This window comes from Chiloscyllium plagiosum, chromosome 8, assembly GCF_004010195.1.
Source record: "Chiloscyllium plagiosum isolate BGI_BamShark_2017 chromosome 8, ASM401019v2, whole genome shotgun sequence".
Taxonomy (NCBI): domain Eukaryota; kingdom Metazoa; phylum Chordata; class Chondrichthyes; order Orectolobiformes; family Hemiscylliidae; genus Chiloscyllium; species Chiloscyllium plagiosum.
This window is the reverse complement of record NC_057717.1, coordinates 101,986,754-102,130,932: the sequence shown is the minus strand read 5'-3', so window position 1 is coordinate 102,130,932 and position 144,179 is coordinate 101,986,754. Positions and strand designations below refer to the sequence as shown.

The following is a 144,179-nucleotide window of genomic DNA, read 5'->3' as shown; positions in this document are numbered from 1 at the left end:
AGCCAAACAGATTTAGATTTGTTATTACACATGATAATATACATCACCACAAAATCAACCAGGGTGCCTGTTCTTGTAGGTTTCATTTCATTGTCCACAGTAAGCAAACGGTAATTAACTAGAGAAAAAGGGAATAACAATTAATTTACATCGTATGTTTTCACAATGAACTGAAATGCAGGTTTTCTTCGTTAATAACAGTGTTGTGAAAGAATAAATATTATGATGATTTGTTCCGTCCATATACAGGCATCCCACTGGCCTCCCTGTCAGTGTCCCCATTTTTGGAGGATTTTTATTTGTGTGACTGTAACTCCTGAACGTTCACATTACTGAAGACCTGCCCTGTTTCTCATCTTGTCCTCACAGACTCACTGGAACCTTTCCCAAAGGGTATAAACGCCTCTGCTGCACTAACACGGTGGGACAGTGGTTAGCATTGCTGCCTCGCAGATCCAGGACCTGGCTTCAATATCATTCTCAGCTGTTGTGTTTGCTCATTCTCACTGTACCTGCATTGGGTGTCCTCCGGTTTCCACTCACACTCCACAGATGTGCAGGTTAGGGTAGAGAGTGGCTGTGCCAAATTTCCCCACAACATCCAGGGATTGGTGGTTAGCCATGGGAATGGGGTCGGGGATGGGTTTGGTTGGGGTATTTGTCAGAGAACCTACAGAATTCGATGAGCTGAACGATGTGCTTCCACATTCCACACGACTGGATAAGGAATGGATGCGTCTGGGAGCCCGGGACCAGGCAGCCACCTCCTAATGTGGGGCTTGAAGCGGGGAGAGACTACGGGGTGGGGTGAGGATATGAGAGAGCGGCAGTCACTCAGTCTCCATGGAGATGTGACAAGCGCAGAGACACTGCAATGTGTCCACAGGGAATAACGTCCAGCCTATTGGAAATGCAACAAATTCTCCCATCTGTACTGATGAGGATCAGTAGAAGTCTCCTCCCCACGTTACTGGGGGTGCTTGACCCAGTACCTTCCAGATAAAGGATAATGCTTATTCCTTGAAATTTTGGACAAATGGAGGATGTACTGAGGCTGGGTGATGGGAGTCCCTGAGAGCTGCAGCATTGTGTTGAGTTAAGAACGTCCTGTGTTCAGACAGAGCAGTAACCTCTGCATCCTGCAGTGCAGCAGCAATGCAGGCGAGACTCATGGGGAACCTCCTTCAATAGACCTGATTGTGGGGTGGGGGGTGGGGGGAGGGAGTTAGAGTGAGTGAGGGAGGACGCTGCAACCAATAGTGTCAGTGGCAGAGCATGATCCTCCGTGGGAGGTAAATGCAGTAACAGGGATAGAGTCATAGAGAGGTACAGCACGGAACAGACCCTTCGGTCAAACTCGTCCATGCCGACCAGATATCCCAACCTAATCTCATCCCATTTGGCAGCATTTAGCCCATATCCCTCTAAACCCTTCCTATTCATAAAACCATCCAGATGCCTTTTAAATGCTGCCATTGTACCAGCCGCCACCATTTCCTCTGGCAGCTCATTCCATACACGCACCACCCTCTGTGTGAAAAAGTTGCCTCTTAGCTCAATTTTATATCTTTCCCCTCTCACCCCAAACTTGTGCCCTCTAGTTCTAGATGGCAGAGTGCAGAAGATCACAAATCCTCTCCCTTCATTGCTGTTCCCAGGCCACGGATACCAGACTGATCTGAGTGGCACCTTCAGACCAGGTTGACTGGGTCTGGTGCCGTGGTCTCCTCTGGCCATCCCGAGGAAATAGGCTGGTGCTCCTGTGCACAGCCCCACTCACCAGGACCTCCACCTTACGCTGTTCTGTCTCCAAGTCACTGTCAGTAAACCGGATGCCACAAAAAGGAAGGGCAGTTTGCAGCTGGCACCAAGTAACCTGGCACAATGCTGGCCTTTAAATGTGGTGCTGCCAGCGGGTGGGATTGCTAGAAGGTTCTGACAGTGACAAGTACTTCCAGTGTAACACTGCGTGAGCGCCTCATGGTGGAGGCCCAATGCTTACATCATGAAGATCACGTGCTAGAGCTCATTGAGAGCAACCCTCCACAACATTGACACTCTGCCGACCTCTGGGTAAATTCAGTGCCCAGTCTAACTCAAATAACCTAATGGAAAGAAACACAACACTGCTGTAAAAGAGATCACTGTTCTGAAGTTGGCCTGCCTTATGCTGATGAGATAATGATGAGGATTTGGCTGTATGTTTGGAGGAGGAAGAGGTCATTTAGGCTCTCCAGCCTGTTTCAATGTTGAAGGGGATCACAGCTGACCTGTGACCTAACTCCTTATACCTGCCTTAACCCATAATACAGACAATTGTTGATGTGCCATCACTGAACATGTTAAAGTAGATTTTTTTTATCTTGAGGTGAACCAATGGATGTGGGGCAGGTTAGACAGTAGGAGGTAAGGCACAATATCAGCTACGATTGTTGGAATAATGTAATGAGCTTGAGAAGCAATGTGACCTACTCCTGACCTTACCTCTTATATTTTAGTGTTTATTAGCATTCGGTGAACAAAACTCTACCAATCTCAGTTTTAAATTTAACAAATTATTCAACATCAGTTGCTATTTGAGAAAGTAAATTCCAAATTTCTGCAACTGTTTCTGTAAAGAGGTGTCTAAATATTTGTCTTCAGTGGTTTTAATGCAGACATTTTTATCCCTGAAATGGCAAGAGTTCTATCCTCCATTTCCAACATCCCTCAACTTGCTGTCACCTCCTTACCCCATTTCTCACACCCACTCATTCATACTTCATTCATGCATTTGAGAGATGTCAAGACGTAATTACCAGTGTGAGTTGGTGTGTAGATTGGTTTATCAGTCTGGATAAATATGTGTCCTAATTGATATGAAATAAGGATGACTCGCTCCAAGTGAAATACTGATGATTGTGCTTCCAACAGCACATACTGGGGCAAGACAGATTCTTGTCTAATTTTTTCCCTAGGTATCTAGAAAGGAAACATAGAGAGAAATAATAATTGAATAAAATGTAGTTATTTCACAATAAATGTGCAGGGGGTGGTTTTGTGCATGTGGTATATGTTGTGTGCCTGTGTGTGTATGTTTAGTGTGTGTTACGTGTATATGCGTATGGTGTGTGTTGTATGTTTGTGTGTTTTTTGTGCATGTGTTGAGTGTGTTTGATGTGTCTTGTGTGTCTTTTTTTGTGTGCGTATCATGTGTGTGGTGTTTAGTATATCTGTTTCTGTGTGTGCATGTGTATCTGTGTGAGTGCATTTGTGTCTATGTGTGTGTGCATGTGTGTATGTATGTGTGTCTGTGTGTGTATGCGTGTCTGTGTGTGTGTGTATGCGTGTCTATGTGTGTGTGGGTGTGTGTGTCTATGTGTATGTGTGTGTGTGTGCGCGCACCAAAGTTTCATTGCTTACATCCAGAAATGGGCACAGAGAAATTCAGGACGGAAAAGGAAGGGTCTCCAGGTGAGGATGAGAGAAGGTAGAAATTCGAAACAGAAATCACTGAAGATTTCCAATTCATGAGAGCGCAGGAGGCAACATTGAAAGTCACCAACGTACCACAGAAGAGCTGGAGGACACGGCCTGACTAGCACTAGAATAATGGCATTTCACATCTCCCACAAAAAGATGGGCATGACTGGGACCTACGTGAGTATCCATAGCAACAACTTTCATTTGGAGCAGGTGAGCCATGTTGAAGGATAAGTTGGGGAAGATATTGTAGGAAGTTAGGGAAGAAATTACAAGGCCCCTATCAGAAATATATGTATATATAACCACGGGGGTGAAGTGCCAGGGGACTGGAAGGTGGCTAATGTTGTGTCTTTATTCAGGAAAGGGTCATAAAGAAGGCATTTAGCACGCTTGCCTTCATTGCTCAGACTATTGAGTGTAGGAGTTGGGATGTCATGGTGAGGTTGTACAGGATGTTGGTGAGGCCTCTTCTGGAGTACTGTGTGCAGTTCTGGTGGGCCTGCTATAGGAAGGATATTATTAAATTGGAGAGGGCTCAGAAAAAGATTTACCAGGATGCTACAGGACTGGAGGGCTTGAGTTATAAGAAGAGATGATAAGGCTCGAACTTATTTTACTGGAGTGGAGGAGGTTGACAGGGCATCTTTATGGAGGTTTATAAAATCACGAGGTTCCAAGATAAGTTGAAAAATAAGGGTCTTTTCTTGAGTGTGTGGAAGTTCAAAACTAGAGGATATATTTTTAACGTGAGAGGAGAAGGTTTTAAAAAGGACATCAGAGGCAACTTTTTTACACAGAGAGTAGTTCATGCCAGAGGAAATTTTATAGCTAGAACCTTCACAAGACATTTGGACAGGATACGAATAGAAACATTTGGAAGGATATGGGCCAAATGCAGGCAAGTGGGACTAGTTCAGTTTGGGAACACTGTGAGCGTGGACTATTTGGAGTGAAGGAGGAGAGAGTGAGGACTGCAGATGCTGGAGATCAGAGCTGAAAAATGTGTTGCTGGAAAAGCGCAGCATCCAAGGAGCAGGAGAAGAAGGGCTTCCTGAAGAAGGGCTTATGCCCGAAACGTCGATTCTCCTGCTCCTCGTATTTGGAGTGAAGGGTCTGTTTCTGTGGTGCATGACTCTAAAACACTAAGATGCTCAGAGTGAGAACAAGTTCAAACAGGTGAAAGGAGATGGATTGGGTGTCCATTCGAGGAAGAAGCAGCAAGTTCTGACACTACCTTATTGGAAGATGGAGGTGGAGAGAAATTGAAAGTCTATTGTTCAAAGGAGGGGCAGAAATCTGGGAACTGGGGGCATTGGAAGAGTCACTGACTTAGGGAAAGTGATATTGTCTAAGAGGAGAACAATGATTGATTCAAGATGTGAAGAAGTAATTTCGATGGAGTTGGAGCAGGCTGGAACAAAGCAGACAGTCTTGGCTATGGATTTTAGGAAGGAGGTAGAATGGGTTAATCTGAACTGAAGGACGATGAGAATGAAGGCTGTGGAGGGGAGATCCCCAGAGGAGATCATTATGTTGACCCAGACCTGTGTTTATTAAGGTATTCTAAATAAAGACTGTTACCTTGTGAAACTACAAGATAACTGAACAAAATGATTTAAACATTTCCATTCTGAAGAAGGATCACTGAACCCAAAATATCAATACAGCTTTCTCTCCATGGATATTGCCTGACCTGCAGAGTTTTTACAGCAATTTACAGGTTTGCTTTGAAGTTTTAATGCTTTCAGTTGACCTACCTGAACTGGTACTGAAATCAGGTAATTATTAGTTGATGATAATCGGCTTTCAGTTCTAAAAATTATGTAACTTTTAGTGAAAAATGATAAACGAATTTCAACATTTAAGTCTTGGCTGCTGTGGTAGCCTTCCACAACTACATTTTCTTCATTTCCGACTCGCAGAAGATTTGGGGCAGTCAGTACGAATCTGTCAGAATAAATAAAGAAATTACCATTTCCTCAACTGCAGTTATATTGAGCAAAACCCAAAACTAATTGGTCCTCTGACCATTACAGAGCAGAAATCGCCTTTACCTCCATTGATTGAAGTAAATCAATTCGCAATGAATGGACCAGAAACAGGAATTGCTGGAGAACCTCAGCAGGTCTGGCAGCATCCGTGGAGAGAGAAACAGAGTTAACCTTTCCAATCTGGGATAGCTCTTTCTCAGAGTTCCTTCCTCTGCAGAAGTCAGGCCAGACTCCAAACATTAACTTGGTTTCTCTCTCTACATGCTGTCAGACCTGCTGAGTTTCTCTAGCAATTTCTGTGTTTGTTTCAGATTTCCAACGTACACAGCACGTTGTTTTATTTCAGTGTAAAAATGGAACATTGTTATGAACTGTAACAGCAATCTGGATGATTTATTCAATGTTTTGCACCATCACTTCTAAGCTCCAATAACAGGATCCTCTCCCTCTCAGCTGAAAGGCTTCACTCTTGAAGCTCCCAAAGCTAATCAGGTGTTTGGGATCTGCAGAGGGTAAGAGTCCAAGCCCACTGTGATTCAGTACATGGCTGACTATATCTCAACATCATTCACCGGACTGTTTTCCAAACCCTTCACACCCTAACTCAACCCAATGTCTGTGGAAAAAGTGAGGACTGCAGATGCTGGAGATCAGAGTCAAAAGTGTGGTGCCAGAAAATCACAGCCGGTCAGGCAGCATCCGAGGAGCAAGAGAATTGACATTTTGGCACAAGCTCTTCATCCAGAATGTCTGAAGTTCCAGTTGCCCACATTTGGTCCATATCCCTCTCAACATTCCTGATGAAGAGCTTATGCTCGAAGCGTCGACTGGTTTTGAAAAGTTGAACAGGATCCAATTCAGACTCAGAACCAGGAACAATCCTGATCAGTCCAGGATGAGCAGGTGGTGTCCTCTTCTGAGTTCAGGACAAAGAACCTGCTCATTATTTCACTGCTTTCCTTTCACACCAATTTGGAATGTCAGGATTTGTATCCACAGCAACGATGTCTCAGTGACTCATGAATGCAGCCTATCATTCAATCACGGCTGGGACCTGGAGTCACAGAGTAATACAGCATGGAAACAGGCCCTTCGACCCAAACTGGTCCATGCTGACCACGATGCCCATCCAGCTAGTTCCAATTGTCCGCATTTGGTTCATACCCCTCTAAAACCTTCCCATCCATGTACCTATCCATTAAATGTTGCTATTGTACCTACCTCAACCACTTTCTTTGGCAGCCCCTTCCAAATATGCACCACTCTCTGCGTGAAGAAGTCACCTCTCAGGTCCTTCTTAAATCTTTCCCCTCTCACCTTAAACCTAGTTTTCATTTCCCCAACCCTGGAAAAAAGACCATCTGCATTCAACCTATCAATGCTCCTTATGATTTTTCACGCCTCAGTCAGGTCACCTCTCATTCTCTGACATGCCAAGGAATAACGTCCTATCCTGGCCAACCTCTCCCCATAACCCAGGCCTAATGGTCCTGCCAACGCCCTCACAAATCCTCTTTGCATTCCTTCCAGTTTACCTATGTCTTTCCTATAACAGGGTGACCAAAACTGGAAAGAATACTCCAAGTGCGGCCTTACAAATGACTTATACAACTGTAACATCCCAACATCCCAACTCCTACACTCAATCTCTAGCGAAATAGATTGAGGTTCATATATTGCAAACAATTGGACCCAGCAGGGCCCTCGCTCCCAAGATGCAGCCCACCCAGCATTAGTTGACTGCAAAATCTCAGAGAGACTGCTACCAGAAACACACAAGAGGCAGTCAGACAATTATTAGGAGATAAAAAAATACCCTTCAAGTTCCGAATATTGGCTTGCTTGCGGACTTCCACAAAAAAAAGGCAAGCAGAGTTCTGAATGGAAAAATAACCTGGAGTTGTCACCACAGTTTCCCAGCATTTGCTATTACCCTCTCCAGCAGGAAAGCCCAGGTGGGCTAAACCTGTATCCTCTGTAAGATCTGGGGGCACTTGACTGGGTGGATGTGGAAGGAGTGTTTCCTCGTGTAGAGGCATCTGGAACTATGGGTCGCAGTTTAACAATAAGGGGGCACCCATTTAAAACAGAGGTGAGGAAATAGTTTTATTTTCTCTCAGAAGGTTGTGAGCTTTTGGAATTCCCTGCCTCAAAAGGCAGTGGATGCAGCATCTTTAACGTTTTGCTTTGGCAGGTAGATTCTTATTGAGCAAGGGGATGGAATATTGTCGGGGAAATGTGGGAATACCGAGTTGAGGTTAAAATCAGATCAGCCACCAACTTATTGAATGTCTGAGCAGGTTGGAGGGGCCGAATGGCCTACTCTTATTGCTTTGTTCATACGATCCCAGGAAGCCTCGGTAACTGGGCCGTACTGAAGTAATTTCTTCCAAAAAGACCCCTCCCACGCTGCCGCTCTGTGCACACTTAACAAGTAGGGCAGGTAGGATAACACTAATCCCTGAAAGAGTATGTAAGGAAGGAGGCCGATCTCTCCTGGATGCAGTGAAGCAGTAATTTTCTATCTTTTGTTACAATCCCTCTTGGTTCCAGACAGAATGGTGGAGGACAGTTCAAGGCACAGTGTCAATGTAAAGCAATGAATGACTCCAAAACTGCGCCCATAACTCGTAATATTTCTAAACTGCGATGGAGACAGGCCTTAAATCTGATCTGAAATTGGAAAGTGGCTATTCAAGTTTTTCCATTGAAGTTGAGGCATAATCATGGCACTTAATGTTTTGCTACAGCTGTGACACAAATTGCTTAGCCTTTCTGGGAACAGATTGTACCTGCAGAAGTGATCACAGATATCTACTTTTCCTTGGATGTTGTTGGTAACTTCCCTAAATTGATGCACCTTCCCTGTAGCAATGCAGAAAATATCCGTCAGCGGGAAGGTGAGCCTGTGTTGTGCATAATGTCAGAATTCTGAGGGAATAGTTATTGAATGACCAAGTTCAGAGAGAAACTGTATGGACTACCGAACATAGGAGTATAAGAAATAATCCTACAGGCTCCTCAAGCATGCTCTATCATGCAATAGGATTGATTGGACGCATACACTTTCCTGTGATTTCCCTGTAACCGGGATCTTTTTTCAGCCTGAAATATGCACAAGAACTCTGCATACCCCCACAGCTCTCTGTAACAAGGAGTTCCAATGATCCACTCCTCTGAGGGGCTGGTACTGTGACCAGCTCACTGAAAGGGTGATCAAATCAGTACTGCAAATGAAGGTATCTTGAGAAACAGTAGGATCCTTTAAACTGATCAAAAAAGGTAATTATGATATAAAGGACATTTAAGAGATGACAAAATATCCCAACGCCTCCCCTTCTCACTCAAACCCCAGCCAGCAAACATCTCATTTACAGGATCACATCAGGAAGCTGTCCGATGTGCAACATTTTCTAATATGGTTGGTTATTTATGAAACAGAAAGAATCCATAATACTTACAGTGGGCTACAGTGGAACAGTGCAGGAAGAAAGGCCAACAGGGCAAGTAACAAAGAGGTTCTCCTCATGTCTGCAGGCCACCTCACTAGCATAAACCTCTCCAAATCATCTGGTTAGGTTGTATGGAAAAACTCACAAAGATCAATGAATATTTAAGTTGGTAAATTGTGCTCATGTTTGCCCTGCGAAAAAAAAAAGGTCAAATATTTACTTGTTTACTTTCAGGTTAATTTAAACCTAATGCTAACTGAAAATCCGGGAATCAGATATTTCCTAACTTTGTAGCTTCAGAAATTAAAGTTTATATCATAAATTGGATTCCGGACAAAACAACGGATAAAATGCCCCTTGGAAATGTGTGTAATTAAAACTAATGCAGAGGACACTTAAACAGTCATGTTATTTATTGTAAAGCCATATGTTTTTTGAAATCAGAAATGACTTTATTTATTGCTGATTAAGTTTAAAAAGGATTTAAACTGTAGTTTCCAAGAGGCATACATTGGGATGGTCCCTTCAGAAATGCGTAAATCTAAGATATTATAAAATGTAAGAGAATGTTGGGGCAGGAAAGAAATAAAGGTGATTGATAAGGTATGTGGCTATCTACTGTTAAGTTGACAGTGTTTTTAAGTTAATAAAAAGTGTGTCACACTCCAAACAAACAGATATTACCATCAGGTTTCGCTTGTGGCTATATTGCGATGTTAAGAAATGATTGATGGCATGAAAAAAGGACTTGCTGCATTTGGAAAAAGATTATCAACATTACAAAGTGTTCCACATTAAAAGCAAAACAGTGAAGGATAGAAATTAAGCCAACCTTTGAACACATTTAAATAGGTTTGTGTACAGAAATATTTGTTGCAAGCATACAGATCATGACCAAATGAGTGAAATTTCAAATAGAAGCAAACTACAAGAGATGAAGGAGATTTGAAATAAAAACAAAGAAGCAGAGAAACTCATTAAGTCTCCAAAGAAGAGTCATGGGATGTGAAATGTTAACTCCGTTTCTCTCTCAACCGATGCTGCCAAGTTTCTCCAGCAATTTTGGCTTCTGAGAACTGAAATTTCACTTTCTCCCTCTTTGCAGCACGTTTCACAGCTCCCCAATCACCTGAAAGCACTTTGCAGCTAAGAAAGGATTTTTGAAATGTAGTCACTGTTGTAGGAAAGGGGCCTGCTCGCTTCCACAAAACAAAGACCCAGAAATCTTAATGTGCTGACGAACGGACAATTTGGTTTACTTCAGAGATTAACATTGGTCACAACATCAGGAATAACTCCCCCACAGGTACATAGCTCTTTGAAATTTGGTCACAGGTAAACAGGGTGGTTAAAAACGCATTGAGAATACTTGCCTTCATTGCTCAGACTATTGAGTATAGGAGTTGAGACGTCATGTTGAATTGTACAGAACGTTTTTGAAGCCACTTTTGGAGTTCTGTGTACAATTCTGGTAGGAAGGATAAATTAAATTGGTTCAGAAAAGATTTACTAGGAAATTGCCACCGGGCATGGATATTTTAAGTTATAAGGATAGGCTGGGACTTTTTTCACTGGAGCGAAGGAAGTTGAGTTGTAACCTTACTGAGCTTTATAAAATCATGAGGGGCATAGATAAGATGGATAGAAAAGGTTTTTTCCCATCTAGAATGGAGGAGTTTATAACTAGCGGGCGTATTTTTAAGGTGAAAGGAGAAAGATTTAAAAGGGACCTGAGAGACAACTTTTTCACACAGAGAGTGGTTCGTATGTGGAATGAGCTGCCAGAGGAACTGGCAGATGCAGGTACAACGCTTAAAAGACATTTGGATTGGTATATGGATAGGAAAGGTTTAGAGGGATATGGGCCAAACGCAGGCAAGTGGAACGAGTTTAGTTTGGGAAACGTGTTCAGCATGGACCTGTTTCATGCTGCATGGCTCTATGACTCTATGACTGGGCGGCACGGTGGCACAGTGGTTAGCACTGCTGCCTCACAGTGCCAGAGACCCTGGTTCAATTCCCGCCTCAGGCGACTGACTGTGTCGAGTTTGCACATTCTCCCCGTGTCTGCGTGGGTTTCCTCCGGGTGCTCCGGTTTCCTCCCACAGTCCAAAAATGTGCAGGTTAGGTGAATTGGCCACGTTAAATTGCCCGTAGTGTTAGGGGTAGGGGAATGGGTCTGGGTGGGTTGCGCTTCGGCGGGTCGGTGTGGACTCGAAGGGCCTGTTTCCACACTGTAAGTAATCTAATCTAATATAATTCATAAGAAGGTCGGTTAACCCATCATAACCAGGCTGACCGTCCAAAGGAGTAATTTGCATTTGGGCCAGGAATACTCTATCCGAAAAGCTCAAAAATAATTGGTTTTTCAGTTTTTTGGTTTCTGCATCCACTGTGGTTCATTCAGGCCCTTCAGAAATGCACTGTGCTTATCCTGAATGGGTGTGCAAGTTAAACAAAGCTGTAAACTTTACCCTGACTGGTGAAACAAATTGCATCAAAAAATGTCCAACAGGGCATGTTTAACTGGTACTAAACTGGATAACATGACCTTGCAAGCTATGATCTGGCACTTTCAAACTAAACATTGAGGGATACTCCCCTTCAATGTTATGATCACCAGCTTCAGACACAATTTTTGCAAAGAACTAAAGGCTAATAGGACACCAATTAAAAGACTAAAATGGTCCATTGATTTCTCGTGCACTCTGAGAGGCTGCATTTTCCACTGAGACTGCTACTGCTGTAAGTGTCTCTCATCTCTAGCTTGTTCTTAACTCCAAGTAAGGCTTTCTTACTCTCAGTAATCCTGAAAACACTTTATTTCATTGAGTTCTGCTGCATCAAGATGGAGGTTTGTTGCCTGTTCGGTTGGTTTGATATACAGAGTGATGCCAATTGCAAGAGTTCAATTCCAACACAGGCTGAGGTTACCACGATAGACTGTCCTTCTTAACCTCTTCCGTCGTCTGGAGCATGGGAACCCCCAAGCGTTACAACACGACAGTGAACCCCTCTGTTAATTAAACACCCAGAAAAACTCACCTCACCGCGTAATATGTTAAAGTATGAGTGACAGAGAACTCCCAAATTCCACTTTCTAAAGAAAATACCATCAATTTATTCTTTAACTCTAAAAGTGAACATTAAACAACAACTATTCACAACTCTAAGCCCCTTTTTTTCTTAACTGCTTATTACCTGCCTCCAACGCAACTGGATTTGATTCCTCACTCTGCAGGGCAAGTAACTAACACTCCCATTCCTCCCTTTCCCTGTCTCAATTATAATAAGGCTTCAACATATTCACATGACATATCTGATACAAGTTTATCCTATCTGGCATCTCTACCAGATTTAACTTTCTCTCAGTTTGATAGGTTTTGAAGGGATCTCCTATCACTGATAACAATACGTCAACCCCACGGGAAAACGTCCGAATTTCAGAATTTTTATCTGCCACCTTCATTCTATGCTGTGCCCTCTTCAGGTGCTGCTTAGCTAACTCACCACCCGATTTAATTTCTCCCTCATCTCCGATGCATAATCCACGAGTGAGCTCTCTGACTTCGGTCCTGTCAATTTGTCTTTACTTAATTTCAAAGGTCCTGTCACTTCATGTCCGAATATTAACTCAAAGGGAGTAAACTGAATAGATTCATTTGTGGTATTTCTAATACCAAACAATACGAATGGGATAACTTTATCTCAGTCATTCGGGTAATCCTGAAAGTACACTTTTAACATGGTCTTCAAGGTCTGATGCCACCTTTCCAAAGCTCCCTGGGATTCAGGATAGTACACACTTGATTTAAAATGCTGCATACCTAAGCTATCCATAACCTCCTTAAAGAGCCCAGCAGTAAAATTAGACCCTTGGTCCGACTGAATCTCTCTGGGTAGCCCAGACGCATGAAGAAAGCTCCTAACTCCTCTACTACCCTTTTTGCCTTAATATCCCGTCATGGAATTGCCTCCAGAAATCTGGTGTACACATCCATTATGGTTAGCAAGTACTGGTTCTCACTTTTAGTTTTAAGCAGGGAACGTACACAATCAACTTTAACCCATGTGAAAGGTTCTTCGAATGCGGGAATTGGCAACAAAGGGGCTGGTTTTATTACTACCTGTGGCTTTACCTACCACTTGTGTGTGGTGTATGATGTGTGGCAAAAGCTAACCACATCCTCGTGTAGTCCAGGCCAACAGAAATGCTTAACCTGAGTTTTCCTTACCGCCTAGGTGACCTCCTACAGGTAGTTCATGTGCTACCGGTAACACCTCCTGTCTGTACACTACCAGCAACACAATATGATGCACTTCGGTCCATTTCTCCTTTGCACTAACTTGCTGTGGTCTCCATTTTTGTCTTAAGATTCTATCTTTAAGATAATAAACCTCAGGAATACATTCTGATTTCTTTGCTGTGTATGCATCAATACATATTATCTTTTGTTGTCTCGTCTTTCTGTTGTAAGTCCATTAGCATTTCAGGACTAAATACTTCTGTCTGACCCTCTGTATGTTCAGGTTTTCCTGCACCATTACATCAAAAATGGGATCCGCTAACTGAACCTCAACTCCTTCGTCTTTCTGTTTAGTTTTTGCATCTTACTGTGACTTATGGGATCTTCTTACTACACAGTCTGGAAAAATTTCAAGGTATTTTTCTTTTCACTCCTCAGTTCCCTGGTCTTCCTTGGGCTTCTCCACACCAAGTGGTGTCTCTCCCACCTTGGATCCTGCTAAACTATTCCCAAGAACAAACTGAATTCCTGGAACTGACATTCTGTCAATCACTCCCACTGTTACTTCCCCAGTCTTGAGTTGGCACTCCAACCTGACCTTACATAGGGGAACGCTATATTTCTGTCTGTATATGTCACAAATTACCACTCTCTTGGGTAACAGGTCAGAAAGAGTGCTAATATGGTCATCTCTTACTATTAGAAACTGATTAGATCCTGTATCTCTCAAATTTTATAACATCTTTCCTCTGTTCATTCTGAGTAAACTTTATCAACAGAGGCAAAGTCTTTATAGAGATCAGACACTATCTCAATACCCAGCCTCTGCCTAGTCTGTGCACTTTCCTGAAAGCCCTCAACTCTTCTTGGGGTTTCCTTTACGGCTTTCACTAATGCCACTGGCTTAGCCTCTTTTACCATACCTTTACCCACAATGCCTTTCTTTAACGACCAGCGCTGTGATTTTAAGTGTCTCACTTTACCAGAGTGGAAACACCTGAGGCCTTTCATCCCTTTTTCACCCACTCAGTTTTCTTTTTTAACCTGTGGTAAACAGTATGCTCTACTCTTTGTTTTGTAGAGTAGGATCTCCCATTCTCCCAATTTCTATCCCTCACGGGATGAGTTCTTGCCAGAAGCTAAATTTTGCTTTATGCACCAATGTGTATTCATCTGCCATCTCGGCCACTCTTCTCACTTCCTGAACTTTCTGTTCATCTGCATGAACTCTTACCATCTCCAGAAGTGAGTTTTTAAACTCTCCAACAGAATAACCTCTCCCCGAGACTCATAGATCAAATCTATTTTTAAGGCCCGCACCCATCTATCAAAATTACTATGTTTAATTCTTTTAAACTCAACATTTGTCTGATCTGGTTCTTTCTTTATGTTTCTGAATCACTGTCTATACACTGCTGGTACAATTCATAAGCACTCAAAATAGCCTTTTTGACAGTGGCATAATCTCTTGATCCCACATCTGACAGCGCTGCAAATACCTCACTAGCTTTGCCTACCAGCTTTGTCTGAATTAGCATAACTACAAGTTCTCTGGCCATTCCATCTGTCTGGCTAATTTTTCAAATGAAATAAAGAAGGCTTCATCATCTTGCTCATCAAACTATGGCAGAGTTTTGACATATTTGTATATATACCACTACTTTCTCTCTTTATTTCCATCCTGTTAACTTGACCTTCTTGACTAATTTGCAACTTCGGAAGTTCAAATTCTCTCTCTCTTTCTCTTTCTTCTCTCTCTCTTTGCTCAGCTAAGAACCTTCTCTCTCTTTCTTTTTCCTCTATCCCTCTTTCTCTCCCTCTCTCTCTTTCATCTCTCATGGCTCTTCTTTCCCTTACTTTATCTTCTAGCTCAATTTGCCTCAGTTGTAATTCAAGTTTTTCTAACTCTACTCCACCTGAGTGCTTCTCTGATACACCTAAGCGCTTGACCAACTCCATTACAATTTCAGCTTTCCTTTAGTCACTGGTTAAAACCAATTCTAATCTATTTGCTAATTCTAAAAGTATGTCCTTTTACTGTCTTGGCAAAGTTTGGAATCATCTTCAAACCCCAGAACCTCTTTAGCATCTTAAAAGCCATTTCTCTCACTTCTAATGTGACCAAGCACAAGTAACTGAAAATAAACAAATTGTCTCACCTACATTTTATTTAAAGATCTAGGACATTAATCAACAAGAGTTTAAATCTGCTGGGATCTTTCATACCCCAAATCTGTTCAAACCTGTCCAAATCACGGACCTGAGCCCCCAAACTGTTACGACACAATAGTGAACCCTTCTGCTAACTAAACCAAGCACCCAGAGAAGCTCAGCTCACCTCATAATCTGTTAAAATATGAATGACAGAGAACTCCTAAATTCCACTATTTGAAGAAAACAATATTAATTTATTCTTTAATTCAAAAAGTGAACATTAAACAACAACTATTCACAACTCTAAGCCTTTCTCTTAACTGCTTATTACCTGCCTCGAACTCTATAACAATATATTGTTCCAATAAAAAACTTATTAAAATTGCATCAAATTAATTTCAAAAATGCACAGTGGCTGTCGTCTTAAGTGTCTTTCTTCTTCCAGCTGAAGTTTTCCATGGGTCATCTTCTTTCTTTTTACTGTGAAGTTGTTTCATATGAAAAGGTACCTTTCATTGAGAGTTTCGAATAGCGGTTGCTGTCTGACTTTCAAAATGCCTGCCTTTTTTATACCCCCAACATCGGATCGTCTTATTGGTTCGATGTTGGCAAAACAATAAATTCAAAGTTAATTGTATTTTAGTATCCTGGGGCATACTTTAAACTAATTGGTTAAATTTGAATTATTGTCAAAACAGCAACCAACTCAGGTATCTATTTCACGGCCAAATGTTACATATTTTCAATTTTCCAGTATACGCTGGAACTGCTAGTTAGTCATATGACAGGTGCTTGTAAGCTGTCAGTGCAAAACAGCATTCACTCTCTCTTAAAGTACATACCTTCAACTTCATAACACCCCGAAGAAAAAAATGAACCATCAATAATGAAAAGATGTCTTTTTTCTTCTTAATCCCATTACATTGAAATACATAGATCATTAATCTAAATTTGTGTTAATTTCTGCACACACACACATATAATCTTATTTCTATATTATCCTTTAAATCAGTGATAATGCATCTGCTATCACATATTTATGACCCACAGCATGTATAATTGGTAAATTAAAAGTCTGTAACATAAGGCTCCAATGGAATAGTCTCATATTCTTGTCTTTAAAGCATTCTAAGGATGTAAGAGGATTGTGGTCTATGTATGCAACCTGTCTCTGACACATTGTTCGTCATATAAACATTTAAACATCGTAAGGCCAGTACAAAACTCAATAATTCTTTCTTGATGGTAGAGTATTTTCTTTGTTGGGTGTTGAGCTTCTTTGAAACGTAGTCAATTGGTTGTTCAAGTTCATCATCATTTTCCTATAACAGTACAACTGCAACTCATAGGTTTAGTATCCTGGGGCATAATATTTACCGATTGGTTAAATTTGAATTGTTGTTAAAACAGCAACCAACTCAGGTATCTATATCATAGCCAAATGTTACATATTTTCAATTTTCCAGTACACTCTGGGACTGTTAGTTAGTGATATGACAGGTGCTGGAAAACTCTCAATGCAAAACAGCATTCACTCTCTGTTAAAGGTACAGTACATGTTTTCAACTTCATAACCACCCGAACCAGTTCTCTCTCTCTGAGGGGAGAGCTGCCCTAAAGTCTGCCAGCACTGTAGTGACTTCATCTTTACATCATACGCCCCATGACCAAAGACATGGAGAGAAGGGGAAAGTGAATGGCATTCACGGCAAGTGTTTCCTCCTCAAAATTATCCATCAAAAAAACGAATGTCCCTACTGCCTATACCACCTTTAAAAACTTCAACAACAATCTTATGGTACATTAGGCACAAACACCCAGTGCCCATGGCATTGAGTTAGAATGGCTGACACTCTTTCACACAAATAAGCACATTCTCTCACCCTAGTCACTGCATAACCAAGAGCCAGTCCACTTTACCTGGTCCTTGGTTGAATCCCATCTAAGCCACTGCACTCTGTCACTCTGCCATTCATCAAAACTTGATTGATGTCTGTCGGGATTCAAGGTGCCAAATGGAGTGTTTTGTTCTTGAAAACAAAAATAAAAAGGCTTGGGATATTCTGACGACTGTCATTCTGGTGCTTGGGCCTGTGAAAATGAGTGTGGCTAATCATTGGTCTTTGTCTCAAGTGTCTTACCAATACAGCACTCTCATGAAGCAGTATATCAAGCGTTCTCCTGGATACATAGCAGAAAGATGAGCAGGGTTTAGACTGGACCAGGGCTCCATGTACTGCACTGGACCCACAAGAAGAGATTTTTCAGTCACAGGAAAGTTGGGGAACTCCTTTCCTTTCCAAGACTACCCAGTAAGTGAAAATTCCAAACAAACAATCTCCAAAGCAGAAACTTCAAGCTGACAGTCACAAACCACGCAGGAGGTCTACAGCAGGCAACACCATAAGACATGAAGCTTTCAAGAAATGCCTTGAGGAAAAAGAAAAGGTTTTACTGCCATTTCATTGATTAGGAGATGGGTAATCTGTACCCCAACCTGAATTAGTTTAGGGTCAGCTGGTTTACAGTGTCCTCCGCCTCCTCTAACCAAAACAGAAGACCGTGTGTGGAGGCTTGGTGAGGTAAGGCTTTTTTGTTTGTTTTTTCATTTACTCAATCTCTCTTGGTAATTTAGAGCAGAGGGCATGGAGGCTAGGGTAGTTGCATACTCCTCTTGCAAGATGTGGGAGGTAAGGGTCACCACTGGTGTCATAGAATCCCTACAGTGTGGAAACAGCCTTTAAGCCCAGCAAGTCCACACTGACCCTACAAAGAGTAACCCACCCAGAACCATTTCCCCTATCCTACATTTCTCCTGACTAATGCACCTAACCTACACATCCCTGAACACGATCCACCCTAACCTGCACATCTTTGGACTGTGGGAGGAAACCGGAGCACCTGAAGGAAACCCATGCAGACATGGGGAGAATGTGGAAACTCCACACAGGCAGTCACCCGAGGATGGAATCGACCCTGGGTTCCTGGAACTGTGGGGCAGCAATGCTAACCACTGAGCCACTGTGTCACCGGTGTGTCTGCTGATTTCGCCTGCGAGAAGTGCACCCAACTCCAGCTCCTCGCAGACCGCTTTAGTGAACTAGAGCTAGAGCTGGATGAACTTCAGATCATTTGGGAGGCTGAGGGGGTGATAGAGAGGAATTATAAGGAGGCCATCACCACCTAAGTTACAAGATAAAGATAGCTGGGTGACTGTCAGGAGAGGGAAAGGGAATAGACATCCCCTGTGGCTGTCCCCCTCAACATAAGTATACCACTTTGGAGACTGTTGTGGGAGAAACGACCTACCAGGGGAAAGCTGCAGTGGCCAGGTTTCTGGCACTGAGCCTGGCTCTGTGGCTCAGAAGGGAAATAGGAGAGTGATAGTGATGGGAGATTCAATAGGGAGAGGAACAGACAGGAGATTCAGTGGTCGCAAGCGAGATTCCTGGTTGGTGTGTTGCCTCCCTGTGTCATGGTCAGGGTTGTCTTAGATCAAGTCTACAGGATTTTATAGGGGGTTGGAGAGCAGCTAGAAGTTGTGGTACACATCGGTACCAATGACATAGCTAGGATAAGAGAGGAGGATCTGAAAAGAGAATATAGGGAGTTAGGTTGGAAGCTAGAAAGCAGGGCAAGTAGAATAGTAACCTCAGGATTGCTACCGGTTAGTGAGGTTAGGAACAGAGAGCAAACACAACTGAACACGTGACTGCAGGGCTGGTGTAGGAGGGGGGGCTTCAGATATGTGGATCATTGGGATACCTTCTGGGGAATGTGGGACCTGTATAAGGAGGTCTGGTTGTACCTAAACTGGAGGGGCACCAATATCCTGAGTGGAAGGTTTGCTCGAGCTCTTCGGGAATGTTTAAATTAGTTTGGCAAGGGGGTGGGAATTAGAGCTACGGATCAGAGGATGGGGTAGCTGGTCAACATCCCAATACAGCATGCAGAGAGTCTGTGAGGAGGCACTTAACAGGGCAAAGGTGCAGTCAGTGTGATGGGTTGAAGTATGTCTATTTTAATGCAAGATGTATTAGGAATAAGAGTGACAAACACAGAGCATGGATCAGTACTTGGAACTATGATGTTGTGGTTAATACAGACAGTTGGATGTCACAAGGGCAGGAATGGTTATTTGATATTCCAGGGTTTAGATGTTTCAAAACGAATACAGGGTAAGGTAAAAGAGGTGGGGGAGTGGCATTGCTAATCAGCGATAGTATCACAGCTGCAGAAAGGGAGGTCGTCGAGGAGGGTTTGTCTACAGAGTCAGTCTGGGTGGATGTCAGAAACAGGATAAGAGCAGTCACTTTATTGGGAGTTTTATTGGAACAGTTTTTGTCAAGTGCATCCAGGAAAGGTTCCTGATGCAATATGTAGATAGGCCGACTAGAGGGGAGGCCATATTGGATTTGGTGCTTAGCAATGAACCATATCAGGTGTCAGATCTCTCCGTGGGAAAGCATTTCAGTGATAGTGATCACGTCTCCATGACCTTTACTATACTCATGGAGAGGAGTAGGAGCAGATGGTATGGGAAAGTATTTAATTAGGGGAGGGGGAATTCCAATGCTATTAGGTAGGAACTGGGGCGCCTAGATTTGGAACAGGTGTTCTCAGGTAAATGCACGACAGAAATATGGAGGTTGTTTAGGGAGCACTTCCTGATAGTGCAGGATAGGTTTATCCCACTGAAGGAAGGAAGGGATGGTAGGGTGAAGGAACCTTGGGTGGCAGGGATGTGGAACATTTAGTCAAGAGGAAGAAGGAAGCTTACTTAAGGTTGAGGAGGCAAGGATCAGACAGAGCTCTAAAAGGTTACAAGGTAGCCAGGAAAGAACTAAAGAAGGGACTTAGGAGAGCTGGTGGGGGGGGCGCACGAAAAAGCTTTAGCGGGTAGGATTAAGGAAAATCCCAAGGCATTCTACACTTATGTGAGGAACAAGAGGATGGCCAGAGTGAGGGTAGGGCCAATTAGGAATAGTGGAGGGAACTTGTGCCTGGAGTCAAAGGAAGTAGGGGAGGTCCTTAATGAATACTTTGCTTCTGTATTCACTAGTGAGAGGGACCTTGTTGTTTCTGAAGACAGCGTGAAACAGACTTATATGCTCAAACAGGTTGATGTTAAGAAGGGGGATATGCTGAAAATTTTGAAAAACATAAGGATAAATAAATCTTCTGGGATATTCCCAAGGTTACTACAGGAAGCGAGGGAAAAGATTGCTGTGCCTTTGGTGATGATCTTTACGTCCTAACTGTCCAGAGTCGAGAGTGTGGTGCTGGAAAAGCACAGCAGGTCAGGCAGCATCCGAGGAGCAGAAGAGTCAATGTTTCAGGCAAAACCCCTTTATTAGGGGTTTCTCCTGCTCCTCGGATGCTGCCTGACGTGCTGTGCTTTTCTAGCACCACACTCTCGACTCTGATGTCCAGCATCTGCAGCCCTCACTTTCTCCTCACTTGCCACTAGAGTAATACCAGATGATTGGAGGGTGGTGAATGGTATTCCCTTGTTCAAGAAAGGGAATAGGGATAACCCTGGGAATTACAGACCAGTCAGTCTTATGGCAGTGGTGGGCAAATATTGGAGAGGATTCTGAGAGACAGGATTTATGGTAATTTGGAAAAGCATAGTTTGATTAGAGGCAGTCTGCATGGCTTTGTGAGGGGCAAGTCATGCCTCACAAACCTTATTGAATTCTTTGAGGATGTGACAAAACACGTTGATGAAGGTAGAGCAATGGATGTAGTGTACATAGATTTTAGCAAAGCGTTTGATAAGGTTCCCCATGGTAGGCTCATTCAGAAAGTAAGGAAGCATGGGATGCAAGGAAACCTGTCTGTCTGGATGCTGAATTGGCTGGCCCACAGAAGACAGAGGGTGGTCGTAGGTGGAAAGTATTCAGCCTGGAGCTCAGTGACCAGTGGTGTTCCTCAGGGATCAGTTGTAGGACACAAAGGTGCACGTCATCTGCAGAAATTTACTAAAGATCTTAAACATTCCAAGCCCATGACCACTTCAGAATACTGTGTCCAGTTCTGGTTGCCCTGATATAGGAAGGAATATTATGAAGTTGGAGAGCGTTTAGAAGAGATTTATCAGGATGGTGCTGGGGATGGAAGGTTGGAGTTATAACAAAAGGCTAGATAGGCTGGGACTTCTTTCATTGTAGTGTAAGAGGTTGAGAGGCGTCCTTATTGAAGTTCAAGACACTCATCATCCTGACTTGGAAATATATTGTTATTCCTTCAGTGACCCTGGGTCAAAATTCTCCCTGAGAATTGAGCATATAGGTCTACATGCAACACATGGACTGCAGCAGTTCAAGAAGGCAGCTCACCACCATCCTTAAATATACACAAGGATACTGCCCCCACAGCTCTGAGGCAAGGAGTTCTAAAGACTCAGCCCTCAAAAAAAGTCAAAAACCACACGTCACCAGGTTATAGTCCAACAGGTTTATTTGAAAACACTAGCAACTGAAGGAGGAGTGAGGCTGTGAAAGTTTATGTTTTCAAATAAACCTGTTGGACTATAACCTGGTGTAGTGCGATTTTGACTCTATCCAAACCAATCCCACATCAACACCTCAAAGAATGAAATTCCTCCTCAACATAGTCTTATCCTGAGGTTTATGCCCACTGGTCCTAGGCAGTCCCATGAGGGGAAGCATCCCTATCAGCATTTAATCTGTCAAACTCCTTAAGAATTCTACATGCTTCAACTAGATCACCTCTCATTATTCCAGAAAGTACTCCAGAAAGTAGAGTCCCAACCTGTTCAGCTTTTGGTCATAAGACAAGTCTTGCAGATCAGAAATCATCCTAATGAACTTACTCTGAACTGTCCCCGGTGAAATAATCTATCACCTGAAATAAGGGGACCAGAACTGCTCACAAGATGTGGTCTCACTAGAACTTTGTACATCTACAATAACATTTGTCCAGTCTTAATCTCCAACCCCTGGAAATAAGGGCCAATCATGAATGATCGTGATCCTCAAAAACTGAACCATTTATTTCCCTCGCCCCATAGATTTGAGGAGGAGTGAAAGTAGAACAGCAAAAGGAAGGAAAGTAGGTAGGATAACAAAGAGATAGCTGAAAATGTAGTGTAGGAGGTTGAGAGGTGACCTTATGGAAGTTTGTAAAGTAATGGGAGGTTTAGACAGAGTTAATGGCAGTTATCTTTTCCCCAAGGTTGGGAATTGCAAGACTAGGGAGGACATTTTTAAGATGAGAGGAGCGAGATTTTAAAAGGTCTTAAAAGGCAATTTTTTTTAACACAGAGGGTGGTTCCTGTGTGGAATGAATACGTGCATGAACAGGAAAGGTTTGGAGGGACATGGGCCAGGAGCAGGCAGGTGTCACTAATTTAGTTTGGGCTTATGATCGGCATGGACTGGGTGGACCAAAGGGTTTGTTTTGTGTTTGACTTCTTTGTCAAACTGGAAAGTAAGGGGCCAAGGGTGGAGGCGAAAACCAAAAGCCAAGGTGTTTCCATTTTCCATTTTCCAAAAGTAGGACCCTTTTGTTCATGATGGTGGCAGTTGCAAGGGAAGCCACGCTCCTTATTGGAGTTTGCAAATCTGAAAAAGGAACCCAGAAGGATCAAGTTGCAGTGAACCCATGTTGTGAATAAGGTAGTTGAGACATATGAAAGATTTTTGTCAAAGGAAAGATAACTCCTTTCTTTTTAGGAATTGCTAAGCCCACAACGATATTCAGGGACAAGTCTGAGGACAAGTCTTTGCTCAGAGGTCCTGGCACAGTATATGGAAGGGTAGCTTCCATTACTAGGCCCCGGCCTGCTCAGGGCAGTAAGAGTCAGTACAGTTTACAGATAAAAGTTAAAGAGTGATGTCGGGCAGGCCATTGCATTGACTTTTTCTGCCCTACAGTGAACTGCTTTCCCTCTGGAATGAGAGGGAGCCAGGTACTACAGGAGATGAAATTGGGTGGCACAGCTGTTACTTCTGGTGCACGTTCAGCGGTATTCCAGGCAAGTCAGTAGGCAGCACAGAGAGCATGGTCTGGACGGAAGGTCTTATGGGGAAAGGCTGAGAGACTTGAACCTGTTCTCATTGGCAAGAAGAAGGTTAAGAGGGGATTTGATAGAGACATACAAGATGATCAGAGGATTAGATAGGGTGGACAGTGAAAGTCTTCTTCCTAGGATGATGATGTCAGCGTGTACAAGGGGGCATAACTACAAATTGAAGGGTGATAGATTTAAGACAGATGTCAGCGGCAGGTTCTTTACTCAGAAAGTGGTAAGGGCGTGGAATACCCTGCCTGCCAATGTAGTCAACTCAGCCACATTAGGGAGATTTAAACAATCCTTAGATAAGCACATGGATGATTTTGGGATAGTGTAGGGGGACGAGCTGAGAATAGTTCACAGGTCGGCGCAACATCGAGGGCCAAAGGGCCTGTTCTGTACTGTATTGTTCTATGTTCTATGAGTATGTGAAAAAGCGGTGGCACATACACTGGTGAAGTGGAGAACATTGACCTATACTCTGGGAATTCTCCCAGATGTTCAGACTCTGTTAAACTGGGTGGCAACCCCAGATCAGAGTAGGCAAGGCCTCTTCTGCCAGTCCTGGGAGAAAAGGACATATTGCCTCCAGAATTCACATAGAGGGGCATTGATTTCCCCTCTCATATCCGGGGCAAATCTCAGGAACTGTGCAGGGCAGCTCTGTATAGAAAGGGCTTGCCTGGATGCACAATGCACTTTCCAAGATGGAGCAGGTAGAAGGGATGCCAGTGAATTTGGGGATGCTGGCGAGTTGCAAGTTTCTGCTGCAAGACTGAGCTGGAATCAGACTTGAAGGACAATAGAGGGATGTGACAGATGATTAAAGTGACATGATTCCAGTAAGTTAGGGTGAGAGAATTTGTTAGGCTTCGTAGAGAGTACCAAGAAACTCCACTAACCCCGATATTAGCCATACAAATCACGGGATTCAACCCTTTGTGTTTTGTTGACCACAAACATGTCAGAAAAATATCATTCAATCTGAATGACAACTGACTATACTACAAATTTCATACAAGTAATTAAATAGTTTTCAATACTTTTTATTGTTGGTAATCTCACCATGATATTAACATAAAGCCAACATAAAGTAAATAACCACACATATTGGTCAATAAACACATTTCTAAGAACTGTTGTTGAAATTCAACTTTTATGTCTTTCGCTCATCCAATGTCACACGCAGGACCTTACCCCGTAACACTTTATACATGTAAGACAAATCAGTTTCCACGTTATTTGATACAAAACCATTATTTATTTTGGATTATTAGATGCAAATAATACTGATTATTTATGAAACAAAAATACTAAGTGGGGCAGCCATTAATCATTAAGATTTCAGAAAACTCTGCCAGGCTCTGACAGAGGCTCCGATATCGATTATTTTGGCACTGCTCTTCTGTTGGCCACATTTCCAACCAGGTTGTGTCTCCAATCAGATAGCTGATCCTGAAACCAAAAAGGTACTGATTATGAGGAAGAAACAAGTTGCACATTGATAATGAACACTTCTGAAATGAACAATACCTTGCCATAACTGGTGGCTACTATGACTTTAAGAGGTGTATTTTGTCGTGGACTTTTTTTTAAAGAAGAAAGGGGTACAGAGGTGCAAAGCAGTCTGGTCCAAAGCCAACAGAGTAAACAGCTTGTGAGGCCTTGGGATGTTTCCTTGGGAAGCAGCCTGAATGGGTGGGGTCAAGTTCCCACAGAACCAGTTTTTGTTTAGTTTTAGCTTTCAGTTGCTGGGATCTTGAAGTTGTATGTGGAAGTTTTTATTCCTCTCTCTCTGTTCCAGTTGAAAGCTGGAGTTTTTTTTCCAATTGCTAGAATTGTGTGTGAGACAATCTATTTTATTGAATTTAGCTTTGCCAAAAGTGTGCTTACGGGATGTTACGATATTCAAACAGTTAACTAGTAGTAATTAATATACATACTATTTTGTTAAGTATTGAAATAGAGTTACAGTTAAGTCAATTCTTTTCTTTTATTATATTGTCTGTACTTTAATTATAATGTGTGAATGAAGTGTGATTTTTACCTTTAAAATAAGAAAAGATTCTGTCTAGACTATCTTCTTAATATATTCTGAGGGGGTTTACACTATTCACATTATTTACTTGCAATGGTGACCTCAGAGTTGACCTGTATAAACTGCTGAGGTGGATCAGTTTGGAAAACTTGATAAGCATAAAAACAAATGAGATTCTCCATTCCAAACAAACCAAATCTAATTTTGCACTTTAGGTTTTAGCAAATAGAAGAGAAAATTTCGACGAGAATCTCACTCCTGAGTGGTGAGGGGAATAATTGCAGACACTCACACCTCTTTGCTATCTGACCTCACCTCATCTCTGCGTAGGTCACCGTTTTTCTGGGTACAAAAGAGAAAGTAGATAGCTCGACTTCCCAACTTGAAAGTCAGTGGTAAAGCTAACAGTGCTTCTCTGGGCCCTCCACTTAGCCAGTATTCCCAAAAGGCTTATTTACAGTGACTGCCTGCACCCCTCCACTCATGAAATTTGGCATTAACAAAACACCAGCCTCACCACATTGGGGCTACACAGTGGCTCAGTGGTTAGCACTGCTGCATCACAGCACCAGGGCCCCAGGTTCGATTCCAGCCTCAGGCGACTGTCTGTGTGGAGTTTGCACATTCTCCCTGTGTCTGTGTGGGTTTCCTCCGGGTGCTCCGGTTTCCTCCCACAGTCCAAAGATGTGCAGGTCAGCTGAATTGGCCATGCCAAATTACCTGTAGCGTTAGGTACATTAATCAGAGGGAAATGGGTCTGGGAGGGTTACTCTTCGGACGGTCGGTGTGGACTTGTTGGTCCGAAGGGCCTGTTCCCACACTGTAGGGAATCTAATCTAATCTAATCATCATGGCAGCATATCCCAGAGTAAAGCATAATAGAGTTCAGCACTTTAGTACTGTCCTTGCAAGCTCAGAGAAGAGTGTGGTCGGGAATGTTCTACCCTGAAGTTCAGATTGTCGATTCTTCTTTGTGTCAAGAATTTGAAAGGCGGTTTTGTGACAGTACAATGTCAGAATACTTTTAAACAGAGCTTATTCATTTTTCAATCAACCTGTACAGAGATGTTATGACGCACCTCTGAAACAAGTGGAACTTGATACACAGACCTCCTGGCTCAAAGCTACGGACACTATATTGTACCACAATAGCCCCAGCAGGGCCGCAGAATCATCAGGAGGGGAAGAAGCCATTCGGCCAATGCACCGACCCTCAGAACAGCATCCTATCAAGACCCAGCCGCTACCCCCTTCCAACACCCACACTATCCCTGTGACACCACATTTCCCGTGGTTATTCCACCTAGACTACACACCCCTGGACACTGTCGGCTATTTAGCATGGCCAATCCACCTAACCTGCACATCCTTGGACTGTGGGAGATAACCACAGCACCCATAGGAAACCCATGCACACTCAGGGAGACATGCAAACTGTACACAGACGGTTACCTGGACTTGAACCTGAGTCCCTGACACTGTGAGGCAGCAGTGTTAATCACTGAGCCACCATGCCACCCATGAAAAGAGAATTGATCAGACACTTGGCTAGGATCAGGCAACGATGAGGAAAAGAATCCTCAGGGCCTGAACCAGTAGAATTGAACCCATCACCTTTACAACTTGGCTACAACACTAGCCTACTGCACCCAGTATTCCCAGACAGACTCTCACCCAAGTCTCGTCAAGGCCTGAGTCTGATTAACATCCCTGATTGGATGATATTGGGTGTTTTCAGATGATTATGGATGTAGGCATGATTGCTGCTGTGACACATTATTTCATATAGACTATCAATTAAATGCTAAATGTGGGAGCATATAGCAAATTATACAAAAGAGCAAATTTGCTTCAGAATTTGCAATTTACCTTTTACCATCACTCCACAAGTCTGATCCCTGCCCCATCAGTAGGTAATCATTTTCCAGGTCCACGTTAAATGTTTCTTCACAGCTGGCATGAGTGATGAGTTCTCTGACTTGTCCTTCAATTACATCATCGCTTCCTAAATACAGAATGCATGATCCAGATGGAAGATTATTCTGACCACAGTTCAACATTTCCCAACACATTAGCTGTTAGCTACAGGTGGCTAGTGCCATGTGTGATTATTAAGTGTCAATTAAACTACCATTTCAAGGTTAAGTCAACACAATCCCACCCCACCATAAGAGGGAGCTGACTGGTGGTGTAACCTCAGAGTCACTACACCTCAGGTGAGGTTGAGAAGGTGTGAACTCTTGGTATGGAAATTGAAGTTGCAGTGTCATTGTCACTCTATTATAAAGTAGCCACCCAGCCAACTGAGATAACAAATCCTTTACTAAATGACACACTCGGCATTTGCAATTGAGGACATGTACCATCACAGACTGCTTACAGTGTAGAAGGAGGCCATTCAGTCTGTCATATCTGTGTCAGCCCTTTGCCGAGAATAGAATCACAGAATTATGGACAGTGAAGAAGGAGACCATTCAGCCCATTGTGTTTTCACCAGCTCTCTAAACATTTTGACATTGCGTCAACCTCCTGCTATTTCTCCTTAACCCTGCGTTTTATTTCAATTTAAATAATCACCTAATGCACGCTTGACCTTGGCTCCATCACCCTTCCAGGCACTTTTGGACCCTAGTTGCTCTTTGTGTGGAAAAATATTTTCTCACCTCCCATTTGCAAAACACTTTAAACTGGTGTGCTGTAGTTTTTAATCCTCTTCGGAGTGCAAACAGTTTCTCACAATCTCTGTTGTCCAGGCCTCTCATAATTTTGGAAACACCTATTAGTTGTCCTCTTAGCCTTCATCTCTCAAGGAAAACAGTCCCAAAATTACCAGTCTATCCTTAGAACTGCAGTTTCTCATCCCTGCAACTGTTCTAAACCACTCCTACACTCGCACTAATTAATTCATATCCTTCTTAAAGTGCAGTGCTCAGAACTATCTGATATAATCACATTGCAACCTCCCTGCCCTTTACTCTGTGCCTCTATTAATAACGTCTGGAATACAGTACGTTTTATTAATTGCACTCTTGTTCTGTCCTGTGGCTAGTAATCACTGTTAAACATATCTGCCCAGGTTTCTCTGCTCCTGCTCCTTGAGAATAGATCCCTTTCTTTTGTTCTATCTGTCTGCTTTGTACTAATGTATTATCAAATTCTTCTCCACATTGAACTTCATTTGCCACCTATGCACCTACTCCAGCAACTTGTCAATGTCCTTTCAAAGTTCTATACAGAGTCCCAGTTTGCAACTCTTCCAAGATAGCTTTGTGTCCCCTGCACAACAAAACCTAGATTATATATATTTATAAAAGATAACGCTTCCAATACTGACTCCTGGGGATCTCTGCTACAAATCTCTCTCCTGCTCAAAAATGACCCATTAAAAGCCTCACTGTGTTTCCTATCCCTCAGCTAATTTTGATGCCCATGTTCTCTCCTTTTTATCCATGAACTGACATTGTGGGTATTCCTACAGCACAATACTGCAGTGGTTCAGGAAGGCAACTCTCCACCACCTCCTCAAGGCTAATTAGAGATGGACAATAAATGCTGACCCAGCCAGTGACACTCATATCCCTCGACTACTTGTTTCAAACCTAATAGCATTAAAACCTCCAGGAAAGCAGTGTAAGGATTTCCTGTCTTCTTAAAGAGTGTGTTTATACTACCACTGACTTAATGCAGATCAAGGACAGCTGGATTCATCAAGGGCAGCTAGTTTTAAAGTTGTTAACGTTTTGCCTATAAATGTAGAACAACCTCGGTTATCCAAACATCAATTATCCGAATTTCGGACTATCCGAACAAGATCTCAAGGTCCTGGAGAAACACTATCCATTACCCAAACAATCAGTTATCCGAACAAAATACTCCCCCCCTCGCCCGTCTCTTTTGGATAATCGAGGTTATTCTGTACTGTGCCTTATACCTACCTATCATACCATGCCTGAGGAAGGATCAGACCTCTGAAAGCTTGCAACTTCAAATAAATGTGCTGGATTATAACCTGATGTTGTTTGATTTTTGACCTTATCCACCTCAGTCCAACTCTGGCATCTCCACTTCATTGTATGGTACAGTATTGTTGATAATACATTCCCTGCGTTATTACAACCACATACCCATGTGGAAAAGGATGGATTGGTAATTCCTTTGGATAGTGTACAATTTCCAGTGTTATGTGTAGTCAAATCTATATTTATGACTTTTCTTATTTAATATTCAAAACAAAAAGCTATAGCCTTTCTCACAAGTCTACTGGGATACTGTTTTGAGGTGTCTTTTTGAAGTCCATGTAGACCAACTCAACATCACTACCCTCATCAATTGCAACCTCTTCATAAAACTACAGCAGGACAGTTAGACATGATCTTCCTTTGATAAATCCCCATTGGCTCTTAGAAATTTAAACAAATTTTTACATCCCACTATTAATACGATCCAAATAATGGTTTCTAGAAGTTACCCTGTGACCAACATTAAACTGACCTGTCTGTATTTGATCTGGTTATCTTTACAATCTTTTTCAGACAAGGCTGTAAAGTTTGCAAATTCTAATGGCCTCTGGCCGCATCCCAGAGCCACAGGGAAGTCACTGCCAACGTCTCTTGCAGTTCCCATTCTCACTTCTTTCAATATCCTCGGATGCATCTCATCCGGTCCCAATGCCCGATCAACTTTGATTATTGACAACTTATCCAAAACTCCGCCTTCACCGATCTTAAATCCTTCTAGTGATTGAGTTGTCTCCTTGGTCATGGCCCAGGCTGCATCTGCCTCTATTTAATAATTCTGTCATGCCCGTTACCTCTTTGCATAAATCTCCTGCTTTGCCACTAATCAGCCGTACTTTTTTTTTTACCATTTACATACCAATAGAAGGCCTTGGAATTTTCCTGGAAGTCAGTGGCTCGCCTTTTTTTAATCTAATTCCTCTTTGCTTCTCCTATTTGCTTCCCCACCTCACTTCTGACCCTGCCAATAGTTAACTTCATTCCCAATTTTATTTCCTACAACACAGTTTTCTCCTTTTAACCGAATTTTTAGCTTCTCCATCACCAACAGAGCTCTGAATTTGTTTGCCCTTCCTTTCTCTTTTGAGAGAATATCCATGTAATGGATCTTATGCATCTCCTCTTAGAAGGAAACCCACTACTCAGCCACAGTTTGTCCTGCCAACCTTTCTTCCTATTTATCCAACTTGGTTCCATTCTTGCGCCATTGAAGTCCTCTCTCTGTCAGTCAATTACTCTGAGCCTGGATTGCTCATTAGCATCTTCCACCATGGTCCTCAAACTTATAAAGCGATGCATACTGTGCCCTAAGTCATGGACAATTACTTTACTTGGCCCACCTCATTTCCAAGATTCCGGTCTGGCAGCGTCTCCTTTCTTTCTGGATTTACAAATACTGCCGTAGGAAATTCTCCCGAGCACAATCTCAGAATCAAGAGCTTAGCGCTGGAAAAGCACAGTAGGGCAGGCAGCATCCGAGGAGCAGGAAAATCGGCATTCCCGATGAAGGGCTGTTGCCCGAAACGTCGACTCTCCTGCTCCTCGGATGCTGCCTAACCTGCTGTGCTTTTCCAGCACCATGCTCTCGACTCTGATCTCCAGTCCTCACTTTTAGATAGATAGATCACTTACAGTGTGGAACCGGCCCTTCGGCCCAACAGGTCCACACCGACCCTCCGAAGAGCAAACCACCCAGACCCATTCCCCTACATTTACCCCTTCACCTGACACTACAGGCAATTTAGTGTGGCCAATTCACCTGACCTGCACATCTTTGGACTGTGTGAGGAAACCGGAGCACCCAGAGAAAACCCCCGCAGACACGGGGAGAACGTGCAAACTCTACACAGTTGCCTGAGGCGGGAATTGAACCCAGGTCTCTGGCGCTGTGAGGCAGCAGTGCTAACCACTGAGCCACCGTTGCCACACTCTAGGAATGCCTCCCCTCCACTGTTCTTGACACTACCATTATTCCACCGGTAATTAATAAGAGCTGCTCCATTTCTCACAACTATCAGTAAGTTCCTTGAAGATTTGTGTCTCGACTTCGTTCCCACCAGTGAGTGGTCTACAGATTATACCAGACAATATAATTGCATCACCTTGGTTCATTAGCCAATTTGGTTCCAAAGAAACAAAGAAACTTTACAGCCCAGGAACAGGCTCTTCAGCCCTCCAAGCCTGAGCCAATCCAAATGTACTGTCTAAACTTGCTGGTTGCTGAACCCTGTGGGACAAGTTTTTCCAGAGCTGTCATCACGTCCTAAACCAAAAACGCGATTTCCTCTCCATTCTCATGAACATGAAAATAACTCACCTTGTTTTATGACAGACTTAACTTCCATTTCATAATAGATGTAATTGTCTCTCTTTTCCTTCTTTTTAAATGCTATTTTGTATACTAAAAGGGATGAAACAGATTTAAAAAGAAAGATGTTAAAGGTTGCTTTTTTTATCATAGCCAAGCTGAGACATCAGAAATAACTGGAGAGCATGCTATTGATGGCTAGAATCATAGAATCCCTACAGTGGAGAAAGAGGCTTTTCAGCCCATTGAGTCAGCACTGACCCTCTGAAGATATCCCACCCAGACCCAGACACCTACCTTATTGCCACAGCTATGGGTTTGCCAAGGCTAATCCACCTTTCCAAACAGCCCTGGATGCAATGGACAATTTAGCATGGCTAATCCATCTTGGACAATGGGAGGAAACCCACGTTGACACTGGGAAAACACACAAACTTCACACAGACAGTCACCCAAGGCGAGAATTGAACCCAGCTTCCTGGTGCTGTGATGCAGTAGTGCCATCCACTGAGGCAACATGCCTCTTTAGTTTAGAAATGTCCAAACAGTGGGGATGACCCCACTGTTGGGAGTTACGGAACAAGAGTTTTGGGGTCATGAGCATGCAGCTTCAACTGCCCAGCTGGTAGCTAGACATCTTCAAAGCTTGTATTTGTGTTGGTGGACATATGACCTCATCAATTGTTCCCCAATCTCTGACTCCGATAGCAAAAAAAACACCTGTAAAGAGGTAGGTTTGGTTGAAGGTGCCCTACTTAACAACTCAAGGCTCCCATTCCCCGCCTCCTCCGACCCATCAACACTTTAGCAGCCTATTTCACATAAGTCTGAAACATTAAAATGTGGTCACAACAGAAGAGTGTTAGAGAAGCACTGGCTGACCTATTACAGGTATTCCCCCGCTATCCGAAAATAGAGTGTTCCTATGAAACCTTTTGTAAGGCAATGGCACAAAGCAAAGAAGCACTAACTTAAAATGGGAAAAAATTCACCCTTTCTCGTGAAGGTGGAAATCCTCTTCGGATTTCTTTCAGTTAGCGAGAAAAGGTACTAATGTAGGTCTTTCATAAAAATGAAGTGGCTTAAAGTGAACTTCCGAAAAGCAGGGGATACCTGTAATCGGGTATGTGTCCCCCAAACCCTGCCCGAAATCTGCAAGCTTCAATCTGGACAGTCAGGGATCGATTTCAATTGTTTTGACTACCTCAAGTAAGAAGCAGATTGCTCCAAATGCATTCTGGGAGAAGTTAGACTGAGACTTTGCCGAGCACAGAATGTGTGACACATGAGTTTGGAGAGATACGTTTCAATGCTGAACACATACAACAAACTTGGCACAAACAGCTTCTCTGTCATTAACTTCGCAAGTTTTCTTCCTATGTTACTCATTGCTGTGTCCAGGAGTTTGATCCTCAGTTATGGGAGACTCCCAGACAATCAGGATAGTGATGGTGGCCGGGAGGGGGCAGTCATATCACAATAACATGAGCCTGGATCAGGGTAACAAAAGCTAGCCAGCACTATGGCTACCCTCCAATACAGTGGCCCCCAACGTCATCCTGTGATGGACACTGATGAAGTGTCACTTATTTCCTGACAGGGAAAGCATATTTCTTGTGAAGCAAACAAAAAATGGCAATTTCAAATATTTAGCAATTGGGTAGATTTAGTGCTCTTTGGTTGAGTTTGGTACCCTGAGATGGTGAAAGGGAAGGAACTGGAACAAAACCTTTGCATTCTTAAGAGACTATTTGACAAGAATCAAGAGGGCTTTTTTTGATCATTCATATTCTAAGCATAAACTTGTTTCTATTGATTTAACATCTCATTAAATTTGTCTAAATAATACGCATGAACCATAACCATTACAGTCGCAATGATCAACTGCATATTCAATGTTTGATTCCACAGACCCTTCTTCAGAATAATTCTGATGAAGGGTCACTGGATTCAAAATGTTAACTGTTTTCTCTCTAGAGATGCTGCAGGACCTGCTGAGTTTCTCCAGCACTTTGTGTTTGTTTCAGATCTCCAGCATCTGTTGTTCTTTGGTTTTCAATTAAATATGCATGGTTTATAACAAGCCATTTAGAGATTAGACACAAGCATTTTTAATGCAGTGTGTTGAATTTACCATAATCCGTTCCATGTTCACATGCTTTATCTTCACGAACACCTGGAGAGATACGTTGTTCAGGCAATTTAGCTGTTATACAACTGCCTGCAAAACAAAACCAGAATTTAACTGACATACAATTGCCTGAAAGAAAACAGAATTTAACTTATGTACAACAATCTACAAAAAAAAACAGAATTTAATTGATATACAACAGCCTACAAAAAAAACAGAATTTAACTGATATACAGCTGTCTACAAAAAAACACAGAATTTAACATATATACAACTGTCTGCAAAAATAAAACAGAATTTAGCTGACATACAGTTGTCTACAAAAAACACAGAATTTAATTGATATACAACTGTCTACAAAAAAAGAATTTAACTGATATACAACTGCCTGCAAAAAAAACAGAATTTAATTGATATACAACTATCTGCAAAAAAAACAGAATTTAACTGATATACAACTGCCTGAAAAAAAAAGAATTTAACTGATATACAACTAACTACAAAAATACACAGAATTTAACTGATATACAACTGTCTACAAATAAAAAACAGAATTTAACTGATATACAACTGCCTGAAAAAAAAGAATTTAACTGATATACAACAGCCTACAAAAAAACCCAGAATTTAACTGATATACAACTGCCTGAAAAAAAGAATGTAACTGTTACCCAACGGTCTACAAAATAAACAGAAAGTAACATTTGCATAATTTCTGTGTTCCAGTTCAGTTGTTTCGGATAATGCATTAAAATGAAAGTGCAAAGCTTTGAATAGTTAGCTGTCTTCACTCTTAAAGAGCTTTCATTAACAGGCAGGTATTCATAACTGTTACATAAATAATTCTTAGGTTTAAAACAAAAGCCGAAATTGCTGGAGAAAGTCTGCAGCATACATGAAGACAGAAAGCACAGTTAATGTTTCATTTGGACTCCAAACATTAACTTTGTTTTTTTTTCACCACAGATGCTGCCAGACCTGCTGAGTTTCTCTAGCTATTTCTGTTTTTGTTTCAGATTTCTAACACTCAGGGTTCTCTTTTTTTTTATTTTATAGTAATACTTAGGTTTAGTTGATTATTGTTTTCATTTGTTAGGGCTGAGATGGGAAGAGTGTACTTCCTATTCAATCCCATTAGTCCACAATGGGATAATAAATATTTTACTTGGTTCCTCATATGGTCAGTTGTATGCTTTCCCCATATCAAACTTAAAATAGAAAGATCCACTAATGAAGCTTCTTGAATACATTCAAAATTTATTTCAAGACTTATTCAATAACAAATATAAATCTATAACAAATGATATCATAAATATATAGAAATATAAATCTATATTAATGAAAAAATAAATGTTTATTCGAAATAACTCAACATAAGCACATTCAGGCATAACACATAAAGAGGGTAAGAGTAAATAAAGTGGATTTCTCTCTGAAGGAATTCACCATGGAGAGGAAAATACTTTGGCCAATAAATCTTAGTTCTTGAAGTGAAAAAGGTTGAGATTGAGATGGTCAGATAGCCGTTGTTTTGACATTCTGCCATGTATAGACAGGTATCAACAAATACTGACAGCCATCTCTGGGATCTGGGCAGATGCAGTTTGCTCAAAAATCTTCCACTTCCCCTTCAAGAGGACAAACTGAGTTCCCAATGACAGATCATTTTTCAGAAACTGAATTGGAAGCATTTACCTTCACCAGGCTGGTCACCACTGAAAATCCAAACAAAGTACTTTACTGAAAAACAGCTATAAAACTCAGTCATAAAAACAGCTAGATGTTCTCCCTGCAATGAGCTCAAGTAACCAAGATACACTATTATCTGGAATTATGTGGGGCTGAATCCCGTGTTCTTTTGGCTAAGTCCAAACTACATTGAGTTTTTGGAGGAATTTTTGTAGTGAAGCATAGCAGGTCTTCACACCTTATTGTACAAAACTTGCTACGTTAATTATCTACCCACATCGCATGCTGTCTCTCATGTCTGATTTCTACCCCATCTTATCACACACCATCCCCAGAATGATTCAGTACTCAGTGGATACCTCTTGTGCCTGCCCCATGTCAGAAAGGCAACTGAGCATATGGACAAATTTTAACAAATTGACGCTGCTCGTCCCTGGCAAAATCATAGAGTCAGAGAGAGGTACAACACGGAAACAGACCCTTAGGTCCAACTCGTCCATGCCGATCAGATATCCTGAATAAATCTAGTCCCATTTGCCAGCACATGGCTCATATTCCTCTAAACCCTTCTTATTCACAAACCCATCCAGATGCCTTTTAAATCTTACAATTGTACCTACCTCCACCACTTCCTATGGAAGTTCCTTCCTTACACGCACCACCCTGTGTGTGAAAAAGTCCCCCTTTAGATTGTTTTTAAATTTTTACCCTCTCACCATAAACCTATGCCCTCTAGTTTTGATTCCAATATCTGGGGAAAAGACCTTCACCATTCACCCTATCCATGCCCCTCATGATTTTATAAACCTCTATAAGGTCACCCCTCAGCCTCTGACACTCCAAGGAAAACAGCCCCAGTCTGTTCAGCCTCTCCCTATAGCTCAAACCAACATTCTTGTACATCTTTTCTGAACCCTTTCAAGTTTCACAACATCCTTCCAATAGTCATGGCACAACAGCCAAAAGACCATGCTACCCTTGGCACATTGTACTGTGGCTGATGCTCCCTTGCACGCACATTGTCATTCTCTCACACAAATTGCTGTTTAATCACCATTGCAGATACCTCACCTTCCTATGGCTACATTTTGTGTAAAATAGCCCCTTGATCAGCACAATCCTGTATCCAATATCCATTGTAGATCCATATCGTATTATTGTCCAGTCAGAGAACATCACATACAGCTAATCAATCGTATACTTTCAAATACAAAATTGAGCTTTTATTTCCAGACAGCTTATTAGAGATCCACTGGGGAGGTGATGGCCCAATATATTTTCACTTGACTGTTAATCCAGAGACCCAGGCAATGTTACAGCTTCAAATCCCACCAGAACACACACTGGAGATTGAACTCAACAAAAATCTGGAATTAAGAATCTAATAAAGACATTGTTGAAGGTCAGGGAAAGCCCATCTTGTTCTTTGATGTTTTTTTAGGGAAGGAAACTGCCTTCCTTACCTGGTCTGGCCTGTGACCATATAGAGGTAGACAAAATATGAGTGCATGGATAGGATAAATAGACAAGGTCTTTTCCCTGGGGTGAGGGGAATCCAGAACTAGAGGGGAAGAGGGGAAAGATATAAAAGAGACCTAAGGGACGACTTTTTCATGCAGATGGTGGTACGTGTATGGAATGAGCTGCCAGAGGAAGTGGTGGAGGCTGGAACAATTGCAACACTTAAAAGGCATTTGGATGGGTATATGAATAGGAAGGGTTTGGAGGGATGTGGGCCGGGTGCTGACAGGTGGGACTATATTGGGTTGGGATATCTGGTCAGCATGGACGGGTTGGACCGAAGAGTCTGTTTCCGTGCTGTACATCTCTATGACTCTATGACTCTTAACTGCCCTCTGGGATGGATATTAAAGCTGCCTCAGCCAGTGATATCTTCATCCCATGACTGAATTTTGAAAAAATGTCATGACCGTTGTGATGATTTGGCAGATACTTGATGCCAATGTCAATGGACGTGTGTGTGTGATTAGTGCCCATGGGATAATGCCCTGAGATGTTGTCCAGTGTCCATCATGGGGGTGGCTCAGAGAAAACAGCAAGCTGAATTTGCCAGGTACACAATCTGGTTTTCCTTTTTGGGTTTTCCCCATCATCGAGTTTGTTTGGCAAGTTTGCTAAGAAGGGAGTGTGAACAACAATGAGCCGCACTGTGGCATTAACAGTGTATTTCACAAGCGTTAATTCCAGTCAACTGGCATCTTGAGTCAGAATCTCGCCATGCTATTCTGACAAGCAGAAAAAATGGTGCGTGATGGTCTAGATGTCATGCCCGATTCTGCCATCCATCTCGCCAAAGCCTACATTGCTCAAAGCCCTATTAGGTTCCATTCATAATTTTCAATTGTTTTCAAGAGTTTCACTTTCCCTTAAAAATCCATAATCCTTCAAACTAAGTGAACAGAAATTGTTAAATATAAAGACATCATAAGTTACAATATCCAATTTTTTTTTTCATATCCATATCTCAAAAAGATTGCAGCAATATTTTCTTCTGGGAAAGATTTATTATGCTGATCAAAGTATTTTACCATTCCTCTTATCCTTCAATTACAATTTGCCTAAAATTGCAACAGGTCCATGGTAGAGCCATCTCCCAGGCCCTAGAATCCTCCCTGGATCATCTGGATAACAAGAAGACCTATGTCAGACTCCTATTGAGTGATTTTTGCTCTTCTTTCAACACCATAATTCCAACCAAGCTCATCTCCTAACTCTGAGACTAAGGAACTGTATTCCCCTCTCTGCAATTGTACCCTTGACTTCCAGACCCACAGACTGCAATCAATAAGGACAGGCAACAAAAACTCCCCCTTAAGACTGGTGCCCTAGATGCTTATGTACTCAACCCCTCACTCCTTACACACTCACAACTGTGTGGCCAAATTCTGCTCTAACTCTGTTTACGAGTTTGCTGACCACTGTAGTGGGTCGGATCTTAAACAATGATGAGACAGAGTACAGAAAAGAGACAGAGAGCTTAAGGGCATGTGCAAAGAGAACTATCTCTCCCTCAATGTCAGCAAAATGGAGGAGCTGGTCATTGACTTCAGGAAGTGGTGTAGAGGGCACCCCCCTGTCTGTATCAATGGAGCTGAGGTGAAGATGGTCAACAGCTTTCAAGTTCCCGGGGAGACGATCACCAACAATCTCCAACAATCTGTCCTGGTACATCCATGCTGGCGCAATGGTTAAGAAAGCACACCAATGCCTCTCCTCCCCCAGGAGGCTAAGGAAATCTAGCATGTCCACAAGGACTCTTACCAATTTTCACAGACGCACCACAGAAAGTATCCTATCTGGATGCATCACAGTTTGGTGTGGCAACTGCTCTGCCCAAGACAGCGAGAAACTACAGAGAGTTGTGAACACAGCCCTGTCCATCACACAAACCAGCCTCCCATCCATTGACTCCATCTACACTTACCACTTCCTCGGGAAAGCAGCCAATATCATCAAAGACCCCTCCCACCCCAGTTAGTGTCTCTTCCACCCTCTTCTGTTGGGAGGAAGATGAAATAATTTGAAAACACACAGCAACAGATTCAAGAACAGCTTCCTCTCTGTTGCTATCAGACTTTTGAACAGGCCTCTCATATATTAGAGTTGATCATCCTCTGCACCTTCTCTGTCGCTGTAACACACTATTCTGCATTCTGTTCTACTACCCTGATGTACTTATGGGAGGTATGATTTGTCTGGAAAGTATGCAAAACTCTTCCCTGTATCACGGTACATGGCAATAATAAATTAAAATCCTTCTTCAAAATCTCCTTTTTGATATAAAGTAGACTTTTGCAACCTTGCCTTAATTCTGGAAGAAGTTGTTCTTGATGCAATTAGAGCACAGGGACAGCAGCAAAGTGGGCCATTCAGCCCTTCAAGTTGAATTACGTCTTCACTTGGAAGGTCTTGATCTTCTTCCTCAGAAGACGGCACCTGTTCTCTCAGCCCTGCAGTATCGGTCACATCCCCTCCATATCTGCTCCAGTTATGCAGACCACAACATGAAAGGATTGTGTAGCACACTCTGGATCATCTACTATATACACCCCAAACTGACCCCAGCACTGGAGAGTCACCTTCATGAGCTATCATCTGCTTCACAATACCCAGGATGGAAGAATAGCTACTTTTCCAAACTATTTCATTAAATGCATTTTAAAACATGTCAAAGAATGATATATGCAAAGAGAAAATGTGGCTTTTTATAGCTTTCGGGTGACCAACAATCACCAGAGTTTGAACTCTTAGAGATGACCTTACTGAAACAGAATTCTTACAGGGCTTGACAATTTGGAACATTGCGTGCAATTCTGGTCCCCTTCCTATTGGAAGGATGTTGTGAAACTTGAAAGGGTTCAGGAAAGATTCGCAGGGACGTTGCCAGGGTTGGAGCGTTTGAGCTCGCTGGAAGAGAAAGCCATGGACTCCAGTATGAATTCTGCCCATCAACTAATACTCCTGTGTTCGACATTGTTGTCACTCATGTATGTATGGCTATACTTCATATTCATAAAACAGGCTGGGGCTATTTTCCCAGGAGCGTCGGAGGCTGAGGGGTGACCTTATTGAGATTTTAAAAATCATGAGGGGCGTGGATCGGATAAAGAGACAAAATCTTTTCCCTGTGATAGAGCAGTCCGGAACTAGAGGGGAAAGGTTTACCGTGAGAAGGGAAAGATATAAAAGGGTCCTAAGGGGCAACTTTTTCTCACAGAGGGTGGTAGGTGGATGGAATGAGCTGCCAGAGGAAGTGGTGGAGGCTGGTATAAATGCAACATTTAAAAGGCATCTGGATGGGTATATGAATAGGAAATGTTTGGAGGGATATGGGCCAAGTGCTGGCAAATGGGACTAGATTGGGTTGGGATATCTGGTCAGCATGAACAAGTTGGACCGAAGGGTCTGTTTCCATGCTGTACATCTCTATGACTCTAAGCTTGATGCTGACAGGTTTTTCTCTGCTGGCTGGAGAGCATGACCTGAGAATGAAAGGCTGGTAATTTAGGACTTAAATAAGGAGACACTTCTACCCTGGTCATGCTCCTGTTTTATGAAGATGAAGTATAGCCATACATACATGAGTGACGACCATGTCTAACACAGGAGTGTCAGGTGGTGGACAGAATGCAGGCTGGGGTCAATGGCTTTCCATTACACAGTGACAATGCTCAAAGGAAGGAGCTATACTCACAGGCAGTGCAGGTTAAAGAAATTTAACAACAATGTTAAATTCCATCTCCATCACTGGAAGTGGAATCCAGCATAAGAACAGGATCTAAGTAGATTGGCTACGACCCATGTACACAATTACTAAAATGCTCTGCATTCTCTGGGGTATTAAAACTGATGTAAGTCAAGTTTGCACTAGAAACCAAGGCATCACAAATGGTATATCTACATCAATTGATGTTAACATGAAAGAAAATATCATCCAACAACAATTGCATTCCCGGGAATAATAGCACCACATGAAACTTTTAACGTAGATTACAGCCTGAACATAATTAAATGAAAAAATATACCCATATAAATCTAATAAAACTGAATCTTACCTTCTGCACATCTGCAAACATCACCTTGACAGATTTTGCTCAGCATGGAACTCCTTTCATTGACATTGTAGAATTTAGTGCAACTGTTCTCTGCATGAAGGTAATGAAATTGACATAAATATAGCGTAGCTGTATTAAGACAAGCAATATGAACTACTCACCCTCAACGTAAAGTACGAAAACTGACTTCCTAATAAAGCCTCTCTGAAAATCATGAATGGAACACCTTGATTATGAACCCAAAATTTACTGTGTGCAAGAATAATCATGTAAAGTTTCTTTGTCCTGAGATAGAAAACAATTATCAAATTTAGATAAATTCATTTCACAATTAATACTTAGAGATTCCTAACTTTAGCATACCTCCTTTTTTGAGAAGTGAACTGAATTTTATCATTTTGTCAAGTCAACAAATATTTTAATCTCCACAATTGAGTCTATTTCAAAAACCTTTAATTGTTTTTTATATAGCTGTCCTGTGTTCATTGTCCTACTTTTCCTTTGACATACAATTTTTCAAGCAACTTTACATTTTCTTTCTTTCTTATGTTAACTTGGTTTCCCTTGGGTGGAAATCAGTAATGTAGTCTTGCAAATACTTACCTGTGTCATAATATTCGTAAATCTTAACAGAAGCTGGTTGTATAAGTCCGACTTTGAAGAACTGATGTACTTTAAATCCGAAACAAGTTTCTTCTAAGTGTGAAACCTGTTTGTGATTTGGAAGAGAAAATCAGAACACAATTGATCAATTAAATAAAGTCCCAAAAAGCTGCTCTCTCATTGGACTGGTAGCAGTTTAACCCGAGGGTCACCATAACTCAGGCAAGAGGCAAAGTTGAACACAGAAACATAGAGGATAGGAGCAGAAGGAGGCCATTTGGCCCTTTGAACCTGCTCTGCCATTCATCACCATAATTGGTTGATGTCCAACCCAACAGCCAAATCCTGCTTTCTCCCCATAACCTTTGATCCCATTCCTCCCAAGTGCTGTATCTATCCACCTCTTGAACACATTCAATGTTTTGGCATCAACTCCTTCCTGTGGTAATGGATTCCACAGGCTCCCCACTCTTTGGGTGAAGAAATGCCTCCTCATCTCCGTCCTAAATGGTCCACCCCGAATCCTCAGAGTGTGACCCCTGGTTCTGGATGCACCTACCATCAGGAATATCCTCCCTGTATCTACCCTGTCTAGTCCTGTTAGAATTTTATAAGTCTCTGTGAGATCTTCCCTCACATTTCTGCGCTCCAGTGAAAACAATCCTAAACTAGTCAATCCCTCCTCATACATCAGTCCCACCATCCCCGGAATCAACTCAGTAAAGTTTAGCTCCACTCCCTTGAGAGCGAGAGCATCCTTCCTTAGAAAAGAAGACCAAAACTTCACACAATATTCTAGGGGTGGCCTCACCAGGGTCCTGTACAACTGCAACAACACATCCCTGCTCCTGGACTTGAAATCTCTTGCAATGAAGGCCAACATACCATTTCCCTCTTTATTGCCTGCTGCACCTGAATACATACCTTCAGCAACAGGTGTACAAGGACACCCAGGTCCCACTGTACACTCCCCTCTCCCAATTTATACCCATTCAGGTAGTAATCTGCCTTCTCATTTTTGTTTCCAAAGTGAATAACCTCACATTTATCCAAATTATACTCCATCTGCCATTGATTGGCCCACTCACCCAACCTATCCAGATCATGCTGAAGGACTTCTGCATCTTCATTACAGTTCACCCTCCCACCCAACTTGGTATCATCTGCAAACTCTAAGATGTTACACTTTGTTCCCTCATCCAAGTAATTAATATATATTGTTGAGAAAGAGTATCCTGCATGATCATCTCAGCCAGTGAGGGAACTGGACCTACATTGTTGGTATCAATGTTGCATCTCAAATCAGACATCCAGCCAACAGAGCTAACCAACATACAGTTAATAAAATTTAGCTTAATGGATTAGTTCAAATATGTGAAATGAAGGAAATGGTGCAGCAATATTGGAAATGCAATTCACCTGAAGAGTGTTTCAGAAGTGTTAAAGATAGACAAAACGTTGACAAAACCTTATACTATGCATGCATGGTTGAAATGTTCAACACCATTAAAACTCAATTGTTAACACAATCCGAATTAAATTCTAATTTGATCAGAATAGCTTCTAACTTCTGAAACCTAGTGACAAAAAAAAATTAAAATCCAACTCATTAGCATGGTAGATGGTAAAGTTCTCAAATTTTTCATTTTGAGCTTCAGTTTAAATTTAGCAGAGGAGAAAGTGAGGTCTGCAGACGCTGGAGATCAAAGTTGAAACTTTATTGCTGGAACAGCACAGCAGGTCAGGCAGCATCCAGGGAACAGGAGATTCGACGTTTCGGGCACAGGGCCTGTGCCCGAAACGTCGAATCTCCTGTTCCCTAGATGCTGCCTGACCTGCTGTGCTGTTCCAGCAATAAAGTTTCAACTTAAATTTAGCAGATACTTAAGAGAAGGGGCTGACTACGCTGTACAAGAGATGACATCAGTAAGGGAGTGGTGTGGTTAGCTCAGCTGGATGGATGGTTGGTTCAGAACGCAGAGTGATGCCAACAGTGTAGGTTATTTCCCACACTAGCTGAGGGTACCATGAAGGACTTACCTTCTCAATCTCTCCCTTTACCTGAGGGATGGTGAGCATACAGTCAGAATTTGGTGAAATAAATACTCTTCCTTAGTAAGATGTGCAAAGGAAGTAGAACCAGAGCATTTTTCTTGCGTTGCTGGAGCAGGTTGTTCATGGATCATTTGTCACAGACACTCAAAGTATCTTACTGACAAACAGTGGAGTCTTTTGTACCAAACAGGTTAATAGAAATGAACAATGCTTGCATATCATTGTTGTTAAAATGATGTTGCTCACTTCAATGCAAAATACATAGTCTGTTGGATGATGTCCCAAAGTTAGAGCACGGATCAGATTAGGGTTAATTTTTTAAGCTTTCCCAATCTGGGAGCAACTAAGCTGGTAAACAACTAAATGGGGCTGTGTGGGTTTCCTTACCGGGAGTACACCAGCTTAGAAAAATTCAAAATGACCAACACAGCTACAAACATTTTGGGACCAAGTGCCAACATCTTTCTTTTTTTGTGGAAATGTAAGTAGTTTCTTACCGAATCCAAATAAATAATCAATGATCCTTGAGCTGATAACGCCTTGTCTAGTTCAAATCTTGATATATAGGTATCGACTCCATTTTGAAGCTGGAAATAAAGGTTAATAAATTATTGGATAGAAACATATTGCAACAATGTTAAGGATATAGAACTAGATTTGAATGTTCAAGGGATGACGTGGTTGTCAGATCACTTGCTCCATTTTTATATGTAATCAGGTAGACAGCTCCTGTCTCTGCAGAGGACATAAAAATTCTTAAGATCAATGATCTCCAAGAGAATATTCAAACTGAGTTCAGTCATAAATGAAAATATTGTCCCAGTCATGGCTGCCACCATCAGATACATTCCTACCTCAACCAACAGCATTTATATCTTCTTCAACTTGTGTGCCCACTCAGGAAATTAAGGGACATGGAGATCACAAGAGGAGATCAAGTCAAGGTCAGCCGTGACCTTATTGAGTGGCAGCACAACGTTGACATTTCAAATGGCTGACACCAGCCCCCACTTCTTAAGTTCGTCAAAGACAAATTGGTCATTTGTTGGGCTGGTTGCAAGAGATCCTGCTGTGAACGAGTTATGTAATAGCTTTCTATTGTTTGAAGCGATGCAGTTAAGTGAAACACTTTGAGATATTTCTCAAAGGTCACGAGGTTGCAAAACTAAGAATTAGGAGCTTGAATAGGATGAAAAGACCCTATGGCCTATTCTGTCAGACAACATAATCATGAATATCTATTTAAACTGTACCTTCCCTCACTGTCTTCTTATAATTCCCTCAATGCCTAAATTTCACTCTTGAATCCCTCCCAAATAAATGGCCATCCACAGCTGTTTGCGAGGACACCTCCAAAAATTCACAACTCTCGAGTAAAGAAATTTCTCCCCAACTCAGGCATCTGAATGGCTGACCACTTATCTGAAGACAATGCTCTTCATTCAGGGAGACAGCCTCTCCACATTTACCCCACCAGCGACTCAAACAAGGTGACCCACTATAATGAGATCATCTCTCACACTTCCAAAGCTATTGGCCATTCTACTCAATCTCTCATCACAGGATAGCCCTGTCATCCCCAGGAATCAATGAACATTACACATTATGGCTTTGTTAACAAGGACACTGGAAGTCTACAGAATTGTACACCAGGGCGCAGACTCACCAAAGCTCAGAACATGAGCCACAAAACATCCTTTCTCTCATAGTTTAAACTCTTTGTAATAAAGGCCAAGTTATTAGCTCCCTTTATAACTTTTTCGCTGCATGGCCATTCACAGCTTTGTGCACAAGGAGAACCGAATCTCCTCAAATATCAACATTTACTAGCTTGTCATCTTTTTTAAAAAAAAATGTATTCTGGTTTCCTTTCTTCCTATCAGTGTGGTTAATCCACGCTTACCCATTCACTTCCAAAATACATTCAATGAACAGTTTCCCCAAGTTTCTTTTTGTTCTTCCAGATTATACGAAAATTGGAATCCCAATAGTAACTCCATACCTTTGACACAAGGTGCCCCCATTTTGTGTTTTACGCTCTGATTATTGTTAGGGAGACCATAACTATTCTTACAATTGCTACAGAGAATGCTGGAGAAACTCAGCAGGTCAGGTATCATCTGTGGAGAGAGAAACATTCAATGCCTCAAGTCCCATATGACCTTTTTTCATGACAGACTCGAAATGTCAACTGTATTTTTTAAAATCTCTTCATAGATGCTGCCAGAGCAGATGAGTTTCTTCAGCATTCTCTGTATTTGTTTCAGACTTCCAGCATCAGCAGTGGTTTGTTTTTATAACTACACCTAGATTTGTTGTTCTACATTATTTCTCAGCTCCACCCATACTGATTCAGCATGGAGGCGGGGTGATCATAATATGGTTGAATTTACTCTGCAAGTTGAGAGGGAGAAGATAGAATCAGAGGTAACAGCATTACAGTTGAATACAGGCAACTGCAGAGGCACGAGGGAAGAGTTGGGTAGAATTGACTGGGAGAGGAGCTCAGCAGGAAAGACAGTGGAACAGCAATGGCAGGAGTTTCTGGAAATAATTCAGGAGACATGGCAGGGATTCATCCCGAGGAAAAAGAGGCATGGTACAGGGAGGATGAGGCAACCCTGGCTGACCAGGGAAGTCAGGGATAGCATAAAGCAAAACAGAAAGCATATAATGAGGTGAAGGGCAATGGGAAACCAGAGGATTGGGAAGCTTACAAAAACCAACACAGGGCAACAAAAAAAGAAATAAGGAGGGCGAAGATTAAGTATGAGGGTAAGCTAGTCAGTGATATAAAGGAAGACTGTAAGAGTTTCTTTAGCTATACAAGGGGCAAAAGAGACGCAAAGGTGGACATTGTGCTGCTGCATAATGATGCTGGTGAAATAGTAGTGGGAAACAAGGAAATGGCTGAAGAACTGATTCATTACTTCGGGTCAGTCTTCACAGTGGAAGACAGGAGTAATATCCCAAAAAGTTCAGAGAGTAGGTGGGCAAAGCAAAGTATGGTGGTCATCACCAAGGAGAAGGTGCTAGAAAAACTGAATGGCGTGAAGATGGATAGGTCACCTGCACCAGATGGACTACACCCCAGAGTTCTAAGGGAGATAGCTGAAGAGGTAGTGGAGGCTTTAGTGGTCATCTTTCAGGATTCGCTAGAATCAGGAAGGGTCCCAGAGGACTGGAAAATTGCTAACATGATACCCCTGTTTAAAAAGGGAGTAAGGCAAAAGATGAAAAATTATAGACCGATTACCCAACATCGATCATAGGTAAGATCCTGGAATCCATTGTGAAGGATGAGATTTCTGAATACTTGGAAGTATATGTAAAATAGGGCAAAGTCAGCATGGTTTCATCAAGGGGAGGTCCTGTCTGACAAATCTTCTGGAATTCTTTGACGAAGTAATAAGCAGGTTAGACCAAGGAGAGCCAGTGGATGTAATCTACTTGGACTTCAAGAAGGACTTTGACACGGTGCTGCACAGGAGGCTACTGAGTAAGATAAGGGCCCATGGTGTTAGAGGCAATGTGCTAGCCTGGATAGAAGCTTGGCTGTCTGGCAGAAAGCAGAGAGTGGGGATAAAAGGGTCCTTCTCAGGATGGCAGCCGGTGACAAGTGGTGTTCTGCAAGGCTCAGTTTTGGAACCACAACTTTTCGCTTTATACATTTATGATCTAGATGAAGGAACTGAGGGCATTCTGGCTAAGTTTGCAGATGATACAAAGATTGGAGAGGGACAGGTAGCATTGAGGAGGCAGGGAGGCTGCAGAAAGATTTGGACAGGTTAGGAGATTGGGCAAAGAAGTGGCAGATGGAGTACAATGTGTGAAAGTTTGAGGTCCTGCACTTTGGTCGGAAAAATAGAGGCATGGACTATTTTCTAAATAGGAAGAAAATTCAGAAGTCTGAAGTGCAAAGGGTCCTGCACTTTGGTCGGAAAAATAGAGGCATGGACTATTTTCTAAATGAGGAGAAAATTCAGAAGTCTGAAGTGCAAAGGACTTGGGGTTTCTAGTCCAGGATTCTTTCAAGGTAAACTTGCAGGTTGAGTCAGTAGTTAGGAAAGCAAATGCAATGATGGCATTTATTTTGAGAGGATTTGAATATAAAAGCGGGATGTACTTCTGAGGATCTATAAGGCTCTGGTCAGACCATATTTGGAGTATTGTGCACAGTTTTGGGCCCCATATCTCAGGAAGGATGCACCGGCCCTGGAGCGTGTTCAGAGGAGATTCACAAGAATTGTCCCAGGAATGAAAAGCTTAACATATGAGGAATGTTGAGGACTCTAAGTCTCGACTCACTAAGGTTTAGAAAGATGAGGGGGGGGATCTAATTGAAACAGACAGAGTACTGAATGGCCTGGACAGAGTGGATGTTGGGAAGATGTTTCCATTGGTAGAAGAGACTAGAACCTGAGGGCACAGCCTTAGAGTAAAGGGAAGACCTTTTAGAACTGAGATAAAGAGAAACTTCTTCAGCCAGAGAGTGGTGAATCTATGGAATGAATTGTCACAGAAGGCGATGGAGGCCAGGTCATTGAATGTATTTAAGACTGAGGTAGATTGATTCCTGATTGTCAAGGGAATCAAAGGTTATGGGGAGAAAGTGGGAGCATAGGGTTGAGAAACTCATCAGCCATGATTGAATGGTGAAGCAGACCCGATGGGCTGAATGGCCTAATTCCTATGTCTTGTGGTCTTATGTCAATTTTCCAGATTAAGATCCTCTCTAACCTACTGTCTTGATCTCATGCTTTATCACCACGGTTATTCCATATGCCTTTCAACATTGTATTATTGCTTTCATCCCCAGTCTTAGTTACTCTGCAATCACATGTCAGTAATAGCTACTGGGTCAAAACATTTTATCTCTATTTTTGTAATTAATGCACTCTTTTTTACTCATTAACAGAATTAGGGCATCGCGGGCTAGCTAGCATCTCTGAGGAGATGCTGGAGATCAGATTTGAGAGTGTGTGGTGCTGGAAAAGCACAGCAAGTCAGGCAGCATCTGAGGAGCAGGAGAATCGACATTTCGGGAAAAAGCCCTTCATCAGAAATGAGGCCTACTCCTCAGATGCTGCCTGACCTGTTGTGCTTTTCCAGCACCACACTCTTGACTCAGCTAGCATTTATTGCCCATCCCTAATTGGCCAGAGGGAAGTTAAGAGTCAACCACATTGCTGTGGGTCTGAAGTCATGTGTAGGCCAGACCGGGTAAGGACAGCAGTTTCCTTCCCTAAAGGACATTAGTGAACCAGATGGGTTTTTCCAACAATCGACTTATGTTCATCATTAGATTCTTAATTCCAGATTTGAATTGAAATAAAATTCTGCCTTCTGCCGCGGCTAGACTCAAACCTGGGTCACCAGAATGTTATCTGGGTCTCTGGTTTAACAGTGTTGAGCATGCGTTGCTGGAAAAGCACAGCAGGTCAGGCAGCATCCGAGGAGCTGGCAAAATCGACGTTTCGGGCCGGATCCCTTCATCAGGAATTCCTGTTGAAGGGCTCAGGCCCGAAACATCGATTTTTCCTGCTCCTCGGATGCTGCCTGACCTGTTGTGCTTTTCCAGCAACACACTCTCAACTCTGATCTCCAGCATCTGCAGACCTCACTGTCACCTCTCTGGTTTAACAGTCCAGTGATAATACCACTCGGACATCACCTCCCCAGCATTCAGATAAAGCAACATTAATGTTGGTTATGATATAACATAAGCTTTTCCTGTTAAATAATAATCTTTTTTTTTTACCAAATCAAGGTCTGCCAAATCTGGAGAAAATCCTGTCAGCATGGAGATGTCTGCAATGGCCATTGAGGAATCTGCATCACCACGATACCTTGCAAGAGCACATTATTACAATTTTATTTACAAGATTAGCATTTTTAAAAAGTGACAATTGTCAGAAATCAGCAACTTTTATCAAGAGGGTTTGAAGATTGTCGAACATTCTTTTTTCTGATTTTAAAGACATTCCTTTTGGCAATAATTTATCCGTAAAGACATTGTTTTTCAGAATTGTAAATGCTACAAAATTAGATATTACTTTTTAATTTTAAAGAAAAATATTGTTAAAAAAAAGGCTTCTATTTGAAGATAAAAGAATACCAAGAAATAAGAAATTGATTTCATCGAAGGCAGGAGGTCAACCCAGGCAGTCTTCCCCACTATATCTGTTAACCAGACAAGTAGCTTAAAACTCTAGAGGAGTCAAGAGAGATGGTGACTTGTCAAGATGAGGTATCATATATGTGGAATCTAAGTCCATGGGGAAATGTAGGTTTCAGTTAGACTAGCTTGAGGACAAGGGAGAGCTAACTATCTCCACCTCATTGTCAATGGCATTACCATCAGTGAATCAACACCATCATTATCACACAAGTCTTATCAACGACCATAAATGTAGATTGTAATTAATACACCATTTTTATTTATTCATTCGCAGCATTAGGGCATCATTGGCTAGCCAGCATTTATTAGGAGAAAGTGAGGACCCCAGATGCAGTCTTATCTGGTTACAAGAGCAGGGCAGAGATTGAGAATTCTGTTGATGGCCTGATGACTCCTGAAAGTCTGCCCACTATCTACAAGGCACAAGTCAGAGGTGTGCTGGAATACTGTCCACTTGCTTGGATGAATGCCTCTCCAGCAAGACTGAAGAAGTTCATCGCCCCTGAGAGAAAGCAATGTGCTTGATGGCACTCCATCCACCACCTTCAATGCTCACTCATTCCACCATCGGCCCAAGTGGAAACAATGTGCACCAACTGTAAATCGACAAGAGCAAATCACCAAGGCTCTTTTGACCTCATCTTCTAACTCCAAAACCACTAAAGGCTCAAGAGAAAGGGCAACAGGGACAGGGGTACACAATTAGCTACAGGCTTCCCTCCAAGGTAAACACCATCCAGACACATGACTATATTGAAGTTCCAATATTGCCAGTGCATCAAAATCCTGAACTCTCTCCCCAACAGCACAATGATTACATTACAATTACACCAATCTGAATGCAGCAGTTCAAGAAAGCAGCTAATATGAGGGCTAGGTACTAAGGATGCCATCTGTATCTTAAGTTAGAACAGTTTCATTGTTATGGAGGAGTGGAATCCTGACTGGAGAAATCGAAACATGGAATCGAGACAGCACCCTGACTAAAAGCAGGTTTTGGAGATGAGGTGTAAGTGTGTAAGGATAGAGGGGCTCAATTGCAATTGTATTAAACAAGTTGACGAAACACCCAAGGACAGTGAACATTTTACAACGTCATCTAGCATGGAAACCAGGAAAGCAACTTGCCTGGTCAGCAGATGTATGAGAATGGCGTGATGGGTCACAGAAGATGGGTCCAGTGGACAAATTATATTTGAATCATCAGTGAAAAGAGAAAGAAGAGAAACTAAGATAAAAGTTCAGAGGTCGGTCAATAGAAGGTTTGCTTTGATGAGCACCAAGGAAGGAGATGAGCACAGCCAGGTCAGTGGATGGCTTCACTGTTAGTGACAGTAGTCTATGAGCTCCTCATACATAATTGAGCGATGGAGCAGGAGCAGAGAGTTTGATCGTAATTAGATAATCTTTGACTTCATGTGCAAAGATTGTTGATTTTATGAGGAGTAGTTCAATTGACAATGCAAGACTGAACCAATGTTAATACAAGGTTTTAAATATGTGTATTGATTATTTTCCATCCAGAAACTTGCCCAACTAATTTCTTTGACAATATCAGGTCTCAAATGTAATCAATGTATTGAAATCAGCGTTTCTTACTGAGCACAGACGGTTATCAGCAGAGAATTCAGAGCATCTTGGGGTCGATGTGCTGTACCAATGCAAAAGAAAAAGTTATTGCAATTAAGAACACTTCAATTCACAATTATGTACTCAAATGTGGATAAAGGATCAATTAAATTGTACTTATGTTATTCTTTTCCTGATCTAAGGTCATTCTGACAGCCAATCCAGTAATTATAAGGATTAGCCACTATTGTAATAAACATAGTCACCAGTGAAACCCAATTAGCAAACATCAAAGACATAAATGTCAGATCAGCAGATCTCAGTAATGATTTGGGAATAATATTCACCAGAAAACCAGTGTCACTGGGCCGAATTCCTGTAACTCCCTCCCCAAATAGTATTTCAACTGCAGCAGTTAAGAAAAGCAGATCACCATCATTTTCTCAACAGCAATTACAAGTAGGCAATGGACTGTAGCATCATCATCAAGGTTATATCCCAGAAGAGACTTAAAATAATAAAGCTGTCGGCTTCCTGGTATGGGTAAAGATTCTCCCACATCTATCCTGTCAAGCCTCTTAAAAAGAAATCAATTCTCACCCTTCTAAAGACCAAGGAATGTATGACTGGTCATGTAAAAAAAACGCTACAATAGAATACAGGTTGTCATTAATGCAATGGAAGTCTAATGGAATAAAGAATTTGCACACACTCGTGATCAGACTTAAAGGTCATTGAGAAGAAACAAGGACTGTAGGGTTGAGGGACATTAACTACAAAGTCTCAGTTGGAGACGTTGTTGGCCTTGGGGACAATGAGCGGTAATGATAGGTTTAGATAAATCAGACAGAGAAAGCCTTTACAGTGTAGCTAATGGTACAAGGCCTTGAGGGCACAGATTAAAGGTGCCAAATCCTCAAATGCTTCACTTCATTAGTGGTGCTGAGTTCCTTCAGGGTCAAGAACTGGCTGCTAGGCTCCAGTGGGGAGACTGGGAACTGCACTACCTTATCAAACAAAACACACAGCTCCTCAGAACGTGTGCAGTCTACATGCTGGTACAAATGGCTAAACAGACAAAATAAAAGCTCATCAATCAATATGGCTCGATTTTCAACAAATCCCAAGAAGTTTTTTAATGTTCTTATAATGAATCTTTGGGGATTTGCCAAATTGCATATTGAAAGTTCAATTCTTCCCAGCCAAATAACAAGCTCCTAACAGGGCTCAATGGACCATTTATTGGTATTGAAGAGGTCCCCTATTCCTAAACCCCAAAAAAATTTTGAAAATCTCATACTGTCCCAGAAATCTCAGAATCCCAAGGCAATCTTGGGGCCATGATTTTGAAATCATGACCACATTGGTATTTGAAACTCCAGAGTCAAAAAGTGTGGCACTGGAAAAGCACAGCCGGTCAGGCAGCATCTGAGGAGCAGGAAAGAGTCGACGTTTTGGGCGTAAGCTCTTCATTAGGAATAAGGGGGTGGCCCAAGGGGGCTGAGAGATAAATGGGAGGACGGGCGTGAGGCTGGGAGAAACGTAGCTGGGAATGCAATAGGTAGGTGAAGGCGGGGATTGATGGTTATAGGTCGGAGAGCAGGGTGGAGTGGATACATGGGAAGGAAAATAGACAGGTAGGATCGTTCAAGAGTGCAGTGCTGAGTTGGAAGGCTGGATCTGGGACAAGGTGGGGGGAGGGGAAGTGAGGAAACTGACATTGAATCCAAATCAAGGGGCTGGACAGAATTGCTGAAAAGTTGCTTGAGGAAGAACATTTTCTTCACAGCGTACAAACAGGCAGCAGAATTAGGCCATTCAGTCCTTTTGAGATTATTTTAACAATCAGCAAGACCCCAGCTGATCTGCGTGAGTTTCGGAATCCATGTTCTCATCTGCTCCCAATAAGGTTTGATTCCTTTGCCTGACAAGAATCTATCCATCTCTACCTTAAAAGTATTCAACGGTTGTGACTCAAACACCTTCTGAGCCACAGAGTCCCAAAATTAAACAGTCATAGAAAAAAATATCTTCATTTCTGTCTTAAAAGGTCAATGCCTTGCAATCCCTTCCAAAAAAAAACCTTGCAAGAACTGTAACAAACACTACATTGGACAAACAGGCAGAAAACTAGCCACCAGGATACATGAACATAACTAGCCACAAAAAGATATGACCCATTCTCATTAGTATCTTTACACACAGATGAGGAAGGATACCACTTCGACTGGGACAACAAATCTATCCTAGGACAAGCCAAACAGAGACATGCGCGATAATTCCTAGAAGCATGGCATTTCAAGCGGAACTCTATCAACAAACACATTGACCTGGACCCCATTTACCACCCCCGAGAAAAAGAACAGGAAAAGACATCACCCTAGGAAATGACATCACCAACCCAAGGAAACCTAAATACATAAATAGAGATCAGGCCATACCCACCAGTGCTTCATCCAGAGGCTCACTGATTATGTTAGCTAGTATGGTGGCGAAATGTCTGAAAACGAATCTTCCAGCTCAGTGAGCAAACTTACATCCAGGTCAGTCCCTAATTTTTAAACAGTGTTCCTTCGTTCTTTCCATGTCCATGTTGTGAAGGCTATTCAGGATATTTTAAACATCTATCAAGTCACCTCTCTCTTTTCGAAATGAAAGCAAGCCTACTCTCTCCAAGCTTTCCTCAAAAAACAACCCACTCATTCCAGGTATCAATCTAAACCTCACCTGAACTGCCCTCCACACACTTACATCCTTAATGAAATAAGGAGACACGGTATTTGAGAGTCTCTACATTGCCCCATATATCTGAAATGTAACATGCTTAGTTCAAACCTTTTCGTAACAAATGAGAGCATTTCATTACCCTTCTTCATTACTTACTGCACTTGCATTCGAACATTTAGTGACTCATGCATGAAAAACCTAGATCACGCTACATTTCAGAATTTTCCATTCATTGTATTATTTGCTTTCTTCCTGCTAAAGTGAACAACTGGCCAGCTCATTTACGCTATCTGTACCCATCTGCAACCTCAAGTCTAAACCACCAACATCCCACTGTCTCCATCACTGATGCTCTGTAGCAGCAGTGTGTACTATCTACAAGATAGACTGCGGAAATTCACCTAAGCCCCTTAGGCCGCACCTTCCAAACCCAAAACCACTTCCATACAGATGGATAAGGGCAGCAGACAGTTGGAAACCCCACCTCCTGCAAGTTCCCCTACAAGCCACTCACCATCCTGCCTTGGAAATATGTTATTATTCCTTCAGTGTCACTGGGTCAACATCCTAGAATTCTCTTCCTAACAGTGTGCCTGGATACTACACAGACTGCTGTGGTTCAAGAAGGCAGCTCACTGTCAACTTCTTAAGGGCCACAAGACAATAAATGTAGGGTCAGCCAACACATTGAGGGTGGCATGGTGGCTCAGTGATTAGCCCTGCTGCCTCACGGCGCCAGGTTCCTAGCCTCGGGCAACTGTCTGTGTGGAGTTTGCACATTCTCCCCGTGTCTGCGTGGGTTTCCTCCAGGTGCTCCGGTTTCCTCCCACAGTCCAAAGATGTCCAGGTCAGGTGAATTGGCCATGCTAAATTGCCCGTAGTGTTCGGTGCATTAGTCAGAGGGAAATGGAAGTGGGTGGGTTACTCTTCAGAGGGTCGGTGTGGACTTGTTGGGCCAAAGGGCCTGTTTCCACACTGTAGGGAATCTAATCATCAATGAATTTTGTTCTTTAAAGTCCTCTACAGCACAGACTTTCCTACGTTTCTTTGTGTCATCTACAACTTTAGCTACTATGCCTTAGATCTCTTCATCTCAGTCACTGTGTTGAAGCTGAGGTCCTAGCACAAACTTCTGTGGTACTCCATTTGAATCATAAAATCTCTACAGTGTGGAAACAGGCCCTTCAGCCCAACAAGTCCACACCAACCCTCCGAAGTGCATCCCATCCAGACCCATCCCCCTACCCTATTACTCTACATTTCCCCGAATGCACCTAACCTGGACAAAAGTATGGGACAATTTAGCATGTCCAATTCACCTAACCTTCACATCTTTGGACTGTAGGAAGAAACCCACACAGAAATGGGGAAAACGTGCACACTTCACACAGACAGTCGCTGGAATCGAACCTGGGTCCCTGGTGCTGTAAGGCAGCAGTGCTAACCACTGAGCCACTGTGCCACCCATCTACCCACTTGTCAAATCAAAGCAGTGCTGGCATTTGTGGAGACAGAGTTGGATAGAGAGGGGCAATGAAATGGACAGAACTGCTCCTTAGACAACTGCAACAGACTGGCTCCCTCTATGCCTCAGTGACCCTTACGCTTTAATAACTGTCTGTCAAAGCATTATACAAGATGAAATCTACTCTTCCTTGGAGGGACATTGGTCTCTCAAAGGTTTTATAATTGATTACATTTATCATTCAGCTTCGAAAGTTATTCCCAGAGACAAGCAATTCTTTACTGAATGTCTCAAACCATTATGTCCCCCTCTTTTCCATTTGTCCACAGTCAAACCTTTCTCTGGCCATGAGGTTCCTTTGCTTCTCTGAAAATGTTTACCATTCCTGGAATTATTGTACTTCATTGAGGAGATCTTCAACTGCCTCATTCTAGTGAAAACTGGGCAGAATTGATGGCTAAATCCTTCTGGGACATTCACTGTTTATCTCTTACCCTGAAATTATTTCAACATCACTTTGTTTTGCAAAGGCCCAACTGTGAGACAAACCCAGGCAATAACACCGCTCGTTTTTCCAATTCCTTTATGGGATGTGGAGGAGCCAGTATTTATCACCCACGCTGAATTGCGCTTCAGCTAAACCCGCTGGTGTCTCAGAGGATAAATATAATACTGTGTGCATGTAAGCAACACCAGATTTTTCCCACATTAATGTACCAGATGGCTTTTAGATATGGTGGTCTCAAGGTCACTATCATTTACTCTAGCTTTTCAATTCAAATTCATTTCATGAATTGAACTTAACTCTCCACTCTGTTCAGATTATTGTCCCAGAACATAACAAATATAGATATTTTCTGTATCAACCCATTCAGAGATGTTATTCTGGAACAGGTGGGACTTAAACCTGGATCTTCTGGCTCAGAGATAGGGACGTTACCACGGTGCACACACGGGCCCTCAATTATAGCTATTACATATCAATTAATTGACAGGGTCGTATCCCTGAGACCAGGATCCAATCTATTTTAACTATTAAGCAAGCAAAAATTTCACGTATTTCTCAACAGATGTAAGAATGACTTTTACCATTGCTCTATTGCTCATTTGGTTCCGCTGCAGTTAATTGTGGGAAGTAATGATCTTAAGATAGTCAGCACACAGCTCACCTTGAGGTATCTCTTCCACACTTACTCTCACATCAAATTTCTTGCATTCTTTTACTTGTTTGGACAACAGAGCGTGATAGCTAGTTAGAACCTGCAGAGTAAAAGCAGAAACAATGGCCATTCATAAAGCAGTAAAGTCATTGAATCACAGAGGTCTATTGTACAGAAAAAGCCCTTCGGCCCATCACATCCGTACCAGTCAATAGTACGCACTTCACTATTGTAATCCCATTTTTCAGCATGTATCCCATAGCTTTGTATGTCTTGGTATTTCAAGAGCAAATCTAGATACTTCGTAAATGTGATGAGGGTTTCTTTGCCAACCCTTACAAGCAGTGGGTTCCGGATTCCCACCAACCTCTGGGTGAAAATGCTTTTTATTCACATGTCCTTTCAACCTGTTGCCTCTTGATTATTGATCCCTCCACCAAGGGGAATTTTTCCTTTCCGTCTAGACATGTGAAATAATAAAATCAATCCATGGACAGCACGGTGGCTCAATGGTTAGCACTACTACCTCACAGCGCCAGGGACCTGGGTTCGATTCTAGCCCTGGGTGACTCTCCATGTGGGTTTGCTCTGGCTTCCTCCCACAGTCCAAAGATGTGCAGGTCAGGTGGACTGGCCATGGGAAATTGCCCCATAGTGTCCAGGAATGTTTAGGTTAGGTGGCTGGATTGGCTATGGGAAATCCAGGGTTATGTGGATGGGGTGGGATGCTCTTCAGAGTGACAGCATTGACTCACTTGGCTGATTCTACAAATCATCTTTCCTATGTGTTGTCCATCAGGGTATGGTTAAAGTCAGTTGCTGTGCATATGCCCTGCAATTGTCCATGAAGCTTAACCTTCTGATGGATTGATTGGCATTTCCTGAATCTCGCTACAACTTTTTTTATGCATTCGGGGGCGTGGGCGTCGCTGATTAGGCCATCATTTATTGCCCATCCCTAATTGTCCGCATGGTAATTAAGAACCAACCACATTGCTGTGAGTCTGGAGTCACATGTAGGCCAGACCAGGTAAGGATGGCAGTTTCCTTCCTTAAAGGACATTAGTGAACCGGCTGGGATTTTCCCAACAATTGTCATAGCCGTCAATAGATTCTTTAACTCCAGATTTTTATTGAATTCAAATTCCATCACCTGCCGAATGTGAACCTGGATTGCCAGGACATTACCTGGGTCTCTGGATTAACAGTCCAGTGATAATACCACTGGGCCATTCTCTCTCTCTCTCTGACTCTAAGCTAAGCATAGGAGACTGAAGGGGCCAAATATTATTATCCAAATACTTACCAAGAAATGTTATGCTGGATAATGCCTCATTTAAATCAGAGATGAGCCGCTACAACTGAAGTGAGTACCATAAACCAGTCACCATCACTCCCCTGAGCTACGTTGACAATGTGCAGAGGAAGCAGTGGCATCATTGATGCATCCACAGATGCTTCCTGCCGCCTGCCATGACAGAGGTTTTGTCTGCATGTACCGGTGACCATGTTTAGCCTTATGGATAAACCAAGGGAAGGTGAGGACGGCAGATGCTGCACGTTCAGAGCTGAAAAGCATGGCACTGAAAAAACACAGAGGGTCAGGCAGCATCCCAGGTGCAGGAGAATCAACATTTCAAGCATAAGTCGATGCTGATGCTGTGTGTATGGGTTGTAGGGACCCAAGGCAGAAGATGAAGCATTCTTCCTCCAGTTGGCGGGGTGGTTTCGATTTGGCGGTGGAAGAGATCCAGGACTTCCATGTCCTTGGGGGTGTGGGAGGGGGAGTTGCAGTGGTTGGCCACAGGGCGGTGGGGTTTTTGGTGTCAGTCTGTTTAGTAATACAATTGTTCTTTGTAGAAAGTGAGATGATACAAGAGCTCTGGTCTCAATGCTGTAAAAAGGTAACAGGGTGAATGTGTAAAAAGAATTCATGACTGAGAAAATGAGCTTGTCAAAAAAGATGGTAAATGGTGTCAGTCTGTTTAGTAATACAATTGTTCTTTGTAGAAAGTGAGATGATACAAGAGCTCTGGTCTCAATGCTGTAAAAAGGCAACAGGGTGAATGTGTAAAAAGGATTCATGACTGAGAAAATGAGCTTGTCAAAAAAGATGGTAAACCTTTTCCCTCAAAAAGGCAGGGTGGGGGTGACCTGAATGATACCTGCATGATGGACTACTGTATTAATGGCACTGCATTTACAAAAATGAGACATACTTACTTTCACTGTTCCTTGTCCTTTTCCATTTGCTTGTATTGTAAATTTTTCAAGGGCACTCATCTGAAATATGAAGAGTGTAGATTAGCCATTCAACCTGACATTGCACTTATTTAACATTTAAAAAAGGAGCAGGAGGAGGCCACTCAGCCCTTTGAGCCTGCTTCAGCATTCAATATGATCATGGCCATTTATCCAACTCAGTTCTCTGTTACCTGTGTTATAGCCCTAAGTACTGTATCACAAATATTCAATATGTTCTGTGGTAAAGAATTCTAGAGGCTCATCACTCTCTGAGTGAAGAGACATTCCAAAAGGGTTAACATAATAAAATTGAAGGAAGAAACTATACGATAAAGTGACGTAACACTTTAATTCAATCTATGATTGGACAAATTAGAAATGAAAAGAAAATTATAGAAAAGCTGCCTAGTGCTCTTTTGTTCTTTGTCTTCAGAATGTGACTGAATGGTAAGGGCTGAAAAATGGAGGTGGTGAGGGGGTCCTTTTCATGACCTGAAGTGGTGGTGAACATGTGTGTCCAAGAATCCAGATTGCAAGTTAAGAATCATAGAATCACTGCAGTGTGGAAACAGGTCCTTCGGCCCAACAAGTCCAAACTGACCTTCCTAACAGTAACCCAGCCAGACCCATTCCCCTACTTGACTAATGCACCTAACCGATACATCCCTGAATGCTATGAACAGTTTAGCATTGCCAATTTACCCTAAACCGCACATAGAGTCATAGAGCCATAGAGATGTACAGCATGGAAACAGACCCTTCAGTCCAACCCGTCCATGCCGACCAGATATTCCAACCCAATCTAGTTCCACCTGCCAGCACCTGGCCTATATCCCTCCAAAACCTTCCTATTCATATACCCATACAAATGCCTCTTAAATGTTGAAATTGGACCAGCATCCACCACTTCCTCTGGCAGCTCATTCCTACCCGTACCATCCTCTGTGTGAAAAGGTTGCCCCTTAGGTCTCTTTTATATCTTTCCCCTCTCACCTAAACCTATGCCCTCTAGTTCTGGACTCCCTGACCCCAGGAAAATTTGCCTATTTACCCTATCCATGCCCCTCATAATTTTGTAAACCTCTATAAGGTCACCCCTCAGCCATCTTTGGGTTGTAGGAGGAAACCCACACAGACTCAGGCAGAACATGCAAACTCCACACAGACAGTTGCCCAAGACTAGAATTGAACCCAGGCCCCTGGCATTGCAAGGCAGCAGTGCTAACCACTGTGCCACCCCTGATTAAGGTGAAGCATTGGAGAGAATGGAGTTCTTACTGCTCTTGTCCATCTCATTGGTAACTGTTACAATATTGGGAATCACAGTCAAATTAACTGTAATGAAATGTGTCTTGCAGATAATGCACAATTCATTCTCAGTGCAATCGCGGTTGTGGACAAATTTCCCTCTCTTTTTACTTTCCCCCTGCACAGACCTCTGAAGTCTATGCAAGGCAGTGACTTCCAGAACCTGTCAAAATGCATCAGCACACCAACTGGGGTGAGCAAAGGCTCTGAGATCTGGTTGCAATGTTGATTTGCTGGGATTGATACTGAGCCTAAAGTCTGAGTGCCAAACAAGCAAGCTGCTTTGTCTCTGGCACTCAGCACTTAAGTGATGCACAGTTAAGGTGTACGCATGTGCTGGCATACCACTTGAACCTCATGAATGCTGGAGAGGCCTTGGATGAGGTAGCAGGTGAATTAAGTCAGGCAGGGTCTTATCCAGTCTTAGCTCTGACATTGCAGCCAAAGTGATAATCTAGTTCTGGTCTTGTTATAAGATTCAGGCCAATTCTAACAAATTAAGGCTTCATGGTGTCAAATCAGCAATAGCAGTATCACAGAAGGTCAACATGAGATCATAAGAAACGGGAGCAGGATTAAGTCACTGAGATCACAGCTGATCATCTCTTCAGTACCATTTTCCTGCATTCTCCCTGTTTCTCTCAATGTATTTAACAGGGAGGGATCTGCCATCTCAGTCTTGCTGACTCAGTCGAATCTCTGGGACAGGACATTTGGAAGCTCCATCACCTCTGAATGAAGGAATTCCACCTCATTAATTGCCTGCCCTTATTCTGCCAAGGAGGAATTACTGGGAATTTTCTTGTTAGAGGTAGTCATTGCTAAGTATTCATAGCATCATAGAAACCATGCAGTGTAAAAGAGGCCAGTTGGCTCATTAAGTCTGCACTGATCCTCCAAAGAGCATCCCACCCAGACCCAGCCCTTACCCCTGCATTTCCCATGGCTAATCCACCCAGCCTGCACATTCCTGGACACAATAGGGCAATTTACCATGGCCAATCCACCTAACCAACACATCTTTGGACATTATTCATTGCAGAAATATGACATTCCGTTGGTTGGTCAGCAGTAAAGAGACTGAGTCACCTGACAAAGTTAAAAGTTGAAACATTATATTATCCTAAGACCACAGACCTGAAACACACTCAAGGAGCTGAATGGCCCATTCCTGCTTCTGTGAAGCATAAATAATTACTTTCTCCAGTCTTATCAGACCTACTGAGAACTCACATTTCACGGTTTTTATTTCAAAAATCCAACATTTTCAGAATGGGGTTTTTGAAGGTACTGTTGTAGGAATCTAGAGGCCTGGCCAAATGACCTCGAGAGATGAGTTCATTTCTTGCTGTAGGAAATATATGAGATGCTTTGTGAAGGTTTCCACTCCCCTACAGTGACAAACCTGGTACCTCACCATGCAGTTGGCTGGCTGAAAATTGTACATCCGTTACATGCCATCGGAATTTGACAAGAATTCCTTTTTTGTACACAATAAAACTGTCAACTCCTGAGCCAGTCAACACAAAATTATTGAGCAAAACAGGTTTTAAACATCATAGCTTCTGAAAACATATATGCAATATGAGTGCCATGCTTCTAGGAATTCCCTGGCTGTTCTTTGTTTCGCTTGCCCTATAATGGTAGTGTTGTCCCAGTCAAATTCATGTTGCTTTCGTGAAGTGGGATGAATGAAGATGCTGTGAAGCCTAAATGCAGGCGCAGACCAGGAGGAATGAATGACCCATATCGTTACTGCCCACTCAATGCAATGTAACGCAAAGTTAGTAAATACACTTCTATAGTTTGGAAGCAAAAATACTATACTGAGAAACAGACGCAAAAGCAAAATTACAATACTTATGCTCAAACCAACAACAAGCACAAATCCCCAGTTAGGGTGCATCAAAAAGAATTGCTTTAAAATAGGATTTATGTGATAACTCACCCTTTCTGATTTTGCCACATATTTACTTGTTGAGTCAAAATGCCAACTAACTGGTCTGTTCCTGCCGGGAATGAGTACCTTGACATCCAAGTCAATTTCTTTCACTTCGGGAATATCCATCTGATACTTGGCAAGAGCTTGTAAAGCAACCATTGTCGCCTAAGGCAGGGTGGAAAGAAAAAAATGTTAGAGGAAATTGAGAAGTAAAAATTTTAAATTGCTTGCTTAAGAAATATTTTATCGCTTGGGTTCAATTTAACCTCTCCAAGAATAATCAAGAAATTTCAGAACAGACAAAGTAAGCAGTGTTCCAGTTCTAATTTGGGAGTGCAGGGGATAAAGGCATTAAATCTTAAAATCTCATAGAATCACATTAATCCAAAATCAATGGATAAGTCTGCACATTACAAACAATAGACAATAGCAATAAACAATAGGTGCAGGATTAGGCCATTCAGCCCTTCGAGCCAGCACCTCCATTCATTATGGTCATGGCTGATCATCCACAATCAGTATCCTGTTCCTGCCATATGCCCATAACCCTTGATTCCACTATCTCTAAGAGCTCCATCCATTAGCTTTCTGTTATTCCTTAATGGGCTGGAGGCATCACTGGCAAAGTCAGTCTTTGTTACCAAAATTTGTGAGAAGATTTGTAGCTCGGGTGCTCATTGCTGTGGTTCTGTTCGCCGAGCTGGAAGTTCAGCCACTCTCAGACAACAACTCACCAGAACGAAGGACCCGATACCCACATTAGCATAACTAATGTAGTGTACAAAATCCCATGCAAGGACTGCACAATACACTATATAGGACAAACAGGAAGACAGCTAACGATCCGCATCCACGAACATCAACTAGCCACGAAACGACACGACCAGCTATCCCTAGTAGCCACACACGCAGATGACAAGCAACATGAATTTGACTGGGACAACACTACCATTATAGGGCAAGCGAAACAAAGAACAGCCATGGAATTCCTAGAAGCATGGCACTCATCCACAAACTCCATCAACAAACACATAGATTTGTTACCAAAAGACAGCTAGGCTTCAGAATCTGTGGTAAACCACCTTCTTGAACCAGGTGATGGAGGGAGATCCACAAAGATGTCAGAAAGGGAGCCCCAGGATTTTGACACAGCCACAATGGTGGATATACTTCTGAGTACGTTAGGGTGTACCACTGGGTAAAGAATTTATAAATGTGGTGCTCCTTTGCAGTTCCTGACTTTGTTCTCGGAGGTACTGAAGGTCGCAGGTTTTAAATAAGCAATGCAGTGACGACTTAAAGTCGTTTTAAACAACTTCACACTTTGGAAAAGCTCAGAACTAAATCATTTCTTCATCATAAGGATGCCATGAACTTGCTCAAAGGGACACTCATCAGCTAACACAGCATGATAGAGTTACAGACACATGTACAGCAAGGAAATGGTCCCCTCAGTCCAACTTGTCCATGCTGACCAGATATCCTAAATTAATCTAGTCCCATTTGCCAGCAGTTGGCCAATATCCTTCTCAGCCCTTCCTAATCGTGTACCTATCCAGATGCCTTTTAAAAGTTGCAATTGTACCAGACTCTAGCACTTCCTCTATTAACTCATTCCATACACGCACAACCCTCTGCCTGAAAAGGTTGCCCTTTTAAATTTTTCCCCTCGCACCCTAAACCTATGCCTCGCATTCTGGACTCCCCAGTCCTGGGGAAAAGACCCTGGCTCCCACACTCCTGATGAAGAGCTTATGCTAGAAAGGTTGACTCTCCTGCTCCTCAGATTCTGCCTGACCAGCTGTGCTTTTCCAGCACCACACATTTTGACCCTGGTTACTCACCCTATCCATGCACCTCCTGATTTTATAAACCTCTATAAGGTCACCCCTCAGCCTCCAACGCTCCAGGGGAAATAGCCCCAGCCTATTCAACCTGTCCCAATAGCTCAAACCCTGCAACCTTCGCAACATCCTTGTAAATCTTTTCTGAATCTTATCAAGTTTCACAACATCCTTCCTAAAGCAGGGAGACCAGAATTGAACGCAGTATTCCAAAAGTGGCTGAACCAATGTCCTGTACAGCTGCAACATGACTTCCCAACTCCTGTAGTCAATGCACTGACCAACAAAAGCAAGCACACCAAACATCTTCTTCACTTCCTATCTACCCACATTTAAGGAGCTATGAACCTGCACTCCAAGGTCTCTTTGTTCAGCAACACTCCCTAGTCCTTACCATTAAGTGTATTATTCCTGCTCTGATTTGCCTTTCCAAAATGCAGCACCTCACATTTATCTAAATTAAACTCCATCTGCCAAACCTCAGCCCACTGGCCTATCTTATCAAGGTCACATTGTTCTCTGAGGTAACCTTCTTGACTGCACACTACACCTCCAATTTTGGTGTCATCTGCAAAGTTATGAACTATCCCTCCGATGTTCACATCCAAATCACTTATATAAATGACCAAAAGCAGTGGGCCCAGCACTGATGCTTGTAACAGATTGCTGGTAACAGGCCTTCAGTCTGAAAAGCGACCCTCCAGCACCAACTGTTTTTTTTTGCTTATTTAATAAAACCTGGTAGTAATAAACAAAAAAAAGCTCCTAACAAATAAAACTGAGTTTCATCATTCAGTATAAGCAGATCAAATTCTTATTTGTTCAGTACAGTATATCAGCAACATGAAATGGTGATGGTTATTGAATCCAAGTTGAGAGTGTGTTGCTGGAAAAGCACAGCGGGTCAGGCAGCATCCGAGGAGCAGGAGAATCGACATTTTGGCCATAAGCCCTTCATCAGGAATGAGGTTTGTGAGCTGAGGGGGTGGAGAGATAAATGGGAAGGGGGGGTGGGCCTGGGGGGGTAGGTAGCTGAGAGTGCAATAGGAAGTGAAGGTGTCCTCACTTTCTCCTTACTGAATCCTATATCAATTTGCCAAAATCAGATGCATGCACTTTGCACATTTGGACTTAGATTGCTGATCTGACAGCATTGAGGAGCTGCTGCAGCATCAGAAAATCCATTCTTTTTGAAATAGAATATGATTGCGACCACGTGCACTGGTTTAATTGTAAAGTTTCCATTGGAATTCAATGATGGAGATGAGCTGAGTGTAGGCATTTCTGCTAACTCTCAATTCAACTTTGCAATTCCCAACAACATGTTTGGGGTGTAGAATTATACCATCTCAAATCTGGGCAGAGGTGCTCCAACCCTTTGCAAATGGTGGAAATATGTTACTCACTACTATCCCTATCACTTGTACCACAGCAACCGTGGAGAAAAGGGCTAACTGACAACATTGCAGAGGTGGGTGGAGTGTGTCAAGAGTAAGTGATTGTGCAGGTCAATACGTAATTTCTTTTAATGACTGGCTCAGAAAACACTGGCTGGGCATTCATTGCTGTCCACAGGCTCTACTGCTGTTAGGTAATGACCACGCTTTCTCCGGGTGACAGAATTATTGTAAACCTCCCAGATCGTGGACATGTCTTCGAGATGAGGGCAAGCCCATGCATCCATCCACAGCAGTGTGAAACTGTCCCCCTTCACCACACTTTGGGATTCTCTGGGCGTTCTGGTTAACCCTGCCCCACAACCAACATCAACAAAAACAAGCACCAAATTGTGATTTTGTTCAAGTTCATCAGATCTGGTGGGTCATATGTGCCACAATAGTTTGAAAACTCTGTTCTCCAAGATTCTTGCTAGACGTTGCTAATTTTCCAAAGAGTTTGTTACAAACGTAAAGCTGTATTGAGCAACCTGTGTAGTGCTAAAGCCGCCTCCATATTCACTCCTTCGAGACAACCATTTCACTAATTTGCCGGCTTTGTCGAATTCCTTCAACTGCACAAGAGTGAGAAGGGAATATCCTGTGGCCTCAATCGTGTACAATGAGTTAGCACCGTCAGCGTCGGCCCAGTATGATTGGTCTAGAAGGTGTAAGAGAAAGAAGTAGTTAAAATGGTGATCTTTTGGTATCCTTTCCTTTATTGGTCAGAGTACTGAGTACAGGAGCTGAGAGGTCATGTTGCAGCTGTACAGGACATTGTTTAGGCCACTGTTGGAATACTGCGTGCAATTCTGGTCTCCTTCCTATTGGAAAGATGTTGTAAAACTTGAAAGGGTTCAGGAAAGATTTAGAAGGATGTTGCCAGGGTTGGAGGATTTGAGCTACAGGGAGAGGCTGAACAGGCTGGGGCTGTTTTCCCCTTGAGCGTCGGAGGCTGAGGGGTGACCTGATAGAGGTTTATAAAATCACGAGGGGCATGGATAGGATAAATAGACCAAGTCTTTTCTCTGGGGTGGGGGAGTCCAGAACTAGATGGCATAGTTTACGGTGAGAGGAGAAAGATATAAAAGATTCCTAAGGGGCAACCTTTTCACGCAGAGAGTGGTATGTGCATGGAATGAGCTGCCAGAGGGAAGTGGTGGAGGCTGGCACATTTGCAGCATTTAAAGGGCATTTGGATGGGTATATGAATGGGAAGGGTTTGGAGGGATATGGGCCGGGTGCTGGCAGGTGGGACTAGTTTGGGTTGGGATATCTGACCGGCATGGACGGGTTGGACCGGAGGGTCTGTTTCCGTGCTGTACATCTCTATGGCTCTATGATTATGACCACCACCAAGTTGAGAGGTCTGTACTTTTCTTCTGTCGTCCCACTGGTAACAATGAGTCTTTAAATTCTTTACCCACAGTTGTCAATATTAACAATTATACATAATTTCCAGAGATGTGATTGCACAATCTGCAGAAAATGGGACTTGAAAAGAGGCTTCCTGGCTCAGAGGTAGGGACACTATCACCCCACCACAGATCAAAATCGGCAGGTATGATGTAGTGGGTATCACAAAGACATGGTTGCAAGGGGATCAGGATTGGGAGCTGAATATTCAAGGATTTACATTCTATCAAAAAGGTAAGCAGGTGGGCAGAGGGGGTGGGGTTGCCTTTTCAGTAAGAAATGAAATTAAATCAATAGCAAGAAATAAAGCAAGGTCAGATGGTGTAGAATCTGTATGGGTAGAACAAAGGTTAAAATAAAAATGGAGTTGGAGTTCTGTACAAGCCTCGAAACAGTAGTCAGGAGCTAGGGCACAAGATACACCAGGAGATAGAAAGGATGTGTGGGAAAGGCAAAGTTACAGTTATCATGGGGGATTTCAATATGGAGACTGGGAAAATCAGTATGGAAGAGGATTGCGAGAAAAGGAATTTGTGGAATGTCTCCAAGATGGCTTTTTGGAGCAGCTTGTGGTGGAGCCCACGAGGGAACAGGCAATACTGGATTTAGTGTTATGCACTGAGGCAGACTTGATAAGGGAGCTTAAGGTGAAGGATGGCTCAGAAGTAAGCGATCATAATATGATCGAATTTTGTCTGCAATTTGAGAGGGACATGGTAGAATCAGAGGTAAAGGTATTACAGCTGAATAAAGGCAACTGCAGAGGCATGAGGGAGGAGCTGGGTAGAATTGACTGGGAGAGGAGCCCAGCAGGAAAGACAGTGGAACAGCAATGGCAGGAGTTTCTGGGAGTAATTCAGGAGACACAGCAGAGATTCATCCCGAGAAAAGAGAAGCATGGTACAGGGAGGATGAGACAGCCATGGCTGCCTAGGGAAGTCAGGGATAGCATAAAGCCAAAGAGAAAGCATATAATGTGGCAAAGGGCAATGGGAAACCAGAGGATTGGGAAGCTTACAAAGACTAACAGAGGGCAACAAAAAAAGAATTATGGAGGGAGAAGATTAAATATGAGGGTAAGCTTGCCAGTAATATAAAGGAAGATTGTAAGAGTTTCTTTAGATAGCAAAGAGCAAAAGAGAGGCAAAAAAGGATATTGGGCTGCTTGGAAATGATGCTGGAGAGATAGTGGGGAGCAAGGAAATGGCTAAGGAACTGAATAATTACTTTGCATCAACCTTCATGGTGGAAGACAGGAGTAATAGCCCAAAAACTCAAGAGGGTGAGGGTGCAGAGCTGAGTATGGTGGTCATCACCAAGGAGAAGGTGCTAGAAAAACTGAATGGCCTGAAGGTGGATAAATCACCTGCACCAGATGGACTACACCCCAGAGTTCTAAGGGAGATAGCTGAAGAGATAGTGGAGGCGTTAGTGGTCATCTTTCAGGAATCGCTAGAATCAGGAAGGGTCTCAGAGGACTGGAAAATCACTAACATGACACCCCTGTTTAAAAAGTGACGAAGGTAAAAGACAGAAAATTAGAGACTGATTAGCCCAACCTCGGTCATGGGTAAGATCCTGGAATCCATTGTGAAAGATGAGATTTCTGAATACTTGGAAGTGTATGGTAAAATAGGGCAAACTCAGCATGGTTTCATCAAGGGGAGGTCATGCCTGACAAATCTGCTAGAATTCTTTTTGGAATTAATGAGCAAGTTAGACCAAGGAGAGCCAATGGATGTTGTCTACCTGGATTTCAAGAAGGACTTTGACAGGATGACGCAAAAGAGGCTACTGAGTCAGATAAGGGCCCATGGTGTTAGAGGCAAGGTGCTAGCCTGGATAGAAGCTTGGCTGTCTGGCAGAAAGCAGAGAGTGGGGATAAAAGGGTCGTTCTCAGTATGGCAGCCAGTGACAAGTGGTGTTATGCAAGGCTCAGTGTTGGAACCACAACTTTTCACTTCATACATTAACAATCTAGATGAAGGAACTGGAGACATTCTGGCTTGGTTTGTAGATGATGTAATTGTGATTGTCTGTGTGGAGTGTGCACATTCTCCCTGTGTCTGTGTGGGTTCCTCTGGGTGCTCCAGTTTCCTCCCACAATCCAAAGATGTGCTGGGTAGGCGGATTGACCATAGTGTTCAGGGATATGTAGAGTTAGGTGCATTAGTCAGGGGTAAATGTAGGGGAATGGGTCTGGCTGGGTTACTCTTTGGAGGGTCAGTGTGGACTTGTTCGGCTGAAGGGCCTGTTTCCACACTGTAGGGATTATATGGATAATCTTTCAACTTGGACAGTTCACTTAGCTCATAACATATCATTTCCAAAAAGTGGTTTTGAAAGACAACTTTCCAATAGTGCCCTTTCAATGAACTTCATATAAGAATATAAGAACGAGGAGCAGCAGTAGGCTGTCTGGCCCCTCGAGCCTGCTCCACCATTCAATAAGATCATGGTTGATCTTTTCGTAGACTAGGATCCACTTACACGCCCTCTCACCATAACCCTTAATTCCTTTACTGATCAAAAAATGATCTTTCCTAGCTTTAAATACGTTCACTGAGGAAGCCTCAGCTGCTTCCCTGGGCAGGGAATTCCACAGATTCCCAACCCTCTGGGTGAAGAACTTCCTCCTCAATTCAGTCCTAAACCTGCTCCCCTTAGTTTTAAGGCTATGCCCTCTTGTCCTAGCTTCACCCGCCAGTGAAAACAATCTCTCTATTCCCTTCATAATTTTATATGTTTCTACATGATCTCCCCTCATTCTTCCAAATTCCAATAAATATAATCCCAGTCTACTCAGTCATTCCTCATAAGCCAACCCCCTCAACTCCAGAATATAATGAACCTCCTCTGCACCCCTTTAATAAAAAGGTCTGGTTTCATCTCAGTATGTCAAATGAACCAATTTTAATAATCATTTGGACACAAGCCCTTAAGAAATATTAATAATGAAAGCACATTCATAGAAAATGTGATTGAGTCATCCATTTCAAACAAACTAGGTTTTTATAGTTTTCTCATGAGAAAAAGCCCCTTGAAACATAACTTTATAGAAAAAGTTAAAAATCACACAACACCAGGTTATTGTCCAACAGATTTATTTGGAAGCACTAGCTTTCGCAGCCCTCCTTCTACATCAGGGGCAGTACTCTGAAAGCTAGTGCTTCCAACTAAACCATTGGACAATAACTTGGTGTTGTGTGATTTTTAACTTTGTCCACCCCAGTCCAACATCGGCACCTCCACATCATTTTTAGAAAAATGTACATTAGCAACATTCAAATGCATTGTTAAAGAGATTGTAAAAATCACTATTAGAGAATGTAAAAATCACTATTAGAATTCCATCAGAAAAATGCTGCTGCTGAATTCTCCTTTTGCACAAGAGTTAAAGATTCTGGAAAAACAAATCATTAGCCTCCTGGATTGGACTTTTTAAAAATTAGGAAGAAGGATTTCAGTGAACAACGAATACTGACTTAAAAATGAAATTTGTTTTTGCTCTCCTCTAACCAACTCCCTTGGACACAAAAGCAACAGATAGACCATGCTCAAGATTCCTACTCAGCTGCATTCCAAAACAATGAATAATTATAAACCATTATCCTGCTACTAACACACCAAAGTGCATTCCTGACTGGTTCCACAAAGTTAAAATGTCATATTCCTTGTCACTAATAAAGCCCAGGAACATCATCCCTCTCCATCTCCTCCCTGTCATCGGGAAGAATGTTACATACAACATTAGTCCTACAACAGCAAGAACTCTGAGGTTTCTAGGATCCAGGAGAGGCTCTTTAAGAGACTTGCCATTCTAACATCAACTTATTTCTCTCAAGTACTGCCCTCTAGCCTGATAGCAGGGTGTCCCTAGTTACAGACTGACCTAGTGGGATGCCCAGGGCTGGGTACCTCGCATATAATGGAGTATAAGAATAGGGAAGTCTTACTGCAACTGAACAAGGAGCTGGGGAGACCACATCTGGAGTTCTGTCAGTGGCTTGGTCCCTTTATTTCAGGAAAGATACCATTTCATTGAAGGCAGTTCTGAGAAGATTCACCAGTATGATCCCTGGTGTGGAGGGAATGTATTATGAGCAAAGGTTAAACAGATTTGAATTTGACTCACTGGAGTTTAGAAGAATGACAGGTGATCTCATTGAAACATCTAGGATTCATCAGAAGCTTGACAGGATAAATTCTGAGAGGATGTTTCTCCTTATGGGAGAGTCTGGGATAGGGGGCATAGTCTCAGAACAAAGAGGTGCCACCTTAAGACTGAAATGAGGAGGAATTTCTTCTCATAGTGGGTTGAGAGTCTATGGAACTCCTTGACAGAGAGCTGTGTGGACAGAGTTCTTCTGTATATTTGAGAGACAGACAGAGGGACAGATACATGATCAACCGGGTAATCAAGTGTTATAGATAAAGGGCTGGAAAGGGGACATGAGGAACGACCGATCAGCCATGATCCTATTGAATGGTGGAGCAGGCTTGATGGGTTGAATGGTCGCCTCCTGCACCTATTAGTTATAGTGTGACGGTCTAATAAACAATGCAATATGAAAATGAAACAGAAAGGACTGGACCTGAATTTCACCTGTGGTCCTATTTATGCCAGTGTCACTCAATGGGATGGAATTTGGATAAAATAAACTAATAATTTCTTACACTGTCCTCCCATTTTGTATTGCTAATTAAAACAACTTCACTGTGGTGGCATGGTGACTCACAATACCCTCGGGTGACTGTGTGGCATTTGCACATTCTCCCCATGTCTGTGTGGGTTTCCTTCGCGTGCTCCGGTTTCCTCCCACAGTCCAAAGATGTGCAGGTTAGGATGGATTGGCCGTGCTAAATTGCCCATAGGGCTAGGTGCATTAGTCAGGGAGAAATGGGTCTGGGTGGTTTACTCTTCGGAGGGTCGGTGTGGACTTGTAGGGCCGAAGGGCCTGTTTTCCACACTGGAGGGAATCGAATCTAATCTAAAAACGCTCCCCAACCTTTAATTCATGGTTTTATATATAAGGGAAATTATCATTGCTTCAGAGGTGCAATCAAGGCAGAATTTTCAAATTACCTTTATTTCCGCAAATATTTCACTTCCTCCTGATGTGCAGAGATGGACAGAATAACAAAAGGAAGGATCTTCAGACAGGGAGAAGAAATATGCAAGCAGCTACCAATCAGGCTTACCTCCTGAAGCAAATTCCATCAGGGTGTTCAGTTTGTTGATTTTCAATAATGAGAGTGCATAGGCTGTTATTGCCACAGAATATGCCCTCTTCAGATTATCAAAGTGTCCGTTCAGGTAGTCTCCTGCTTTTTGGATGCTGTCTTCATAACCCTGAAATTAATACATCAAAATTAAACCAGCAAGTTTTCAAATGGTGTTTCATCAAGTGTCACCTGCTGCCACATACTGAGCATAATGCAATACTTATTAAATATGTAAAATCAGTGCCATCTTTTATCCAGGTTAAAATCTCAAAAGCATCAATTTTCTCCCAATAGTAGAGTTCTTCATCTCTGAAAAGTGTTTTAAAATGGACACTGCGGTGATTATAACGAGGTCAGCCAAAGGGGACCTCATAGAAACCACATTCCCTGATTGGGGCTGTTAACCTAGTCCAATTAGGGAGCCCTGGCTGACAGATAGAAATCAGAGGTTCTGTTCACTCTGAGAGCTGGCTCTGAGGGAGTTGGATCAGTGTCAAGGACTCTCCATGTGTCAATAAAGGTTGACTTGGTGATGACATAACAGCCTCTATGGAGTTATTTCAGACACCAGGCAAGGATGAAAAATATGTCAATTGAAGTTGGACAGCACGATCGTTTTTTGGGAGTACAACTTCAAAATAATCTCTTGCCTTTGGGTTCATGTGGCTGTAGCATAGAAGGCAAATAATATATAGTTTTTCAGCAGTACTGTACGAATCATATACATTGGACAGTGTAGGATTGCCAAAACTTCAGTTCATGTTTTGCAAGGCTGCATTGTCCCACCATGGATGATGTTCTTTCCTATTTGACTGCTGCCAATCCAAGTGATCCATCCTTTCAGTTTTGCCAGCATCCCACAATCTATCCACTGCGACTAATCGCAGTCCTTTCTCTGATTTCCCTCCTCCTGACTGCCAATCTTTGGACTTGCTGCCAGCCCTCAAATCACTCCAGCTGCTGATTTCTCCAGCCAGGCATCTTGTGTGGCATTGAGCTACATCAATCTCACCCCAGCTCCATGCGCCAGCAGTGTTTGCAGCAAATCCACCGCAAGTGCTTCAACCAAAATGGCTATTTCTCAGAGTCGAACGGGATTACTCCTCAGTCAGACCACGAGAGACAGCCTTTAGTAAGGGGGGCCTAGCGGAGTTAGTCAAGGGGAGGATCTGCTATTGGGACCAGGGCTTGAAGTTTAATTTAGATGAATGTGAGGTGCTGCATTTTGGAAAGGCAAATCAGGGCAGGACTTATACACTTGATGGTAAGGTCCTGGGGACTGTTGCTGAACAAAGAGACCTTGGAGTGTCAGTTCATAGCTCCTTCAAAGTAGAGTCACAGGTAGACAGGAGAGTGAAGAAGGCATTTGGTATGCTTTCCTTTATTGGTCAGAGCATTGAGTATAGGAGTCTGCTTGGGGTGCTGAGAGTCAAGGGGTCAGTGCCTTATATAGTTCAGGGATTGAGCCCCAATGAGTCCTGCAGGCACAGTGCAGGGGTGAGAGAACACAAGATATAAAGGCGGTAATGGAGTGGGGATGGTAATGCATTGGAAGGCATAGAGCAGGTTGCTCATTGACAGTCACAACCACCTGGCTTTGTCGGTGAGACAGTGCAATATGATGGTTAGCATGACTTAGTTATAGCCTACACTGGGCAATTGGGGGAACAGTGACACTCCGTCAGATAGACCTCTGAGATGGAATGATGCCAAGGACGTGTAGCCTGTGCAGTTTGGTTCTGATACATCAATGCATTTACAAATGGGCTTTAGTATTTGCAATGAGGGGACAGCAAATGAAGTTTAATTTAGATGAATGTGAGGTGCTGCGTTTGGAAAGGCAAATCAGGGCAGGAGTTATACGCTTAATGGTAAGTCCTGGAGAGTGTTGCTGAACATAGAGACCTTGGAGCGTAGATTCATAGCTCCTTGACAGTAGAGTCACAGGTAGATAGAATAGTGAGGAAGGCGTTTGGTATGCTTTCCTTTATTGGTCAGTGCATTGAGTATAGGAGTTGGGAGGTCATAATGCAACTTTACTGGACATTGGTGAGGCCACTTTTGGAATACTGTGTTCAATTCTGGTCTCCTTCCTATCGGAAGAATGTTGTGAAACTTGAAAGGGTTCAGAAAAGATTTATAAGGATGTATGGAAAATAAACAGCATGAAAGCATGGGAAGGGTTAAAGCATGAAGACCACTGGTGACCTGTGGTCTGTGGAAGGCAGGATGGGATAAGAATAGTGGAATTCTCTTACACCAATGAGCAGAGTAAGGTTAAGGCTGAAAGGTCACTATGGCGAGATGAGATAACAGTTAGTAAAGTCTCCCTGTCTGGGTCCATAAGTATTTGGGACATGATATTAAATATCTAATTAATAGTTAGTAGAGTCAGCTTGAGACAGGAGACTATTGTAATAGATGGAATAGCTAAATATCTAATCAAGACAGGTTAGTCTGGAATGGAAGATCACTGTAGCAAAGGTGATAATAAATATCTAACCGTGACATTAGAATAACATTAAGTAGAATGTACAACTAAAGAGATAATGGGAACTAACATCACTGGTTTATTGTGTAGCTAGAGTGAGGTACTTTGACTAATATAGTTGGACATGCTGATAAGCTAACAGAAACATGATAAAAAAAGATATACAAAACTACGGACCCTTAGGTTCATGGGCATTGAAGAATCTGCTTTCTCAGTGTGACAGTTTTTTGTTTCCAATAAAAGACCTACTTCTTGAAGAATTCTCTGCATCTCCTGGTGATTCTCTATATTTTCTCCACAACAGATGTTGCCAGGTTTGGAAGGTTTGAACTCTGGGGAAAGGCTGAATAGGCTAGGGCTGTTTTTCCTGGAGCATCGGAGGCTGAGGGGTGATCTAAAAGAAGTGTATAAAATCATGAGGGGCAGAGATAGGGTGAATAGCCAATATCTTATTCCCAGGATTACAGGAGTCCAAAACTAGGGAGCACAGGTTTAAGGTGATAGAGGAAAGATTTAAAAAGGATGTAAAGGGTAACTTTTTCACGCAGAGGGTGGTGCATGTATGGAATGAGCTGCCAGAGGAAGTGGTGGAGACTGGTACAATTACAACATGTAAATGGCATCTCGATGGATATATGAATAGGAAGGGTTTAGAGGGATCTGGGCCAAATGCTGGCAAATGGGACTAGATTAGGTTGGGATATCTGGTCAGCATGGATGAGTTGGACCAAAGGGTCTGTTTCCGTGCTGTACTGTCTGAGAGCACTTGGCCTGGTGTTCAGCTGGTCTTCAAAAATGGTACAAGTGCTGGGAGTTCTGGGAGGTCCCCATACTATCTTCTACCCAAGTGGGATGGTAGGATTAGCAAAAACACCTTAGTGATGCTGTGCTTTGGTAATGAGGTGAGCTTCAGAGAAAAACACTGGGGAACACAGAGAAACCTTCCATGAAACTTGCCAAAATTAACACCAATCTCTCAACCCAAATTCTCTGAATCAAAATACTGCCTTGACACCTTATGTACTAAAAGGTAAAATCGTCATAGCTTACCAGATTATAGGGCTGCTGCCTGATTAGAGAAAGTAATGACTGGTGATGGTTTAACCTGAGGTTCACCGTGCCACTGTGGGAATTGTATTGGCAGCACCAGCCATCCAGCCAACTGAGCCAACCAACTCTCACCTTGAATGCTATCTTACATTAAAAAAGGATCTCTTTACCTCTATGTAAGGTGAACAAACAGTCTTAGCTTCATCAAGGGCGATGAGAACAAATGCAGTCAGTGAAGAATCACTTTCTGATCCCTTGACTCCTCCCTAAAGGAAATCAATATGCAAAACAACAATTAGGCATCACAATCTGGCACTTCTCCACATAATGACTTGAAGAAAACAGCTCAAGTAAGACCAAAAGCAATCATTAATTTATTTCTGGAGTTCATGATTTAGCAAAGGTTGGAAAAGAGGTTTAGCAAAGGTTTAAAGGCTACACAAGGAAGATATTGACACCAAAGTATCTGTAACCTAGATCTTCATAATACTTCAATGCCTCAAATTTGTCTCATGGAACAACATGCCCATTTTAGAATATCAGACATGCTGTATGAATCCAAGAATTGAACAATTTAAAACAAAAACTCTGGAAGAAAATTGTCGCCTTGGCATTTATCTTGGTTTAGAACAAGCCGTTAAAAGGCTACAAGTTAAATGCCTTCCTAAAAACTTGTATTTATAAACACAGAAACCTTCACATTTGAAAAATATTGTTGGAGGATTTGCAACATAGAGGGGAATGGAACAGATATCAAGGAAGAGCAAAGAATGTAATGATGGAATTTAAAGTGGGAAAAGGAATGTTATTCCTCAAGGTTGCATAGGTCCAGGAGGCAGAAGCTCATAGGAATGTAGGAACAAGGAAGGAATTAAGGGATACGGGGGAAGTGCAGGTAAGTGGCATTGAAATGCCCATCAGCCATGATTGAATGGCAGAGAGAACTCGATGGGTTGAATGGCCTTACTTCCACTCCTATGCCTTATGGCCTTAGGAACAGTAGTAGGTCTTTCAGCCCCTCAATCCTATTCGACCACTCAGTGTGATCATGGTTGACCTGAATGTTTAGAGAACATTGTTCGATGGTGAAGGGCAAATGATAAAGGGGTGGCAACAAAACATAGGAGTTAGAGTGAGATATGTCCAAGGAGGCATTCACGAGGTGGAAAAGGGTAAAGGAAAGGATTAAGAGAAGTTTTAATAAAGGTGCCCAAAATCTTTAAAAGTTTTGATAGAGTCAATAAAGAGAAGATATTTCCAGTGCCAAGAAGGCCCACAGCAGAGTATTTGAAATAAGAACCAGCATTAAACAGGAATTTTGTTAACGTAATGAGATTTCATGATCATGGAATGCTCTACTCATGGAATTGGATTAAACTGTAATAACCAAAAGAGGATTGGAGGAATAGTTGAAGGAGATAAATGTGGGAAAGAGCTATGGACTAGAACGAACTATATAGTTCTTTTAGTGTGCAAGCATTGGTATGATGCACCAAATGGCCTCATTCAGTCCTGTCTTGCTTTATGATTCCATGACTTAATGACTTAGTTTCTTCAATGTAACCATATAGAATGATGAAGAATGAAAAGAAACAATTGCGTACAATCATCTCTCCATGAATTACAGGACTATCTTCTCTGAAGGAACCGTCAGGCTTCTGTTTATTTAATATCAGCCACTTTGCAGCTCCACATAAAATATCAGGCTGAACCATGATCAAATTATACGACATTGCAAATACTTTCACCACATAAGCAGTCAACCTACAGAGAAAGAAAGGCAACATTTAAAGGAAGAAACAAATTTGTAAATTGAACTGAAGAATCGTTTCACATTGAACAATTATCATTGCCACAGTAATCATGATCCAGGGAATAGATACTGAATAAATATTATTTAATCCAAATCTGTATTCTTTCATGGAAATCAGCTTTTTAATGAGAATAGAATACTTGCAGAACACTTTCCCAGAAGCCTTCCTCTCTTTCCTCTCCAGCACTCTCGAAACGCTAAGTCTGACTAAGATTCTGGATGTAGGTTTGCTCGCTGAGCTGGAAGGTTCATTTTCAAACATAGGTTCATTTGATGTAACAGCCCTGTTCACATCCACCAACATCAACCTGGCCAAGTGAAAATGAACCGTCCAACTCAGCGAGCAAACCTATATCCAGTACCTCAACCTGAGCTACAAATCTTCTCAAAACTCTCTGACTAACATTTTGCTGGGGAGCAAATTACTACAAATGCTGGAATCTGTATTGAAAATGAAAAGGCTTGAGGACACAGTATCCGTGAAGAGATAGGGTGGCTCAGTGGTTCAGTGGCTAGCACTGCTGCCTCAAAGCACCAGGAACCCAGGTTCGATGAGGAGGTTAGGCTGAATTGGTCATGCTAAATTGCCCATAGTGTTAGGTGGATTAGTCAGAGGGAAATGGGTCTTGGTGAGTTACTGTTCAGAGGGTCAGTGTGGACTTGTTGGGCCTGTCCCCACACTGTAGGGAATCTAATCTAAAATATCAATAGGTGACACAGTGGCTCAGTGGTTAGCACTGCTGCCTCACAGCATCAGATACCCGGATTCAATCCCCGCCTCAGGCAACTGTCTGTGTGGAGTTTGCCCATTCCCCCCGTGTTTGCGTGGGTTTCTTCCGGGTGCTTTGTTTTCCTCCCACAGTCCAAAAATGTGCAGGTCAGGGCAAATTGGCCATGCTAAATTGCCGGTAGTATTAGGTGAAGGGGTAAATGTAGGGGAATGGGTCTGAGTGGGTTGCTCTTCGGAGGGTTGGTGTGGACTTGTTGGGCTAAGGGCCTGTTTCCACACTGTAAGGAATCTAATCAGAAAGCAAGCTAACATTTTGAGTCTGGATGAACCTTCACCAGGGCTCTTCACCTTCTCAGTTCTAGACTTGAAACATTAGCTAAGATTTTGGTCACTCAGCCTGAATTCAATAAAACTCTCAGCTAATGCAACTGCTGGAGAAACCCATCTAGTTCACGAATATGCTTTAGGGAAGGGAAATGTGCCAAACTTCCTGATGAAGGGCTTACGTCCGAAACGTCGGCTCTACTGCTCCCCGATGCTGCCTGACCTGCAGTGCTTTTCCAGCACCACACTCTCGACTCTGATCTCCAGCACCTGCAGCCCTCATTTTCTCCCATACTTACCCAGTCTGGCATGCATGTGACTCCAGACCCACAGCAATGTGGTTGACTCTTAACTGCCCCCTGGGCAATTAGGGATGGGCAATAAATGCTGGCCCAGCCAGTGACACCCTCATCTCATGAACAAATCAAAAAAGATTGCATGGGAGATTGAAAAAGAATGTGTATATCCTATACGGCTGGTAATGCATTGCAGTTTTTTTTCACAGCAGTATTATTAGCTGGTAGAGAGAAGCAGGAACATGAAATTAAACCAAAGAGTTCATATCTGGAATGAGCTGCCAGAGGAAGTGGTAGATGCAGGTACAGTTGCAACATTTAAAAGGTATTTGGACAAGTGCATGAAGGTGACAGGTTTAGAGGGATATGGGCCAAACACAGGCAAATGGGAATACTTAGTTTGGTAAACTTGGCCAGTGTGGACAAGGATCTGTTCCTGTGCTGTCTGACTCTATGACTCAATAACTGCAGATGCTAGTGATCAGAAACAAAAACAGAAATTGCTACACACAGCAAGTCTGGCAATAACTGTGGGCACAGAAATAGAGCTGATGTTTCGGGTCATAGATCACAGAATCCCTACAGTGCAGATAGAGGCCATTCGGCCCATCAAATCTTTGAAGAGCATTCCATCAGATCCCTGTATCCCACATTTACCATGGCCAATCCACCTAACCTGTATATCTTTGGACTGTGGGAGGATACCTGAGGAACTGGAGGAAACCCGCGCAGACACAGTGAAAAAATACAAGCTCCACATAGACCGTCATCCAAAGCTGGAATGGCACCCAGGTGCTGTGAGGCGGTGACCCTCCTTCCAGAAGAGTCTTTTCTTTTGTTGTTTTAGAAGCAGTTTCCAAACACTTTTTGTCCAGTGCCTTAAAATCCCACAGCATTTCTGAGGAGTATCTAGGGTATTGTCATTGTCAAGGATAACACTACAGAATTACCAGAAAGAGAAAGGTAACATTTAATTTATTAATTTAACTATAACATACCATGTGCTAGGGACTCGCCCTGTAAATGCGGCATAGGCGCCACTCGATTGGCGATAAGCCAATTGCTGAGCATAACCTAATGGAATACAAAAAATGTAAGAAGAAATTAAACTCTACCAACACTGGAAATATGAAATATGAAAACACAATATGTTGGGGAAAAAGAGTAATCCAGTACAGAATCACAGAAACCAGAAAATATTGGAAGACAGCACGCCTCTAGAAAAAAAAAACAGACCAAGTAAAGCCAATTCCAAGCAGAAAATGAAGAACTTTATCAAGTCCCTCAAAAGGCTCCTTAATCCATTAAATAAAAGCAAACTACTGTGGATACCGATAATCTGAAACAAACACAGAAATTGCAAGAGAAACTCAGCAGGTCTAGCAGCATCAGTGGAGAGAGAAACAGGATTAGTGTTTCGGGTTTGATATGACTGTTCTGCAGTGCTGAAGAAGGAACTCTGAAGAAGGGTCACTGGACACAACATATTAACTCTATTTCTCTGCAGACCTGCTGAGTTTCTCCAGCAAGTTCAATGTTTGTTTCTTCATCCACTTCTTCTAAGATCCTAAGAGGCTACCTAATCCTAAAATAGGTTAGTAATAAAGGTTTCCATGGGATTCCAGCAATGTGTGCAAAAGACAGAAAACATCCCGTTTGTTCTACACCCCTCCCCCACCACCCCTCATTCTTGATGTCCCATCCATGCCACTATAGCCATCCCATTGTCCCTCATAACCCAGTGTTGGTCAATGTTCATGCTCTCGCCTCATACACTTGTGTCAAACAACTTCCCCATAGTCCCTCACAAATCCCAGGTCAACCTATACCCATCTACCCATCTCCAACTCCCACATCAGGAATTCTCGAAGTCCATCTGGCACATGTTAATATTTGAATCTGCAACATTGAATGAAGTGTGATTAGACTGTAATGAGGGTAACAATGAGCAGTAAGCCCAGTTAATGGACATCTCTCCATTCTCCAGCAGAAATTTCACCAGAAAATATGACTTGTTGGTCTTGAGATCGAGAAAGGCTTTGTTCAACTGCTCATTCACAGAGCCAAAGAGATGTACAGCACTGAAACAGACCCTTCAGTCCAATTCGTCAATGCCAACCAGATATCCCAACTTATCTAGTCCCACTTGCCAGCACCCGACCTATATCCCTCCCAACCCTTCCTATTCATATACACATCCAGATGCCTTTTAAATGGTGCAATTGTCACTCAACTGCCCCAATTTTCTCACCAAGATGGGTTTTCCCCCATAGTCCATTTTGCGTTTGATATCTGCTGGAGCAATACTGATAATCTCGACATGCAACAACTTGTAAAATTCAATTTCCAAAACATGACACTCCTTACCTTAACAAACTTGAAATTAAAAAGAGTGAGACTTACCTCTTTGAATGTTGCGCACTGAAGTGTCTCGATTATCCATACCCACTCTTTCCCATTGCATCGTTTTGTCCAGAAAGTTGGTGACAATCACTCCTGGGGTTATCGATGCCATATTCTGCTCTCCACAGCCAGTGGGAACTCGAATTAGATGTTTCAGCTTCGCTCCATCAATGGAATTTTCAATTGTTTGGGCTAAAACATCTCCTGTTTTGGAAGAAAATATATTCAGAATTCTGAAATAAAAACAAAAACTGCTAGAAATATTCAGCAAGTCAGGCAAAATATGTGGGTGAGAAAATCATTTTGATTTTGCATCAGAAATCAGTCTGCTTGTTTTTATGTACGTGAAAAGATCAGTAAAAAAATAACATTAGGGAAGACCTGTCAAAAGGGAAATCACATTAAAGCAATTCATCTTTTGATTCAATATGTCGTATCCTTTCAATAATTAGGCCAAGGATTGTAGTTCCACCCCCACATTATTTCCATCTTTTAATGCATTTCTAACTTGTTCCTCTCCTGTTTTTGCTTCTGTTTATTATTCCTCATGGTGACAACTTGTGGGGGAAAAAATAAACCACTCTGCCTGCCCACTACTTAGTCACAGAAGCCATGCCTGTTCTTGGCAAAACAGAGCCTACCCATAATACCTCAACATGACCACAACCAGCTCAGGAACTAAACAGCAAAACAAGACATGATCTAACCAGCTTCCAGACTGAAGGGATACACTCCTTAGGTGATCTGATAACAGACTTCCTACATCACAATAGCATCACCGCTCCTGCAGCTCCGAGGGCATCCTCAGTGTCCTCTGGTACTGAAGCCCCCCAAAGCCTACCTAGACTGACTAGCGCCCAGATCTCTGACACGAATGCACACCACCCTACAGACCCATTGGAACCAGGATACTGGACATTAGCACCTGCTCTAGCAGAGGAATGGAACCTCCTGTTACAATTATTACCTGATTGCTACTATTGGACAACCAATTGTTTTCCATTGAATGTAATTTAGTTCATATTGTCTTATAATTAAAGCTATACTACTGTAACACTACTGTAACATGATAAAAACTGTCTGTATCTGCAGTGCAGGGAAGAGAATCCATGAATTAACTGTGCACAGCGTCCGTTCTGTACCAGTCCTGACAATTTCTCTTCCCCATGATGTCATGAGAAATAAACCAGTATTTGTCAATTTCACAAAATCTCTGTGTGGGCTCTATTTGTAATTGGATGATTCTCTGACACATCTTTTCTTTAACTATTAAGTAATCTATTCCTTTGGGTGTATTATCATTCATCGTTACCCATCTATCACAGACTTTCCTTTTGGTTCATCCCCTATCCCCACTCCATTACACCTTCTTAAAAACCAGTAACATCTTAAACCTTTCCCAGGTCTGATGAAAGACAATTAACCTGCAATGTTAACGCTGTTTTCATCTCCATACATGCTGCCTGACCTGCTGAAAATTTCTGAACATTTTCTGCGTTTAGATTTATATCAAACATAAACATAACCAAAATCAGGTTACAGTCATAAAACTGTTGCATTAAATATCAGAAAATAATTCTCCTCATTTACATCCACAAATCTTTGATTTCTTTCACTTTTTCGCACAGAGGGTGATGCGTGTATGGGGTGAGTTGCCAGAGGAGGTAGTGGAAACTGGTACGATTGCAACATTTGAAGGGCATTTGGTTAGGTGTATGAATGGGGGAGGTTTGGAGGGATATGGGCCGTATGCTGGCAAATGGGACTAGATTGGTTTGGGATATCTGGTCAGCATGGACAGTTGGACCAAAGGGTCTGTTTCTGTGCTGTACATCTCTATGACTCTATGGCTCTCTTGGAAGAAATCTACAGGCAGTGCCCAGGTTACAAACAGGTTCTGTGTCTGAGTACATCTGCAAATTGTACGCAAGTCAGAACACAATATATTACAACATAAAAATGGGACATCAAGCAAATGTTCCCATGTTGAATCTTTCAAACTAATATTAATATACCTCTGTATGAGATTGCGTTGAACGTTCAGTGACTGCCTGTATTGCCAAAATGCACTTTGAAAATAATTCCTATAGCTTGTAAAAAAATGAAAAGTATAAAATTGCAAATGGTTATTTGCAAAATCTAACCCCAGTAAGATGGTAAACTCATAAACCCTATTTTTAAACAGATGACTTTTCACCTTACTTGCACAGGATTTATAAAATCTAACAGAACTAGATAAGAGCATCCACCCAGCTGAGCCGCTGTCAACTCTTAGGTAGAGGTACAGGTATCCCCCATTAACTGAAAGTACAGCGTTCCCAGGAAACCTCTTGTAAGCTGAAAATAGGGTAAAGCGAAGGAGCATGATTTATATAGGAATAAGTATTGCCATTTTTCGTAAAAGTGAAATCCTCTTTGGATTAGTGGAAAAAAAAGTGCTAATGGGGGTCCTTCGTAAAAGCGAAATGGCATAAAGTGAACATTCAAAAAGCAGGGGATACCTTGATCTACAAGGTCTTATGTCCCTCTTTGCTCATTGCCCCTTTCATTATCTCTCTGTCCTGTCATCTTAATCTCTTCTACTGTTGCTAAATGCATCTGCTTCTACCATTCTGACATGCAAATAAATCCAGCTCACACCAACTTGTTGCGTGAAAAATTTATCTTCTTGGCTTTTCTGTGGGAGTCTGGAATGTGTTGCCTGGGAGAGTAGTTGAGGCAAGAAACTTCACAACCTTTAAAAAGTACTTGGAAGAACAAATGATATTAAGGGTTGCGGGTGTAGAGTGGGGAAGTGAGATGGGTATAAGTGGTATATTTTTGGCAATACAAACTTGATGGACTGCAGGGCCTTTTCTGTACTCAATAATTATCTTAAATCCATGTCCTTCAGTTACTGGCTTCTCAATCGGGGAAAGGAAACAGTTACTCCTTCATGATACTGTCAAAATTTTATTTTTTTATACAACAGCTAGAAACATTAGTCAGAAATTATAAGAAGAATCATAATGTTTACAAATTAAAATGGATTTTCACAAATTCATAACATATGGCAGATTTCACACAATTTCCTTCAGGAAACATTTTTCTTTTGCCAACTGTTTCGATCTCATGAGTTTTGTCCTGAGTAGGTTCACAAATTTTTAATCTCAAAAAGGAGTCCCGCCTTGCAATTGAAGGCAATAAAAAAAATACAGGAAGAAAATGACCTGCTTCTGCACTGAAACTGTCCATGATTATGACTTAGATGTGGTGGGACCCAAAATCAAAATCACACATTATCTTCTGACATTGGAACATATGTTTTATCAATGAGAAGAGAGCCATAAAATATCACTAAACCATGTTACCCACAGTTAAAAGTAAAAGGAATGAAATACTGTCAAACTTTTGCACTATGTATGTAAGAAATATCATGTTTTTACATGATAAGAAGGAGCTCTAAGATCTTGAGATAGCCCTACAAAGGTTAAATCAAATAAATTTAACTTTCTATCCAAGTCTCATTTCCACAGTTTGGTCCAATTTAAAAAGTCCGTGGTTAGGAGTGGGAAATAATTAACTACATTCGACACTTGGCAATGTTTTGCTTAAATTTTGTTACAAAGATAAATTGATGAGCAGAAAAGTTATCATACTCACGTAGAACATTGTCTAGGCCATACTAAAGAGTGCTGTACAAGGTTCTAGTCTTCATGAATTTCCATCACTTTCAACGTCTGCTCAATACATCAAAAACCAAACTGAATAATTATTGTAAAGATGGAAAACTCATGTTCTGCCATTTTAATATTCCAAATATTCATGTGCCAGGTAAATTCAAGTAATGTGCTTGCCCTTTAAGCACCAACAAAAACTGCCTTGGATTGTTTGACATGATATAACCATAATCGCAATCAACGTACCTTGAACACTGATGAACGACAGTGGTTCCGTATTTGGAACAACATCATCTGGGACTTTGATGTCGATATCAATTGTTTGTTGCCTACCTAAATTGAAGGAAGAATATATTGAGTTATCAAAAGCAAATCTTTCAGTTAAATCCCTGTTTTTCTCTGCAACCATTGGTTTTTGCATTTGTTTCCTATCGGGGCTTGTGAGTAAGGGAGGTTGAGACCAAAAGGAGTTGCTGCAATTCTAAGAGTGGAAGTCTAAAAATCGTGCAAGCTCAACCAGTAAACCAAAATAGGAATTTGGAAGTATGTGGATCTACTGCCATAGGCAAACTTGAGGCAACTACCTTAGGAGATTTAAGGAAAAGCTGGCTGGGTTTATGAGAAAGAAAGGTGCAGAACATTGGGCTGACAGAATGAAATGAAGAAAGACAGGACCCGATCACATGGAGAATAAATACTTGTATGGATCAGTTCGGCTGGGTGTCCAGTTTCTGTTATCTCACCCTGCTGCCGCAAGACTTTTGACTTGTAAACCTTCACTTCTTTTGCTCCCTTATTTGATACAAGGTACCACTGGATTGTGCACTATTGGTTAAATTAATACTAAAAATACTCATCTTCCAATTCATTACTTCACTAAATTATTTCTACTCAAGGTGCAAGATGTTGTTGTTCAGAATCATACTTTTTTTTCACCTCTACTGATCTCAGAGGCACTTGTGCTATCCACCTCAATAGTGAGCATCTGGCCCTCTATTTCTGAAAGCAACTATCCTCAATGTGACAACATGAAGAATCATTTTCTGATTTTGCACACTCAGTTGTGAACCTTACCACAGATGCATAAACAGGTATGCCATCTGTGTAATGTTTCAGAATTTTCTTTGCATCTATGACATGTTTCCAAATGCTAATTTATAATCCCTCTCCTCTCCCCATTTAAGAATGCTGCTTAGCAGGTTATGCTTGTCCCTTTGTTTTAAGGAACTGCGTGTGTTATCTCAAGTTAATTCATGACATTTGCCAGTGGCTCAGTGGTTAGCACTACTACGTTACAGCCCCAGGGAGCTGGGTTCAAATCCTACCTTGGGGCAACTGGCTGTGTGGAGTTTGCACATTCTCCCCGTGGCTGCGTAAGTTTCCTCCCACAGTCCAAAGATGTGCAGGTCAGGTGAATTGGCCATGCTAAATTGCTCATAGTGTTCAGGAATATGTAGGTTAGATGCATTAGACAGGGGAAAATGTAAGGGAATGGGTCTGGGTGGGCTACTCCTTTTCGGAGGGTCAGTGTGGACTTGTTGGGCTGAAGGCTCTGTTTCCACACTGTAGGGATTCTATAGATCCTTTGCAGGGTAAAAAGCTATGTTTCAGCATAACTGCATTGAATTCCTTCCCTTAATGCCTGAGACTGCCGCAGGCTACTCATAGGCTTGGCATGCTCTTTTAGCTCTTAGTTGTGCATCCAACACTGCACCCTCTCTATCACCAAAGTCACTCTATAATACATGTCTATCTCTGTCTTGTCTTCAACTCATCTGCTGCTGAACCCCTCATCCATCCATGCATCTAGACTACAACTGTTGGAATGGTACATAGGCCAGCCTCCCATTTTGTACCCTCCATATCATTAAATTCATCCAAAATTCTGCTGTCCATATCTGAACACACACAAAAGTTACATTCACCAAAGAGTCGCTGACATGAACTCCTCAACTGTCAACACTTCAAGTCACTACAGCTTCGATGCTCCTTATCCTTGTAATTTTCTCCAGTCCTGAGACCTCCCTGGGTTTGTCCAAATGAGTGCGGAGTGAAATGTGTTTTTAGAAATAACACTAGACCATAGGAACAGAAATTAGGCCATTCAGCCGATCGAGTCTGCTCCACCATTCAATCATGGCTGATAGGTTTCTCAATCCCATTCTCCTGCTTTCTCCCTGTAACCTTGGATCCCCTTAACAATCAAGAACCTATCTGTCTCTGTCTGATATATACTCAATGACCTGACCTCCACAACCTTCTGTGGCAATGTATTCCACAGATTCCCCACTCTCTGGCTAAAAAGAATTCCTCCTTACTTCCATTCTAAAAGGTCTTCCCTTTACTCTAAGGCTGTGCCCTCGGGTCCGAGTCTCTCCTCCCAATCGCAACATCTTCCCAACGTCCACTCTGTCCAGGCCATTCAGTATTCTGTAAATTTCAATTATAACCCGCCATCCTTCTAAACTCATTGAATATAGTCCCAGTGTCCTCAAATGTTCTTTCTATCTCAAGCCTTCCATTCCTGGGACCATTCTTGTGAATCTCCTCTGAACACACTCCAGCACCAGTACATCCTTCCTGAGATATGGGGCCCAAAACTGCTCACAATACTCCAAATGTAGTCTGACCAGAGCTTTCTAAAGTCTCAGAAGTACATTCCTGCTTTGACATGCTTGTCCTCTAGTGATGAATGACAACATTGTATTTGCCTTTCTAATTACCGATTCAACCTGCAAGTTCCCCTTCAGAGAATCCTGGACTAGGATTCCCAAGTCCCTTTGTATTCCAGATTTCTGAATTTTCTCTCCATTTAGAAAATAGTCCATGCCTCTCTTCTTCCTATCAAAGTGCATGATCTCACACTTGCCCATATTGTATTTCACCTCCACTTCTTATCACACTCTCCTAACCTGTCCAAATCTTTCTGCAGCTTCCCTGCCTCCTCAATGCTACCTGTCCCCCTACCTATCTTTGTATCATCTGTAAACTTAGCCAGAATGCTCTCAGTTCCTTCATCCCGGTCATTAATGTATAAAGTGAAAAGTTGTGGTCCCAACACTGATCCTTGAAGAACACCACACCAAGTGGGTGGCACGGTGGCGCAGTGGTTAGCACTGCTGCCTCACAGTGCCAGAGTCCAGGGTTCAATTCCCACCTCAGGCGACTCTCTGTGTGGAGTTTGCACGTTCTGCCCGTGTCTGCGTGGGTTTCCTCCGGGTGCTCCGGTTTCCTCCCACAGTCCAAAGATGTGCAGGTTAGGTGAGTTGGCCATGCTAAATTGCCCGTAGTGTTAGGTGTAGGGGAATGGGTCTGAATGGGTTGCGGGTCGGTGTGGACTTGTTGGGCCGAAGGACCTGTTTCCACACTGTAAGTAATCTAATCTAATCTAAACCACTATTCACTGGCTTCCATCCTGAGAAGGACTCTTTTATCACCACTCTCTGCCTTCTGCCAGACAGCTGCTATTGTTTTGACAACTGCTTGTCATTAAGACATAAGCAATGGAGAAGAATCTAACCTTTGGGATCCAATTCAAAGGTTTGCACAGGACAGTCAACTTTCTTTCCCTCTGGCTACAGGAAAGAAAAACAAAATGAAATGCGTTAGTCTGCTTTTTAGTTTAAGTTTAAACTATCATACTTCATTAGTTTAAAGCATTTCACAAGACAATCCCTCCACCTGCCCCAACATTCTGTGCATCAGTGTCATTATCATCCACTTTGAATAATGCCATCCCCCCCCAATCAGGAAACACATACACCTTTTTGTCTATTCTACTGATAGAATCCCTGAAATTGACAGGACCAACAGCAGCTAGCATATTTCCCAACCTAATCTTACAACTCCCATTTGTCCAAAATAAAAGTGTGTTCACTGTGTTATCCAACTGACATCAGAGTGATATCAGATGTCCACCACCAAAATCTTTTAGGTTCTTTATAATCAAAGATACTGCCATAAATATTCAATTCCAATTGCAGTTTCCACTGCGTGAGGGTGTGGTGAGGGCAGATTCAAGCATGACTTTCAAAAGGGAATTGGATATACCACCTCAAGGGGGTATAAATGCAGGAGCACAGAGAAAAGGCAGGAGGTCGGACTTTCTCAAAGAGTCAACACAGGCCTGTGGGTCTGAACAGCTTCTTCTTGTATTGTAAGCATTCAATGACTCCAATCCATTAATTAGTGCGTGATTACAAATGCTACAAAAACATCTAAAGGTTTTGTACCTACCACCACACGAAGGGATTTTCTCACAGCATCAGCCACGAGTTTGTCAAAGACTGAAGCTTTAACTTCGATATCAATTTGTCCAATTATTAGTGGAACTATGACATACGGCACAGCAATGGACCCTTTCCCAGGGATAATAACTATTTTTTTAAATCGCTCTGTCGGTTTTGCACCACTGCAGATATTTTCATTGTATGGTATCTCTACACGCACCTAGAATTTAAAATGCAATGAATTTTTTTTTAAAATCATGAAACAATCGCAAAGGATTTACATCAAAACCGCAACATTATGCTTCTGACTCATTTGCACCAGATCTGCCGCCTGTGATGGAAAAAATGATTGTCCAATTGGAATCATACAATCAAACTGTGACTGATTGCACTGTCCGTGTGTACATTCAATGGTTTATATTCAAATAGCAACATCTCATCAGCAAGATTCATGCATTGTGCACAGGAAGTATCTCAGTTTCAGATCAAGGGCCAAAGACTAATTGCAATGGTCCCTGAGACCTGCAGCTTTGAAATGAAAAGGTTTCTGAGCTGCTCGAAAAGCATGCACCATGTCTGGCTGGGTTTTCCAGCGACAACTTAAAACAAACGCAAGCAACGAACACCAGAGAGCTGGAAAAACACTTGCAGTTCCACATTTGAGGCAGCAGGGGCAGTGATTCTCTCCTCCCTGTCAAACATTTTCAAATAAATTCAATATAGAATATACAGCACAGAAACAGACCCTTCGGTCCAACCAGTCCACACTGAACATAATCCCAAACTAATCTAGTCCCAGCTGCCTGCTCCTGGTCCATATCCCTCCAAACCTTTCCTATTCAAGTATTTATAGTTTCAACATTGTAACTCTACCCACATCCAACACTTGCTCAGGAAGTTCATTCCACATGTGAACTACCTTCTGTGTAAAACATTTCCCCCTCATGCCTTTTTTTAAATCTCTCTCCTCTCACCCTTAAAAATATGCCCCCTTATCTTGAAATCCCACATCTTCAGGAATAAAAACACCTTCCATCAACTGCATCTATACCCTACATTATTTTATAAACTTCTATCAGGACGCTTCTCAACCTCCTACGCTCCAGTGAAAAATGTCCCAGCCTATCCAGTCTTTCTTTATAACTCAAACCTTCCATACCCAGCAATATCCTGGTAAATCTCTTCTGAACCCTCATTAGCTTCCATGGTCAACAGTTGATATTGTTATCGGTGCTACAAGGGATTTGATATTGATGATAGCATTTATCATTTTCATTTCTCACTGTTCTTGCACTTAACCCAGCTGTAAGATTCAAAGTGTTAGGTTATTTTTGGTGTAACGTTATTGCAATGGATAAAAAAAACTACACATTGACACTAATATCCTGTGATCCAGTACTGATGTCAGATCGTAACCTCCAACAACAACCCTAACACTAAACTATCATCCAACTCCAACAAAAACAGAAAGTTTTAGGGCAATTTAGCAGATCTGGCAGTCTCTGTGGAGAGAAAGTGGAATAAACGTTTCAAGTTCAGTGACTTTTCTTCTGAATCCTGATATCCCTTGACTCTCTAAAGCCCTTAAAAATATTATCTCCCAAAATCCATATTTGTTTTTCTCACACAATATCATAATTGAATCTTTCCGACCAGCTATATTTCTCTACCATAGAGTGGAAATCCCAATTGGAAGTAAGCCTAATATTCCCTGTGACTTTACAGATGGCACATTCACCCTTGCTGTTTCATCAATCTCTAACATTCCTTTTATTACAATCCATCATATCATCCTCTTTCACTGCAGCAATTCCCAAACTCTCCTGATGAGAACCCGTTTCAATGCCTTGGGCTTCATGTAATCCCAGGTGGAAATTTGGAAGTGAAGAGTTTCATGGGCAGACCAGGAGGGGCTTCTGTTGCACAGACAGGTCTGAAAGGAGTTGAGCATACCCAACACATTCTCTTTCCTTCATCCCTCATCATTCCCACTTCCCCCTTCACTTCAATCTTACCTTTCTTTACCACCTCCCCCATCCACCCATTCTTCAATCTCATCCTCCACCTTGTTCATGCCCAATCTTCCTTTTTTGCACTCCTATCTCTCCCTTCTTAAACCTGCATCTCCACAACTACCACATCCAAATCACCCCCAATTTTCCTTTCTTTCACACATCCCACATCTCCTTATCTCCCCTTCTTTTGCTTCCTCTCTCAGACTCATTAACACCTTCTTTAACCCCTGGTAGATAACTCATCCCTCATAGATAGTTTGGCATGTCTCCTTCTCGCCCACCTAAATACCGTCCCTTTAACCATATCTCCTATCTCCCATTTCCTCCCACCTTCACCAATTTGCCTGTCCTTTGGACTCAAATTTCTCTCTCTTTCACCACTTCCTTAAATTTTTCCCTTCTCCTTTACCCCAGTTACCCTTCTTTCATTGGTGATATACAGATTCTTTCATCTTACTGTCCTTCAATCCTCATATCTACTTCCTTCATCCCTCCCTGTCTTCCCCTCCGTCAATCCCCATTTTCTTTCTTTTATTGCTCATATACAGTGTCCTTCACCCCTTCAACCCTCATCTCTTCTCCCTTCATTGGCCATCTCCCTACTCCTTTAACCACTTCATGTCCCACCTCATTCACCCCAGCCTTCCCACACCCCACCATCAATCTCTCACTTGGAGAAATTCATGCTAACCTCAGCTGGTGTGGCAATTGAATGCATGCCATTGGCATTAAGCTGCATTGCAAACCAGTTGTCCACCAGTTCAGTGAACCAACACCACCACCAGGAAGATGAATGCGTTACAAAACTTACTTTAATCTCATCGTCATCATAATTGTACAGGATTGCTCTAATTTCCACTTGTTCATTGCGGATGACAGAATATGGAAGTCGAAGATCAATGAAAAAATCTTTCTGCACTGTCAGCTCATAAGGTTGAGCAATACATATTCCTAGATAAAAGAAATAAATTTTAATAAAATTTCAGGAAAGGTGGTGCAATTTTCATTTTAAAAACAGTGTTCACTTTGTATTGTAGGTAAACCTAAAGCTGAAAATAGTGAACAGGTAATGACAACCCCTACTGTTACTTTTAATTTCATTACCATTGTCGCCATGATTAACATTGAATGGACCCTATCATCATAACCATGCATTTGGAATTGTATGTTTACACATGTGGCCATCACTTCAGAGGATGTTTCCAATAATCACTGATCTCCTCACTGTATTACTATTTTCTCACAATACTACATCATCCACAAGGCACATTGCAACAGCCAAAGAGGGTTGAGCAGCACTTTACATAAACATGGGTCTCTATCACATAGAAAGAAAGGCAGATACATAGGAACCTCACCACTTGTAAGTTCCCCTCCAAAACACAGGTCAAGGTTAGATTTTCTCAATTTGTACTTTGTTTGTAGTTTCCTAAAGAAATGCAAATGCTGACAAACTACCAAAGATCTGGAGGTAAGGAATGGTGAGCTATTTGATAAGAAGTGTGTCCTGGAAAAGCTGGGCGGGAAGTCTCAGAGGATTGGAGAGTAGAAATTCACGCCCTGAATCAAAAGCGTTTCTAAGGCTTCTTCGAAACTATGACAGTCAGTTGACATTGGTGCTGGATACGAAACAATAATTAGGGGTAAAATAATCAAAAGGCACTGGGAGAGTTACAAGGAAATAATGACAGCTGGTATAAACTGGCATAAGGCTAATTATGTTTGACAAACCTAATTGGTTTTTCCTGATGAAGTACCAGAAATTTGATGCGAGAACAGAAATTAATGTTGCTTCTGTGGATTTTAAGAAAATCTTTGACAGTGTGCCACATAAAAGGCTGGTGAACAAAATCACGGCTCAGGGAGTAGGAAAGTCAGTGTCTTAAGAATGGAAAACCTTAATGCATGGTTAATTTTATGCAGAGAAGTAGGAACTGATTTAGTCTACAGAAAGAATAGGCGCAAGCAATAGAGATTAACTAGAACAGTTCTGAGGAACATACTAGGACTGAGGTGGCTGAGGGTTCATGCTATAGATCTTCGAAGGTGGCAGTATGTATCATGAGAGTGGTCAATTAGTTCTTGGGCTTCATGAATAGAAATGTTGAGTGCAAAATCAGGAAGTTATGCTGAATCTCTCTAAAGCTGTGGTTAAACTACAAGTAGAGTACAGCGCCTAGATCTAGGGCCCTTCAAAGGGTACACTGGAGATTTAACAGAATGGTTCCAGCATGGGGGGACTACACTTGGAGCAACTGGAATGGTTTCCTGGAGAAATGACAATTCAGGTGTTATTTGATAAAGGTTTAAAAGATTATGACATGCCCATGTCTGTGCAGTTGTCCCTCAAACAGCAGATGTGGATAACCCTATCAAGAATCTAAGAGTTAGGTCCTTTATCGTGGGAAAACTGATGCACTGTAGCTGGTTCCAGTTGACCTGGAAACCCTCCTGCTCTAAGCACCTCCCATGGATGGTACAGTGGCTCAGTGGTTAGCACTGCTGCCTCACAGTGCCAGGGACCCAGGTTCAATTCTGGCCTCGGGCGTCTGTCTGTGTGGAGTTTGCACATTCTCCCCGTGTCTGCGTGGTTTCCTCCCACAGACCAATGATAGGCGAATTGGCTGTGCTAAATTGCTCATAGTGTTCAAGGATGTATAGGTTAGTGGGTGTTTCCGATAATCACTGATCTCCTCACTCTTCTAATATTCTCTCACGATCACAACCCATCTACAACATCATCCATAAGCCCTTCTTCAGGAATTTGATGAAGGGTTTATGCCTGCATCATTGATTCTTGGATGTTGCCTGTCCTGCTGTGCTTTTCTAGCAGCACACTCTCAAGTTTAAATTATGCCCCGGATACTAAAATCCAATCACGTTTGATTATATTGTTTTGCCAAGATTGAACCAATCTTGATCTGATATTGGGGATATAGAAATGCAGGCAGTTTGAAAATTGCAGACAGAGCAACTGCCATCAACACAAATCCAGGATATTAGGAAACAGTCTCTATCAAACACTCTCTTTTCATATGAAACACGTTAGCAATAAAAGAAAGAAGACGACCCAGGGAGATCTACAGACAAAGAAGTAAGACACTGAGGATGACAGCGGCTGCATGCTTTTGAAATTAAGTTGATATAATTTTAATAGGTGTGTTATTGGAACAGCATCTTGTTATAGAGTTGGAGGCAGGTAATAAGCAGTTAAGTGAAATTGGGAGGGGGGTGCTTAGTGTTGTGAATAGTTGTTGTTTAATGTTCACTTTCAGCGTTAAAGAATAAATTGATATTATTTTCATTGAATCTTGGAATTTGCGAAGTCTCTGTCACTCTTATTCTAACAGATTATAATGTGTGGTGAGATTTTCTGCATATTTGGTTTAATTAACAGAAGGGTTCACCACTGTGTCAAAACATATCTTAGTACTTAATGAAGATCAATGTACCTTTATAAAAGGAGCGCAATAATTAACAATGCAGTAAAAATACATTTAACTTATAATACAAAATGTAATTATTGAAATTGAAAGCATAGTTTTCTTTTCTGTATTCTAAATCTGACAAGAGAAAAACTCCTGGAACATGTGGCTTTTAATTGGATACTGCACTTGGGATTGGGGTCTCTGTGTGGATAATGACTCATCTTGAGATGCTGTAAATCACAACTCCCAAACACTTCATGAATATAATAGAGGGTCTAAAATGCAGCAGTGGTGATGACAAGGGTGGAATTGCTCAGTGGAGATTTGGTCCGCTTTAATGCAAGGGCTATGAAAAAATCCCAATCAATGGAAGTGAGATTAAAATGCTGGAATCTGATCTGACATTTTTAAATTCCTCCTCCTCCACGAGCTAGCTGATGAAGGAGCAGCCCTCCAAAAGTTTGTATTTTCAAATAAGCCTGTTGGACTATAACCTGATGTTGTGTGATTTTTAACTTTGTCCATCTACGTTAGCATGGATAGAGGTATGTAAGTTGAGGTCTATGATTCTACCCACTAAATCAAAAATGATTTACCTTTCTGTGGAGACACACTAACAGCTTGTATTTCCCAAGTAGTAATTGAGTCTTTAAGGTAACCAGATATATCCTTTGTCACAACTCTGATGAAGGAAAATAAAAACAATGAACACATGTTGACTCATATTATTAACACTTAGATAGCTTTCAGATCAAATCTATGTTTTGTTTCCAAAATCAACTTCTAGACAAATATCTTTTTCTTATTGTGATGATGCTGCTCCTTTAACAAGGTTATTCTGCCCTTGTTTTTTTTTCAGAGGGGTTGTAAAGGCAGAGGTTCTGATATGTCTGGCAATATCACCTTAAGTGTTTTTTTTCTTAATAAACACCCATACAATGAAAGGGGAGTGCCCAGTTCTTCCAGTTCAGGGTTAGTTTGGTTGGGCTTTAGCAAGATGTTTTGTTTGTGGCTGCTGGTCACATTTTAACTGGGATCCCAGAGAAGCTGCTGGACCCAAAGAAACACTTCCAGGCTGACTCTCTCTCTCTCTCTGACATCTCTCCTATAAGACCCTGTGTTTGATTTTTACCTTTTTTCTAATCAAGGGGGTGTTTATGAGGATGTTGCAAGTATTTGGAACAGCATTGTTAAGTTGCACGAAAGTAGATTCGGTTTTCAGGTAAGTTGTTATTCTAAATTCAGTTCTCGTTTGTTCATGTATTATTCAGTAGTTTGTACACAAATTCTGTTTTTTTAAAACTGAGTGGTTGGACCAGCTGTACCATTCCTGGAATTTCCACTGACACCTGCTTTACAAAACTAGAAAGTTTAGGGTCTGGGCTACCTTCTTGAAATGTTTTGAGGGGGCCCGGCCTATCCATAATGTTCTGTAAGCTGCTACCCTTTGTTTGACCCTTTGCCATGAAGGACAGAAACAGTGCTGGATGTTTAAGACCACGTGCATCATCTATGAGTAACCCAAAGCATTCCATGTGTGCTCTGCTGAAGGCTGTTGGTTATTGATGCTTCACCCTGAGCTATTTCTCTTTATCACAGGTGGTTTGCCATTGCTTTTTTACACTCAAGGGCAGAATGAGGAGGTCTGTCTGAAATGTACCTCAGCAGGAACAGGTACTGAATCTGCGCTGTTGGTGTAATTCTGATCCACACTTCAGACCAGAAATGGGCATTTGCTTGGTAGAATCATTTGATAAGTGTCTCAGAGATAGTGGTCAGGTTGGTGGCTGTGTGATCTCTGAGTCAGAAAGTGGTAGTTCAAGTGTGCCTACCACTTTCTGACTCAGAGGTCATACAGCTACCAACCGGACCACTACCCCTGAGATACTTATCAAATGATTCTACCAAGTAAATGCCCATTTCTGGTCTGAAGTGTGGATCAGAATAACACCTACAACGCATGTTCAGTACCTGTTCCTGCTGAGGTATACTTCAGACAGACCTCCTTGACTGTAAGAAAGCAATGCCAAACCACCTATGATAAAGAGAAATAGCTCCCTCTTTGGTACTTGGTCACAGAAATCAAGGCAGAATTTCCAATCAAGGGTACTGAAGGAGTGCTGCTATGTCAGAGATGTCATCTTTCGAGCGACACATTAAGCTAAGTTACCTGTCCTCTCAGCTGGATGCAAAAAAATCTCACAGCCACTATTTCTAAGAAGCTGGGGATTTCTTTGGTTGTCCTGGCCTATTGTAACTCCTCTGCAAACATTACAAAACAATATAATTAACATGTCACTTTCACATTCTGATGGGTGTCTAAGCTATATCGTGCTCTCACCCTAAACTGGAAAATCTCAGTGGCTTTGTTTCCAAGTTCTTCCCTTTCATCACCCGTACATGGTTCACCTCTACCTCTTCCCTCCCCTTCCCTGGTTTTCATCTCTCCGTTTCTGAGATTAGGATACCAGCCGATATATGTTACAAGCCAATCCATTCCCACAACTACCTCGACTATACCACTTCACATCCTGCTTTGTGCAATGTTAGCTTCTGCACCGAGGTCATATCTGCTTGGATAATGTAACCTTTAGCCAGTATTTGTCCTTTCTTTAAACTGTGGGGTTGATAGGGACTTCAACTGTGTTTATTCTATGTCAGTTATCTGTGCTGTCACCCCATCCCAGAGTTATGGTACGATAAGCAACAGATAATTCTCAGTTATTTCCAACATGGTGGGACCAGCAAACAGCCCTTTCACTGTCTCCCCTTTCAGTATCCCAAAGGGAGTTTTCCATTCATGACAACTCCTCTCTCACTCCCAACAACCTCTCCCTTTCCTGCAACACCTTTCCATGCAAGAACAGGAGATCCAACTCATGTCTTCATAACCTCCTGCTTTCTTTAAATTCAGCGCTGTGTAGTCGCTGCTCAGAATGAAGCCTTCACTGTACTGGGGAGGCCAAACACAAACTGAGTGATTTCAACTTTCAATTTGCGAGCGTGGCCCTGTCAATTCAATGCTTCACTTTGCTCTGACTTTGACCTGCCTGACCTTGGCCAGCGATCGTGTTTCAGTGAAGCTTAACATGAACTCGAGGAACAAAACCTCAACCTTCACCTGGGAACTCTACAGAGAACCAGCGTTCAACAATTTTAGATCATAACCTCTGATGTTTTCTTTCTCTTTTTCATTTCCTATAATGACTTTGAATTTTGGACAGCAGTTATCCCTGCCATTTACAGCTCCTATGGAACACGCATTTTGCTTTTTCATTTGTTCCATTGCCATTCCCTCAACATACCTTCAGTCATTTAATCGCTCCTTCCTCCACCTTATCAAAGACCCCCTCACCTTTTGTTCATTTCTTCCCCTTTCGCACCATTAAACTCCATTACATTTCCAACTTATCCCAGTTCTGACAAAATGTCACAGTCCTGAAACGTCGCCTCTGAATCTCTCTCCGCAGATGCTACCTAACCTGTCGAGTATTTCCAGCACTTCACAGTGAATCTAGATGCAGTGTTCTGCATATTAACTGTCTGTGGGAGATTGCTATGGGCAAATTGACTGCTGTGTTTCCTAAATCACAGATGTCACCCTTCAAGTTACACTCTGCAAAACCCTGTGAGAAAAGGAAGTGCTTAATTGAGTGTAAAAGGCAAAATTGCCACCGTCCTACTGGTGATGGTTTAACCTAAAGGTCATGGTACGTCAGGCAAGAGGAGAGGTTGAGAAAGCAAACTTTGCAGCTTGGTGCCAGAACTGATGCCACCTGTTGGTGTTTCTTTGCATTGCAGATCAGCCATCCGAGCTAAAGGACCCCCTCCCCCCTTCACATTCAAAATTCATTGTCTGTAAAGATGCCTGGAACATTCATAGGTCAAGAAAGGTGTTGCTGAAAGTCTTTCTCTTCCACAAACCTTCAGACTGGGGGGAAAAAAGTCCTACTGACTACAGTTTCAGACATTGAAGCACTTCAGAAACATTGCAAAAACTTCTCACAGATACATAGCAATAATTAATACCCTTGTCTGTCATTTGTGGGCAGAGTCTTCAGTATCCAGAGCCAACTCTCTGGGAAGTCACTCCTAGACATTATATCCTCATAGGGAATATAGTAGTCATCATCGTCACCTAGAGAAAAGAGCAAATAGTAAATTGAGGATTTTGATGCAGAATTTCATTGTTGCTAAGTTAAAAGATATTGGTTTACATTTTTCATTCCAAACAGAAAAGTGATACAGGGCATAGGGGGAACACAGGAACATGGTATTGAGATAGAGGATTGACCATGAACATATTGAATGGTGGACCAGGCTCAAAATGGCTGAAAGGCCTACTCCCGGTCCTACAGTTGGTTCTGATATAGCGGGATAGCTCTATTCTTGTGCAATCTCGCATTGTTAGAAAATCGTGCAATAGCCGCGCCATTTAAACCAACAGGGCCAGAAACGCGTTATAGCCAATACAGCTGGGGAAAGTTCGCCTTCTATAAGTAATAGTCTAAGTTCTTCAATCACGTTAAAGACGATTTGTGTTGAAGGAACACACGTTATAGCAGAACTGATTGCATTTTCCAAATTGCCAGATTTGAAATTTAATGCAAAACGCTGAAAGTTCTTCTTCACCGTGAGTCCCGAATGGGCAGTACTGGCTTAGCCACATCACATTCAGTCCTATTGTAGTTGTTGAAGCCAAATATGAGGCAGGGGAACACGTCAGCGGCTTGATTATCTTCCCAAAGTGCAAACAAACAAAACCCCCATCCCGACGCCTGTCCTTTGCAAGAAAGGAAACAGTTTCTCTTCACCTCAAAACGTGCTCAAAGCTTCACATTTTCAAAGATGATTAAAATATTAATTTGGAATATTACACAAGAAGAAAAAAAAATTGTTTCGATTTTGGTTACTACTTCCAGAAATAGGTGGCGCTTACTTCTGGCTAAAGTCATTTGAGTTGACCTCTGCAGGTTTTTAAATTGTTGGATGCTGTTGCAACAATCTAGGAAGGCAGCTCGACATTCTTCCCCATGCACTCTCCGTGCCCTGCTGTTACATGATAGCCCCATCGGGTTCGTTTTCATTCCACCTTTGCAACAGTTCTCTGTAAATTTATTTGCCTTGTACCGATTCACTAGAGTGGAAAGACACAATGATTCAATTAGAAAAGGGAAAGACGGTAAATCCTCAAAGTTGTAACTGAGAGCCTGAAAATCGCAACTTCAATTGAAATAATTAAGAGCTAAATCTTAAGCTCAGTCCGAATTGCATTGGTTTCCTGGACAATGTTTCACCAGGAAGCCTGGAACGTTCACTTGTCAAATGTTACCAAACTCGCCTCACGGACAACACCGGGAGAAAGTGAGGACTGCAGATGCTGGAGATCAGAGTCGAGAGCGTGGTGCTGGAAAAGCACAGCAGGTCAGGCAGCATCTGAAGAGCAGGAGAATTGACGTTTTGAGCATGAGCTGCTCTTCATCAGGAATGACACTCCTGATCCAGAATCCCATTCTTAATGAAGAGCTTATGCCCGAAACGTCAATCCTCCTGCTCCTCAGATGCTGCCTGACCGGCTGTGCTTTTCCAGCACCACGCTCTCGCTTCATTAACTACACCGCCCTGTGGTGTCTGTTAAATCAGTTTCTGCCCTCTCTTACCATGCCCCAATCCCTTGAGGAAGGCTGGTTAGCTCAGTAGGCTGGATAGCTAGTTTGCAATGCAGGGTGATGCCAATTCACCCTGATCCTTTCCCCTCACCTGATGGTGTAGTGACCCTCAGATTGAGGCACCCACCACCATTACATCTCTCTCCAATGAGATAGAGTGTGCCAGTGCAACCATGGCAGTTTTACCTTCACCTACAATAACTCATCACCCGGTGGTTATCAGCAAAGACACCAGGGTCCCTCCCATCCATGCCATCTTTAGAAGCATGTTGTGCACCTGGATGGGCACTGGCATTCTGAAGCCATCCTACTCAGTCAAGGATGGAGTCTGAGCATGGCAAAGAAGCGATAGATCATCTGACAGGAACTTGCATGTTCTGATAGATAGGGAGCTACCAGAGAAGAAACCATACCACCAGACCCTGACAACCCAGTCTGAGGTCACCACCCAGGTCGGTGCCACTGTCTTGGTTTAGCTGAGCGGGCAGAAATGCAGAAAGAAGGTGGTGAGATTCTCAGCTAGGGCTAAGTCCCACACTCTTCCCTCTGCAGCCTCACATTGACTCTATCTCTGCTACTGCACCTGCTTCTCCCCTAGGCTTGTGAGCTGCCACTCTCACTATTGCATGCAGCACCTCTATTAGCCCCTACCCTGACAGTTATTGTGGGGATGTTCACCGAACTGGCACTCATTTCATCCCCAGTGTCGGTGACATCATGGAGTCTCCTGTGAAGCGCTGCTGTACTGTGTTGAGTGGAATTTATTTGGTTATCTTCCCACTGCATCCAGTTGCCGGTTTGGTTGCTCATTGCTGTGGTCGCTACATTGGGTCTAGATCAACGTGTTTGTTGTGGAGTCCGTGGATGAGTGCCATGCTTCTAGAAATTCTCTGGCTGTCCTCTGTTTGCCCTATTATTGTTGTGCAGTTCCATTTGAATTTGTGGTCCTTGTTGTCTGTGTGTATAGATACTCGGGAAGATTGGTCATGGTGTTTAGTTGATGTTCATTGTAAGCAGATCGCTAGTGGTCTGCCTGTTTGTCCTATATAGTGTTTCATGCAGTCCCTTCCCAGGCATATTTCTCATTTTGCTATCCTGCTGCACTGTCCCATCCTTTACAATTGCATTGCACCCTGCCCATGGGAAGACTAATCTGCCGACATCTCCACCAACACCTGGTGTCAGTATGGTACTGATATAGCACAACAAGATGTGCAGCCCCTTTGACTTGGGACTCCTGACCAGCAAGCCAAGCTGCCTGCATTTGTGACTGTGCTAATAAGGTGGTCCAAGCCAGTTATCAAACGTCAATCAACTCTAATCCCGTTTTCTAACATGTGACTCATGGAAAGAGAAAATATGAAGTGTCCAAAACAGTGTCCACAACATGCACTGCTAACTCATTGAAACCAAATTTTAGTTGGGCTAATATTATAGGTTAAAAATCCCCCACCAGAATGACCCTTACATAGACGATTAATCGCAAAGCATTCTCGAATCAATCAAAGACACATACAGTTAGCCATTTTAACATCCATAAGTCTCGTTGCACGACGTCTGCGTTTCATTGGCTGTTTGCATTTGAGCTCTGTAATAAAGTTTGGAGACAGATGTTAAAGCATGAGTTACAGTCCAGCAGTTTCAAACCAAGTTGATGCACAGTATGCATTTTACCAACACAATTGCCTTCACCTTATTCACTTCATGCCTTCATCATACATGGGAGACTGGTCAGCAAGGTTAGATTTCATGGAATACAGAGAGAACTAGCCATTTGGATACAGAACTGGCTTGAAGGTAGAAGACAGAGGGTGGTGGTGGTGGAGGGTTGTTTTTCAGGCTGGAGGCCTGTGGCCAGTGGAGTGCCACAAGGATCAATGCTGGGCCCTCTACTTTTTGTCATTTACATAAATGATTTGGATGTGAGCATAAGAGGTACAGTTAGTAAGTTTGCAGATGACACCAAAATTGGAGATGTAGTGGACAGCGAAGAAGGTTACCTCAGATTACAACAGGATCTTAACCTGATGGGCCAATGGGCTGAGAATTGGCAGATGGAGATTAATTCAGATAAATGCGAGGTGCTGCATTTTGGGAAAGCAAATCTTAGCAGGACTTATACACTTAATGGTAAGGTCCTAGGGAGTGTTGCTGAACAAAGAGACCTTGGAGTGCAGGTTCATAGCTCCTTGAAAGTGGAGTCGCAGGTAGATAGGATAGTGAAGAAGGCATTTGATATGCTTTCTTTTAATGGTCAGAGTATTGAGTAGAGGGGTTGGGAGGTCATGTTGCGGCTGTACAGGACATTGGTTAGGCCACTGTTGGAATATTGCGTGCAATTCTGGTCTCCTTCCTATCGGAAATATGTTGTGAAACTTGAAAGGGTTCAGAAAGGATTTACAAGAGTGTTGCCCGGGTTTGAAGATTTGAGCCATAGGGAGAGGCTGAACAGGCTGGGGCTGTTTTCCCTGGAGGGTCGGAGGTTGAAGGGTAACCTTATAGAGGTTTATAAAATCATGAGGTGCATTGATAGGATAAATAGACAAAGTCTTTTCCCTGGGGTTGGGGAGTCCAGATCTATGACTCTGTACAGATTATCTAAGGGAGTTAACAGGAGAGTTATTGAGGAGCAAAAACTGCAGATGCAGAAAAACCGCATAAGACAGGAAAGGAGGCAGTAAGTGGCTCAAGCTTGGATCATAAAAGGTGATAGCAATAGTTTTTGGCATGTTAAGTGTCAGGGATATCAATTTTGGGGGGTGAGTTTAAGTTGGAATAAGTGCAATTTAGATGCTTATCAACAATCTGAACTAGACTTCAGCACAGATCCAGCGCTGTGCATTAAACTAGTATCTCATTCATTCTCTAATACAAGTTATCACTGCAAATAGAATTTCAACCTCTCCAGAATCCTCTTTACAAGTTGCAGAAGTTAATTCAATGAGTGCTTCTAAAAACCAGTACCTGTCCTTGTAGGTGTCTTGAGGTCACTGCTTGTTATAATTGTCAGTCCCGCATCTGTGAAAACGCCAAGAACATCACTGCCACTTCCAGGCGTGCATCCAATGTCATTCTTCTCGACAACGTCCCAGATCTGTATGAAATACACACAAAGCTGCTACATGAATCAAAGAAGGATTGACAACGTGACGCTGTTACTGCCTCGCTTTCTCTCTGGCTAGAGTTTCAGTGGTGCAGCGAAAATGTTCCCAAAATGAGCAAAGAACACAACAGATATTGGAAATCTGAAAAAAGCTGGAAACACTGTGTCAGCATTGAGCACAGTGTCTGAATGGATTAACAGATGTACCACCTCAAAGCAGTTCAATAACCTTAACGATATATTTCAGGCAGATGGAGACAACTTAGCGAATTAAGATCACTGTTCCCTTTTCTTTCAACATTTTGCCAAGTGTGATTGTTAGTACAAAGCCCAGTGTGGAGCCCTCAGATACTATCCTAATACCTGTACTGAAATATTGCAAAGCAGAGGAACAGGTTTCTGAGTGTGACTTAAGAAAGTGTCTCATTGGCAGTGAGCTCCAGTACACAGAAGGAAGGTCCATAATCCTTTACTCAGTCATGTTCCTCTGCTGGTTTTTAATGAACGGGCTTCAGAAAACTGCTTCATTTAAGCTGTGCACATTCTTAAGGGCGGGTGGGTGTGATTTTTATTTTTATTCTCTTGTGGGACATAGGCATTGCTGGTTGCACCAATATTTATTGCCTGTCCCTAGTGGTGAGCTGCCTTCTTGAACTGCTGCAGTCTGTGTGCTACAGATTAAACCATAATCCACTTAATTATGGAGGAAATTTCAGGATTTTGAACAGGAATGGCAATATATTTTCAAGTCAGGATGGCGAGTGGCTCGGAGGGAACTTGCAGGTGGTCTTGCTGCTATGTATCTGCTGCCTTTGTCCTTCTAGATAAAAGTGGTTGTGGTCTTGGAAGGTGCTGTCGAAAGATATTTGGCAAATTTTTGCAGTGCTTCCTGTAGATAGTACACACTGCTGCTACTGAGCGTTGGTGGTGGAGGGACTGGAGTAAATTAAAGAACTTGCATTCTCTTTTGATGCTCAAAATGATTTATTAAAGAGTGCACCTTATTGAAGGATGCATCTGCAACATAGTCACCACTTTCATCAGTTCTATTGGAAATCAAAAGGAATTGCTTTAAATATTGGCTTCTTCCTTCACCCCTTTTCATCCAACTGTTGGTCTGACCAGAAACTTCATTTCCAGTCTATTTTCACCTAAAACCCGACATCCCAAAGTACTGTCTGCTTTTGATTTCCTTTCTGCAACTCCCTCTACATCCCTTCAGCTCTTCTAAGCATCTGTGTCCATCTCTTGACAACTTCTGACCATTTTGCTTTCAAATAAACAAAATAACTTTAAAACAGTTGGCCAAGAAACATCACACAAGTTAAGTGTTCGCCCCTTATTAATCACTAACAGCACTTCCTTAACTTAAAAGCTTAGAAAAATGTCAGGAATTACTTGCCTTCCTCTGCGTTATCTTATTTTTCTTATTCAACACAAACACGGCTTTATCCACAGCAACTAGACCAACTGTTGCCCCAGAGTCGCCTGTGATTTTCAGTTGAAACTGTTTTCCAGGTTTGTAAATCTTGTTTTCATCGTGTTGGTTTGCAGCAGACACTACCAACTGTGAAGAAATGTATGTCAGTCTGAAATCGTCACAAAAACGCGATAACTTTTGATTGGTGCAACTCATCACTGCTGAAATTAGCGAATCAGAATACTAAAGTTATAGAATTAAAGAATGAAACAGCAGAGAAAGAGATCAGTCAGCTTTATTCATTTGTAAGAATTATCCAATTCATCCAATTCCTCTTGTTATTACTCCCTAGCCCTGTAAACTTTCCCCTTCAAGTATTCACAAATTCTCTCTTTGAATTTGAGACTTGCACCATCAGAGGCTTTGCCTTTAAGAGATTTTACTTGGAAGAGTTTTTTTAAAACTTTTTTATAGCAACTCTACCAACTACTAAACAGTTGGCTAAAATGCAACTCGCATATGTAGGAATAAGGACTCCAGGTGTTCAAAAGTCTGAGGGGTTTTGAGTACAGGTTTTGTGTCAGCAAGAGGGACAGCAACTGCAGGACACAGATTTAATATAAATTGCAATTAGTTATGAGGAATATTCGAAGCAGTTCAGTCCATTTGGCCCCTCAAGCCAGTTCTCCCATTTAACACCACTACAGCTAAACTGACTATGGCTTCCATTTCTAATCTCTGTTTCCATTCCAATAATCTTTGACTGTCTGATGGATCAAAAACCTAACTGAGCCTTGAATATAATCAATGAGCCAAACTCCACTGCTATTAGTGGAAAAGAAGTTCCAGAATTAAGAAACAATCATAATTGCCTGTGGAACAATGCATCATGAAAACAGCTTAAGTGATGCAAACAGTTTTGTTACGTTTATTTATCCCTTAACTCCACTTGTTTCTCTCTCTGACTTTGTGTAAACTAGGCTGAAAACAAAGGTTATAGGGTTTAAGTCAATTAAATTGTTATGTTGTTTCATTTTGCTCTGTTAAAGTTACAACAATTGTTAATAAATGATTAAATCTTTTCTTTAAGATACAAGTCCTGGATCAGGATAAGTCACAGAGTCGGGAATTGGTCATTTTAAAGTCTGTTTAAATATCATTTTTGAGGGCCTTTGAAGGTTTTAATCGTATTGCAAATACAGAGGTAGGAAGGTCGATTTGATTTGATTGAGAGTGTGGTGCTGGAAATGCACAGCAGGTCAGACAGCATCCGAGGAGCAGGAGAACTGACGTTTCGGGCATTAGCTGCCTGACCTGCTGTGCTTTTCCAGTGCCACATTCTTGACTCTGATCTCCAGCATCTGCCATCCTCACTTTCTCCTAGTTGATTTGATCTGGTCATCTGTCTCATGTTGTAACATACTGCAGAGTAACCTTTTATGTGGCACCATATCAAATGCTTTTTGGAAATCCAAATACACTACTCCTGGACTGTCTCCTTTAGCCAGCTCACTTGAAAACTCCTCAGAGAACTTTAATGACATCATAGTAACTCTACCTGATATTATCATGATTGTCAAAATGTCCTGCTACTATTGCTGTAGTAACCCATTTCATTTTAACACTGAAAGATGATGTGCTAACTAGTGCAGTTTTGTGCTTTCATTCTCCCTTATCTCTCAGCACTGGGGCTGGGTGTGAAAACATTGCAGATTCCTAACCAAAACAAATCAAATAGAAAACAGGAATGCTTACTGTTCCCATGCATGTGTCTTTCACATCAATCCAGACAGAATCAGCAACCATTTCTATATTTGCTCCCTTTGTCACGTAGTAATAGACCAGTAGTCTGAAGGATGGTATTAAGTCAGAGGTGATTGGAATGAGCATGTTCACCACAATTTGGCCAATCTCCCTTGACTGTCGTCCAACGGTCACAATCTTTCCTTTGTTTATCAACTGATTAAAAGGAAGTGAAAATAAGTAGGTTAAAATACAATCGATCATTTTGAAACAAACTAAAACAGAGAATTATGGAGAAACCTCAGCAGATCATGCAACATCTGTGGAGAGAGGAACAGAAATAACATTTCACATCTGATGGGTCACTGGATTTGAAATGTTCCTGATGAAGAGCTTATGCCCGAAACGTCGATTCTCCTGCTCCTCGGATGCTGCCTGACCTGCTGTGCTTTTCCAGCACCACACTCTCGACTCTGATCTCCAGCACCTGCAGTTCTCACTTTCGCCCACTGGATTAACCCTATTTCACTCTCCACAGACCCTGCTAGACGTGCTGAGTTTCTCCATAATTCTCCATTTTGGTTTGCAGATCTCCACAGTTCTCTGTTTTATTTGAGACAATTTTGAAAACCTCACCACATGAAGTAATTGAGAAAGTAAAACAGCTTAATATAAGCTATCAACACATTTTTGAACAATTGAATTCTTACAATTCCAAATGCATATTAATAAATAGCTATGCCTGTCTTAGCATAGTGGAAACAGGTCAAATTTTGAACTGCCCGAAGGCTTTGTGCACTTTGAGAAGCACAGCAGAAATTATTTAGCGGGTTGAATGTGTTATACTATTGCTCTCAGAATGCCATAACCTGCTGTTGATCCCCGGCTAACATGTATTTTCCCATAAAAGATCGTGCCTTAATCCTCCAACCAGCCACCAAGGATATCAAACCCTTCCTTGTAACTGTCGTAGGCTGAGCCAGAAATGAAAGCAAACTGATGGAAATGTTCAGGATGTCAGGCAGCGATTGTGGAGAGATACAACATTAAGATATCCTCGAGACAGGAAGGCTATGAGAGGAGATCTGATTGAGGCTTTTAAAATCAGGAATGGGGAGGCAACGGCCGAGTGGTATTATTGCTCGACTATTAACCCAGAATAATGTTCTGCAGACCTGGATTTGAATCCTGCCATGGCAGATGGTGGAATTTGAATTCAATAAAAATAAATCTGGAATTAAGAGTCTAATGATGACCATGAAGCAATTATCAGAAAAGCCCATCTGGTTCACTAATGCCCTTTAGGGAAGGTAAATCTTCCATCCTTACCTGATCTGGCCTACATGTGACTCCAGAGCCACAGCAATGTGGTTGACTCCCAACTGCCCTCTGAAATGGCCTAGCAAGCCACTCCGTTGTATCAATTGCTGGAAAGTCACAGCAAATGGACTGCAGTGATTCAAGAAGGCAGCTCACCATCACCTTCTCAAGGGCAAATAGGGACGGCCAGCCAGCGACGCCCAAGTCCCACAAATGAATTTTTATTTTAAAATGAGTGGATGGGATAGAACAGATAGTGTGAAGCTGGTTCTACTTGCAAAAGAAGCAAGAGTGAAAGGGTTTTGAGTGGTTTGAAGTAAATAAAGCGAGGGTGAAGTAGGAAAAAGAACTTTTTCACACAGTGAGTAGTTAGGAAATGCAACGGTCTGATGGAAATATGGTGGAGGCAGGATCAACTGAGGCATTTCAGAGGGCATTATTGGGATTGCAAAGGTGCGTAAGGATATGAGGGAAAATGCAGGAGATGGTTACTGAGTGCCGATCAGGCCCAATGGGCTGAATAGCCTCCTTCCACATTGTAACAATTCTGTGATTTGAGGCTGATCTTAATGAAGATCCAACAGCTTGAAACATTAACTTGGTTTCTCTCCACAGACGCTGCCCAGTCTGCTGAATGTTTCCCAATGTGTTCTCTTTATTTCAGATTTTCACCATTTCCAACATTGTGTTTTTGTATCAGACTTAACCAGACAAAGCAACTTTGACTGCTATTGGTTCAATTCCCGCCTCAGGCGACTGACTGTGCGGTGTTTGCACATTCTCCCCGTTCTGCGTGGGTTTCCTCCGGGTGCTCCGGTTTCCTCCCACAGTCCAAAAAAAATGTGCAGGTTAGATGAATTGGCCATGCTAAATTGCCCGTTGTGTTAGGTGAAGTGTTACATGTAGGGGAATGAGTCTGGGTGGGTTGCGCTTCGAGCGGGTTGGTGTGGACTTGTTGGGCCGAAGGGCCTGTTTCCACACTGTAAGTAATCTAATCTAAAACTAATCTATACCCTGAGATAATCTTCCAAGCAATATTCTTTCTCAAAAAGATCCCTACTTCCTATGTTGTAATATAGAGAGGAGACGAAATTGGAATTTAAATACCATTTATCAAGCACCCAGGACATCCTAAACTAATGAATTAATGCAGAGTCTTTGTATTGTAATCACTGTTGTAATGCAGAAGGAATATTATTACTGATTTGCAGACATGAAGACCATAGCCATGACAGTGAATATCTGAACAGATAATGTTCTTTTGCAATGTTAAGTGAGATATAAATGTTATCCATATCACTTCTGATTCCTTCTAACTATAGGATGATGCACCTTCCATCCCACAGGATGATGAACAGACAAGGCCTGGGATGAACACCATCCCAAATCTATGTCATGAATTTCAGTTCCTTCACTCCTCTCATGCAGAATAAGGCTTCAGCCCTTGTTCCAGCATCCAATTCTGACTCATTAGATGGCGCCAGAGTGTGGTGACACTGTACAACACAACATTTTTGACTGTATTTATGACAAAATACACATTACAATAAATAAATAAAATTAAACAAATCAGTTCATTCAAGGCTGATGGATTTCCATCTCTTGTCCTATAGTTACATAACCTTTAATCCCTTTAATTCCACAAGAAAGCTTGCTTGTGGAAACTACAGTAGTAACTGGAAAGCATAAGAATCTCACAAATTGGAGGAACTTGCATAGTGTGTGCAAGTGCAGACTCTTAACTGCCCTCTGGGGCAATTAGGGATGGGCAATAAATGCTGGACTAGCCAGTGATGCCCACATCCTCTGAATGAATTTAAAAAATATATGATCCATGAGTTAAAATGATACACAACCCAATGGACAGAATGGCCTCAGTGATATCTCCTCCCTCCACAAGTGATTGCTTTTTAAACCGAGGACCCTCTAACCGCCGGTGAAATAGAAAACATACCATATAGGTAAAGTACTTTATCTGGTTCTGGATTCCTGCATTGTCATTTCGGAGACTGAGATGAACGACCAAATTACTTCCAGGACTTAGTTCTGCTGGCTGAATGCCAATGTGCAGGTAGTTCATCGAGCCAGCCTGTGTCTGATATGGCTGTGCCACCATACTTGCAGAGGCCTGCCGTGCTTTAGGAGTGTTGGGAACATTAGTTTCAACCTGTAAATAAGGAAATGAACAATCCGGAAGCAACACTGCTGTCAATTAGTCACGTGCAAATGGCAAACATTTACTAAAGTGAGATTAATCTTCCATATCAGGAATAAAATCAGCAGGAAGAAGGTTGGTACACCAACTGAGATATATGTTCCTCCAATGCTGGCCTGACAATCATCCCAGTTTTAATCACACCACTACTACTGGGCATGTCTTAGGTCGAAAGGAGGGACTGGATTCTCTCCCTCTGGAATTCCTTCCTTCCCTGAAACAAGGGAAGTTCTGTGTTCAGGAAATTAATCTGGAGCCCAAATGCATATGGAACATTAGTTTTTAAAGGTCAATAAAACAGAAAGTAGATCTGACATTCTGTCATCTTCAATTGAAACCACATTGCAATTGTTCATTGAATTGTTCACCGTCATAAAGTAAAGAATATTCTCTTTGTTGGCAAAAAAGGTCAAGGGAGAATTTAATAGATGCATTTTAAATTATGAAGGGTTGTGATCGAGTAAGAAATGAAAGATTGCTTCCATTTGTGGGTCTAGAGGACGTAAATTTAAAATAGTTGTAAAGAAACGAAATGAGACTGTTCGCTATCTTGTGAATGAGTGCAATACGAAATGAATTCCCTGAAAGTAGATGGTGGAAGTAGATTCAATATGTGACACTACTATGACTTTGAGGACTGTATTTTCTCCTGGTTCGTTTATGAAGAAAGGTCAAGGCAGAGGAGTTAAGCAGTCCACTCGGAGCCAATAAACAAAACAATTTGAGAGGCTTTGGGTTTCTTTTTAAATGGTTGGAATGTGTTGTTGCTGTGCCACCATAATCTTACCAGACCATAGGGGTTGCTCACTCATTCGAGAGAAGTAACTGGTTGTGATTTAACCTGAGGGCCACCAGACCTCAGGCAAGGCAAGAGGTTGAGAAAGAGAGTCATTTGTGGTAAACTCAAACCGGTAAGGGGGATTGAACCCACCCTGTTGGCATCATACTACTCTGTAAACAATCCAGCCAGCTGAGCTAAACAGATTCCCAACTGGAATATAGAAGCAGCCTGAATGGATGGGGGTCAAGCACCCAGGGTTTTTAGCTTTGGTTTTCAGTAACAGTTGCTCCTGGGGTCTTGGAGTTGGATATGGAAGTTGTTTTTCATCTGTGTTACCACTAAAAACTGGGGTTCTCTGCCTGCTGCTAGAATCGCATGTGAGACAATCTCTTTTACTGAATTTGCCTTTGCCAAGGGTGTGTTTATGGGAACCATCAGGGTTTGTGACATAAAGCTCAGATAAAGAAGAAATGGACAAAACAATCTTTATCCTACTTCTCATATAACAAAGATGTTGTACCAAACATGATGCCATGAAAATAATCCCAGCCTATCCAGCCTTTCTCTATAACCCAAACCTTCCATACCCGGCAACATCCTGGTAAATCTGTTCTGAACCCTCTCCAATTTAATAACATCCTTCCTATAACTGAGCAACCAGAACTGGACACCAATATATAGTTCCTGGGCTTTTCCTTGCCACCTGTCATGAATACTGGCACTATGTTAGCCAACCTCCAATCTTCTGGCATCTCACTTGTGGCTATCAATGATACAAATACCTCAGCAAAGGGCTCAGCAATTTATTCCCTCTCTTCCCACAGAGTTCTAGGATACACCGGATTAAATGTTAGGGATTTATCCACCTTTACGCTTCCTAAGACATCCGACATTTCCTCCTTTGAAAAATGGACATTTTTCAAGATGTTGCTATTTATTTCCCCACATTCTCTATCTTCTAAATCCCCCTCCACAGTAAACACTGATGCAAAATACTCGTATAGTATCGCCTGCAGTTCCATACATAGGTGCCCTTGTTGATCTTTAAGGTACCCTATTTTCTCTTTAGTCACCTTTCTGTCCTTAATATATTCATAGAGTCATAGAGATGTACAGCATGGAAACAGACCCTTCGGTCCAACCCGTCCATGCCGATCAGATATCCCAACCCAATCTAATCCCACCTGCCAGCACCCGGCCCATATCCCTCCAAACCCTTCCTATACATATACCCATCCAAATGCCATTTAAATGCTGCAAATGTACCAGCCTCCACCACTTCCTCTGGCAGCTCATTCCATACACGAATCACTTCAGATTCTCCTCAATCCTATTTGCCAAGGCTGTCTCATGTCCCCTTTTCAATCTCCTGTTCTCCCTCTTAAGTGTACTCCACATAATTGGCTTATTGGCAAAAGACAGAGAGTAGTTAAATAACCTATTATTCTGTTCTGTTTTCCAATAGAGTTAAGTCATTCAAATTCTTCCTTTTGTTGCATTTAACTGCAATGTGTGAATAAAGTGTGCTTTGCTTCAAGACTGTAGTTTGACCGATCCGGAACACAACGCATGGCAATTACTTTTAAAATAAGAAAAAATTAGGATCTAGGCTATTTTTTTTTTAAATATACTTTGAGGGGGTTTGGTCTGATCCTTGACAAATAGTAATATTCAGAAAGGACATTGGATATATATGTGAAAGGATGTGACATGTAGGGTTAGGAAAAAGATGCAGAAAGGTTGTACCAAATTAGGTGGCTGTTTGAGCGAGCAAGGCCTCCTCTGTGCCTCATTGGTCGATAGCTCTCTATTTAGTGTACTCACTTTTACTTGTATATTTTGTGGCTGTCCAACTGTATTTAATGTCAACCTGGCAATACCATCATGTTGGGTTTTTGAGTGACTTTGTCCTCCATTGACCATCACAGGGATTCCATTGGCTGGTGAACCATCAGGGTTTGTTACGTAGACCTCAGATAAAGAAGAAAGATAAAATTTCTCATGGGACAACGATACGTACGTAAGGTGTAGAAAGAAAGGATGAGGTGAATGGAGAGGTTTGTACCATTAAATCAAATGGCATTCCAGGCTTGTAATACTTGGAAGTCTTGGTAAATAATATGGTGTATGGGGAGGTGACTATTTTTATTCCTGATTTTTCTGCTTCAACCATGTCACTGCCTAAATCATAAGGCAAAAAGAAATATGATTAAATGTACAGTGTTTTGGCAAATACCAGAAGTGAAACATTTCTGCTAAAGGCTTATTAAATGAAACACTGTCACTGCCTCTGATGCGCTGTTTTCACAGAAAATAAACAGAGAACACAATTAACCAAACCCAGATTAACGATTCATTGGATTTTCACTAATTGGTTTCACAGTGAATTCACTACATTTTTAAATGATAAATCTTTTAACTTTCACTGAGGGACAGTTGCACAACAACGATGCACAAACATCGATTCGCCTGCTCCTCGGATGCTGCCTGACCTGCTGTGCTTTTCCAGCACCACTCTAATCTTGACTCTAATCTCCAGCATCTGCAGTACCCACTTTCGCCTAAGTAACCTAGGGGCGCAAACAAATGCTTCAAAGGCCCAATTTCAAATCCCATCATCGAGGGGAATTTAAGTTTGATTAGTTAATGAATCTGGAATAAAAATACTCATTACAAAGAATATAAAATAAACAGTCTCTTTAAGATTGACCACGATATGATCAGAGTGTTGGAGAGATCTTGTGGCACGATGGTAGTGTCCTACCTCAGAGACAGGTTATCCAGGTTCAAATCCCACCCACTTCAGACATAACATCTTTGACCAGGTTGATTAAAAAAATTTACTTTTTTAGAAGTCAGATGGTTATGAAAAACTCTGCAAGTTTATTTAGTTCTTTCAGGGAAAATAATTTATCACCCTTAGCTGGGCTGGTCAACCTATGACACCAGATACACAACAGTGTGCAGCCTCTGGACTGAAGTAACTGGTTTGTATCAAAACTGATCTATGTCAGTTAAACATTACTGACATACTTTCTTGGATGAGGCAGTATTGTAAATGACAATGTTCTGGGGACTTGGGTTGAAATCCTACCATAACAGATGGTGGAATTTGGATTCAGTGAATAAATATGGAATAAAAATGATAGCCGAAGGGAGAACATACGGCCTCTATCAATTGTTGTAAAACACCTGCTGGTTCACTACTTTCTGAAGTACCATCGTTAGCTAGCTTGGTCTAAATATGATTCCAGACCCACAGGCAGCATCCGAGGAACAGTAGAATCGGGCATAAGCCCTTCATCAGGAATGAGACTTGTGGGTCAGGGGCTGAGAGATGGACAGCCATGGCTTTTTCAAGCAATGAGTCTATTCAAGAAAGAGATCAATAGATTTTTGGATCTAAAGTCATGTAGGGATAGGATAGGGTGGAATCGAGGCGAAAGGTCAATAAAGCTGTTATGGAATGGCCTATTCCAGCTGGCGCTTGTGCTGCTGTCACAAAATTAACACTGTTCTGGCACATTTATAGAGATTCACTATTTGTAAATATAAATACTAAAGGCAGAAATCAATCCTTGTTTTCACATCTTTATCACACGTACAAGATTGCCCTTTAACCATATTATGCACAATGAAATATACATACCTGTATGTGTTATGACACTGGCAGTAATATAGATTGAGCATCCTACAAGTTCGTAAATGTCAGGAAAGCTGGTTTTGAAAACTTCACTTGTCAAAGAAGCATCCCCTCGTCCATCTATAATCTGAAATTAAATACTTTAGATCAGGCCAGAGTCCTACAATAACTGCAGGACCCTATCAAATAAATTATTCAATAATTTTCTAACGTTCTGCTGTGTATCCTCTGTGAGTTTTGTGAAGATTTATAGCTCAGGTTGAGGTTCTTGGATGTAGGTTTGCTCGCTGAGCTGGAAGGTTCATTTTCAGACGTTTCATCACCATATTAGGTAACATCAAGAGTGAGCTGAAACTTTATTGCTGGAACAGCACAGCAGGTCAGGCAGCATCTAGGGAACAGAAGATTCGACGTTTCGGGCACATGCCCTTCTTCATTCCTGAAGAAGGGCATGTGCCCGAAACGTCGAATCTTCTGTTCCCTAGATGCTGCCTGACCTGCTGTGCTGTTCCAGCAATAAAGTTTCAGCTTTGATCTCCAGCGTCTGCAGACCTCACTTTCTCCTCGAAAACATCAAGAGTGAGCCTCCTAATGAAGCCATACTAGGTGACATCATCATGATGGCGATGAAACATCTGAAAGCGAACCTTCCAGCTCAGCAAGCAAACCTACGCCCAGTGTGTCCTCTGTATTTGTAATGAAGTCCAGTCCACATTGGGCACTGGATATTTAGAATCTGAAAGCACTGGACAGTGTGATTGATTTTCTATCCCTGATTTTAAATCCTACATCACTTCAAGGGCCAAGAACATTAAATAACTTTGTTTTGTTGATAGCTGTCGGTTTTGTACGACAATATAAGTATTTTTCAATGTGAAAATGTTTCCTCATCAAGAGAACAGTTATTTTCCTACTTAGTTAATTCTTCAAACTCTTAAGCTTTTCCACTTATCATTGTGATGCGAATCCAAACGAACATGCCAATACAAAAGCAGACCTTCCTCAGGTCATCGCACCTGAAACATTAACAATGATTTTTCTCCGCACATGCTACCAGACTTGCTGAGCTTTTCCAGCAACTTTTGTTTTCAATTTACATCATCCACGTTCTTTCAGTATTTATCAGATGAACATGCCTTATTTGTCAATGTGATGCCAATCCAGATGAATATGCTGGCAGTTGGGTAAATCCCACATTTAGAACATAGAAAAATACAGCGCAGAACAGGCCCTTTGGCCCTCAATGTTGCGCTGACTTGTGAACTATTCTCAGCTTGTTCCCTTACACTATCCCAAAATCATCCAGTAATATTCCAGTAATCTTTTGCTTTTGTACTTACGCCTACTGATTGAAGTGATGATGGAATGCCTATCCTTTCACCATCCTTCATTATTCCAAACATAACAAATGCACGACCCTCAACAGGCTTTCCATAAGTGAATCTAAAAATGAGAAAATAGAACTGTTAAAATGGTCATTGGAGCAAGCTTGCAGGAAAGCTGGTCTCTGAAGGGAGAATACTAACCTTGCAGTGATTGAAACATCCAGTCTATTATCATCAACATAGAAAAAATGCTTTTCTCCTTCAAGGGTAACTTCAAAACTCGGTAACACTATCAAAACAAGCCAAGTCAAAACAGCATTTAAAATATTACAATTACTGACTGATTCCCGTGTTGTTTTACATTCAAACATAGACACACACTGAGGTATCACAGTCAAATGAATCACAAGACAATGACTTTTATGGTGCTCTTTGAGAAACAAATCCTAGAGTGAAAACCAAAAATAGTTTCATGAACTTTTTCAACTCGTTCTAATGCATGAAATCACAGGTTGGTCACATGAAACAGAATGATAGAGTGGAATTGAGGAAGCTGTATCCATCACCTCACAGCGCAGCTCCTTTATAAATATTGAATCAAGCAAACGTCGCGTGAAGAGTTTAACCTCCCTTACCAACAGAAATAGATTTTTTTGAGAATAGACTCCCTACAGTGTGTGAACAGGTCCTGCAGCCCAACCCGATCCCTCCGAAGAGTAACCCACCCAGACCAGCTCCCCATTGCTCTACACTTACCCCCACTAATGCACCTAACCTACACATCCCTGAACACTATGGGCAATTTAGTCTGGCCAACTCACAGAACCTAAACATCTTTGGATTGTTGGGGAAACCAGAGCACCTGAGGGAAACCCACGCAGACACGGGGAGAATGTGCAAACTCCACACAGACAGTCACAGTCAAATGAATCACAAGACAACGACTTTTATGGTGCTCTGGGGGTGGAATCAATCCCTGGTTCCTGCCACTGTGAGGCAACAGTGCTAACCACTGAGCCACTGTGCCACAAGGGATACATTAATCAATGGAAATCTTCAGGGATTAAAGTTCCAAATTTGATGTTACACACTTGGCACAATAATATCATGGGACTAGAATGGGAATAAACTAAATCTTTTGGTTTTCATTTAGACGAACATTTTTTGTAATATAACTGTGCCATCTTGAGCTGAGTAGGTTATCTGTCAGTGTCAACAAGCTTGCTATTGACCTGGCATGATGGTGATGTTAATGAAGGCAAGGATGGCCCTTGGAGGGCACTGGTCACGTCTGTTGTGGAAGACTTGCCAAGTGGTATTCAGTCATGAATATTGTTAGATAATATAATAATTCTTCCAGGGTGTAAAATCCTTGCTGGATTCTACGTCACAGACAAGTGATGGCCGAGGTTGGGTTGGTCAATGGATGCAACTGATAGTGGGGGAATGGGCGGTGTAAGTTGTGCTATTGCACTGGTTTTTGTGACCAGATATTAAGATCACTGAAAGTTTTGGGATCTATTATGAAAATGCCACTGAGTCCTTCCCTATGAGAAACAGCAAGGCATGGCTCTCAGCAAGTCCTGCACCCACCTTGTCCATTCCAAGGATTGGTTATCAACCTATCAGATGGCTTTTGAAGAAAGGATCCAAATGTTGCAGCATCTCTCACAGGATTGCTCGTCATGGTTTCCACACTCAAGCATCCTGTATGCTGCAGGATGTGGACCTTCATTTGGTGTCGATTAAAGGCCTCAATGATCAATGCACCATCCAGAGACCTGCCTGCTGCAGACTTAATCAGGGCAAATTGTCAGGGCGCCCATTCAACCAACCACTACCAGCTATGAGCGTATCAAGTAACATAGAACCCCTAGAGCATAGGTATAGGCCATTCGAGTATACACAGCCTCCCTGAAGAGCATCCCACACCCACATCCTATCCCTGTAACCTCGCATTTATGATGGCTAACCCATCTACCCTGAACGCTACAGGACATTTAAGAACGGTCGATCAACCTAACCTGCACATCTTTGCACTGTGGAAGGAAACTGGAGAAACCAGAGTAAATCCACGGAGAATGTGCAACCTCCACACAGACAGTCACCTCACGCTGGAATCAAACCCAGGTCTCTGGTGCTGAGGCAGCAGTGCCAACCAATTATGCAGAAGGGAGGATCCATTGGCAGCTGAAGAATAGATCCTACAACTCAACAGAGTGATCTTAGCATCTAATTGCAAAATCACAACAACACAGTCAGCTCCTCAATAGCACGATGGTTGCATTCTTGTGCAACCCTGTGTTGTAGAAAAATTGCACTTTACAAACAATGTTTAAAGTGTTGCTGCTGTAGTCACGTTACAACCAACACACATTTTAAAAGATTGTTCTTTAGAAACAGCGGCCCCACTTCCTCAATCACGTTACAGTGAGTTTGCATTAACAAAACGCACATAATAACAGAACAACCTGTGCACCGAAATGTTTTGTCATAGGTTTTGTACAATTTCTATTTTAGTTGTTGATGGGGTGGAAGTGCCACTGCCCACAGGCCAACAATTATTGCCCATCTCTAGTTGCCCAGAGGGCAGTTGAGAATCACTGACAATGCTGCGGGTCTGGAGTCACATGTCAGCCAGACCCAGGTAAGAATAGCAGATGGCCTTCCCTGGAGGACACAGTAGGGTTTTTCTTTTATGACATCTGGCAGTGCTAGCGTGGTTATCATTGGACTGGCTTTGAATTCCAGATTTTTCTCTTAGTTGAGTTCAGATCTCCCCAACTGCCATGGTGGGACACCATGCTCCCAGGAGAACAGCCTGGGGAATCTGAATTACTCATCAAGTGACAGCACCACCCTGCCACCACCTTGCCAAATGTAGCAGAACAAAAGGCTAGGTTTCCAAACTGTAATATTTATGCTGGTTTATTAAACCTATACCTTGAGGTGTCTTCCTTTCAGTATCTGTTTTAATAAGACAAGGCAGGGCACAGAAGAAAGTAGACATTAGTTCAATTTACCCACCATATTCCTTAACTTCAAACTCAGTGGTGTAATTGACATGGCTGGCCTCTTTATAGCTTGCAGCAATCTTCCACACTCCAATGCTGGAAAATACATCAGTTAAAAAATTTCAGATGTTTGCTTTATTCATTATAAAGAATGGCAAATCTATGAGTCTCTACTATTTTAAAATCTATTTAATTTAATCAAAATACATTCCCCAAATACCAAAGCAAACTTAGCTCTTGTTAGCTTTTGTTTAAAGAACACACTGAACAATAAAGTTCAAATTCAACAAAGCATTTTGAATTATTAGGTTAGATTACTTACAGTGTGGAAACAGGCCCTTCAGCCCAACAAGTCCACACCGACCCACCAAAGAGCAACCCACCCAGACCTATTCCCCTACATTTACCCCTTCACCTAATACTTCGGGCAGTGTAGCATGGCCAATTCACCTGACCTGCACATTTTTGGACTGTGGGAGGAAACCGGAGCACCCGGAGGAAACCCACGCAAACACGGGGAAAATGTGCAAACTCCACACAGACAGTTGCCTAAGGCGGGAATTGAACCAACTCTCTAGCTCTGTGAGGCAGCAGTGCTTGCCACTGTGCCGCCCATAATTAACTAAAGAAATAAGTTAAGCACTGCTGCCTCACAGCACCAAGGTCCCAGGTTCGATTCTTGGTGACTGTCTGTGTGGAGTTTGCTCTGCAAGGGTTTGCTCTGGTTTCCTCCTGCAGGTCAGGTGAATAGGCCATGCTAAATTGTCCTATGCGCTAGGTGCATTAGTCTGAGGGGAGTGAGTTACTCCTTGGATGGTCAGTGTGGACTGGTTGGGCCGAAGGGCCTGTTCCCACACAGTGGGGAATCTATTCTAATGGAATGAAGGGTCTGTATTTAATAAGAGGTTTCACACCTCCCTTTTGTACCTTAACATCTGTGAGCAGTTCCAAATGATAATCAGAGATTGCACTGAGTCAGTGACACGACAATAAACCAAGTGGGGATAAATTGACTGAGATTTCAACTCTGTGAAACCCCTCCTTGAGCTGCAGGAATACTGTACAATTTTGTTTTAAGCTCTGGACCAAATGAGCAGGCAGTGGAAGCTGCATGAAGTAACTACCTAGTAGTTGGAAAATTCCAAGTGGAATCGAGCTCAGAGTGTGTTTTTGGGAGATCTGATGTTCCGAAAGCCAGAGGGTCAGCTGGGAAGGCTTCGAGCAAAATGTGAATTGATTTGGAGTTACCATGTAATGCAAGGAATTGGCCTCAGATGCTAGTCCACTATGTCAAAAACAAAACTGTGTTGCAAGGTAGTGCTTGCTAAAACTATTCATTTTAATGTATAACTCTCAACCTCTTAATTCACTGACTGTTAAATTAACCCCAATTGAAAATGTTTAATTTCTAAACTCCTAATGTCTAGTTGAGTCACAAAAAAGGCCTAAGTCTGCATTAATTGACTCTTCCCTTCGGAGACCATGCTCTTATTTTCTCAAGAACACCATTAGTAACACCAGGTGGTGAGCGGCCAGAAATGTCAACTCTGATTTCTCTCCACAGATGCTGCCACACCTGCAGAGCATTTCCAGAAATTTCAGTTTTTGCTTCTAATTACAGCATCCACAGTTCTTTCAGTTTTATTTTGTATATATACCCACTTGCACTTCTCACTGCTCCCTCTTAGACTGATATTTATATCGACTCACAGTGTGATCACTGTTTTTTTTAATGGCTGGTTTTTACGCCTACTCACAGTGTTAAGTATGTAAGTTAGCTCACTGAGCAGGAAGGTTTGTTTTCAGACATTTCGTCACCATGACTAGGTAACATCAACATTAAGAGTCTCCAGTGAAGCGCTGGTAGCGTGTCCCGCCTCTCTGTGCTCACTGCTCCCTCTCAGACTGATATTTACAGGTGCATAAGGTCTAGAAATTTCTAACAGAAACTTTGCAGCATATTTGCTAAGTTGTGTTATGCAGTTGAAGGAGTGTACTGTACCTTTAAGAGAGAGTGAAAGCTGTTTTGCATTGAGAGCTAACAGGCATCTGTTGTGTGACTAGCTAGCAGTCTTAATGTATACTGTAGAAGTGAAAATATCTAATATTTGGCTGTGAGACAAATACCTGAGTTTTGATTGCTGTTTTGACAACCATTCAAATTTAGCCAATCCGTTTAACTTATGCCCCAGGATACTAAAACCCAGTCGAGCTTGAATTTATTGTTTTTGCCAATATCAAACCCTGCAATGAGACAATCCAATTTTTGGGGAATAAAGAAGCAGACATTTTGAGAGTCAGATAGATAGTAACTGCCATCAACAGTGTAACTGCCAGCACTCTCTATCAAAGGTAACATCTTTGTAACAAAAGATCAAAGACAACCCAGGGGAATCTTCAGCCAGTGATTTTGAAATTAAGTTGATGCAATTTTAATATGGGCTTTTATTGGAACAGAATCTCATTATAGAGTTGGAGGTAGATAAGAAGCATTTAAGAGAAACGGGGCTTAGATTTGTAAATTGTTGCTATTTAATGTTCACTTTTACAGTTAAAGAATAAATTGATTTTATTTCTTTAAATAGTGGAGTTTGGGAGTTCTCTTTAACAGATCGAGGCAAGGTGACCTTTTGGTTTAATTAGCAGGAGAGTTCACCGCCCTGTTGTAACACTTATAAAAGTTCCTACGGCAAAAAAAACCCTAAAAAGGGAGTCATAGAATCATCATAATCCTAAAAAAAGTCCTTAAAAACTGTTTTTAAAAATTACCATGGTTACAAAAACACTTACAAGTTAATAACTAACTTTTTCAGACACACAGAAAACTCCATATATCACTGCTTCGAGATTCAAAAATTCAAACTTTACAAATGATATGAAATATAAATACAAATCACACATTGCCACATTATATTTGTTGTTGATGTGCAAATTGAAGATGCTGTTTGCATGACTTCAATTAAGTTGTAGATTGAGTGAGGTTTTCCAGAGTAAATCAAATTATTTTCTTCTACAAATCAAATTGTTTCGTATTGCTGTCCATTATGCACAAAATGAAGGCTCTCACATTTTAAGCATCAGAATCACTTCAAGAGCAATAATCTTTCGTTGTGTTAATCTCCAGGAGAACTTAACACAAGTATCTAAAGTTTAAATCCTATGACTGTAACATTCCTACTGTGACTAGTCTTTGCAAAGAATTAGATCAGAGTGAAGCTGGAAAAGCACAGCAGCTCAGGCAGCATCCAAGGAGCAGAAAAATTGACATTTGGGGCAAAAGCCCTTCATCAGCCCTTTGGAAAGAATTAGTCATGAGTGTCACATGATGATCAATTAACATTTATTAATATATATATATAATCTTATTAAAATTAGCTAATAGCTTAATTAGTTTACTGTTTGACAAGCTGTGGTATCATTTAATAGCTTCCGTATTAGTTACGATTGTGAAAAGACATTAAACTGTGAACTTGCCAAGTCAATGAACAATTTAAGAGCATTTATTCACTATGCCTTGGCACCGAGCTGTGGTTGTACTTTACACTTTTTCCACTTACTTCACAATCTCGGGTACTTTAAAGGTGCTTCCAGTAATACCACTAGCATCTTTGGCAAATATCTCGTCCCTCCTCACAATAACACCTTGTGGATTCTGAGAGAAAGATATGCAGTGAGAACATATTCTGTCTGGATGTAGGTTTGCTACATCTCACCAACATATTCCGTCCTAACCAAAATGAAATACTCAATAACTATGGCAATCAACTGAGTTCCAATATTGATATTGGAACCCAAAGTTTGGGAATCACCAGTAACTTTGTTTCTTTAAGACACAAAAATTGCTCAAAGGGGCTCAAGACTATCAGCTGATCCCAATCTAAGTTTTTGGTGCTTAAGAAAAACGGGGATCCCTGCAAGAGAAAGTATGTTTGAGTTCATCTTTAGAATTCATGGAGGAACATAGACAAAGGGGAACCTGTAGATGTGGCGTACTGAGATTTCCAAAAGGCCTTTGCCATGAAATGTCAAATCAAAAGTTACTGCACCAAATAAGGGCTTGTGTTGTAATGAGAAACAGAATACCATGGACAGAGGATTTGGTAGTTAACAAGAAGCAAAGAATAGAGATGAATTTGTCATTTTCAGATAGGCCCAGCTGTAATTAATGAGGTGCGATAGGAATCAATGCTCAAATCTTCGCCATTCAGAACCAATGTTAATGACCTACATGAAGGGACTAAAATGTATGTTGCTAAATCTGCTGAAAACACAAATATAGGTGGGAGAGTAGGTTGTGAAGTGGATAGAAGAAGGCTGTACTGAGGAGGTTAGTTGAGGTGGGAAACCTCACAACCTTTATAAAGTTCTTGGATAAGCACTTGAAATGTCATAACATTCAAGACTATGGGTAGAGTGAGGGAATGTGAGACTGGTATCAATTGCAGTATATTTTTGGTGTAGAGACTTGATGGGCCGAAGGGCATCTTCTGTGCTGATTGATCCTGTGCAGTTAGGTTAAATAAGCAGCCAAAGCATTGGCCACTGGAGCATAATTTGGGAAAATGTGAACTGGTCCACCTAGACAGGAAGGATGGAAAAGCAAGATAGCATTTTAGGGTAGTATCCTTCGAGAGAAGAAGGTTGAGTGGCCATCTGATAAAGGTTTTCAAAATCATGAGCTGGTTGGACAGAGTAGATAGGAAGAAGCCGGCCCCATTTGTAAGAGGGAATGGATTTAAAGTCATGTGCAAACAAAACAAGAGTGACATATGAAATATATAGGTCCACCCAGTGAGCAGTTAGGGTCTGGTATGCACTGTCTGGAAATGTGGTGGAGACTGGTTCAACTGAGACATTCATGAGTGGCACTCAAATATTATTTTGAAAAAAAATGGTGTGCGGGTATTTGGAACAAAGGCAAGAGATTGGCACTAGTGAACACAGGTATGATGGGCCAAATGGTCTCCTTCTGCACCATACTTCTGGGATTAAAAGAGGTAAAGGAACTCTGTAGTTCAAAGTTTGTGCGAAGATTTGTAGCTCGGGTGCTCGTTGTTGTGGTTCTGTTCGCCGAGCTGGAAGTGTTTGTTGCAAACGTTTCGTCCCCTGGCTAGGCGACATCATCAGTGCTTGGGAGCCTCCTGCGAAGCGCTTCTTTGATGTTTCCTCCGGTGTTTATAGTGGTCTGTCCCTGCCGCTTCCGGTTGACGCACGCAGACAACAAGAACATGAATTCGACTGGGACAACACTATTATCATAGGGCAAGCCAGACAGAGAACAGCCAGGTAATTCCTAGAGGCATGGCATTCATCCACAAACTCCATCAACAAACACATCGACCTGGACCCAATATACCAACCACTACAGCGGACAGCTGAAACTGACAACCAGAAGGCTCCCAAGCACTGATGATGTCGCCTAGCCAGGGGACGAAACGTTTGCAACAAAAACTTCCAGCTCAGCGAACAGAACCACAACAACTCTGTAGTACAAAGGGATCTGAATCACTCAGTGGATGAATACTGTAATGATCATATCATTATCTTCTGTATTTCTGATTATTGACAAAAATAACACAAGGACTGTAATTGTACTGAATTCAAGTTTCACTATCTGCCTTGGTGGGATTTGAAGACACGTGCCCAGAACATTAGCCTGAGGCTCTGGTTGGCTCACCCAGTGCCATTATCACTGCACCACTGCTTGTTGCTTCCCACCCATGTTAGCTGCTGAAGACTTCACCCGATCGCAAGCCTATTCGCAGAAGCATTGGGAGAGAACCAGTCTCTGAGCTGCTTCTCACTAATTCTTTCCAATCTATTTATAGGGGCGGCTTGTCTCTCAATGGTTGTCACCCTGGGTGGTTTTTCTTGGGCAATTTGGGGTCTTCAGATACTGTGATCGAGGTTGAGATCAGGTGGCCTAGCTCTGTCCAGCGATTTAACCAGACACCTGTCTGGTTCAGCTCCATCCTTTACAAACTGAGATACTGAGAAGCTCTGAATTGCACTGTCCTATGAATGAGACAAAAAGGTCTTGTGCAGTTGTATGAAATATAAGAATATACATTACCACAAAATCAGCAAGAACAGTTTTTTTGATGGGCTTCATGTCATTGTTCACAGTAAGCAAACGGTAAAGAACTGAGGAAAAATTAAACAAACAACAATTAATTCTCATTGTATGTTTTTGCAGTGAACTATAAATAAATAAAGCTTTGTGTGCGATAAAAGACATAATATTAAAAAGCAGATAAAAATCACACAATGAATTATAGTATTGTATATAAAAGTAGCGAAGCATGTTGCCATTGACAACTTTAGATAGGCAAAGGAAAGCAAGTTTTTTGAAATATATAGGATGGACATTGAATGTTGTAGTGAGCTAAGCATTGACTTTTGAGATCTGGGTGCAAACTCCAAACACAGAGTAAATATACCAGAGTCGTCCTCACAAAAGCTGACCTTGGATGTAAGGAGCTAATGGTGTTGCATTTCTATTTCTTTTTTCCTTTTTTTTCTAATAGGAGATTCTAATAAGCAGTAGTGTTTATATTCCCCAGAACCCATGTTAAATGCTGCATTTCTATGACCACATGAGTCCAAAACATTTCACACTCAATTAAGAATTTCCCCAATGTAGCCATAGTTGTAATTCAGTAAACCTGACAGCGAATTCAAAATTCAACATGGTTAATGACCAGTGCAGCTGTCTATTTTTTAGTGATGCTGATCCAGGGATAAATACTAGGAAGGACATCATTTCTGTGCTCAAGTCCTGAAGTGGGATTTGAAGTCACAAGCTTCTAACTTAGAGATAAGAGCACTAACAACTGACCCACGACAAATACCACAACACCACCTCAAGTGAAAGATCTATCTATCCAAGTTGGACAGCTATTACAGATTACATTCAGAAACAATGTTATTTTACAAACAAAAAATCCATCATCATTTTGTTCATGGTTATTGGACTGAATTTTAAAATGCTTGTCCTGGAGCTCCACTTATATGTTTGAAACATAGAATTTTTCATATCCCACAGAACTCAACAGCATTGGGAAAATATTAATTTACGTCTCCATCTGACTGAATATCAAAAAAATTATCCTCACTCATAACAAAATGGCTCCATTAAGTACAAATGCAGGACGCACACACACACATGCTGATCAAAGGTTTATAATTTAATTCAAAGTTGCAATCTGACTCAGAAAACCTAATGGAAAGAAACATGGCTGTGCTGAAACAGAGATCACTGCTCTAAGGTTGAGCTGCCTTATGCTGATGGCAGAGGATGTGGCTGTACTATAGAAATAGGAGGAAGTCATTTAGGCTCTCCAGCCTGTTACATCATCCAAGGGGATCATGGATACCTTGTGACCTACTCCTTCTATCTGTCTTGAGCCCATTACCAAAAGGTTCCTGATCCTCCATCACTGAGTGTGTTAAAGGTTGAGAAAGTAGGTTTTTTTTGGCCTCTCGGTGAATCAATGGATGTGGCAGCAGGGTGAAAATTAGGAGGTCTCGCACAATATCAGCTATGATTAGTTTGAGCAATGGAGCAGACTTGGAAAACAATGCTACCTACACCTACCCTTATCTCTTATATTCATGTGTTGATAAATTTGGTTAACAAAGTTCTACTAATCTCGGTTTTAAATGTAATAATTGATCCAGCATCTGTTGCATTTAAGGAAAAGAATAGCAAACATCTCCCACCCTTCAAGAGAACAAATGCATCTGTGTGTGGCTTCAATGCAAACACCTTTAATCCTGAAAGAAGAATCCTACTCTCCACTCCCAACACCACTCAACTTGACACGTCACTCCATTTCTTTGAAAATAATCCCATCAACATAGTTCTTTACTTCTATATTAAAGAGATATCAGAAATAATGCAGCCGTAGTTACCAGTCTGAGTTGGTGTATAGATTGGTTTATCAGTCTGGATAAATATGTGTCCTGTTTGATATGAAATAAGGATGACTCGCTCCAAGTGAAATGCTATTGATATTGCTTCCAACACCACATATTCAGGTAATTTTGTATCTTTGGGAATTCTTTCACTGGGTATCTACAAAAGAAACATAGAGAGAAGTTCCAATCAAAATAAACACAGTTGTTATGTAACTATTGCCCCCAGCAGTTTATTTTTGGCCTAGATATTTCCTAGGGTTTCACCTGCACTGAGTAAATAGCTTTGATTATAATAAGGCCCAATTACAGAGTTATGGCTCTGGCATCCCACTGCAGTACTGTGTAGGGGTCTTTCCTTGCACAACGCTTCTTGGTTGTGGTCCTCTGACATTGCAACTTCTGTCCTTTTTATCAAATGGGATGGTGGGATTCAATATGTCTGTGAGATCCGTGAGGCAGGGAGGCCATGTCAAACAGGGTGTGCTGTAGTGACTTAAGTTAACAAAGAAGGACTGTGCAGATGTTGGACTTCTGAAATCAGACATTCTGACGAAGGGTCAGTGGAGTCAAACTCTGTTTTTCCTCTCTACAGATGCTGTCAAACCTGTTAAGTTTTTCCAATACACACTGTTTTGCATACAGCAGTCACGCCCCATCATGTTGGGGCCCTGAGTCAATCAGTGTGCTCAGGTATGGATGGTGAGAGGAGCTGCAGCTTCAAGTAATCAGGTCAGCAATGAACAAACCGATACAGCGCTGACATGAAATGTTTAGGTAACTGCGAAGCCCAATGAAGAAGACCTGCCTCTGGACACTGCCATTCCTCACATGGTCAGAGATTCGCAGGGAAAAGACAGGCAGCTGTACCCAAGGCTCTCAAAGGCCAATAGCAAAAAGGGGAAGGGTCTATCCAAGGTCTCACTGCTGTGCTGGCTTCAGTACATCAGCACTTGGTGCTTCAATAGAATGGGTGGTATACTATGTTGTTTCTCATTAAATAATGTTGGTCTTATTAACATTGATCTCCCCTAGTGCTCGCCCTGTGCAATGTAACCTGCATACCTCTGTCTAAGTCATTTTGAACTGTACATGCTTGCTTCCTATGATTTGCCTGTATCTCTCATAACCAAAGCTTATCACTGTACTTCGGTACACGAGACAATAAATCAATCAATAATTACTGTGGTACCTGTGCAGCCTTCTGAGTGGTCTGAGTAGAATATTTAAATCAGAGTATCCACTTTCCAGAATGGTAATGTTTTATTTGCTGTGCGTCCATTAAAGCACTTGGGAAAAGGAGTGAGTCAAAGAGTCAGGGCAGGCAGGAACAAAGCAGAGAATGACGTAGGACTGATAAATAAAACTGCACTTATTTCAATGCAAGAGGCTCCACAGATGAACTCAGGGCACAGTTGGAAACATGGAACTGGGATGTCATCGCAATTACAAAGACTTGACTCAGGGATAGACAGAACTGACAGCTTAATGTTCCAAGGTATAGATGCTATAGGAAGGATAGAAAGGGGGCAAGAAAGGAGAGAGTGTGGGGATAACAGTAAGGCTGTACTTAAGGAGGATATTCCTGGGAGCATGTCTAGGGAGGTTATTTGGTGGAACTCAGAAATAAGAAAAGGATGATCACCTTATCGGGATTGCACTGTGGACCCCACAATAGTCAGCAGGAAATTGAGAAGCAAATTTGTGAGGAGATCTCAGTTATCTGCAAGAATAATAGGGCAGTTATACTAAGGGAGATAACTTTCCAAGCATAGACTGGGACTGCCATAGTGTTATGGAGATGAATTTGTTAAGTGTGCACAAGAAAATTTTCTGATTCACTATGTGGATGTACTATCAGAGAAGGTGCAAAAGTTGACCTACTCTTGGGAAATAAGGCAGGGCAGGTAACTGAGGTGTCAGTGGGGGAGCACTCTGAGGCCAGTGACCATAATTCTCTAAGGTGAAAAAGGATAGACAGGATCCAAACGTTGAAGTTCTAAATCGGAGGAAGGCTAATTTTGAAGGTATTAGGCAAGGACTTTTAAAGTTGATTGGGGCAGATATTCCCAGGTAAAGGGATGGCTAGAAATGGGAAGCCTTCAAAAATGAGATAAAGACAGTTATGTTCCTGTTAGGGTGAAAGGAATTGCTGGTAGGTGTAGGGAATGCTGGATGACTCAAGATGCTGAGGTTTTGGTCAAGAACAAGAAGAAAGTACAGTACATGTCAGGTATAGACAGCAGGGATCATGTGAATAACTAGAAGAGTAAAAATACATTAGAAGTATACTTAAAAGGGACATCAGGAAATCTAATGGGGTTTTCCATTAAGTACAAAAGAATAAGTAGAGAGAGAATAGGGCCCCTTAAAGATCACCAAAGGCAGCCCATGTGTGGAACTGCAGGAGATGGGGGGGATACTAAACTAGTATTTTACATCAGTGTTTACTGTGGAGAAGAAAGAGAGAGAATTTGGGGAAATAAAATGCCCATACTACAGAGAAGATGGTGCTGGACATCTCAAAATGCATAAAGATGGATAATTCCCTGAGTTGTGATCAGACATACCCTAGAACTCTGTGGGAGGCTAAGGAAATGATTGCTGGTCCTCTTGCTGAGATAGTTGTATCATCAATAGCCACAGGTGAGGTGCCAGAAGACTGGAGGTTGGCAAATGTGGTGTCACTATTTCAGAAAGGTGGTAAAGACAAGCCAGGGAACTATAGACCGGTGAGCCTGACATCAGTGATGGGCAAGTTGTTGTAGGGGATCCTGAGGGACATGTATTTGGAAAGGCAAGGACTGATTAGGGATAATCAACATGGCTTTGTGTGTGGGAAATCATGTCTCACTAACTTGATTGAATTTTTTTGAAGAAGTAACAAAGAGGATTGATGAAGGCAGAGTGGTTGACGTGACCTATGTGGAAGTCAGTAAAGCATTTGACAAGATTCTGCATGTTTGACTGGCTAGTAAGGTTAGATCAAATAGAATACAGGAAGCATTGCCATTTGGATACAGAACTGGCTCAAAGTTAAGAGACAGAGAGTGGTGGAGAAGGGTTGCTCTTCAGACTGGAGGCCTGTGAACAGTGGAGTGCCACAAGGATTGGTGCTGGGTCCACTGTTTTTCATCATTTATATAAATGATTTGGATGTGAACATAGGGGATATAGTTAGTAAGTTTGCAGATGATGTCAAAGTGATGGTGTAATGGATAGCAAAGGAGCGTACCTCAGAGTACAATGGGACTTGATCAGATGGGACAATGGGCCAAGGAGTGGCTGATGAAATTTAATTTAGATAAATGTGAGGTGCTGCATTTTGGAAAGGCAAATCAGGGCAGGATTTAGACACTTACTGGTAAGGTCCTGGAGAGTGTTGCTGAACAAAGAGACCTTGGAGCGCAGGTTCATAGTTCCTTGAAAGTGGAGTGTCAGATACCCAAGATAGTGAAGAAGGCATGTGGTATGCTTGCTTTTATTGGTCAGTGCATTGAGTGAATAAGTTGGGAGATCATGTTGCAGCTGTACAGGATATTGATCAGGCCACTTTGGAATATTGCAAGCAATTCTGGTCTCCTTCCTATTAGAAGGATGTTGTGAAACTTGAAAGGGTTCAGAAAAGATTTAAAAGGATATTGCCAGGGGTTGGAGGGTTTGAGCTACAGAGAGAGGCTGAATAGGCTGGGACTATTTTCCCAGGAGCATCAGAGGCTGAGGGGTGACCTTCTAGAGGTTTATAAAATCATGAGGGGCACAGAAAGGGTGAATAGCCAAGGTGAGGGAGTCCAGAACTGGAGGGAATAGATTTAAGGCGACAGTGGAGAAATTTAAAAGGAACCTAAGGGGCAACATTTTCACACAGAGGGTGGTACGTGTATGGAATGAGCTGCCAGAGGAAGTGGTGGAGGCTGGTACAATTACAACATTTAAAAGGCATCTGGATGGGTGTATGAATAGGAAGGGTTTGGAGGGATATGGGCCAAATACTGGCAAATGAGACTAGATTAATTTAGGATATGTGGTCGGCATGGACAATTTGGACCCATGGCTCTGTTTCCATGCTGTACAACTCTATGACTCTATGATAATCTTATTTTACAGAGACAAGTATTCTACTGACTAAAATAATCAAAAATGTTTGTTTGGGTCTGAAGTCTTTGGTCTAGCCCAGTGGTGGCTTTATGCATAATGTGTATAACATAGATGACACGAACAATTTCTTCAATCCTTTGTTAGCGGCTTTCTGCACCGCAGTTGATTTTCTGCCCAATCATTGTATACTGTATCCAGACTGATCCATCCTCTTGATGAAATGTACAATTCAAGTTGCATCAAATTGTTCAAGTGATCTATTTTGAATTGGTTTCTAGATTTACGCATAATCAAGTTCATCAGGCTAAATTTGTGTTCGCAGTCAAGACTTGATGCTGGAAAAGGTTTGTATTAATGTCCAGAAGAATGGACATTTCTTGAAACAAGTCATCTTTTAGGGCACAGTTTATCCAATCTCTGAACACCTGAATTGAAATAATTTTGATGTTTTCCACAAAAAAACCCAATGCGAAATCGCAATTTGTTCACATTTCTTTGTGGCCATAATTTCTTTGTAGTTTTTGTTTAAGGAATGAAATATTTGGATATCAAAAACACCATATTTTCTGTTCCAAATTCATAACCAGTTGTCTTGGAGATTACAGCTTCATCAAATGTAGGTCACTCCACTTATTCCTGTTTTGGAAATCTACTATACAGGTGGTCACATAGGAGCTGAATAAGTTAAGGGAATGCTGCAGTGTCCACTTCACTGTTTGGAACTTCCTGAACCTTCTTAACTTCATCACTCATTCACCTCAATATTGACTCATCAGTTTGTTAACCTTGGTCTCTGCAAATTACGTCAGTTCAATCATTATCTCACAACTTCTCCGACAGAAGTTACACAGTGATGCCAGTTCACCGACAGCATCAATCAGAGCTGTCAATACAACAAGATATTGTGGCTTTGCGAGTTTATTGGATCATTGCACTTATTCACTTGCTCTGTGCTGTACTTGATCAAGACATTATAGGAGAAAGTGAGGACTGCAGATGCTGGAGATCAGAGCTGAAAATGCGTTGCTGGAAAAGCGCAGCAGGTCAGGCAGCATCCAAGGAGCAAGAGAATCGACGTTTCGGGCATGAGCCCTTCTTCAAGCCATTATAGCTTTGCATTAATGCACTAACTGTGAAGTGTTTTGGCAGTCTCCTCACTTTATTCAGAGATCTAAATGCCACAGCATCACACTCTGTGATTTTGGCATTTTCCTCGAATTGTCCTTTCCAGACTGCTGAACATTACATACACTGTTCTTAGAAGTGTTTCAATATCTTGCGTCATTGACAACCGTGTCCAAGCATCACCTACTCCCAGATCTTCTCAATAAACAATGCTGTGCTATCCTGTCATGTTTGATTTCATGCTAAAATATTGGTGCGACTCCATATTTCTTTCCCAGCATAACAAAAGCTCAGTTTAAAAGAAACATCATCTTCTGTAAGCCAAGGTAACCATGAATATGAGATTGCTTGACTTCTATCAGACGGAGACTTTGCTGGTTTCAAAATTCCTGCAATGACAGTCCTGTGAAGAACTTCCAATAATCTTCTTGCATCAAAATGCCCGTCTACGATAAATGCATGAAAACGTCCATGAACTGTTTGGTAGAATTGATGCACTCCATAATTTCGGAGGTGTAATCCCTGCTCTGTCAGCTCTCATTGATTACTGTCTATGCCAGTCACGAATGTTTCATTGAAAGCAGGTGTGACATTATCTTTGACGGATGACGCTCTCATGTAACCACATGCACATCAGTTGGACATTACAGTCTGGATTATACTCGAGGACGTGGGGTGAATGGTAACATTTATGGGAGGAATCAGGGTCCGTGACATGTTCCTAAAGACTCCAGGAATCATAGAATCATTACAGTTCAGGAGGAGGCCATTTAGCTAATCATGCCTACACTAGATCTGATGCCTTGTGCCAACCTCCTGCTTTTTCTCCATGCCCCTACACACCATAATGAGCCAAATAATCATCCACTGCCTTCTAGAATGCCTCAGCTGAATCTGCCCCCACCACAGTTCCAGACAGTACCTTCCAGACCCTAGCTCTCGCTGTGTGAAAAATCTTTTCTCACATCACCCCCATCACTTTCAAATCTATGACCTGTCCTTCCTTTATCTTTCACAAGCGGGAACAGCTTCTCCCTATCTACTTTGTCCAGACAGCTCGCAGAAACCTCAATCAGATCTTCGCTCAGCTTTCTTCTCTCTAAGAATACTATCCAAAACATTATCCTGCTTTTCTATCCTTCCTGCCTGAGTGGACAAGTTCGCATTTTCCCAAATTATGCTCCAGCTGCCAATGTTTCACCTGTTTACTGAATAAAACTGTAAGGAATCATAGAATTAAACAGAACAGAACAGAAGAGGCCCTTTGGCCCATCTATCTCTACCACCAAAAATACACTGCTACTGACACCAGTCTCACTTTCCGAACTAGAGCCTTGAACGTTATGGCATTTCAAGTGCTCATCCAAAGTACCTTTTAAAGGTTGTGAGATTTCCCATCTCAACTATCCTCCTCTGTGCAGGCTCTCACCTTCTCTTCACGATTGACTATCCTACCAATACATATTTTCTGCATCACCCTTGCTTTATTTTGCACATCACTATAAATCTGTGCCCTCCCATCCCTTTTCCTTGTACGAGCTAGAACAGCTTCTCCCCAGCTACTGTGTTAATCACTTCTACAATGTGCCCCCCTTCCCCTGCCTATGTCCAGCTCTAATCAGTGTTTCGTACAAGTTCAACTTCCCCTCCTCGTTCTTGGACTCGATGCCCCTATTAATGATGTCGAGGAAGCAAAGGTCAATTGTGTGCCATGCTGGAAAACTAAGGTAAAGAGATTGAAAATGGCTACCTCAGATATCTCTGTTTATTGTGCAACTGAATGGAGAGAACATCTGAAACTTCTATACCCTACACTAGTGGGTACATCACTAAGTAGAGTCAGGCAGTGCAAGGGTACAGTGGAGATTCAGGCATAGTGGTGGACTAAGTCATATGAAGAGCAGTCTCAGCATGTCAATGTGCTCAAAGTTTATGACCAGGGAGATTGGGCTGGTTCCACTTTAATATAAGTAATGCAAAACTCTAAGAGCATGCAGCCACAGATGAGTTCACTGTATTAGAGCTGTTGTAACCTTAAGGCTGCGCCGGGACATGGTGTGTGCCCATCTCAGGCTTTTACAGAGATGAGATCAGAAGGAGAGTGAAGACACGAAGTCACCATTTTATTGCATAACCTAAGAAACCTGATGTCCATTCCAAGCAATGACTAATGTTGAGATCAAAGGCCTGACAGCTGACTGTGTAAATTAAAGCATTGCATTTGCAGAAGATGTCTCTGAGCAGAACAGTCATCTTGGTAGCAGGTAACTCTAAGGCTGTTTCTGACTTCTCTGCTCAACCAAACCATGCCCTGCCCTGTTCATCTGGTTGACGACTATCTTGTGCCATCTCATGATCTTCACCCTCACCTTCCTCCTCATAGGTTTCCTATCACTCCTGCAATTCCTCCTCTTCTTTGGTGATGCTGGAGATAGAGAGTACAGCAAAGCACTATGAAGGCAAGACACTCTGAGATACATTGCATTAATCATTAAGGGAATCAAGGGTAATGGGGACAAGGGATTGAGGGATTATGAGTTTGAAGGCTGTAGAAGGAAGATCTCCAGACCATAATGTTGATAACAAAGCCCAGACCAGTGTTTGCTAAGTAAAAACTGCGAAAGCCACAAACCCTTTTAAACATTTAATTTTTCAGTTCACTTACCTTAACAGGCACTGAGATTTGGTTATTATTGTTTGATAAAGCAGCATGAGCTCTAAATATTATGATATTATTTTTCGGGAAAAATTGTAAACGAATTTCAACATCTAAGTCTTTGTTGCTATTGTGGCCTTCCACAACTACATTTTCCTCGCTTTCAACTCGCAGAACATTCGGGGCAGTCAGTATGTATCTGTCAGGAAAAAAACAAAGCAATTACCATTTCCTCAACAGCAATTATTAGGATGCTCTCGTAACAATGTACCTCGTTGATTTCAGAAATGGCTTAAGTGGACCGGTGTAGTTATAGTTCAATTTTGCAAACTGAAAACTAATCGATCTTCTAACCATTACTGAACAGAAGGCACCATTACCTCAACTGATCGAAATAAATAAATTTGCAAGAAGGAACACTCTTATAAACTGTGACAATAATCGATGTAGAATATCAGGTATAATTGAAGTGAATAGTGTAGGTCCATTAAAGGGGAAGTTGGACAAGCATATAAAAAAGAAGAGGAAGGAGGATTATAATAAATTAAGATATGGAGAAAACTGGTTGGGATCAAATGAAGCAGAAATAATACTTACAGAGGGGAACATTGACACAGTGCAGGAAAAACGACTAAGACAACAAGTAACAGTGAGGTCCTCATGTTGACCAACTGCTCCACCAGGACAAACTTTCGCAAGTAATTTTACTGACTTATATAAAATCCTAGCGGAGGCTGATTAATTTTTAACAATTGGGAAATTTGTACCACTGTTTGCTCTTAAAACGTCCAAACATTTGTTGCCCAGGCTGTTTGTTTAAGGGTTAATTAAAACCCAATAGTCTGGTAAAAATCCGGGAATAGCAAACAGTTCCTGACATTCAATGGCTTTCTGCCTAGGATTTAGAGTTTGACCTCAGCAACCTAAGAAGAACAAACACACCTTCCGAAAAGCTGTTCTCAAATCTGCAGAATGTATGCGCCAATGACCATTATTCTGACTGCTTAGTGTCAATGCAATGTGGAGATTTCAATGTATCCACGATGCATTCATCACATGATTAACTGCAAAGAAACCCAATCTCACTCCTGATGAAGAGCTTATGCCCAAAGCGTCAATTCTCCTGCTCCTCAGATGCTGCCTGACCGGCTGTGCTTTTCCAGCACAACACTCTTTGACTCTGAGCTCCAGCATCTGCAGTCCTCACTTTCTCTGTCCCGACAGGCCAGATTCATATTTTGTATCAGGTATGAGGCAAATTGACATGCAACACAAACTATGACAAATTCAAATGCAAAAAAAGTACAGACAACTCACTGGATTGCTTTTAAAACTTCAGTGTCTCAGTCGGAACAGCTGAATTGAACCAGCCCTACTCTACTGCAACCTGTACTGATGTCATGAGTGAGTTTAATTGGACACAATCTGCTTTAACAGGTGGAGGGAAAATATGTTAAAAAAAAATCAGACAAGATTTGCATTCTCGCTAGGTAAGAGGCCCAGAAGCACAGTTATGGTTTTAACATGCCTCAATTCTCATGTTGGTGCGATTGTAGCTCTTCACAAGATATAAAGTAAACGGTGACATGAGCAGTAACAACAGCTATTCCACATAGTTCATCGCAGACCTATCATGGGTGAAGTTTGGATTTGTCATTGTGGCTGTGTGACCTACACTCACCTCGTGTTTGAAGCCTAATGTTCCTGATAGACAGGCAGGAGGCTGGAAGAACACAGCAGGCCAGGTCAAGAGGTGGAGAAGTCAACATTTCGAATGTAGCCCCTCGTCAGGACCCGATCGTAGCCTGTAATTTGTACAGAAGGGCAATTCAAAAATTGAGGTATTAAAAAAAAAACAGCTTTAGATTGGGATGCAAGATCTACTCTCTGTATATTGTCTTGTTCAAAGATGATGACAATAATTAGTGAAGGCACCAAGTGAACCTCCAATTGATGCCTGCACAAAATTGGGAAATATTGGAGGAACACATGCTGAGCTGGAGTTCGATGCAGTCACAAAAATAGTGCTCAGGATCTCAATCAAACCAAAGTAAAACATTATCCAACTGATTAGTTCAAAATGACAGGATAAAAATTGAATTAAAAATTTACCATGGCAAATTCTTAAATGTGCAGCCTTAGATTTTCTGTTCAACTCTTGAAAAGGTAGGCAAAACAATATCACAAGATTTGCTCATGACCTTTATTTCTTTGAAGATCAGATCTCATTGGTTAAGAAATCAAGATATTAACACCTATTTTAAATCTCCACTTCTCCTTCACCACCATTAGAATCCCTACAGTGTGGAAGCAGACCATTCAACCCAACAATATCCAACCCAGATTTTCCTGTTACTCTATGTTTCCCCTGACTAATACATTGAACCTACACATCCCTGAACACTATTGGCAATTCACCTGACCTGCACATCTTTGGATTGTGGGAGGAACCCAGAGGAAACCCACACAGTCACAGGGAGAATGTGCAAACTCCACACAGACAGCCACCCAAAGCTGGAAGTGAACCCAGGTCCCTGGCGCTGTGAGGCAGCAGTGCTAACCACTGAGCCACCGTGCCACCCCTTGCCTTTAGCACTCCTTTTGTCTTTATCTGTGGACACTTTCTCCTCCTCTCCTGTGTCACTAGCAGAAAATCCACCATTTTTCAGCCTCTTTCACAGCTGAAGAAGAGTCATATCAGATTTGAAATGTTAACTCTGTTTTTCACTCACCACAAATGCTGCCAGCCTGTTGAGATTCTCCAACCCTTTCTGTCTTTGTTTCAGGTTTCCAGCTTCAGCAATATTTTGCTTTTATAACATAGAACAGTACAGGTCTTTCGGCCCTCCAGCTTTTATCCTACTCTAAGATCAAACAAACCCACACACCCTCCATTTTACTATCACCCATGTGCCTATCCAAGAGTCGCTTAAATGTCCCTAACACATCTGACTCTACTTCCATCGCTGCCAGTGCATTCCACACACTCAACACTCTGTGTGTAAAGAACCTACCTCTGATATCTCCCCTGAACCTTCCTCCAATCACCTTAAAATTATATCCACTCATGATAGCCATTTCCACCCTGGGAAAAAGTCTCTGGCTATCCACTCTATTTATGCCTCTCAACATCTTGTACACCTCTATCAAGTCACCTCTCATCCTTCTTCACTCCAATGAAAAAAACCCTAGGTCCCTCAACCTTTCTTCTTAAGACATGCCCTCCAGTCCAGGCAGCATCCTGGACCCTCTCGAAAGCTTCCACATCCTTCCTATGATGAAATGATCAGAACTGAACACAATATTCCCAGTGTGGCCTAACCAAGGCTTTATAGAACTACAGCATAACCTTGCGACTCTTAAACTCAATCCGTCTGCTAATGAAAGCCAACGCGCCATACGCCTTCTTAACAACCCTATCAACTTGGGTGGCAACTTTGAGGGACCTATCAATATGGACCCCTAGATCCCTCCATTCCTCCACACTTCCAAGAATCCTGCCTTGAACCCTGTATTCTGCATTCAAATTCAACCTTCCAAAACGAATCACTTCACACTTTTCCAGGTTGAATCCATCTGCCATTTCTCAGCCTAGATCTGCATCCTGTCAATGTCCTGTTGCAACCTACAACAGCCCTCCACACTATCCACAACTCCACCAAACTTCATGTCATCTGTAAACTTACTAACCTGCCCTTCCGCTTCCTCATCCACGTCATTTATGAAAATCAGAAAGAGAAGAGGTCTCAGATGAGCTCCCTGCAGAGACCACTGGCCAACAAGCTTCAGGCTGAATACTTTCCATCTACTCTGTCTTCCATGGGTCAGCCAATTCTGTATCTAGACAGACAGATTTCACTGTATCCTATGCCTCCTTACTGACCAAATGAGCCTACCATGGGGAATCTTTTCAAACGCCTTGCTAAGATCCACGTACATGGCATCCACTGCTCTACCTCATCAATGTGTTTTGTCACATCTTCAAAAAAATCAATAAGGCTAGTGAAGCCTGCCCCTCACAAAGCCATGCTGGCTGTCTCTAATCAAACTTTGCTTTTCCAAATAATCATAAATCCTGTCTCTCATAATTCTCTCCAATAATTTGCCCAGCCTTATCAATGCAAGACTGACTGATCTGTAATTCTCAGGATTATCCTTATTCCCTTTCTTGAACATGGAAATAGCATTTGCCACCCTCCAATCATCTGGTACTACTCCAGTGGAGTCGGCATAGCTTTGTGAGGGGCAGGTCATGCCTCACAAGCCTCATTGAATTATTTGAGGTGTGACAAAACACGTTGATGAAAGTTGTTCACAAAATTGTTAACAAATGTTGACACTTAGCTGGGCAAGATACAAAAGACACAAACTAAGGTTGAGGCCTAATATCTAATGGACTACAATGTACAAATGCAACAGAATGAAGCAAGTTAAAATACAATGTCCAACTAATTTTGAAACCAAAGGAATAGGATGATGTGTAATTCCCCAACAGTAATCCATTAACTAAGGTAGGTGAGGGGAGAGGGACAGTGTTGGTGAGTGGGCATTACTTGGTACAAAAGCCAGATCTGCTGTTACAGTAAAACAAAGACTTATTATAAAGGACATTTATTAAGAAGCATAATGACAAAAAAACAATAAACTTTGAAATTAAATACAACTTATGAAATGTTCTCAGTCTTATGAACAGTAAGTCATTACTACAATGTATGCAAACAGTGAATGAAATCATAAACTCTATCCTGTTTGATAAAACAAACTATATCAAAAATACGCAACAGAACATGTTTATCTTGTCATGAACGAGATAAAATGACCTTGCAATTCATCAGCAGCTGCTTCCAATATAAACACTGTAGGAATGTTCCCCCCTTAAATATTAAAAGGTCATTGGTTTCAGGCATAATTAAGAGGAATTTTTACAAAGCAGAGCCATGGGAGCTTCTGTTCAAATGCTAGATTTATCAATTGACTAACTGGTGCAGGTCTAAAATACAGCATTCAGCAATACTTCTAATTGTGACAATTCTCCTCCTTCTGGGAAACTGTTCATCCAGGGTGAGGGTCAGGAATGGGCAAGCCATATTCGGATCAATCATATGGGGAAGGAAAAAGCAGGGAACAGTAAGTCACCTTGGCAACGGCACACTGTATAATTATTGGAGCTTCTGATTTCAGTGCCACTTAATATGCAGTGCCAATGGTAGCTCTGAGGTGGAGCTGCCCGTGTTGGACTGGGCTGGACAAGACACTTCAGTTGATGAAGAAGCAGTACTCCAAACGCTTCTGACTTCAAGTGAACCATAACCTGGTGTCATGTGACTTCTGACTTAATATGTGAAAGGAAGTTGGGCGGTGATGAAGACAAGTTGAGTCTGGTCTAACAGATTACGAAAGAAAGAGGACCTGCTGCACGTGATATTCACAAACCTTTTAACAACACAGTTCCTTCAGCCCATCTGCTAATCAAACATCTATCTTTTTTGATGACATTTTCCAGCATAGTCAGTATCCTTGCATAGTATTGCATTTCAAGTGTTTATCTCAATACTTTTTAAATATCTTGAAGGTTGCCTCCTCCACCAACATTTTTTTAGCAGTAAGTTACAAATATCCACCACCTTCAGAGTGAAAATGTTTTTTTTTCTCAAATCCCCTCTCACCCTCCTACTTCCTACCTGGTGCCCCTGGTAATGAGGGGAAAGGTTTCTCCCAAACCACCCTGTCTATAGCCCACAGAAGTTTGTACATTGCAGGTAGGTTGCCCCCTCAGCATTCCCTGTTCTAAGGAAGACAACCCCAGCCTATCTAGCTTCTGATCATAGCTGAATAGTTCCAGCCCAGGGAACATCCATTGCACCCTCTCTAGTGAAATCACACCTTTCCTTTAGTGTGGTGACCAGAACTGCACCCAGTACTTCAGCAGTAATGAACTACACATTCCACCTGTGAGCTGATTGACATTATATCCAGTTCCATCACAGAATCCCTACAGTGTGGAAACAGGCCCTCCAGTCCAACAATTCCACACCGACCCTCCAAAGAGTAACCTTCCCAGACCCATTCCCCTACTACTCTACATTTACCCCAGACTAATGCAAATAACCTACACATGCCTGAACACTATGAGCAATTTCCCATGGCCAATTCACCTGACCTGCACATCTTTGGATTGTGGGAGGAAACCGGAGCACCCAGCGGGGACCCACGCAGACACAGGGAGAATGTGCAAACTCCACACAGACAGTCACCCGAGGTGGGAATCGAACCCGGGTCCCTGGTGCTGTGAGGCAGCAGTGCTAACCATTGAGCCACCATGCTGCCCCTCAGCTTAAACAACTTTAAATTAGTAGAATTCTGTAATTTTCGAAAGGTTAAGGTAGATCCAGAGCTTTACCCATCATGCTGTGCCATTCCAGTTTGTTGTCATCAGGATTCAGAATTGACAGATTGCTTCAAATACCATTGTGGGTGCTTCATTAAGTACAGTGAGACAAGACAAAGACTTCTAGCTTTTCTACCTTGACCAGCAGGGGATACCCTGGGAAACAATTCGCAGACCACTCACCACCTCCAACATCGCATAAAAACCCATTTCTCTTACATTCTGTCCAACCCTCCCACAGCCTTGTCTAGTTTGCAAAGGCCAAAAGACTTGCGGATGCTGTAAGTCAGAAAAAAAAACAGAAGTTGCTGGAAAAGGTCAGAAACTTTGGCAGCATCTGTGGAGAGAAATCAGAATTTCAGGTCAAGTGACCCTTCCTCTGTGGTGATGGTAGCAAGGAAAATGTTGACTTATACGCAGAAGGTAGGGTAGAGGGAGGGGGTAAGGAGGAAATGAGACGTGGGGATAGAGCCCAAAGACAGAGAAGAACAGTTGGACAGACAAAGGATTGGATAACGGTGACTCAGTGGTTAGCACTGCTGCCTCACAGCGCCAGAGACCTGGGTTCAATTCCCACCTCAGGCAACTGTCTGTGTGGAGTTTGCACATTCTCCCCGTGTCTGCGTGGGTTTCCTCCCACAGTCCAAAAATGTGCAGGTTAGGTGAATTGGCCATGCTAAATTGCCCGTTGTGTTACGTGAAGGGGTAAATGTAGGGGAATGGATCTGGGTGGGTTGCTCTTTGGAGGGTCTGTATGGACTTGTTGGGCCGAAGGGCCTGTTTCCACACTGTAAGTAATCTCATAACGATCTGACTTGGAGGGTGAATAGCTGTTAATGGAGACTGTTAGTGGCTAACAATAGAAAGTGTGTAATGGCAGACTATGTGATAACAATGAAGGTAATGCTGTTGATGTTGAGCATGGACCTTCAGATGGTGTCTGATAAAGTTCCATACAACAGACTTGTGATGAAACCTGTTGGTCATGGTATAAAAGGGATAGTAGCAAAATTGACTGAGTGATTGGGAACAGAGAGTAATGGCAATGGATATTTTTCAGGCTGAGGCAAAGGGTCAAAAAGTGTGGTGCTGGAAAAGTGCAGCTGGTCAGGCAGCATCCACAGAACAGGAGAGTCGACGTTTCGAGCATAAGCTCTTCATCAGGAAGAAGAGCAACACACATTTTGACTCTGATCTCCAGCATCTGCAGACCTCACTTTCAGTGACTCGGTGGTTAGCACCGCTGTGTCACAGCGCCAGGGACCCAGGTTCGATCCCCGCCTCCGGCAGCTGCCTGTGTGGAGTTTGCACGTTCTCCCCGTGTCTGCGTGAGTTCCTTCCCACAATCCGAAGATGTGCAGGTCAGGTGAATTGGCTATACTAAATTGCTCATAGTGATAGGTGCATTAGTCAGGGGTAAATATAGGGTAGGCAAATGGGTCTGGGTGTGTTACTCTTCAGAGGGTTGGTATGAACTTGTTGGGCCGAAGGGCCTGTTTCCATACTGTAGGGAATCTAATCTATTCTTTCTCCCAGGCTGGGGGAAGGGTTGTAATTGACATCCCCAGAGTTTGGTATTGGTACCTTTGCTTTCCTGATATATATTAATGATTTGGATCTTGGTGGGCAGGGGACAATTTCAAAGTTTTCAGATGATATGAAACTTGGAGAAATAGCAAACTTGAGGAGGACAGTTTGGAACTACAAAAGGACATGGATGGGTGGATAGGTTGCAGATCAAATTCAATGCAGACGAGTGTGAGGTGATGCACTTTGGTTGGAAGAACATTGAAAAATAATGTGAAATAGTTGGGGTTGAATTCTAAAGGGGCTGCAGGAGCAGAGGGACCTGGGTGTATTTGTGCACAGATCAGTGAAGGTGGCAGGGCAGCTGGAGAGAGCAGTTAATAATGTGTCCCCAGTTTTATTAATAGGGGCATTGAGTACAAGAGGAGGATGATGATGTTGGGCTTGTACAAGATTTGGAGACACCGGTGTTGGACTGGTTTGGACAAAGTTAAAAATCACACAACACCTGGTTATAGTCCAACAGGTTTATTTGGAAGCACTAACTTTTGGAGCACTGCTCTTTCATCAGATAGTTATCAGGAGCAGCACTCCGAAAGCTAGTGCTTCCAAATAAACCTGTTGGACAATAACCTGGTGTTGTGTGACTTTTAAGCTTGAGCAAGATACTTGACACACCTCAGCTGGAGTACTGCATACAGTCTAAGCACCACATTATGAGAAAGATGTAAATGCATTGCAGAAAGCACAGAAGTGGTGTACAAGAATGGTCCCAGTGATGAGGATCTGCAGTTATGAAGACTGATTGAAGACATTGGGACTATCCTCCTTGAAGAGAAGAAGGCTGAGAAGTTCTGATTGAGATTTGCAAAATTATGAGTGGGCTGGGACAGAGCAGCTGATGAGAACCCATTCCCACTTTTAAAAAGAACAAGAATGAGAGGATTCCAAGATGGCGGCGATCTAGGATAATCATGTTGCGGCGCTCCGTACTGCAGCGCAAGCGGGACAAACATTTAACCCACCCTACCCACAGCACTGCGATATCCCGGGACTCTGGAAAGGTCCTGGAGTCTCAGGAAACTGTTAAAAATCAGCTTTCCTTGGTTTTCGCCATCCAGGGATGCTGAAGAATGGAGGAGGAGCATCTGAGGCCAGGCCTGTGGCCCATCCTGCAGGATCCTCGAACTTGATTACTTACCAGGCCCTGGTGAAGGAGCTAGTGAAATCTCGCGAGACGTTGGGTAAGTAGATAGAGGAGAAGCTGGCCCTGATCTCTACCATGCTGTAGAAGCAGGAACAGCATCTGGGAGACCTGGAAAAAAGGACAGATGAGGTGGAACACAATGTCACAGTGGTTGAAGCTGATATTGGTTCCTCCAAGGATAGGATCCAAGCCCTGGGGACGCAGGTCCATAATTTGCTTGACCAAGTTGATGACCTCAAGAACAGGGGCAGGAGAAAAAATATTCGGATCGTCGGTTTGCTGGAGGGTAAAGAAGATGAGTGGTCA

The 144,179-nt window shown here is 42.1% G+C and overlaps 2 protein-coding genes across 2 annotated transcripts in view; both read right to left on the bottom strand.

Annotated features, from left to right (window-relative positions):
• Positions 1–9,056, bottom strand: part of LOC122552262 (complement C3-like) — a 125,670-nt gene extending 116,614 nt beyond the window's left edge. Inside the window, exons 1-4 of the mRNA XM_043694949.1 lie at positions 8,918–9,056; positions 5,223–5,412; positions 2,799–2,961; positions 48–118 (exon numbers count right to left, since the gene is read on the bottom strand). Of these exons, the coding sequence (XP_043550884.1) occupies positions 48–118; positions 2,799–2,961; positions 5,223–5,412; positions 8,918–9,009 (516 nt within the window). The 5' untranslated portion in view covers positions 9,010–9,056. The remainder of the gene's footprint in view (positions 1–47; positions 119–2,798; positions 2,962–5,222; positions 5,413–8,917) is intronic.
• Positions 9,057–24,380: 15,324 nt separating this feature from the next.
• LOC122552261 (complement C3-like) lies at positions 24,381–135,486 on the bottom strand. Its single transcript, XM_043694948.1, has 41 exons — positions 135,349–135,486; positions 134,761–134,950; positions 126,870–127,032; positions 125,029–125,099; positions 122,513–122,607; positions 118,969–119,051; positions 116,143–116,230; positions 115,957–116,059; positions 114,623–114,743; positions 113,039–113,154; positions 112,798–112,944; positions 109,932–110,144; positions 106,670–106,873; positions 104,897–105,061; positions 103,356–103,485; positions 101,908–101,979; positions 99,662–99,859; positions 98,752–98,860; positions 95,319–95,404; positions 92,106–92,245; positions 89,287–89,499; positions 88,571–88,625; positions 85,297–85,383; positions 81,392–81,595; positions 79,987–80,062; positions 77,430–77,589; positions 75,996–76,091; positions 72,261–72,411; positions 66,134–66,303; positions 62,369–62,527; positions 59,092–59,151; positions 56,878–56,968; positions 51,547–51,598; positions 49,528–49,615; positions 44,264–44,353; positions 41,712–41,817; positions 41,109–41,198; positions 33,847–33,933; positions 31,722–31,805; positions 27,258–27,393; positions 24,381–24,805 (listed from the first exon to the last, which is right to left on the bottom strand). Exons 1-41 carry the CDS (start codon positions 135,411–135,413, stop codon positions 24,664–24,666), a joined length of 4,956 nt encoding a protein of 1,651 aa, XP_043550883.1. The 5' UTR covers positions 135,414–135,486; the 3' UTR covers positions 24,381–24,663.
• Between the last annotated feature and the right edge of the window lie 8,693 nt (positions 135,487–144,179).

Coding starts and splice junctions, on each gene's coding strand:
- LOC122552261 (XM_043694948.1), bottom strand. CDS start 135,413: ATGAGGACCTCACTGTTACTTGTTGTCTTAGTCGTTTTTCCTGCACTG. Junction 122,608..125,028: donor CTGTTCTTGCTGATTTTGTG/GTAATGTATATT, acceptor TCTTTCTCTCAG/AATCCACAAGGTGTTATTGT. Junction 103,486..104,896: donor ATAAGATAACGCAGAGGAAG/GCAAGTAATTCC, acceptor TATTTCATACAG/ATCTGGGACGTTGTCGAGAA.